Raw genomic sequence first — 144,179 nt, 5'->3', positions numbered from 1 at the left:
TGACCTGAGTGCCTCCGCTGCCTGGGATTGTCACCCCTCTTATGCCTGCATCCTTCCCCCAGGAATGATCAGTACCCTTCAGCTGGCAACCCCCAGGGTTGGTGGAGACAGTTTTGATAAGGAGGAAAATTTAGCTTGCTGAGCCCAACCTCCCTGTTAGTATTTACAGAGACCAGGCAGAGATGAGGAAGACAGCAGCTGTCTTGACATTGGCACCGAGGTGGGAGGTGTGCACTGTCTTTTCTAGTTCCACTTCTCCACAGGTCACAACATATATTTGAATGTTTACCCAGTTACAGATACAGTTGATCATAAACTCTACTCTTTATCCCAGAATAAAATACACAAAACAGGTTTCTTTAATAAACAACAAAATTATCTGTTTATTATAAAACAAGACTCAACCAGTAATAAAGCAAAGCATTAACACACAGATTGAAATATAGAAGTTCCCTTATACCTTAGTCCCTCACACACACACACACACCAGTTAACCGAAAAGAGATTTTATCTTTAGAGCTCTATTACAAACAAAAACAGAAAAGGAATACTTTGGCCAAATACTTGCTAATTCTTGAAAAAAAAGAAGATATGGAAAGATGTCGATCTTTTCGACATCTTTTGGTTTGGCATCCCAAATACGCGTAGACAGCTGTCACTGGGATCTTTCTCTGGAGCAATTCATTCAAGCAGCATCGAGGATTTATCCGGCAGGCTTTTCCAGTGTCTCAGGAGAAATGCAGCAACAGGGGTTTCAAGCAGGCCTTTCAGGACGAATGTAGTATCAATTTCTTTATTTCTTACACTCGTTTCTAAGAGCTTTTCAAAGAGATGGAACAGGCTGAACGGGGGGTTTTGTTCTTCAGGTTGACTTTTAAAACTCCAACTGACTGTCCAAAGCAAAAATAAAAACAATCTCAAGAGTCAAGCCTCCTGACCCCTATAAATCTTAACATGTCACTTCTCGGTAAGTCAAAAAAAGCCCATTGCTGGGTATTTATCTGAAGACAAGTGAATTCCAGTACATGTTGTTTGTAAACAAGACCTCTCAGTCCTTTCAATGACCCCAGTGGAAAAAAAACGTCCATGAATCCTTTTCAGTTTTCCGAAATAAAACACAAGTCCTCAAAATTTTACCAAAAAATTGAAGTACTTTCATAACAGCATGGATGAGAAATAGAGTTGGGGCAGGAACATTGTCTCATTGCCTGATTTTCCCTTGGTTTCTGACACTATCCCAATATTGTGTACGATTGCGGAGGAAAATCCAGCCCAAGATTTCCGTTATTCCACTGGAAGCCATGAAGGCATTCAAAATTTAGGGATTCACCCAACATAGGTGAGATGGTGGTGTAGTGGCAATGTCACTGGACTAGTAATCCAACAGCCCAGGTTAATGTGTGGGGACATGGGTTTGAATCCCAACACAGCAGCTGGTGGAATTTAAATTCAATTAATTAATAGAAATCTGGAATTGAAAGCTAGTCTTAGTAATGTACCATGAAAATATCATCAATTGTTGTAAAAACCCATCCGGTTCACTAATGTCCCTTAGGGAAGGAAATCTGCTGTCCTTACCTGGTGTGGCCTACATGTGACTCCAGACCCATAGGGTTGAACTTTGGACTGATTTGGGGTTTTCCGGAAGGCTTTTAAAAAAAAGTCAGAACCCGCCGGAAAACCCCAAGTTTGTTAGAAGTTGGGAAACCGCTCGTCCCGATGTCAGCACCTGTCAGCTGTGAAACTGACTTGCGATCTTTTTAAAAAGCTGGTCTGAAAGAAGAAGACAATGGAAAATTTCTCATCTCTGAAATACATCCGCGGGCCAGATGGAAACCTTTAGTGGGCCATATGTTGGATAGCCCTGTTCTATAACATTCAATTTTATAAATATAATATAATATTCAAGTTCCTGAATGACTAATGATGCTGTTGCTTTTCCTGACAGTTGTACCATTAGAAAGTTCTCAGGCACAAAATATTAAAACAGGTTAATAAAATAATTCAGTTGCATCAACAGATTTAAAGGATTGTATTTTCCAGCAGGTATGCAAATATAAGATATTGGGAGGTCCCTATGGTGTAAACCAGGTTAGAACTACAACACTGGTTTTATGTAGGTTTTGCATTACTTTCATGCCGCATCACCCTGGTGTAGATGTTTGTGCAACATGAAAGCCATGTGCCAGAAGTATTCACAACAGGAAATGCAGCATTTCCACATGTAAGTTCATGAAGCTGAAACTTTTTCTCCTATGTTTAAGTTTATCTGTCAAGAGAGCTATCCTGTTGTGACTGTATTGTAAACAAGACTCCTATTACAGTAACTAACCTATTACTGAGTAAAAACAGAAAGTGCTGGATATACTCTGCAGGTCAAGCAGCATCAGTGGAGAGAGAAGCAGAATTAACATTTCAGGTCTGTGACCATTCATCAGAACTGGCAAAGGTTAGAAAAGAATTAGGTTTTAGCAAGTGAACGAAGTGGGGGTGGGGGTAGTGGGGAAGAGAACAAAAGGGAAGGTTTGTGATAGGGCAGAGGGCAGGAGAGGTTGAATAACAATCTGCGTATCGTCTCCCCAATATAGAGGCGACTGCATTGTGAGCAGCGAATACAGTCAACTAAATTGAAGGACGTACAAGTAAATCGCTGCTACACCTGGAAGGAGTGTTTGGGGCCTTGGATAGTGAGGCGAGAGGGGGTAAAAGGGTAGGTATTACATCTCCTGCGATTGCATTGGAAGGTGCCATGGGACGGGGACGAGGTGTCGGGGTGATGGAGGAGTGGACCAGGGTGTCGCAGATTGGGTGACCGCTTTGTGGAACACCTCCACTCAGTCCGAAAGCATGACCCCGAGCTTCTGGTCGCTTGCCATTTCAACACCATCCCTGCTCTGATGACAATATTTCTGTCTTTGGTCTGCTCCAGCGTTCCAGTTAACATCAACGTGAGCTCGAGGTGCAGCACCTGCTCTTTCGATTAAGTACTCTACAACCTTGCGGACTGAACACTGAGTTCAATAACTTCAGATCATGACTGGCCTTTTTCATATTTTTATATATTCATTTTATTTTATTTTTAACTATGTGCCTGTTTTCCATGTGGACAGAGCTACTCATTATTCCGCTATTAACACTTTCTCTGGACTAATACTTTGTCTTTCACCACAAACGTTACACACTCTTTACCTTTGCCCCAGGACAGCTTTGTTATTTAATCTCTCCTGCCCTCTGCCCTATCATATGCCTTCCCTTTTGTTCTCTTCCCCACTACCCCACCCCGTCCCCCCTTCACTTGCTTAAAACCTAATTCTTTTCTTACCTTTGCAGTTCTGATGAAAGGTCACAGACCTGAAATGTTAACTGTTTCTCTCTCCACAGATGCTGTCTGACCTGCTGAGTATTTCCAGCACATTCTGTTTTTATTTCAGATTTCCAGCATCTGCAGTATTTTGCTTCTATTACTATGTAAGTTATGTTTTAGTAAATGGACAACTATTGATGTGCTGAGGGATACGCTAAAGCATTTAAGATTGCATTAAATAGAATCATAGAATAGCATTGCGCAACTGAATTACATGAACACTAGTTACTGAAATAATCTTCTATCTTCAGTTTCAACAGCATTTTAGTTTTCTGCTATTAAACTAATATGGACTGTATGATCATTCCACAATGCAAATTTTCCTTGAACAACAGGATCATGACCATTTACTGTAGAAATGTTATAGTTGAAATGATGCATATTACTACAACTATATTGTGCAGAATGAATATGTTTCCTTGTTACCATGAATGAGCCAAGTTATTGTTCACTAATATTTACTGAAAGCAGTACAGCTAATTTTTCCACAAAATGGCCACTTCCCTTTATATTATCAACCGGTCAGTTCGACTGAATCAAGAAATGCTGAATATTTGTACACTGTATCATGGAAAATATCTAGAATCAGACAAAAACAGAAATCAAATATATTAGGAAGAGGATAGGGGAAATACCTCAGTGTTTAAATGTGCCATATAGGTATGGTACTGAACCATACAGATGAGGAAGCTCCCAGGGTCAATTCCTTCTCTGTGCTATTAGTAGATCTCAGCTAGGCAGCGGGATATGCCTCATTGTCTTTCAGATAGGGAGAATGATATTATTATTAAAATATTACTAAAAATTATAATATGCAAAATTATAAACCCATGTTAAATTATTCCCAATGTGGTAAATTCTTGGTTTTGGCTCTGAACAGATGAGCCAGTACCCAAAAGGCTGTAAAAGTGACTACAGCCCATATTATTATTCCACCAGATCCTTCCAGACAGCCTCAGGTGACCTCAGTCGTATATGTCAACCTACAGCGCACTGCTACATTAAAAATATTGCAGATGCTCTCTCTGGCCAGGTCTTTAAAACTTATAAACTTCTCTACGCATTCTGTCAAGCAATGCAAATGAGCAGTGAGTTTTCATTGAATAGCAGGATTTCCCTAAGAACAGGGTGTGAACAACAGAACTCCTGTTGCATTGAAAGGTCTGTATCAGAACATCCTCAATTTGATCAATAGAAAGGTGTATCATTCCAATAATCTTTAACTAGTATGTGATGTCAAGTATACGATCTTGCATGTGAATGTGTGCTAACCAGAAAGTTGCAAGACTCTTTCATACTTCGACAATCAGCTATACGTTCATTGTTGATCCAGAACATTGCATTAAGTTAGTTTATTAGGGACCATGAATGCCCCCTGTAGTAAAAACAGAAAATGCTGGAAACACCTACCAAGTTAGACAGTATTTGTAGAGATAGAATCAGAGTTAACATTTCAGGTCGATGACCTTTCATCAGAATCCCCTCTACAACCTTGGCTGAGGACACCTCTCTGACATCTAAGCTCCTGATCATTATTGATTTTCATTTCATTGGTTAGAGTATAAAAGCTCCAGAGAATTTGCTGTGGGTGTCAAAGGAAGCCAAGAGCTTTTCCACATCTTAATGCATCCTCCAATAACACTGACTCCATGAATCATGGTTTATTGTATGCTTGAAAGAACAGCTAATTACATTATCTGCAGGAACTTTCCACTGGCAGCTAAAGTTGGTTGTTAAACTTTTCCATATAGACATTTTGGATTAATACAGAATGCAGATGCGGCTGCAATGTGTATGTGTTTTGGGCATAAATGTAGAGGTTTGGCATAAGGATCTGCTACTGTTATGGTGCTACTCTGATTTTGATCTTATGGGGGACTGGTAGCGCAGCTACAGTTCAATGATTGTATAGAAGATGGGTTCTGCTATGAAGTAAGTCTGATTCACTACTCTAGGTAGGACATAGGTAGGAAGAGAGATGGGGATTTAAGACAGCAATTCAGGGAGCTAGGGTGGAAGCTTAGAGCGAGAACAAACAGAGTTGTTATCTCTGGGTTGTTGCCCGTGCCACGTGATAGCGAAGCGAGGAATAGGGAGAGAGAGGAGTTGAACACGTGGCTGCAGGGATGGTGCAGGAGGGAGGGTTTTGGTTTCCTGGATAACTGGGGCTCTTTCTGGGGTAGGTGGGACCTCTACAAACAGGATGGTCTTCACCTGAACCAGAGGGGTACCAATATCCTGGGGGGGAGATTTGCTAGTGCTCTTCGGGGGGGGTTTAAACTAATTCAGCAGGGGGATGGGAACCTAAATTGTAGTTCCAGTGTACAGGATGTTGAGAGTAGTGAGGTCAGGGATAAGGTTACAAGGACGCAAGAGGGCACTGGCAAGCAAGAACCTGGTTTAAAGTGTGTCTACTTCAACGCCAGGAGCATCCGGAATAAGGTGGGTGAGCTTGCAGCATGGGTTGGTACCTGGGATCTCGATGTAGTGGCCATTTCGGAGACATGGGTAGAGCAGGGGCAGGAATGGATGTTGCAGGTTCCGGGATTTAGATGTTTCAGTAAGAACAGAGAAGATGGTAAAAGAGGGGGGGGTGTGGCATTGTTAATCAAGGGGAGTATTACAGCGACAGAAAGGACATTTGAGGACTCGTCTACTGAGGTAGTATGGGCCGAGGTTAGAAACAGGAGAGGTGAGGTCACCCTGTTGGGAGTCTTTTATAGACCTCCAAATAGTTCCAGAGATGTAGAGGAAAGGATAGCGAAGATGATTCTCGACAGGGGCGAGAGTAACAGGGTAGTTGTTATGGGGGACTTTAACTTTCCAAATATCGACTGGAAATACTATAGTTCGAGTACTTTAGATGGGTCAGTTTTTGTCCAGTGTGTGCAGGAGGGTTTTCTGACACAGTATGTAGACAGGCCAACCAGGGGCGATGCCACATTGGATTTGGTACTGGGTAATGAACCCGGCCAGGTGTTAGATTTAGATGTAGGTGAGCACTTTGGTGATAGTGATCACAATTCGGTTAGGTTTACCTTAGCGATGGGCAGGGACAGGTATATACCGCAGGGCAAGAATTATAGCTGGGGGAAAAGAAATTATGATGCGATTAGGCAAGATTTAGGATGCGTAGGATGGGGAAGGAAACTGCAGGGGATGGGCACAATCGAAATGCGGAGCTTATTCAAGGAGCAGCTACTGCGTGTCCTTGATAAGTATGTACCTGTGAGGCAGGGAGGAAGTTGTCGAGCGAGGGAGCCGTGGTTTACTAAAGAAGTTGAAGCGCTTGTCAAGAGGAAGAAGAAGGCTTATGTTAGGATGAGACGTGAAGGCTCAGTTAGGGCGCTTGAGAGTTACAAGCTAGCCAGGAAGGATCTAAAGGGAGAGCTAAGAAGAGCAAGGAGAGGACACGAGAAGTCATTGGCGGATAGGATCAGGGAAAACCCTAAGGCTTTCTATAGGTATATCAGGAATAAAAGAATGACTAGAGTTAGATTAGGGCCAATCAAGGATAGTAGTGGGAAGTTGTGTGTGGAATCAGAGGAGATAGGGGAAGTGTTAAATGAATATTTTGCGTCAGTATTTACAGTAGAGAAAGAAAATGTTGTCGAGGAGAATACTGAGATTCAGGCTACTAGGCTAGATGGGATTGAGGTTCACAAGGAGGAGGTGTTATCAATTTTGGAAAGTGTGAAAATAGATAAGTCCCTTGGGCCAGATGGGATTTATCCTAGGATTCTCTGGGAAGCTAGGGAGGAGATTGCAGAGCCTTTGTCCTTGATCTTTATGTCGTCATTGTCGACAGGAATAGTGCCGGAAGACTGGAGGATAGCAAATGTTGTCCCCTTGTTCAAGAAGGGGAGTAGAGACAGCCCTGGTAATTATAGACCTGTGAGCCTTACTTCGGTTGTGGGTAAAATGTTGGAAAAGGTTATAAGAGACAGGATGTATAATCATCTTGAAAAGAATAAGTTCATTAGCGATAGTCAGCACGGTTTTGTGACGGGTAGGTCGTGCCTCACAAACTTTATTGAGTTTTTCGAGAAGGTGACCAAACAGGTGGATGAGGGTAAAGCAGTGGATGTGGTGTATATGGATTTCAGTAAGGCGTTTGATAAGGTTCCCCATGGTAGGCTATTGCAGAAAATACGGAAGTATGGGGTTGAAGGTGATTTAGAGCTTTGGATCAGAAATTGGCTAGCTGAAAGAAGACAGAGGGTGGTGGTTGATGGCAAATGTTCATCCTGGAGTTTAGTTACTAGTGGTGTACCGCAAGGATCTGTTTTGGGGCCACTGCTGTTTGTCATTTTTATAAATGACCTGGAAGAGGGTGTAGAAGGGTGGGTTAGTAAATTTGTGGATGACACTAAGGTCGGTGGAGTGCCGAAGGATGTTGTAGGGTACAGAGGGACATAGATAGGCTGCAGAGCTGGGCTGAGAGATGGCAAATGGAGTTTAATGCGGAAAAGTGCGAGGTGATTCACTTTGGAAGGAGTAACAGGAATGCAGAGTACTGGGCTAATGGGAAGATTCTTGGTAGTGTAGATGAACAGAGAGATCTTGGTGTCCAGGTGCATAAATCCCTGAAGGTTGCTACCCAGGTTAATAGGGCTGTTAAGAAGGCATATGGTGTGTTAGCTTTTATTAGTAGGGGGATCGAGTTTCGGAGCCACGAGGTCATGCTGCAGCTGTACAAAACTCTGGTGAGACCGCACCTGGAGTATTGCGTGCAGTTCTGGTCACCGCATTATAGGAAGGATGTGGAAGCTATGGAAAGGGTGCAGAAGAGATTTACTAGGATGTTGCCTGGTATGGAGGGAAGGTCTTACGAGGAAAGGCTGAGGGACTTGAGGTTGTTTTCGTTGGAGAGAAGGAGGAGGAGAGGTGACTTAATAGAGACATATAAGATAATCAGAGGGTTGGATAGGGTGGATAGTGAGAGTCTTTTTCCTCGGATGGTGATGGCAAACACGAGGGGACATAGCTTTAAGTTGAGGGGTGATAGATATAGGACAGATGTCAGAGGTAGTTTCTTTACTCAGAGAGTAGTAGGGGCGTGGAACGCCCTGCCTGCAACAGTAGTAGACTCGCCAACTTTAAGGGCATTTAAGTGGTCATTGGATAGACATATGGATGAAAATGGAATACTGTAGGTCAGATGGTTTCACAGGTCGGCGCAACATCGAGGGCCGAAGGGCCTGTACTGCGCTGTAATGTTCTAATTCTAATGGTCTTAATATCTTCAAAAGCAAAGAATGGGATTTCTTTGCAGCTACCAAATGACATGGAGAAAAGGGAGGTAATGGAGTTTGAGGTACTGATCAGTCATGATCTAATTAAATGGCAGAACAGTCTCAAGGGTTGAATGGCCTATTATTTTTCCTTTTCCTATTTTCCAAATAGGGTTGCAGTGTTCTATCACTGAGCAAATATCCAATCTGCAGAAACATTACGTTCCATAACAGTAGGGCACAGCTTTCCTGATAATTCACATGTTTCCACAATCCTTTCCAGCATCTCCACCACCTGGAGGATTGAGGTATACAAAATTATGAGGGGCATTGATAGGTTAGATAGGAAGAAACTTTTTCCCTTAGCGGAGGGGTCAGTAACCAGGGGGCATAGATTTAAGGTAAGGGGTAGGAGGTTTAAAGGGGATTTGAGGCAAAATATTTTCACCCAGATGGCGGTTGGAATCTAGAACGCACTGCCTAAAGGGGTGGTAGAGGCAGGAACCCTCACAACATTGAAGAATTATTTAGATGAGCACTTGAAACGCCATAGCATAAAATGCTACGGGCCAACAGCCAGAAAATGGGATTCGAATAGATAGGTGCTTGATGGCCGGCACAGACATGATGGGCCGAAGGGCCTGTTTCTGTGCTGTATAACTCTATGGAATCTCAGTTTCTATGTTCTCAGATGATTCATATTTTAATTTATTCTGTCTTAGAAGACTTTTAGCTGTTCTTGGATATCCAGGGCACTGCCCAGCAATGCCAAGAATCTAATTCCAGTAAAACAAATCTCCGTGGAAAGGTCAGAAACTGATCCAGCTTTCTGAATTAAGAATGGGACAGAGGGTTCATATCTAATTGGGAATGATAACACATAGTGGGTAAAAGCAGCTATTTTATAGTGTGGTTATGCACATATATATTTGTCTTTAAGGTCATTCATTTTTAAAACAAAAAAAAAATCACCCAAAAAACCACGATTGGCGTACGATAGTCAATATTATAAAGATTTCTTTCCATTAGAATTCTCAGCTTCCTGTCACCTGGCATTAAAGCCTGGTTATCCAACCCGAACCCAACTAGACCCGCCTACACGTGTCGGTTTCGGGTCGGATCTGGTCGAAATTCCGAGTCCAGCATTCGGGCTCGGGTCGGGTTGGACACGGCTTCCAGGAGGTCACGGGATCAGGCTCACCCATGATTCCCCACAACGCCACCTGCAGGAAGAACCTGCTGCCGGAACAGATGAAGGAGATGCATGTTGGGTCAGGTCGGGTGCGAAATAAAATTAAAGGGCTCAGGTCGGGTTCAGGTTGGCTGTGGTTGGGTTGGGTCTGGGTCGGGTTTTAATTTTATACCTGAGCCAGGCTTTACCTGGCATGCACAAATATATTTTCTTGTTCCTTAACTCATTTCAACCAATTTATTCCTGTACTGGACCGTCGGCTTTTCATCACTTATATTAATGGCTTGGATGAGGGAATAGAGAATTGTATATCCATGTCTGCAGATAAAGAAAGAACTTGTATTTATACAGTGCTTTTTATGAATTCAGGACATTCTAAAGTGTTATACAGCCAATGAAGAAGTTTTGAACTGCTGCAATGTAGGGAACCGCGACAGCCGAGGTGCACAGCAATGTCTCACATAAGCAATGTAATAATGACCAGAGAATCTGTTTTAGTGAGGTTGGTTGAGGGATAAATATTGGCCAAGGCACTGGGGAAAATTACCCTCCTCTTCATCAAAATAATGCCTTGGCACCTTTTATGAAAGGTCAAAAAAGCCTTAATCTACATTTCCATCCAGCAACCTCCAATAGTGCAGCTCTCTGTCAGTATTCATTGATGCATCGATCTAGACTATGTGCTCAAGTCCCTAAAGTGGGGCTTGAACGCACAACCGTTTGACTCAGCGGCAACAGTACTACCAACTAGGCCACAGATGACAGCAGATAAGGAGTCATAGATGACATGACGGCACAATAAGTACTGTGGATAAAAACAAGAAATGCTGGAATCACTCAGCAGGTCTGGCAGCATCTGTGGAAAGAGAAGCAGAGTTAACGTTTCGGGTCAGTGACCCTTCTTTGGAACTGACAAATATTAGAAAAGTCACAGATTATAAGCAAGTGAGGTGGGGGTGGGGCAAGAGATAACAAAGGAGAAGGTGTAGATTGGACCAGGCCACATAGCTGACCAAAAGGTCACGGAGCCAAGGCAAACAATATGTTAATGGTGTGTTGAAAGACAAAGTACTGTGGATAGGTGCAGTAAGTAACAAAAGGACATAGATGAAATGAGTGGGCAAAACTATAGCAGATGGAGTTCAATCTGGGGAAGTGTGAGGTCATCCACTTTGGATCTGAGAAAATCAGATTGGATTATCTTCTTAATGGTGAGCAATTAGGAGCAATGATGGAGCAAAGGGCTTTCAGTCCCTATAGAAAAATCATTAAAAGCTAGTGCACAGATATAAAAAGTAATCAAAAGGCTATTGGAACATTGGTCCTTATTTCAAGGGGGTTAAATTCAAAAGTGAAGCAGTGATGCTTCAGTTGTAGAGAGTTAATTTAAATTTTCAACACTGAGATTGATAGATTTTTGTTGAGCAGCAGTATCTAGGAATTTGGAATTCCTGTTCCTACGTTCCTCAAGTAAACTGCATCGGCCCAGAGAACAACATTGATATTCATGTAAACTAACATTGCAGGGTCACCAACTACTATAAGAACACAATGATTTCAAGAAGGTCAATCAATTGACTGGCTTATGTAAATTATCACCCTGTCTTAAGTGTTCGCTTAACTATCCTGCTATCTACAAGGCACTTTCCCAATGTCTGCAGCATGGGAGCCGGAAGGCTGCTGTGGCTCAGTCAAGGGCTCATGAGCAGCAACCTCGAGGAGTTCAGGCTTGAGGCCCCATCTGCCAGGGAAGTCTGGCCCAGTTGATTTTCTGGCACCAGGTCAGTTTCAGGGTACTGTGAGCATCCAAACATGCTGTCATCATGAAATGGCAACATGTTCCATTCTTACTGTACACTGCTCCTAATACGAGGCTGCAACTCAGCACTCCCAACGATCTGTGGGAGAGTAGATTTTAGGACATTTGTGATCCAACTGAAGCCTCCAACCCATAACTATGCCATAGCTCCTAAATCCCGTAACTCAGAATCACTGGTCAATGATACTCTCGTATTTTTTTTTATTTGTTCATGGATTGTAGGCATTGCTGGCTTGGCCAGCATTTATTGCCCATCCCTAATTGCCCTCAAGAAGGCAGTGGTGAGCCACCTTCTTGAACTGCTGCAGTCTATGAGGGGTAGATATGCCCACAGTGCTGTTAGGGAGTTTCAGGATTTTGACTCAGACAGTGAAGGAACAGCAATATAGTTCCAAGTCAGGATGGTGTGTGGCTTGGAGGGGAACTTGCAGCTGGTGGTGTTCCCATGCATCTGCTGCCTTCGAGTCATAGAGATACAGCACTGAAACAGGCCCTTTGGCCCACCGAGTCTGTGCCAACCATCAACCACCCATTTATACTAATCCTACATTAATCCCATGTTCCCTACCACATCCCCACCTTCACCAGGGGCAATTTACAATGGCCAATTTACCTATCAACCTGCAAGTCTTTGGCTGTGGGAGGAAACCAGAGCACCTGGCAGAAACCCACATGGTCACAGGGAGAACTTGTAAACTCCGCACAGGCAGTACCCAGAACCGAACTCGGGTCGCTAGAGCTGTGAGACTGCGGTGCTAACCGCTGCGCCACTGTATCACCCTCAGGTGGTAGAGGTCACAGTTTGGAAGGTGCTAAGGAGCCTTGGTGCATTGCTGCAGTGCATCTTGTCGATGGTACACACTCCTGCCGCTGTGTGTCGGTGGTGGAGGGAATGAATATTTGTGGATGGGGTGCCAATCAAGCAGGCAGCTTTGTCCTGGATGGTGTCGATCTTCTTGAGTGTTGTTGGAGCTGCACCCATCCAGGCAAGTGGAGAGTATTCCATTACACTCCTGACTTGTGCCTTGTAGATGGTGGACAGGCTTTGGGGAGTCAACAGGTGAGTTACTTGCTGCAGAATTCTTAGCCTCTGACCTGCTTTTGTGGACATGGTATTTATATGGCTACTCCAATTCAGTTTCTGGTCAATGGTAACCCCCAGGATGTTGATAGTCGGGGATTCATCAATTGTAATGCCACTGAATGTCTTCATCCCTTTACAGCAGTTGCTGACAAATGTCAACTGCACAGCAAGAACTTGGAACAGAATTAATGAGCAATAGTAGTCCCTTGCAAGTCCCAAGCACAAACACACCAAGGAGCCCACTTTTCCAAGTACAGTTGATCTGAGTCAAATGCTAATGATGAGACAAAAGTCTTGGACAAACTACGTATCAAAGCTCCTGATGCAGTGAAGTGATTCTCAAAGGATGGGGAAGGAAACTGCAGGGGATGGGAACAATCGAAATGTGCAGCTTATTCAAGGAGCAGCTACTGCGTGTCCTTGATAAGTATGTACCTGTGAGGCAGGGAGGAAGTTGTCGAGCGAGGGAGCCGTGGTTTACTAAAGAAGTTGAAGCGCTTGTCAAGAGGAAGAAGAAGGCTTATGTTAGGATGAGACGTGAAGGCTCAGTTAGGGCGCTTGAGAGTTACAAGCTAGCCAGGAAGGATCTAAAGGGAGAGCTAAGAAGAGCAAGGAGAGGACACGAGAAGTCATTGGCGGATAGGATCAGGGAAAACCCTAAGGCTTTCTATAGGTATATCAGGAATAAAAGAATGACTAGAGTTAGATTAGGGCCAATCAAGGATAGTAGTGGGAAGTTGTGTGTGGAATCAGAGGAGATAGGGGAAGTGTTAAATGAATATTTTGCGTCAGTATTTACAGTAGAGAAAGAAAATGTTGTCGAGGAGAATACTGAGATTCAGGCTACTAGGCTAGATGGGATTGAGGTTCACAAGGAGGAGGTGTTAACAATTTTGGAAAGTGTGAAAATAGATAAGTCCCCTGGGCCAGATGGGATTTATCCTAGGATTCTCTGGGAAGCTAGGGAGGAGATTGCAGAGCCTTTGTCCTTGATCTTTATGTCGTCATTGTCGACAGGAATAGTGCCGGAAGACTGGAGGATAGCAAATGTTGTCCCCTTGTTCAAGAAGGGGAGTAGAGACAGCCCTGGTAATTATAGACCTGTGAGCCTTACTTCGGTTGTGGGTAAAATGTTGGAAAAGGTTATAAGAGACAGGATGTATAATCATCTTGAAAAGAATAAGTTCATTAGCGATAGTCAGCACGGTTTTGTGACGGGTAGGTCGTGCATCACAAACCTTATTGAGATTTTCGAGAAGGTGACCAAACAGGTGGATGAGGGTAAAGCAGTGAATGTGGTGTATATGGATTTCAGTAAGGCGTTTGATAAGGTTCCCCATGGTAGGCTATTGCAGAAAATACGGAAGTATGGGGTTGAACGTAATTTAGAGCTTTGGATCAGAAATTGGCTAGCTGAAAGAAGACAGAGGGTGGTGGTTGATGGCAAATGTTCATCCTGGAGTTTAGTTACTAGTGGTGTACCGCAAGGATCTGTTTTGGGGCCACTGCTGTTTGTCATTTCTATAAATGACCTGGAAGAGGGTGTAGAAGGGTGGGTTAGTAAATTTGTGGATGACACTAAGGTCGGTGGAATTGTGGATAGTGCCGAAGGATGTTGTAGGGTACAGAGGGACATAGATAGGCTGCAGAGCTGGGCTGAGAGATGGCAAATGGAGTTTAATGCGGAAAAGTGCGAGGTGATTCACTTTGGAAGGATTAACAGGAATGCAGAGTACTGGGCTAATGGGAAGATTCTTGGTAGTGTAGATGAACAGAGAGATCTTGGTGTCCAGGTGCATAAATCCCTGAAGGTTGCTACCCAGGTTAATAGGGCTGTTAAGAAGGCATATGGTGTGTTAGCTTTTATTAGTAGGGGGATCGAGTTTCGGAGCCACGAGGTCATGCTGCAGCTGTACAAAACTCTGGTGAGACCGCACCTGGAGTATTGCGTGCAGTTCTGGTCATCGCATTATAGGAAGGATGTGGAAGCTATGGAAAGGGTGCAGAAGAGATTTACTAGGATGTTGCCTGGTATGGAGGGAAGGTCTTACGAGGAAAGGCTGAGGGACTTGAGGTTGTTTTCGTTGGAGAGAAGGAGGAGGAGAGGTGACTTAATAGAGACATATAAGATAATCAGAGGGTTGGATCGGGTGGATAGTGAGAGTCTTTTTCCTCGGATCGTGATGGCAAACACGAGGGGACATAGCTTTAAGTTGAGGGGTGATAGATATAGGACAGATGTCAGAGGTAATTTCTTTACTCAGAGAGTAGTAGGGGCGTGGAACGCCCTGCCTGCAACGGTAGTAGACTCGCCAACTTTAAGGGCATTTAAGTAGTCATTGGATAGACATATGGATGAAAATGGAATAGCGTAGGTCAGATGGTTTCACAGGTCGGCGCAACATCGAGGGCCGAAGGGCCTGTACTGCGCTGTAATGTTCTAATTCTAATGTTCTAATTCTTAAAAAAAAAGGAGGCAGATATAGCCAATCCCGGAATCCTGATGTGTAGTTTTCCAAAGCAAATTCAGTGTTCATCATCTCCTCCGTTTGATCTTGGTGAGGTGCAAGCTAAGAGTTTCCAAAAAGAGGGGCGGGGTAAATATCTTACATTATTCATGTATACTACATTGTACCCCCACCGCCCGCCTCCCCCCCCAAAGCAAACTACAATGTAGCATCGGTAGAGTGTAGGAATCTAGTTATTTCACAAATGGGAACATGAGGTGAAGTGGTTGCTAATCAGGTATTGGAGATGACAAAATAAAAAGGGTTTGAAAAAATATATTTTGTAGATATTCTTGCTTGTGCATTCAGCCATATAATTTCAACACAGCAACTTTAAAATTTGAATGATTTTCGGAGAGCAAAGGGAGTCTGCAACTGACACATGTAATACTCAGTGTTAATACTAGACTGACATTGTGCCTTCAAGTGGCCGCCTTCGTATCTTGCTGCATTGGTGAAATTCTTGCCTCGCTTGATGTTTTTTTTAAAGGTTAAATTACTGCTGTGGTTTTCTTTAATGGTGTTTGCTGCCTGGCTTCAATGTGTATAGATACACAAGAGACATCAGGGTGTAATAACAGGAAGGTTTTACATTATTGATCGTGTGTGGGTGTGATTGCTGGGAAAATCATCAAGTTTATTAGAACACGTTGGAACTTTTAAATTATAACTATAAATTGCTTAACCTTGCAGCTTTATAAAAATAATCCTTTTAATACCGTCACTATATTTAAAGAGGTTGACTATTAGAAAATCTTTTTTAAAATTACGAAATGCCAATAAAATATACAAACTGGGTGGTTTATTTTAATTAAAAAAGTCACAACAGATGAAACTCTCCGCCGAACTATATAATTTATGAAACTTTCACCTATAACACATACTAATAAATGGCAAGATTCAAAAAAGTACGGAAGTATCACGTTAACAAATTGCTTTTACTCTACTACCAATAGTATCAAGTTGTTTGAAAATCCACCGAGAAACAATCTGTTAACCTATCTTTGCGTTACTCTGCAATTTACCTAGATTTTCAAAATGAGTAGCAGCCATTTCAGCTCTCAAAAAAGTCGTTATTAATTCTGTTTCAATCTTGTTTATGGGGACCTAGACGAACACGAACAAAAGCCTTTTTTCATAATTCTCATATATAATCCTCAGCTGATGTCTCTCAGAAAGGATTTAGCTCCTTTTACTTTTGACGGCAGATTTGTCTTTAAAAACAAAGGATTGTATTCTTGTGTGACGAAATTGTGAAATGGTATGCTGAAACCTTCTAGAATGTTCTCTCAAACTGCCAGCTCACCCAGGCAGGAAATAAATAACCAATAACTGTTCACGTCTGGCTGCTATTTGCACAGAGAAAGGCTTCTCTGAATATTTGCATAACCAGCTCTTCAAAGCAGCTTGGGCTATACCACTAGAAAGGGGCGAAGAAGGGAAAGAGATTATCAGATTAATTATTAGCCTGTCGCCTCAAAAAAAATCGGACGTTACACTTGGAAATTTTTATGATTAGGAATGACGTGTGTGTGAAAAAAAGCTTTAATTCGAGAAAACAGTGCATTTTTTTGTTGGTGCTAATTTCCACTATTTGTTGATACTACAACAATCAACACATCTGCAGCTGGTGACATTGTTCAAGAGGCTCTTCTTGTTTTATACGCAAACAAAAAGCGTTCCCCCTAATCGCCTGCAGCACAGCTGCTACAGACAGAGAAACCACCCATGAAGATAATCCACATTATCTAAAGGACCAGCAGAAGCCATTTTAGTGCATCTATTGAGCGCCGAAATCTGCAGCTCGTCTTTAAATGTAATGAAATAATGTGCTGAAATTCGATACTTCGGCATTAACAATGAGAGGCACTGAAAGCTGCTCACTGAGTAAAGTGAGATATCAAAAGGTATAATAACGCAGTGGTGTGAATTACGTTTTATGATATATTGAAGGAATAATCAATAACCTTGTATGAAGAGGGCCATTTTAAAGCGATTTGTAACTTGAATAAAATTGGTTTAAACTTAAACCCTTATGCCTGGTTAAGCTAGTTGCACTATTCTCCAACCACGTTCCTAGTAATTTTCTTGGCACTGCCTGTCTGCAAACGTAACGCAATTACTATATATAACCTCGCGAGAAATGGCACAATAATTCATTCCTTACGCTGTTCTGTGCACTGAACCATGTCTGATTTGCCTGCGAAATTACATCACAATTCTCTGAACAAATTAAAATATATGTTAAATGGAAACTTTAATTTCTGAAGAGACTTTCTGTCGCCCACTGAACTCCGGCAATACACTTCTCAGTAACAAGTGCTACTTCAGCCTCCACCCGCAAAAAAAACTCACAGCAATTGGAAAAAAATGTACAATCAAAACTCTCGTACAGCCTTCTCCCGTGTAAATGGCCTCACCACTCCAACAGTCAAGCAATCCATGCATGTATCTACAAATATAAATGCAATAGAGGCATTTCAGCACTCACTGCCATTAGCTGCTGTGGGTGTAATATTCGCTTTTAAACAGACACTGCCGCCGGTTTACGCCCTGCTTTGTCAAGGCTATACTGTGAAAGCTAACAAGGACAGCAGGCATTTTGCTCTGTGATATTTCTAACATCCGCTAAGCTGCAGCGTTTTTACAAACAGGACAGTGTTGGAGACATGGTGCAGCACATGAAGAGGACTCGCATGCCCCATGTTCAGCTGATTCTAGGTGAATCATTAGCCTTCAATCTAGTTGGCAGCCTCTCTGCTCCACAACAGAAAGATCTTGACTACAGCTTGTTGGTGTGCACAGTGTCGCAACATAAATAGCTGCGATAATAAAAGCAAAATACTGCGGATGCTGGAAATCTGAAACAAAAACAAAAAATGCTGGAAATACTCAACAGATCTGGCAGCATCTGGAGCTGTTAATAAATAGCTGTAGAAGTCAGTAGGTGGGCTGCCATGGCAACGGATGTCGCAGATAGTTTCCATGGCAATGAGCCTGGATTTAGTGTCACAGCATGAGGTCAAGGTTTCCATAGAGATGTGCTGGGTGTGCGCTGATCCGACTCTTTTATGCATTGTGTGCAGTTTGGCGCAGTGGAGGAGGGAGCAGGATGCATAATTAATATTTATTTTGTAAAACCAGATGCCCTTTTTGTGTGAAATTAGCCTTTTAATGGAAGGAGAACTGAACTGCGTCATTCTTTGCCTTCTGTGTGGAAGAGCCATATTTTAGTGAAGAAATATGGGTTTGCAAAAGGAAAAGGTTCGCCAAACACACTCATCGCTTGCACACGAAAGGCTGACGACCCATCCACAAACAAAAAAACTCACCCAGCATTTCCTTTGGCGCAGTGCTGATCCTTCTCACATCTGTTTACTGTTCAAATAATAGTTTGTATGAAAACATCTTGTTTAGTAATAAGGCTTTATTAGAAATGTCTCGTACATATCTAGTAAGGCAGCGAGGAGTCGTTAGAACGGATGTTTGGGTGATTTTGAAAGTGCCTTGAAAGCGATGATCGGCCAGATCCCAGACCAATGCAATGAAGTCGCTGTATCGCTTCCCTTTAAACTTTCTTAACTTTGATTCGAATTTTAATCTGTGAGATTGAGATAATTTAATCTCTCTGAAAACACAGGGAAACATTCAAAAGTATGACTCTTTGTTGCGCTGATGGAAGGTTCCAGTATGTTAAAAATTGTCTGTATCTACTGCCACCTGGTGTCTTAGACACTTGCATGTATTACATGCAACACCGACAGAAATTATTTTGAATGGGCGGGTTCCTGGGTTTCTACAAAGAAGCAATTTACCAAAGGGCGTTACTTTTTAAGTGTAGTCACTTTTTCCTAGGAAAACACAGAAATTTGCACACAGCAACAAGATGAATTGAATCATAGAATTTAAATAAAATTAATCATTCACCGCATGTGGGTGTCGCTGGCTAGGCCAGCATTTATTCCCATCCCTAATTGCCCTTGAGACGGTCGTGGTGAACTGCCTTCTTGAACCTCTGCAGTCCGTGTGTTGCAGGTACACCCACAGTGCTGTGGTAGGGGGGTGGGGGAGATCCATGGTTTTGACTCAGTGACCATGAAAGAATGGCAATATATTTCCATGCCAAGATAGTGTATGACATGTAGGGGGTCTTGCGGGTGGTGGTATCCCTGGGCATCTGCTGCTGTTACAACCAGATGAGAAAGGTGTCTCGGGTTCCCTCTCAACCTCCACCTGGTAACAGGGTTTAATTTTTTAAAAACTGTTTTTAGCTCCCCCCTGGTAAATCCTTGTTCACTGCTTTCCAATTATAAGGCAAAGAAACCAGCACAAACAAGTTTTCTTAGGTTTAAAGAAGAAGAGTTGAAATTTATTAAACTTAAAGTTTATTTCAGTTGAGGCCTACGGATGCACAACGCACCCACGCTAGCATGCATATATGATATATGCAGATAGAGACAGAACAAAGCAGAAGAAATAAAGTGGAAAGGTTTGAGGCAATCTCTGAAGAGGGTTTTTGTTATGGATCTTTGAGCTCACTGCAGAGTCCTTGATTGTAGGTAGATCTTGCTTTTCATTGGGGCCCGGTATTCTTCTTAAACCTTGTTCGCTGTAGGAGACTTTTCTCTCTTGGGGTTCATGTGTCTTCAGTGGTTTTGTGTTCCGTGAGAAAGAGATGGGAGCAGACAGGAGAGGTCTTCTTCAGTTCAGGAGCATTCAGTCTTTCTGAGTTCAAACTCTCTGTGGCTAGTTCAAAAAACACTGGAACAGCCAGTTAGTAATGTGACCAGATGGTCCAACCAGTCCTGGCCCCTGTGGATTGCATCACCCCAGCAGGCCCTGGAATGCGCTTCCCCATCCCCTCACTGTCCTGTGATCAACATCCATTGTGGGTTGAATATGTCGGGGAATGGTCCTTTGTGTACACAAACACCATCTGTTAGTATGCAAATGTTTTTTCAGCCACAGCTCATCGAGTCAACAAGTCATTTCTACACTCCAGCAACAGTTCAAAATCAATGTTCATATGACCAAACCAATGTGCCTGATTCTTGGCAGGTGGGGGCCTGCATGACACCTCCACACCTAGCGGAATGAAATGCGATTTGAGAAAAGCACATTTTATTAAAGGGGTTGAGAGAAAATACAAGATACAGAAAAAAATCATGCATTTCTTTCATTCATTCCCATTCATTCATAAATCCTAAATGGGATCAATGGATATGGGGAGAATGCAGGAACAGGGTACTGAATTAGATGACCAGCCATGTTCCTTTTTGAATGGCGGAGCAGACCCGAAGGGCTGAATGGCCTACCCCTGCTCCTATTTTCTATGTAACTTATTACAGCCTGTCTTTTCTTGGTGTGTGTTGTTTTAATTATCCCCTTGTTCGCATCCCAGTAAACAGGTAGTTCTTTGGGGAAGTTTTTCTTCAGTTTGCCCATATCCATGTCTGCCTAGGGTCTTTGAGATGGTTAGGTTTAATTCGCCCTGAGTTGGAATGTTTTTCCCCCAGGGGAGTCAGTAGTGGGCGGGTCTATCCTGAACTCTCTTTCAGTGCTTTACTGAGTCATGCAAAGGATTTTGACTTCAGGGGATCGGTGGTTCGCTTTTTTTTCTGACTGTGGGGGAGGATTATTTGCTAATCTCCCCTTTGTCCTCTGGGACACTCCTGCCTGCCTGCAGATATTTGTGCAGGCTCTACTGCACTTCCCTGTGGCACTTCGACTAGGTGAGGGATCACACTCCCAGTTTCTCTGCCCCCTAGGGTACTTTCTTTGTCTCTGCAGATTGCTCATGGACTTCCTTTAACCTGTCCTCTTGGTCGCTTTTTCCCCTTCCCTTTCTAACTCCTTTCCCCTTTTGTTCTCGGCGGGGTCCCTTACAGTTCACCAGCCCTCTGCTCGAGGGTCTTCCTAACACTGGTACAGGACTTAGGGGTGAAGGTTTCACTGTAGATTGGGATTTCCCCTCAACCTGGCACATGTGGCAACTCCTGCAGTACTCCACCACATCTTAGTGGAGTTTTGGCCAGTCAAACTGCTGTCTTGTGTGGGCTTTGGTCTTTCGTATACCGGCATAAAAGGCCATATGTAGTCTCGTGGGTCTTTCTTAATATTTTTCTCTGGTACCTCTGCAGCACCACTAACTGGTGAAACACTCGCCATCAGGTCTGTGAGGAGAACTCCATTTCCTCATCAGTACCTTTTTCTTTAAATAGTAGCAATCAGGGACTCCCTCTGCTTCACTTTCAGATGGACAGCCTGTGCTAACTCTCTCCATACTGGGTCGGCTCGCTGAGCCTCAGCGAGGGAAAATCCATTTAATTCATTCCCTGGTTCTCCTAATTTTCCAAAGAAAGTCTCAGACAGACAGACCTGGTCATCTGCCCGCAGTGCCAATTCAATCTCCTGTAGGGGAGCTGGTTTGATCATAGCCTGATCCACTACACATTCAGGGAAACTTCAGGGGTCCGTCTCCTGCCATTGCTCTGTCTCTCTGACCTCCTGCGGTCTTTCTTTCACTACTGTGGGGGGGGGGGGGGGGCGCTGCCACCTTCACCCCCACCAGATTTCTTCCTAGGAGCAGGTCAACCCTGTCCACAGGCAAACTAGGGACATCCCTACGGTCACCGGTCTCGAAACTAGGACACACTCTATTTGCCGAATAGGCTCGCTACAACCTGCCGGACTGAACATTGAGTTCAATAATTTCAGAGCATGACGGGCCTCCCCTTTTTATTTTCAGCAATTTTTTCTTTTTTATTTGTTAATTCATTTTGTTTCATCCTTCATTTTTTTTACCATGTGCCTACCCACTGCTTTGGGCCAGGTTGTTCTATTTTTCTGCCATGACCTTCTGGTCAGTTATTCTCTGTGACCTTGTCCTATCAACACCTTCTCTTTAGTTATCTCTTGCCCCACCTCTGCTTTCTTTGCTTAAAACCTATTACATCTCTAGCCTCTGCCAGTTCTGATGAAGGGTCACTGACCTGAAATGTTAACTCTGCTTCTCTCTCCACAGATGCTGCCAGATCTGCTGAGTATTTCCAGCATTTCTTGTTTTTATTTCACATTCCAGGTGCACCCAGTGGACAGGTACAGGCATATACTGCCCTCCAATATCATTCACCACCATTCTGGTGTTCACTGCACTCTCTGGGGAAAAGGTCAGGCCTTTTCCCAGTAAAAGGGATCTAGTGGCCCTTGTGTCCCTGAGAATTACTATGGGCTTGCTTGCCCCACTCGAGGGGTATGGGGTTACTTTCCCTTCAGACACAAAACCCTGATAGCCTTCAGAATCCTATTAAATATTCCTGTATTTGCAGCTGTAAGCTTCCTGGGCCTCACTCTTACTGCAGCTTGTTCTGCTGTGCTTTCCATCAGGTCCCCATCTTCACTGAGTGGGTGTGCCCTGATTGACCTTACAGGTTTTCCCTTTAGTTTCCAACAGTCAGCTTTTAAATGCCCTGCTTTATTACAATGGAAGCACACAGGTCTCCAGATCTCACTCTTGCTGCTCACAGCACCTTCCTTCTTGGCTAGAGGAGGGCCCCCTGTTTCTCCTGCTTTTCTTTCTCTCCCAGGACTGCTTGGCCTCCTATCACTTCCCACCCTTTGTCCTTTTCGGATTTGTGGGTGTGATTAGGAAGGTTCTCCCCTGGGAAACCGACATAAATTAAAGCAACTCATTGGCTAGAACAGCCGCTTGCCAGCTCGCTGAACCTGCTGCTCCTATACATGGGTTTTTATGGAGAGTGGGAGAGAGTGTTTAAATTCCTCCAACAGAATTACTTCTCTGAGATTCTCATAGCTGAGTTATCTTTTAAGAGTCCTGAGCCACTGGTCAAAAGCCAGCTGCTTACTTTCAAAACTCCAGATAAGTTTGATTAGCTTGCTTCTTGAGGGTTCTAAACTTTTGGCAATATGCTTTGGGTACTAATTCATATGCCCCAAGGATAGCATTTTTTGTCAGTTCATAATTTGATGAACTCTCATCTGGCAACAGGGAATAAACCTCATGGGCTTTTCCAGTTAGCTTGCTTTGTAGTAAAAGAGGCCAGATCTCAACTGGCCATTTTAGCTGCCTTGCCTGTTTCTCAAAGGACACAAAAAATGCTCTATATCTTCCTCATTGAATTTTGGGATTAGTTGAGCTAGTTTTAACAATTCTGTACTCAGCCCTGCGTTACGATCCTCCATATTAGCCATGCTTTCACTGGGGTTATTCTGTCACCCCCTAATTACCTCACGCCGCTTCAGCTCTCTTTCTTCGCATTCTTTCTAGAATATTCTTTCTCTCTCTCCTCTCTGTCTCGTTCCTTCTCCTGTCTTTAATTTTCTTCACGTTCCTTCTGGAAGGCTCTTTCTTTCTCCCTCTCCCTTTCCTCAAATTCAAGTTTCCTCTGTTCCAATTGTATCTTTGCTAACAATACCCTGTCGGGGTCTACTTCTAACCCTGTTTCTGCTTTTTCAAATTCAGGGGAAAATGGTTAGCCACTAGTCTTAGGAGTTCAGACTTCCTAGCCTTTCCATGCACAGTGATCCCACACTGCTCAGCCATTTTCCTCAACTCTTCCATAGACAATGCTTTTAACTTATCCCAAGTTACCCTGGCTTGGAAGCTACTAGCTTCAGTTGCAGATATGTTAGCATTCAAGTACACACAACCGCAAGAAAATCTGTATTAATCTTGCTCTTTTTTGTTTGGGAACAATTTGGCTTCCCATTTCCAATTTCTCTCGTTTGTCAGTGGGTAAAATCCAGGATGGTAGCCCCCAAATTTCTGTTACAATCAGGTGAGAAATGTGTCTAGGGTTCCCTCTCAGCCTTCACCTGGTCTTACTGTAACAGGTATTAATTTTTTAAAACACTGTTTTTAGCTCCGCCTTGGTAAATCCTTGTTCACTACTTTCCAATTATAAGGCAAAGAAACCAGTACAAGCAGGTTTCCATAGGTTTAAAGAAGAAAGGTTGAAATTTATTAAACTTCAACTTAAACTCTAATTTGGTTAATGCCTATGGATACACAATGCGTCTCACGCTAGCATGCATATGCGATACGCACATGCAGATAGAGACAGAACAGAGCAGAAGAAATAAAGTGGAAATGTTTGAGGCAATCTCTGAAGAGGGTTTTTGTTATGGATCTTTGAGCTCACTGTAGAGTCCTTGATTGTAGGTAGATCTTGCTTTTTGTTGTGGCCCAGTATTCTTCTCAAACCTTGTTTGCTGTAGGAGACTTTTCTCTGTTGGTGTTCATGTGTCTTTAGTGGATTTAGAGTTCTGTGAGAAAGACATGGGAGGTCTTCTTCAGTTCAGGAGCATTCAGTCTTTCTGAGTTCAAACTCTCTGTGGCTAGTTCAAAAAACCCTGGAACAGCCAGTTAGTCATGTGACCAGATGGTCCAACCAGTCCTGGCCCCTGTGGATTGCATCACCCCAGCAGGTCCTGGAATGCACTTCCCCACCCCCTCACTGTCTGGAGATCAACCCATTGTGGGTTGAATGTGTCATGGAATTGTCCTTTGTCTGCAAATAAAACATCTGTTAGCATGCAAATGTTTTTTCCAACTACGGCTCATCTATTCAATAAATCATTTCCTCGCTCCAGCAACAGTTCAAAATCAATGTTCATATGACCAAACCAATGTGCCTCATTCTTGGCAGGTGGGGGCCTGCATGATAGCTGCCATTGCCCTTCTAATTAGTGGAGGTTGCATGTTTGGGAGGTTCTGTCAAAGATGGTAGTTGGTACACACTAGCAGCTTATAGATGGTACACACTGCAGCCACATTGTGCCGGTGGTGCAGGAAGTGAATGTTTCAGGTATTGGATAGGGTTTATGGGGGATGGGGGGGTGGGGGGAGGGTGGCGTGCCAATCAAGTGGGCTGCTTTGTCCAGGATGGTGTTAAACTTCTTGCATTTTGTTGAAGATACACTCATCCAGGCAGTGGAGAGTAATCCATCACACTCCTGACCTGTGCCTTGTAGATGGTGGACAGGCTTTGGGGAGCCAGGATGCGTGTAACCTACTCCAGAATACCCATGCTCTGCCCTGCTCTTGTAGCCATAGTATTTATGTGGCTGGTCCAGTTAAGTTTCTGGTCAATGGTGATCCCCAGGATGCTGATGGTGGGGGATTCAACTATGATAATGCCATTGAATGCTATGGGGAAGTGGTTATACAATCGCTTGTTGGAGATGGTCATTGCCTGGAATTTGTGTGGCATGAATCTTACTTGCTACTTTACTTGCCACTTATCAGCCTAAGCTTGAATGTTGTCTAAGTCTTGGTGCATGTGGGCACGGACAGATTCATTTTCTGAGCACTTGCGAATGGAACTGAACACTGTGATCATCAGCAAACATCCCCGCTTCTGACCTTATGATGAAGCAGCTGAAGATGGCTCGGCCGAAGTCAGTGCCCTGCAGTGATGTTCTGCAGTTGAGATGAAGGCTTCCAACAGCCACAACCATCTTCCCCTTTGTGCTAGTTATGACTCCAGACAGTGGAGAGTTTTCCCTAGTTTCCATTGGCTTCAATTTTGCTCAGGTTCCTTGAGGCCACCCTTGGTCAAATGCTGCCTTGATGTCAAGGACAATTACTCTCACCTCACCTCTCCTACTTGCATCTTTCTTCTTCTTCCTCTCTATATCTACATTCTAAATAGAAGCTCCAGACATCTGCATGCTCTTTTGTGGAGACATTAGCACTCTCCCTCTGTCAGTGCAATGCAAGACTGTGCACAACAGATGCCTCTTTTCAAGCTGAAAATTGAAGTCTGTCTGGTCTTTTCTGATTACTCAGCCTTCCGACAGCACTGAGGTTGGCGGGTCCTCCCCTGGCCTTGATCCTCAACAGCAGCAAGAAGGCCTCCAGGCCTGAGAATCATGCATGTTACCTGTAAAGGAAATGTGCTTTTTTGGATTCCACCTTCTTATTGTCTACACCTTTCAGGTCCTCCAATCAAGTACTGGCAGCGGGTTTTGGGACAGCAGGGACACAGCAAGCAGAAGAAGGGCCTACTACTTCTGGGTCGCCTTCATATAGGTGTCTTATTGGCTTTTGATTGTGCTACCAGCAATCTGCTGGTTTTGGAAGATCAAAATTGTAAAGTAGGAGGAGTTGAGCGATCTGTTGGTATTACAATGTTCTAAGTAGAAACTGTTACTCCTAGAATTCAATATATTCATTCACACATGCTCAGTTTAAATAACTATTTGACAATTGAAATATGTTTTCCAACCAAAGCATGTCTCTTTTTGCATTTACATGGTTGGTTGTTGTGGAAATTTAATTATAGGAACTTTACCCATGCTAAGCCTCTCCCAAATAGGGAAAAATCTGTAAAATATGTTTGACAAAAAGCCAAATTGATTGCAATAGACAAATCTCCCTCTGGAGGTGGGAAGTGACTCATGCAGTCTGATATTAACCCCTTGAATGCTAATGACTGTTGCAGATTTTACTTTGACAGTAAATGCACAATGTATTTTCTAACACTGATTCTTCTCTTCATTTTCAAACTTGTATCACCTTTTTCAGTTGGTAATGCAAATGGCGGGCAGCCATAAAGGCGGGGCTAAAGTGTGGCGAGTCGAAAAGACTTAGCAGTTGGCAGGAAAAAAGACAGAAGCGCAAGGTGAGAGCCAACTGTGTAACAGCCCCGACAAACAAATTTTTCTGCAGCACCTGTGGAAGAGCCTGTCACTCTAGAATTGGCCTTTATAGCCACTCCAGGCGCTGCTCCACAAACCACTGACCACCTCCGGGCGCTTACCCATTGTCTCTCGAGATAAGGAGGCCAAAGAAAAAAAAAAGAAAAAAATGCAAATGGTAAAACTCAGGGGTTTCCACGGATGTGATTTCATGGCAAGCCTACTGGGGACATATTTGAATGAGTTACAAGATTCCTTTCAACCCACCCAACACTGGTAATCTTATGAACTAGGTTAAGTGACAATTTAAACAATGCTGGAAACAGATTTATGGGGCCGGTTTAACTGGCAGCAGGTTTTGGGAGAACAGAGGAAGGGCGAGCAGAATGTATGCTCAACATACATCAGTGTACTGCCAGGGAGATTTTAACTGCCGCACCTTGTTTACATCTGATTGGCTGGTTTTCCACTTGACGGCGCCAAGAACAGGAAGCCCACCTACTTGCAGGCTGGGATTTCAGCCAGGCCTCCTGAGGCCTATTTAAAGCCTAAACATACCTCTTAAAGGGAGGCTGCATTCACTCCTTGGATATTGCTATTATACTGCTGCAAAGAGGAGATTGTGAGAAATAAGTCAAAAGCAAGCCCCAAGTTCTTTAACACCTCCCTACATATCCTACCCTAGCCAAGTTGTTCCAGTACAGCTACAACACTGCCATCTACCCAGCAATGTGGAAAATTGTCCAGGTATGTCCTGTCGACAAAAAGTGGGACCAATCCAACCAGGCCAATGACCGCCCTATCAGTCTATTCTCGATCATCAGCAAAGTGATGGAAGGGGTCGTTGACATTCCGGCACTTGCTCAGCAATAACCTGCTCACTGACGCTCAGTTTGGGTTCCACCAGGTCCACTCAGCTCCTGACCTCATTACAGCCTTGGTCCAAACATGGACAAAAGAGCTGAACTCCAGAGGTGAGGTGAGAGTGACTGCCCTTGACATCAAGGCTGCATTTGACTGAGCATGGCATCAAGGAGCCCCAGCAAAACTGGAGTCAATGGGAATCAGGGGGAAAACTCTCCGATGGTTGGAGTCATACCTAGCGCAAAGGAAGATGGTTGTGGTTGTTGGAGGTCAATCATTTCAGTCCCAGGACATCACTGCAGGAGTTCCTCAGGGTAGTGTCCTAGGCCCAATGATTCCCAGCTGCTTCATCAATGACCTTCCTTCAATCATAAGGTCAGAAGTGGGGATGTTATCTGATGATTGCACAATATTCAACACCATTCACAACTTCTCAGATGTTGAAGCAGCCCATGTTCAGATGCAGCAAGACCTGGACAGCATCCAGGCTTGGGCTGATAAGTGGCAAGTAACATTCGTGCCACACAAGTGCCAGGCAATGACCATTTCAAACAAGAGAGTATCCAACCATCTCACCTTGATGTTCAATGGCATTACTATCACTGAATCCCCCACTATCAACATCCTGGGGGGTTACCATTGACCAGAAACTGAACTGGACCAGCTACATAAACATTGTGTCTACAAGAGCAGGTCAGTGGCTGGGAATCCTGCGGCGACTAACTCACCTCCTGCCTCCCCACTGCCTGTCCACCATTTGCAAGGCACAAGACAGGAGTGTGATGGGATATTCTCCACTTGCCTGGTTGGTTGCAGCTCCAACAACATTCAAGAAGCTCAACACCATACAGGACAAAGCAGCCCGCTTGATTGGCACCCCATCCACCATCTTCAACATTCACTTCCTTCACCACTGATGCACAGTGGCAGCAGTCTGTACCATCTAAAAGATGCACTGCAGCAACTCACCAAGGCTCCTTTGACAGCACCTTCCAAACCTGTGACCTCTACCACCTAGAAGGACAAGGGCAGCAGATGCATGCAACACCACCAGCTGTAAGTTCCCCTCCAAGTCACACACCATGCTGACTTGGAACTATATCGCCATTCCTTCATTGTTGCTGGGTTAAAATCCTGGAACTCCCTTCCTTACATCACTGTTGGTGTATCTACACCCCAATGACTGCAGTGGTTCAAGAAGACAACTCCCCATCACCTTCTCAAGGGCAGTTAGGGATAGGCAATAAATGCTGGTCGAGCCAGTGAAGCCCACATCCCATAAACAAATAAAAAAAGAGGTGTAGAAAAAGAGACTGATTCTCTCTCCAGAAAATGGAAAGAAGTTTCTGAAGGCTAATGTCCAGCAGGCCTGGAGAGAGATGGGAGAGCTTATCAGTTCAAAGAGCTTGTGCGCAGTTAAATGCTAAAATCCAGAAGTTTCTTTCAGTAATTCTATGCTTCTCCATAGGGTGTGCTGTTGAAGTCCCTGCAGGCTACAATCAATTAAAAATCACTGAACTGAAGAGAACACTAACATCACTGTTAAAACCCCTCAAAAGAGTTATGCCTTGCTAATGTGGTGTAACTGGGATTTTTGGTGGGTGTACCAAGTTATAACTACTGCTGAAGAACCTCTCTGGCCCTGGAAGAATATTTTTATATTTGTGTAATGCCAAATTTTTCCATTCTGTGTCATGGTCCTGTAGTTTTTTATTCGGGAATGTGCGGTCTGCCTTTAAGGCTTGCAAAGGATCAGTATTGCTTTAAGAACCAGCAAGCCTCAGGAGGTATAGGAAGGTGCATTTTCATTGCCTTAGAACCAGCCATTTGGAGACTGCGATTCAAAGAGTGCATTCTCGTTACCATAGATACAGCTACTGGGAGTGAGTATTAAGCGATACATTTGTTACAATTCAATTTTGAACTTGCTTTTTAGTTGAAGACAGTTTGTTCTAACAGAACACAGATGCAGAGGACACAGACAGCTGTGGTGACAGCACCTGGAAAAAGAGCTCTCAACCATTTAAACTGAAGGAAGAGGATTTTAGTCTGTTTAATTATTATCTCTGAAAATTCTAAAAAAAAGTCAAGCCAAAACAGAGATCTCTGGTAATTTAAATTATAGAAAGGGAAGTTAGACTGTGACAATCTTTTATCCCTCAAAATTTTTAAAGTCAGCTTGATTCTATTGAAAGTGTTTACAAGTCATTAATTGTTGAAATTTGCTGGAGAGGGAAAGCATCACCAACTGCTGAAGTTAGACTACTGTTCTACTGTGGAAGAACCTTTTTCCCCGCATCAGACGACTGTGAGGACTTCAAGCAACATTCTGTGAGGACTTCAAGCAACATTGGACTGTAAATTTGCAAGGACTCTAATTTTTTCTATTTTAAATGTTGTTTATATCTTCATAGCGGTAAAGAATTTAGTTCTTCTGATTAAAAAGTTAATTTGTTGATTTAAAGACACCTGGTTTGGTTAGCCTCATTCGGGGGTTAATCGATGGTACAATTTGGCTGGGTCTTTCTTTAATTTGGAAAGTTTAAAATGATATGTTAGGTGATCTGTGGAGCGATGGGATTGAATTATCAGTGCGTTTCTCCCACCACAATCAGAATCATATATTTTGATTTTTAAAAATTCATTCATGGGATGTGGGCGTTGCTGGCCAGGCCAGCATTTATTGCCCATCCCTAATTGCCCTTGAGAAGGTGGTGGTAAGCTGCCTTCTTGAACCGCTGCAGTCCATGTGGGGTAGGTACACCCACAGTGCTGTTGGGAAGGAATTTCCAGGATTTTGACCCAGCGACAGTGAAGGAACGGCGATATAGATCCAAGTCAGGATGCTGTGTGACTTGGAGGGGAACTTGCAGGTGGTGGTGTTCCCATACATTTGCTGCCCTTGTCCTTCTAGTTGGTAGAGGTCGCGGGTTTGGAAGGTACTGTCTAAGGAGCCATGGTGCTGATTGGGGGCTTTGACACGAGCGGTTGGTCGTAACATCTGATAATAATTCCAAGTTTTTTAATATAATTTTTAAAAAGTTTTTAAAATAATATTTCAGTTCTAGTATGTGTTGCAATCATGTATTTCGCTCTATGTAAAAGTTATAAATAAGCAAAGCATAATCAGTGCTTTTTATTTCCTGGTTTTTGTCTGTGAGAATACTTCAATGAAATTGGCTGCTTACCCTGTTTGTTGACATCACTGCTGTTGGGTGCCTGTAGATCACCTTGACTTAGTGCAGATTTGGGAAAGAGGAAATCCATGCCACTGAGATCAGTCGATCTTCGTGCGCAGCTTTCTTTACCGCTAAATGCAAAATTTGGGCTAATGTATCCACGTTTGCTGACAGTACAAAGTTAGGTGGGAAAGTAAGCTGTGAGGAAAATGCAAAGAGGCTGCAAAGCGGATATAGACAAGTGATTGGGCGAGAAAATGGAAGATGGAGTATAATGTGGGGAAGTGTGAAATTATTCACTTTGTTAGGAAGAGTGGAAAAACAGAATACTTTTTAAAAGGTAAGAGACTGGTAACTGTTAGTCTTCTTTTGGGCCTCCTTATCTCGAGAGACAATGGATACGCGCCTGGAGGTGGTCAGTGGTTTGTGAAGCAGCGCCTGGAGTGGCTATAACTGTTAGTATGCAGAGGGATTTTGACGTCCTTGCACAAGAATTACAGAAAGTTAATATGAAAGCACAGCAATTAAATAGGAAGGCAAATGGTATGATAGCCTTCATTGCAAGGGGGTTGGAGTATAAGAATAAGGAAGTTTTGCTAGAATTACATAGGGCTTTGGTGAGACCACACCTGGAGTATTGTGCGCAGTTTTGGTCTTCTTATCTAAGGAAGGATATTCTTGCCTTGGAGGGGGTGCAACAAAGTTTCACTAGTTTGATTCCTGGGATAAGAAGGCTGTCTTATGAGAATAGATTGAGTAGAATGGGCCTATATTCTCATGGAATTTACAAGAATGAGAGGTGATCTCAATGAAATGTATACACTGCTTAGAGAACGTGACATGGTAGATATCAAGAGGCTGTTTCCCCAGGCTGGAGAGTCTAGAACTAGAGGTCATTGTGTCAGGGTAAAGGGGTCGGCCATTTAGGACTGAGATGAGGAGAAATTTCTTCACTCAGAGGGTTGTGAATCTTGGGAACTCTCTACCCCAGAGGGCTGTGGATGCTCAATCGATGAGTATATTTAAGACTGAGATAAACTTTTGGACACTAAGGGAATCAAGGGATATGGGAGGGGGTGGGGGTGGAGATGGGGTGGGAAAGTGGAGTTGATGCAGATGATCAGAGCAGGCTAGAGGAGCCATATGGCTACTTCTGCTCCTATTTCTTATGTTCTTATGTTTAGCGGAACACATTCTTTGCCAGCAATCACAAGGAACACTGTAACACCTCCTTTTTATTCCAAACACACAAAGCTGTTGTTTGCTGTCTTCACAGAAGTTATTAACAACTTTCTGTTCTCATAAGAGCAATTGTAAAACAAGGAAGGCTTATGATAACTCCTTTCTCAGTTGATACTCCAGCCACTTGTTTTCCATTGAACACCACCTTACTCTGCTTGCAACTTACAGCTTCTTACTCTCAGCATATGCACTGCATGAAGAAGCCCCACATGTATAGATTCCTTTTCAATAGCCACGAAGCAACACTGTCCCTCTTTTTCTGTAGGAAAAAATGGATCATAACATTAGGGAGAGGAGCAACACTGTGGAAGGACCATCAAACATCCTGGCCTTAAGTGAAATGGAGCAGATAGACTGGAGATCTTTCAATTTGCTTCACGTTATGCTACATAGCAAAGTCTATCATCTGCTACTGTTCAGGCTCTCAGTGTCATGCTAAGGCCAATTCACATTGGGCCTGTAGAACCTATGGGCTGGGTAATGTGAAAGGAGTTGGTGTTGTTGAAAGAGCATTGTACTCATTCTTGCTACCCTTGTGAAGTTATTGAATCTCTTCCTATACTGAAGCCAGGCCCTGACCTGATCATTCAGTTCTGTCCAGTCCTGCCTGATAGTTGCCCTGCAGATGCTCCTGCAGGTGCTAGGAAACAGTACTTCTCTTCTTGCCCTGACCACCTCCATCAGTATCTCTGAGCAGGCATCAAAAAACCTGGGGCCAGATCTGTGAATCATTACAGTGACAACAATTCTGTACACACTGTTGAAAAAGTAATCTGGCATCAGGGAATCTCACCTTAAGAAATGCATTCCCACTTTACAAAGGCTTCAGTTGGCCCATCAGAAATTACACTGTGACAATGAGAGATCTGCCTGTCTTGTGAGCAGATGGCAGCCTATCAATCCTGTCACAATGACACCTGGGAATTAAAATAGTCCAGGCCTCAGGCTGGCAACATCATGGGAGCTTGCTGCTCTTTCCACTCTCTGCCTGCTTGATTCTTGCCCTGAGTTAATAAGGCCTTTATGCTTCATGCAGCATAAAATTCACCAAGAATTCCATGCTGTTGACTACATGCCACCTTGTGTTATGTCATATAGACAGCATCATGTAACTACTGGATTACAAAGTGTGTATGACAATAAATGATAATTTAGAAAAACATGCATCCACTGCCAGTTTCACTATAGGTCTACCTATGATGAAACAGTGCTTTAACATATCTGATGCATTTAGCTGCCATATTATAGTCCTGTGAAACTATTCTTTTAGTACAGGTGTTAATTATTTAGATAATGGAGTGGCATCTGAATATAAGTACAATACCAATTTAACAACAATAGGTCAAATAAACAGTTGTGTTGGAGTGATGGCTACAATATAATTGAACCCACTGTGACTTCATATAATAGTCTTTCAAAAGAAAAAGACTGGAAGCATAACCAGAGCAGTATGCTACCAATTTTCTACTATTGTAAATGGATTACACAGAACACAGTTGCTCACTATATGCTTTCTAGAACATAAAAGCAGATAAAATAACATTTAAGCACAATTTGCAGGCTTTATTGCGCATTTGGTCTATTTTGTACAACTGCCTGTATTACCTGTCAAAACTGAGATCTGTTAACATGAATCATCCAGGATATTGTTGAAACCATAGGCTCTCTTTTTCAGTTCCTGACAATTCAGCAGGAATAGTTTACACCGTTACAAAACTAAATGCATTTTTTAAACAAAAGTAATAGTTGGTTAACAATCGTTGAAGACTCGCCTCACTATTTTTTTTATTACTACTGTTTTATTAAAGGTACATTTGAACAAATACACTTGAATGGATTTTTAATTTGCTAAAGTAGCATAGCTCATGGGTACTGTACACAGTAATTAAATGGTAAGTGAAAACACTTGTTTTAAATCATCAGTACATTCAACACAATTAGTTTCTCTTTTGTTCTAATTGTTCATCCTAAAGAGAGAACTAAAACCTTCATTCATGAACAAAAGTACTCACAAATGGTGATTATTGTTCTTCAATATTTTTCATGTGCGAACTTCTGAAAGAAAATTAAATTAATTTTTTTTCGCACTTGAGCTTATTGGATTATCATGTTCAAAATATTAAATTTGGCAACTACACTCTTTGGCACTTCATGACCATAGAAGCCACTCTTCATAGTCTTGATCTAAGCATAATATTGATAACTGTGTTGGAATTGGTCTGAGAAAGCACTGAGAGAGTAATGTTTGCTATATGCAAATCTGCAACAGAACATTCTGTTATCTTCAGAGCACAACAGCATTTCACACAAATGTTGGTGACTATATATGTTATACATATCGTGTGTTCTTGTTTACCAGTAAAATATATTTATTTATTACTGGTCAATAAAAAATCTGAAAATTGACCAAACTGGTAACATCTTCACATTTTTAAAGAGGAGTGTTTATTTGTCAATATTATCTTTACTATTAATTCTTCCCCACTGATAGTTAGCGTCAACGTTCTCTTTGGTAGTAATTTGACATTTCACAGGCCTTCACTGCACTGATCTACTCAGGTTTCTGCAACACAGTTGTAGTTAGATTCTAGAGCCCCCTGCTGATTTGTGAAAGAATTACAGGTACTTTGTAGAACTTAACATTAAAGCGAGACTCAAAATATTAATTCATTTGATCAGAAGCAATAGAACACTGCCAGTGAGAATGGGTCAGTATAACATGATTCTGGTATGTTTCATATACACCTTAAATTCTTCCTTCAACACAACAAAATAAACATTTATAATAGATTTATGGGACTGGATTTTCAAATGCTGTTGGGGTCAGCAGTGGGTGCAGGTGTGATTTGGAAATTGCATTCCCAGAGGGCGTACTAGAAATTTCTGCTTCTGAAATACGACACAAGTTTCAAAGGGGGGGGGGGTGTGTTGTTGGGTATGAACAGCGAACCTGCTCACCTCCAATTATCTGGTTATTGAGCATGTTGGGGAGCTCATTAAGAGGTCTCACAGGAGCAGTTTTACATTTTCAATCGGGAGGCACGGAGAACACACTTGCCTGGGGTACGTCAGGGTGCAGCTGTCGTGAAGACAGTGGGGAGCCATGAGGGCTAATGGATGCACTGATCAACATACTTAAGAAGTGGAGATTAATGCTCAGCTGGTCAACCACTGGCACACAGTTGGCTTACTGAGAAGCTTGCAATTTTGAGAAAAGAGCAGTGGGCCACGTGAGAGGGACGTGAGGCTGCTGGCATCACTTGGGCAGCAGAGGGTGGCAGAGGAAACCCCGGTGAACGAACCAGCACCAGCTGAGGGAGCTGACATAGAAGCAGGCTACTCTGACATTGGACAGAGTAGCGAGGAGGAGCTTTAGCAGGTACATTGTCCTGGAAAGCAGGAGCACAGCGAGGGGCTGTAAGGGAAGAAGGTGCTACCCAATACATCATTGTACCACCCAAGAGTTAGCTACCTGCAAATGACAGAGCACCAGTGTCATAGGAGACTGCACCTATCCAGGCAGTTGGTCTCAGACATTTCCGCTCTGGTGCACAATGACCTGAGTCCTCACGGACCCCATGGCAGTCCTTTATCTGCAGCTGTCAAGGTCACTGTCAGCTGAAGTTTTTATGCTTCTGGGTGGATCCAAGGATCAGCTTCAGACCTGGGTGATATCTCACAGTTGGCAGCTCATTACATCATCAGGCAGGTCATGGATACCCTATTCCGGAGGGCGGGGGACTACATCCATTTTGAGACTGATGGGTCATCGCAAGCACAGAGAGCATTGGTCTTTGCTGCCATCAATGGATTCCCATGATCCAGGGGGTCATTGATTGCACCCATATAGCAATCAAAGCACCGACAGACCAGCCATCTATATTCCTGAACAGAAAAGGCTTCCACTCTTTGACTATCCTGCTGGTCTGTGACCACAGGAAGCACATCTTGCAGGTGTGCACCCAGTTCCCAGCAGCTGCCAGGAAGCCTTCATCCTGCGATTGTCCCAAGTGGTGAACCTCTTCAGGCCAGCATCCAGACTCCGTGGGTGGCTGCTTGGGACAAGGGTTATCCACAGAAAAGGTGGCTCCTGATGCCTGTTCGAAACCCAGACACGATAGAGGGAGGCAGTGCAACCAGAACCATCTACTAACACGAACTTGCATTGAACAGACCATTGGCATTTTGAAGATGTGCTTCCGTTGCCCTCCAGTATGAGCCAGTCAGAGGGTCTTGTATTGTTCTCACTTGCTGTGCATTACACTACATGGCAATGCAAAGAGTACTGGAGCTGGATGAAGAGGAGGACCTGGAACACCACTCTTCCTCAAAGGAGGGCAGGGAGGAGAAAGAAGAGGAAGAAGAGGAGGAGGAAAGGGATGCTGTAGAGGAGCTCAGTGCTTAGGCATTGGAGAAATACCACCAAGGCAGTCCCAGGACTCACAGTGATCGGCAGGGTGGCTTGGCTGCAAGGGCGATGCTGATTCAGCAAGGTTTCGCTTGAGCACCTCACATCCATTATGACAGATGACTCTGAAACTCAAATTCCATCAGAGAAAAAGATTATTCAGCAAGCACACACATCTTAGGAATCCCACTGCCACCCAAAAACATTGAGAATGGGGTCTCCACGCCAACATTCACCCACATCACAGACCATGGAACCGCACCAGACCCAGGCCCCCAATCTGCAATTCACTTATGTCATCAAGCATGACTAAGACACAAGTTTGTTCAAGATCAAAATGATCAAACAAATTCAGGAAACTTCACTCAAGTGACCCAAAAAGTGCAACTAACAACGTGGCACCTTGCGTTCCTGCCCACTCCTGCAAGGTTCTCTCCCTGTGGCTGAGGATGAAGTGGAGGCAGCCTGCTCCATTGTAAGCGCAGGTAGCTGCGATGCTCATGGCTTCTGTCCTAGTCGTGGAAGTGCCTGTGGGAGTTTCCTCCATCGGTTGCTGCACCTGCATCCTTGCAGGGATAGCCTCTGTCACAGGGCTTTGTGGCAGGGATAGTTCCTCAGTCGGAGGTGCCACGGAGGCAAGGGGTGGCCCCCTCATCGGCCTCCTCAACTGCCTCAGCCCTTTCATGGCACTCTTGCAGGCTGGATGAGGCCACCAGCTGGGACACAGCTGGCATTCACTCCAAGCATCTCTGTGCCATCAGTGCCATTGAGCAGTCCACGCTGCAGAGAGTCTCAACTTCCTGTGCATGTCAGCGTGCTGCTCCTGCATTCACTGAGAGTGGTGCTACATTATGGCTCTCCAAGAGGTTGGCCACTCCCTCATGGAGGAGCTCATGTGCTCAAATCCCTGAGTCATTATGGTGCAGATGTGCTGCATGGACTCCTCCATTGCTCATGGCGCTGCAGTGCCTCAGGGATCTCCAACACATGGGAACTCATCTGCCTCTGATGCTCCAGAAAAACCCTCCTTATGTGTGACACCTGAAACCTAGCATTTATATCCACCGAATCATGGCTGTATCTGTCCTCCGTCCTCAGAAAGGGACTACCCACAGCTGACTCTGCCTCGCTCGCTTCCTTCTGCTCACTTGTGATGTGTGGCTCACCCAGTGCTCCCATTCTAATCTTGATTTCAGCCCATCCAAGGTCTCTGCACTGGTGGAAGGTGCGGAGGAATGATGTGACAGTGCAATCTCTGGAGCTTCTCTCCCCACCAAAGGCCGCTGGCGATGACTGTCCTGGGACACTCTGCTCCTGCTCCGCTACTGGCCCTGTGGAAAACACAAGAAGGTGGTGATGAGAGCTTGACCTACTCAGCAGGTGCATCAGCACAACCAACCCAATAGATACTGAAGCTGTCCATGTCCATAAGCAACAAGACCTGGACAATATCCAGGCTTGGGCTGATAGGTGGCAAGTAACATTCGTGCCACACAAGTGCCAGACAATGACGATCTCCAGCAAGAGAGAATCTAACCATCTTCCCTTGACATTCAATGGGATTACCATTGCTGAATCCCCCACTATCAACATCCTGGGGGGTTACCATTGACCAGCAACTAAACTGGACCAGCCATATAAATACTGTGGCTACAAAAGCAGGTCAGAAGCTGGGAATTCTGCTGTAACTCACCTCCTGCCTCCCCAATGCCTGTCCACTAAAGGCCGGCTCGGGTCTGTAAATACAACCCAACCCGAGCCCGACAGAACTGCATCTGACCCCGAGCCTGACCCGACCCGAGTCCTTTCAATTTTTCCCCACCTGACCCGATCCGACCTAACCATTAGTTAACCTACCTTCCATTTTTCACTTTGTTACTTACCTGCACAAGCTGAAAATGCCTGTAACAAAACCACCTTTCAAGTCCAAAAAGTAAATTCACATTGGAGTCACTTACATAAGGTGGTGATAGAGCGTGTCCTACCCGGCCCGACCCAACCTGAGCCTGGCAGTGCGACCCAGAAGTGCGACCCGACCCAACCCGAACCCGACACATGTTGTCGGGTCCTGTCGGGTTTGGGTTGGGTAGCTGGCCTTTACTGTCCACCATCTACAAGGCACAAGTCAGGAGTGTGATGGAATACTCTCCACTTGCCTGGATGGGTGCAGCTCCAACAACACTCAAGAAGCTCGACACCATCCAGGACAAAGCAGCCCACTTGATTGGCATCCCATCCACCACCTTAAATATTCACTCCTTCCACCACAGCAGTGTGTACCATATACAAGATGCACTGCAGCAACGCACCACCCCTCCTTTGACAGTACCTTCCAAACCCGCGATCTCTTCCACCTAGAAGGACAAGGGCAGCAGATGCATGGGAACACCATCACCTGAAAGTTCCCCTCCAAGCCAGATACCATCTTGACTTAGAAATGTATCACTGTTCCTTCACTGTCACTGTATCAAAATCCTGGCGCTCCTTTCTTAACAGCACTGTGGGTGTTCCCGCCCCAGATGGACCGCAGCGGTTCAAGAAGGTAGCTCACCACTACCTTCTCAAGGTCTCTGACCTGCTCTTGCAGCCACAGTATTTATGTGGCCATTCCAGTTCAGTTTTTGGTCCATGGTAACCCACAGGATGTTGATAGTGGGGGAATACAGCGATGGTAATGCCATTGAAGCCATGTTGCCACTTTATGGCAGATTGAAGAAGCAGGAGCAACCCACTTACATGAATTTCAGCAATTTCTGTGAAGTTTCAAAATTAGAAGCTCATGAAACTCATCAATAATCAGGAAACTATAAAAGTACATGGTCAAATCTCAGATTTTATCCAGGATGTGTAGTCCAACTCCATGATGTGTAAGGGTAAATAGCTCACTGGAGCTGTTACTCTTGAAAGAAGAATAAAGCAAGATTGGTCAGCTATTCTACTTTATGTAAGGAGTGAACTGTCTGTTCCAGACATTTCTGAACGGGTAATGGTGGCTGGTGGTACAGGGAGAAAGGCATTATTTACTCCGACAGTGCTGTGGAAGTGGATCACCAGGTCAGGGCTGCTGGGGAAGATCCTAGGTCCTTAATGTGTTATTATGGGCTGCCTGGGGTCTAGCAACACTGGTGTCTGAAAGCAATGGGTGAAGTGGTCCCAAAGGTCTGACAGCAATGGAAAGCGGAAGTTCAGGAGTGCAAAGTCAATAGGGAAGTTTCCTGGAGTGTGATGGCATGGTTAGCAGGTACAATGTAGGGGTATGGGAATCAACCTGAGACCTGGGACCTGGAAACACCAAGGGCATGTTCCAGCATCTAGTGGTGCAGTGGAGTGTATTCCTGAGGTCTGGTGTCAGTACAGAAGGTGGTTTAGCCTTATGACAACCATAGGGAAGATCCTGGCATCTGGCAAAATGGGAGAGAGGTCCCAGGGTCTGGCATCAGCTATAGAGGTAGAAGGGGTTGTGTCAGCATGAAGAGTCTGATTGCTCTGGAGTAGATAACAGGGTCTCGGTTTGGCTAAGAACTCTTTTCTTGCCCATACCTGCAACCCCCGCCCACCCCCACCCATGACTGCTTCTACATTTTTCCCTTCTCCCCTGACCCTTTCTAGGTCCTCAGGTCATGCTGCTGCTTAAAGCCAGTTTTCAGTGCTGATCACACTGTGTTTGCCAATTGTATTTGCTGATGGGCAAAGAACTCGATGGAGCTGGTGCAGGTCAGCTACGGGAGGAAATCAGTACGGTGGGACAGGAGTGTGGTACAATAGTTCAGGGTCAGCCATCACACTCTGCCCAGGGCCAAGACAAACATTATGCCTTGTCAGGACCAGGAGTGCACACAACAAGGAAGGAATGTGTCAGCTTGGACCAGGCCAGGTTAGGTTAGGCTGTGAAGGATACAGGCAGGCAGTGGAATTGGGAAGCATCAGGCACAAGTCAGGCATATTTTTAAAATAATAGTGACCTCTTGTGGTGCTTCTGCTCATGGACATGCCAGGGAACCAGAATGGAACTCAGGTACAGGTACACGACAGAGAATACCTGACCAGCCCAGACCTTCAAAAGCTGGAAAAGGTTCTAAAATGAGAATACAAAAGTTCAATCACTGTTAATGCATGGGTGCTACTACAAGGTCAGACACATTGCACATAGTTTTTAAACAGGATAAATAAATATCTAAAACAATGAAGATGGTAGGTTAAATTAGAATACACAATGCATGATGTTACAGCTTTCCCTGCAGGCTGTCTGTCACCAGCAATCCTGAAGCATAAAGGGAGCAAATGAAACAACTGGGGTAAATTTCCTTGGGCCTTCTCCTGTTCTGCAGCTGTGACCTATTGCGAGTTTGGTGGAAACCGCATTTACAAACAGAGTTTCTGCTGAACTTCCAATAGCAGAAGGGTAGAAATTCCAAGAAAATCCTCCCTACCGGAATGTGTTTAGCTTATCTCCCCTTGTAACATTTAGATAGATGGCAACTCAACAGAAAATATTTTTAAATTCTCTCACACTTTACAGTATTCCATAACATAATAGGTAGGGTGTTTTTCACAGGAAGCTACTTCCAATTGCAGAACCTCCTGCACTATTAATCTACAATTCTTAGACTAGTCGCTGAAGTTTGGACTCCAATCAGACAGAAAAATATTTACATTGTCTGACTGGAACTGTAAGTCGTGACAGGGAGAGAGCTGTGTGCATTTGTGGATATAGGTGTGGGCTGAGCTCTCTCCCAAACAGTTTAGAATTTATATGGGTCGAAAGTGGGGAGGGGAAAATCATTACTCTCTAAACATTTAAATTAATGTCAGGTGGGGGTTTACAAATAACTCAAGGGCCTAAAGAATTCCTTAAGCACTTTGTAAACCAGGTTTGACGTGACATTGAGTTTATACTCGAGGTGGTGTCAAACTCACTGCAAGGAGTCTCACTTCACTTTATCTGGAGTCAAGTTCATACTCCCAATTTATGCAAAATCCAAAATGCTTTACACTGCTTGTGTGGAGAATAAATATCAATAGAGAATGGTTGGGACAAATGGTCAATTTGCTTTGTAATTTTTATATAATGCTAAACTGGGAATGTTAATACAAGCTTAGCTTTTCATGTCCAAGATGGAACTCTGTATTGAATTTGGGCCAAAATCCCCAGGACAAATTTACAAGTAGAAACCATTAATAAAGCATGAAACACACAATTATTTTTAGAAGTGAGACAATGGCCAGGATTTTATGCTGGTGACGGGGGTCTCAACGTCCGGAAAAAGCAACACCGAGAACTCCACGTCAATTCTTCTCCAGAAAGCCCGCCGAATCTAGTACCAATCAGGCACTTAAGCAGATAGCGGTGGGGCTTCCATAGGATCAAGGACTCCATCGCCGGAAGTCCCACCCTTGGTGAGCTGCCGGCCAAGGCAGCTGGACCCAGGCCACAGGTAGATCTGGGCGGGAGGGGTCTCACGGGGTGGTCATGGAGGAGGGCAGGAGGGCGGTGTAGGGGTGGTCACTAGCAAGGGGAGGGGGGTGGCTCACAGTGGGCTCCTCCCTTCCCGATGCTGAGTCCCTTGTTCAGGCACTGTACCTTTTAACGAGGGATGCCCGCCCCCACCCCCACCCCCAAGCCGGGAAGCAGCCCACACTGTTTTTCATGACCTGCTTCTCGTGCATTGACAAGGCCGCCCACCGCACGGCTAATTGTGGCGGGATGAGGCTCTTAATTGGGGTTAATTGCCCAGTTAAGGGCCGCAATTGGAGGCTGGGCAGGAAGGCCGTTCATAGGCCTTCCCACCCCAGACTAAATTTTGGCGGAGGGGGATGGTGACGGGATCCACCCCCTGCCCCCCACGACCATCCCACCCGATGTTATGCTCTCCCACCTCCAAACCCGCTGTGGGAGCAGCATAAAATTCCCCCAATAGATATGCTCATTGTGCCACTTTTAATCTTAAAGTTGATCAGCAACCTCTAGAAGCTCAAGCCTGAGGACAGATTGCAAAATCTCAGTTGTCTTGCCCAGTTAGCCTTCTGGTGCCATAGAAGGTGCAGGTTGAGGAACTGGTGAGAGAAATCATGAGGTCATCCTGAGGGCAACATGTGCCACTCATGTTGTGCTACAGCCCTGCCATAGGACTGCAGCTCATTAGTCTCACCTAACTGTCAGAGAATAGACAGCAGGAAATCATTGATGCGATTGAGCTCCCTATTCGTGTGATCCACCAGCCTTTCCAAGGTGATGCAGGCATTGGAGCCCAGTACCTGAGCAGCATCATGTTTGAATTTCTATCAAAGTTCCTACAGCTGGTGGTGCAGACTGCTGGTGGGAGACCCCAGCTGAACCTTCATCAAGGTGGCCACACATTCAGTGGTAGACTGCAGAGTGCCGATGCCTTGCAATACACCAGACAATTGCGACAGCTTCTAGACAGACTTTCCAATACCTCATGCAACTGCCTACTTGCAAAAAACAACTTTCTTTTAAAGGCTGAACCCTTCATGTTGACATCTTTGACTTCCTAGCAGAACTAGGAGCCAAGTTGTCCCTTCCAGTAGTTCCTGCTCTTGCTCGCTTGTGCTGTGAGATTCACCAAGTACAGATCCCTGTATTTCACTATCTCCACCTTCAGTGCCAATTTCTGTGCAATGATTGGTTAGGATGGATCATCCTCCTCTGAGTCATCAGAAAGCTCCAGACATTGAGAAGGACCTAAAAAAGTGGAGAGGGACAAAGTTTCGTACTTAGTGGCAAGGATAAGCAGCAGCAGATGAATGCAGGGCAATGCACTACCAGGTTCTCCTGGACGTACATGGTTTCCAGAAACTGACACATCATGCAAGATCCACAAAACATTGGTTTCCAATATCTTGCCACACTAAATTGATTCAGGAATTTTAAGTAATTTTATGTCAACTACACCTCAGTGCTGACTTTACTTCAAGCCAAACTAGCTCTATTCCCTCAGTTGTAATCTCACCTCGACAGCTTCAAGCTTGTACAATCTATTTAAACCATTCAAAATAGTACATTTAGCCAATTCAAAAGATATTATTTTCAAAATGGCCAATCAAAATCATACCCAGCCGCCAGTAATTTCACACTTAATTAATAACGAGTTATCAGTCAAACCAATAAAATGAATAGTTGCAATTAACCCAATTAAAAAACTACTAGTAATTTAACAGCTAATTAGACAGTATGGATTTTGCCATAAACATAACAGTGATGCTATCAATGCTCACTTAGAGTAAATTGGACAGTAAATTCCACCAACTACACATGCACAATTAAACATGAAAATCAGGAAGTTGCTGTCCGAATTGCCCTGCTCCTCCAGAAGCTTCAGCACAATAGTATCATGCCAAGAGATTTACCATTGAAATACATGGAATTGCGTGCATTTGCAGCACTTCGCCACTAGACACTCACAAAAGTTAAAGCTTGACTATTCAAATGTAAGTGAATTTTTAACAGCATTATAAGTCTTAATTATTGCAAAACAACCTCTCTGGCACTGAAAATTAACTTTTACAATTGTGGAGTTTCATTCCTTTAGAATGTAATTACTGTTGGAGATTTAATTTTTTTTAAAAATGTATATATTTTAAAAACTTTTTCTATCTCCTTTATCTCTTTCCCTTAATCTCGCTATTTCACTTGCTGTACTTGATTTGACATTGAATTAAATGTTCTAACTTATACTTCCTAGTTTAGACTTTGCATGCCTCTAAGGATTCTTCAATCTGATTGGTTAAGGAAACAGATCATTACTTGTCTTGTTCACACAGGTCCCAGATCCCCAGTAGAGGGTGCCACATTGTTTTGAATTTCTAAGAAACACAACTTAGAATGCAAAAGCCCACAGAAAGTCTGTGGGTACGTGTAATGAACGGCTAGCAACATTTGTTTACTGCTGATTGCAAAATCGTGGCCAATATAGTTTATTACTTCCCCACTCACTGTAGTTCAGGCCACTGCCACCCCACTGAATGTCCTCTCAATTTTTGTGTGAAGGTATGCAGAGAGCAGGGTCTTCATAGGTTGGTCTGAGCTCACAGGGTGTTCACCGTCTTGAGAACACCACCAGTTCATCATCAGGTGATCCCAGCACTACACAGCAATAGGTCAACACTCAATTATGACAGGTTATCTTTGTGTGTCCCAACTACTCAAGGAGAAAACATAAGGAATCAGATAATTGGTGCATTTGTTGAGAATGGTGATGAAGTGTTTTTCTAGCTGGACAGCAAATATAGATAGACAGCAGGCCACAGAGGCTTTACAAATCTTTCATCCACTATCAACAGGCAAGGCAATCTGCCAAAAAAGTTTGTCCACAGACAACTCAACACCAGCCAAGTAACACCCACGTTCTATGATATAGGGTGTACAAAATCACATCAGGAGATCGTTTCAGAGAACACACATTTATCAAAAATGTCTAAACATTTTCTGAATGCTATATGTATAAAGAGTCATCAATATTATTTGGTCAAGTAAGACAGCCAATAGTGTGACAGCCACATGGTGTGCTGTGGGTGGTTCCCACTGTTCAACTCCCCACCTGACCACAGCAAGTGTATTTGTTTAAGAGTTTAGCCCCTTGTGTTTTATTTTTTAAATAAACAGATTTTCTTGTAGGATTTTAAAAAAAGAAAGTAAATTGTTTATTGATTAATATGCCTTATCCCAAAATTGTCGCAACTGCATTCACTCACACATTCTATTGCGCACACACACACACACACAAGGAGAAACAATTAGAGGAGGGAAAGAGGTAGATGGGTTTTAGTGGGGGGAGCAAGGTTATGATAAACCTGTTTAACTCTCTTGAGACTAGAATTATAGAGGGTTGCAGGCTTGTGATGATTGTAGATTTCTCTCTTGATTGAAGGTTCTGTTGAAGATGGTGGGTCATTTTTCGCTCTCTCTCTACTGTATGATGTAGATGTCGGATATTTTTCCAGCAAGGCATGTGCTTTCTGGAATGTCAGCAGTTACAAGTAGCTTCATCTTCTGGGTCTCTCTCTCTCTCTTTCTTTCTGGCTGTCTTTTTTAAGGTAAAGCTGAAATTTCTCGCTTCCTGTTAAGAGACTTTCTGGTTTCTTTCCCATGGTGATCACACAATGGCCCAGGAAGTGGCTACCTCACACCTCCTTTGTTTTAGAAGACATTCATTTCTGGAATGTTTCTATGATAGGTGTGAGAAGGATTTCATTATCACCTTTTGACTTTGAAGATTTGTCCTTTGTCTTTGTCAGACTATTTGATCATACAAAAGGTTAATGTCCTTCTCTTTGGTGGCCATTTTGGACTATTGTCCACTTTTCTTTTAAAAAATGTTGATTTTTAAAGACATAGTCCATTTTTTTCATAACTCTTCAGAGTTACTCCGTGAATGTTGTATCATTGCACCTCCGAAATGCATGGCAGCTCCTCCGAAATTGCTTGGATTTCATTTTTGTGGGTTTTTTTTGTGCTGAAAGAGGGAAAAGAAACAGTAAGGCAGTTTAAGGTTACATCACTTTACACATTCATTTCATTCACTTTTCAGGCTTCCAGCGCTGAGTCTAATATCAATTTGATTTACACGGTGTTCTTTTACATTCTGGACAGTGTGTCGGCTAGGACATTGAGCTGGATTTTACCATAGACGTAAAAATCGGTGGGGAACCGGCTTCCGCCTAGCCCGTGGATCCGACCCACATTTTAGGGCAGCTATCGCTGGGCAGCCTTTCACGTCCTCAGCACGCCCGTTTGCCATGGGTAAAATGCCCGTGGAGGCAGGCGAGGGCCCTTAAGTGGCCATTCAGTGGCCACTTAAGCGCCTTGATTGGCCTCAGCTGGGCGGGCAGGCAATTTCCACCCCCAACCCCCCCCCCAACACCTGAATGCCGTAAAGTTGGCTGGAGGCAGGAGCAGGGCGGGAAGGCCTCCCGGAGCCTCCCGCTCAATTTTACGCCGCACCCATCTGCCCCCACACCACCATCCGACCCGCTGGGGCGGTGTAAAATTCAGCCCATTGTCTTTTCCCGCTATGTGTGAAATATTTAAGTTGAATGGTTTGAGGAGCAAACTCCATCGAAAAAACCTGGCATTTTTTACTTTGAATTTTTCCTGGAAGGTGAGTGAATTGTGGTCCATATGAATTTGAATCTTTGTGCCTGTTTTTGGCATAGACTTCGAAATGTTGAAGAGCTAAGGGGAGCCGTAATGTTTCCTCTTCTAAAGTGGAGTATTTCTTTTTGTGTATGTTTAGTTTTTTTTTTGAGAAATAGCCAATTGGTCTTTCCAAACCTGAATCATCATCCTGGAGTAGGATGGTGTCTACTCCAACATCACTGGTGTCAATGGCCATTTAAAAAGGTTTGTTGAAATTCAGGGCTGCCAGTACTGGGTTGTTTGTTTGAATTGCCTTCAACTTTTTGAATGCTAGCTGGTACGGCTCTGACGACACCACTTTTGCACTTTTCTTTCGCAGGTCTGACAAGTGCTGAAAATGGGAACAAATTTGCGGTAGAACCTGCACATTCCTAGGAAGCACATGATTTCCTTCTTGGTTTTTTGGAATGGGGATATCCACCAAGGTCTGCATTTTTTCTGTTCTTGGCCATTCTCGACCTTGGCCCACGATATGGCCTAAGTAGGCAAATTTGCTTTTTGCCAAGTTGGTCATTTGGTGAGCATTCTGTTCGCTGTTGAAGAGTGCCTGTAAATTATTTAAATGGTCTTCCCAGGTGTTGCTGAAAACTAGCAGGTCGTCAAGGTAAACAGCAGTTATTTAGACAAGCTATCACTTGATTCATTAACCTTTAGAATGTGGTTGAGGTATTTTTCAGACTGAAGAGCATTACTTTGTACTGAAATAAGCCATCGGGGGTGACAAAGGTGGAGATTTCCTTTGCCTGCTGGGTCATTGGTACCTGCCAGTATCCTTTCAATAAGTCTATTTTGCTGACGTAGATGAAATTTCCGACCTGGTCTATGGAGTCTTCGATATGGAAGTTTGGGTGTGAATCTGTTTTTGTAACTGCATTGACCTTGCGGTAATCAATACGAGTCTGGTTGAATCATCAGGTTTGGGAACTAAAACTAGAGAGCTCCAGCTACTCTGACTGGATTCGATTAAATCATTTTCCAGCATGTACTGGATTTCCTGGTGGACCTAAGCTAGCTTATTTAGGTTCAGTCTATAGGGGTTCTGTTTTATTGGTGGGGTCTCATGGTGCACTGTTAAAGGTGTGCAACCCGGTTTGTCCCTGCAGACTTCCTTGAACTCCTTTAATAATGTGATTAGGTCCCGTCTCTGTTGTTCAGAGAGATAGTCCAGCATTGTGACCAATCCCTTTAAAATTTCGGTGTTTTCCAATTTAGCGGTAGGGAGTTCAATTTTAGAGTTTTCAGGGTTCTCATCTTCATCCAGTTCGTCCCCACTTCTGCTCTCTTCCTCTATCACCTTTACTGCCTGGCACACACTTACTGATCTATCTAGTTCCCTGCTGTAGTATCTTTTCAGCATGTTAATACGACAGTCTTTGTTTTTCCCTTCTTTCAGGAGTGTTAATTAGGTAGGTTACCTCATTCATCTTTTTCCCTGCACTATATGGGCCACTAAACCTTCCTTTAAGGGTTTGTCCTGCAGTGGTAACAGCACTAGAACCTGGACCCCTGGTTTAAACTCACAGACTGCAGTTTTCTTATCTGCCTTCCATTTCAATTCTTCCAAGAGATTTTGAGGTGTTCCCAGGCACAGGCCTGGGAAAGTCTCTCCCAGAAGAATCGAGGTTTCCTCCCTTTGATCTAGGAACTTTGCCTTGATCAATTTTAGGGACCTCTCACCTCATATCCGAAAATCAATTTGAAGGGAGTAAAACCTGTGGATTCATTGAGGGAATCCCTGGTAGCAAATAGCAAGAAAATTAGTCCTTTGTCCCATTCGTAGGGGTATTCACTACAATATGCTTAGAGCATAGTTTTAGGGTCTGATGGTACCTTTCCAGATCACCTTGTGATTGGGGATGATACGCTGAGGATTTCAGCTGGTCAATACCGAGGCTTTGTTTGACTTCCTGGAACATTCGGGACATGAAATAGGTTGTCTGATCGGATTGTATTTCTTTGGGGAGTCCATATCTGGTAAAGAACTGGGTTAACCTCTCAACTGTGGCTTTGATAGTAATTTTTCTCAAGAGTCTGGCTGCTGGGAATCTGGTGGCCATATCAAGATAGTTAACAGCTACTGATGACCTGTCTTGGTTTTGGGTAGGGGTCCCACACAATCGATTAGAACTCGACTGAAAGGTTTTTCGAAAGCAGGAATGGGGATCAGTGGTGCAGGTTTAATGGTATGTTGGGGTTTCCCAATAATCTGGCAGGTATGGCAGCTCTGGCAAAACTTGTGGAGTTGTGGCCAGTAAATGTGTCGGCTAATTCGGGCTTGGGTCTTTCGGATCCCCAACCATAGTGATTTCATGGGCAATTCGCAGAATCTCTCTGTGATATTTAGGGGGGAACCACAATTTGGTAATTTGGTGAACTACTGTCCACTCCTCCTCCAAGGGTTGCTGTGGGGTGTGGGGGGGGGGGGGGGGGGTTGGGTGGGGGGGGGGGGGTAGTCTCTATTTCCTCATTAAAATTTCATTTTTTAAATAGTGACACTCAGCAGCTTCTCTGCATCTGTCCCGGAATAAGCTGCGCCATCTTTTTAAAATCGGCCTGCTTTTTGGGCTTCAATTATGGAAGGTCTGTCATATCCTTCCCCTAAATCTCCGAAAAAAGTTTCAGCCAGCCAACTCTGAGTCATTGGGCTGATTTTTTTGGTTCAGTTCCCCCTGCGGGAGTGTGCTTGGCTATGGCCCTTGTTACTGCACAGGCAGGAAAGAATCTTGGGACTTCCTCCTGTATTTGCTTTGTCTCCTTGGCCTCTCCTTTGGCTGGTCTAATATCACTGGGGCTGCGAACACCTTACCTTAACCAAATCATTGCCGAGTAGCAAGTCTATGCTGGCTGCAAGTAGACTAGGGACAATTCCTACAGTAACTGGCCCAGAAACCAGGTCGCACTGCAAGTGAACCTGATGCAGGAATACAGACATGTATCCTCCTTCAATTCCTTTTACCAGAACCTTCGCTTTTAGCGAGTTCGCTGGTGGGAGGTCCTTTACCCAGCATAAGGGATTGAATGGCCCCGGTGTCTTGAAGCAGGACAATGGGTTTATTTGCCTCACTAGAGGGGTATGGAGACACTATTCCTTTTGAAACGAAATCCTGATGGCCTTCAGGAATTTTCTCTACTTCTTCCCTACCTACGGCAGTATTCTTTGTGGAGTTTTTTTCCCAAGTCCAAGGTCACAGTCAGATCTGCCAGGGCACCCTTTTCTTTGTTAACCTTGTGCACCCCTAGTAGATTAACGGGCTTCCTCTTTGACTTCCAGCAGTCAGCTTTGATATGTCCTGTTTTGCTGCAATGGGAACACACAGGTCTTTGGTATATATTCCTGCCCATGTGCATTTTCTTTCCTTATTAGAACAAAGAACAGTACAGCACAGGAACAGGCCATTCAGCCCTCGAAGCCTGCGCCGATCTTGATGCCTGCCGAAACTAACACCTTCTGCACTTCCGGGGCCCATATCCCTCTATTCCCTTCCTATTCATATATTTGTCAAGATGTCTCTTAAACGTCGCTATCGTATCTGCTTCCACCACCTCCCCTGGCAGCAAGTTCCAGGCACTCACCACCCTCTGTGTAAAAAATTTGCCTCGCACATCCCCTCTAAACTTTGCCCCTTGCACCTTAAACCTATGTCCCCTAGTAACTGACTCTTCCACCCTGGGAAAAAGCTTCTGACTATCCACTCTGTCCATGCCGCTCATAACTTTGTAAACCTCTATCATGTCGTTCCTCCACCTCCGTCGTTCCAGTGAAAACAATCCGAGTTTTTCCAACCTCACCTCATAGCTAATGCCCTCCAGACCATGCAACATCCTGGTAAACCTCCTCTGTACCCTCTCCAAAGCCTCTCCGTCCTTCTGGTAGTGTGGCGACCAGAATTGCATGCAATATTCTAAGTGTGGCCTAACTAAGGTTCTGTACAGCTGCAACATGACTTGCCAATTTTTATACTCCATGTCCCAACCGATGAAGGCAAGCATGCCGCATGCCTTCTTGACTACCTTATCCACCTGCGTTGCCACTTTCAGTGACCTGTGGACCTGTACGCCCAGATCTCTCTGCCTGTCAATACTCCTAAGGGTTCTGCCATTTACTGTATACCTCCCACCTGCATTAGACCTTCCAAAATACATTACCTCACATTTGTCCAGATTAAACTCCATCTGCCATTTCTCCGCCCAAGTCTCCAACCGATCTATATCCTGCTGTATCCTCTGACAATCCTCATCATTATCCGCAACTCCGCCAACCTTTGTGTCGTCCGCAAACTTACTAATCAGACCAGCTACATTTTCCTCCAAATCATTTATATATACTACAAACAGCAAAGGTCCCAGCACTGATCTCTGTGGAACATCACTAGTCACATCCCTCCATTCAGAAAAACACCCATCCACTGTTACCCTCTGTCTTCTGTGACTGAGCCAGTTCTGTATCCATCTTGCCAGCTCACCTCTGATCCCATGTGACTTCACCTTTTGCACCAGTCTGCCATGCGGGACCTTGTCAAAGGCTTTACTAAAGTCCATATAGACAACATCCACCGCCCTTCCCTCATTAATCATCTTCGTCACTTCCTCAAAAAAACTCAATCAAATTAGTAAGACACGACCTCCCCTTCACAAAACCATGCTGTCTCTCGCTAATAAGTTTGTTTGGTTCCAAATGGGAGTAAATCCTGTCCCGAAGAATCCTCTCTAATAGTTTCCCTGCCACTGACGTAAGGCTCACCGGCCTATAATTTCCTGGATTATCCTTACCACCCTTCTTAAACAAAGGAACAACATTGGCTATTCTCCAGTCCTCTGGGACCTCACCTGTAGCCAATGGGGATGCAAAGATTTCTGTCAAGGCCCCAGCAATTTCTTCCCTTGCCTTCCTCAGTATTCTAGGGTAGATCCCATCAGGCCCTGGGGACTTATCTACCTTAATGCTTTGCAAGATACCTAACACCTCCTCCTTTTTGATAATGAGATGACTGAGACTATCTGCACTCCCTTCCCTTGGCTCATCATCCACCAAGTCCTTCTCCTTGGTGAATACTGATGCAAAGTACCCATTTAGCACCTCACCCATTTCCTCTGGCTCCACGCATAGATTCCCATCTCTGTCCTTGAGTGGGCCAACCCTTTCCCTGGTTACCCTCTTGCTCTTTATATATGTATAAAAAGCCTTGGGATTTTCCTTAACCCTGTTTGGTGGAGGGCTTCTTGTGTGCTCACCTTTTGTTTCTCTGTTGCTATCACTCCATATTTTATCACTGCCCTTTCCGATCCTCTGGGAATTATCATGAAAGGCTTTTCCCTGAATCAAGGGATGTGAGATCAAAGTCATCTGCCATGGTGGCAGCTTCTCACCCTGTGAATTCTTTGTCCTTCTATGAGAGTTCTTATACTACTTGGAATGCTATTTTTAAACACTTCCACCAACATAATTTCTCTCAATTTTTCATATAAGGGTTTTAGCTTGAGAGACCGTATGCAGTGATCAAAAGCCATATGTTTAATTCTTTCGAATTCAAGGTGTGTTCCTTTTACAAGTGTATCGGAATTTTTATTTATATGCTTCCATTACCAGCTCATATGCATTTAGAATTGCAGTTTTAGTTTGTTCATAATCAGAGGAACTTCCTTCTGATAACAGGGGAAGAAACTTCACAAGCCCTATCCACCAACTTGCCTGATAAGAGTCTAAAATTCTTTCAGCCATTTTAACCTGGTAGCTATTTTCTCAGATGAGATAAAGTATAACTCAACCTCCTCCTCATTAAATGTTGGCACTTGTCTTGAGTGTCTCAGCACATCAAAATTTTGCTCTGAATTGGGGATAGCAGCATTTTCATTTTGGGTTTGCAGTCTCTGTAACTCAAACCTTTTTGCCGCGTCCTCTCTTTGTATCTCTATTTCCTTCTGAAACTCTCCTCTTTTTCCTTTTGAAGCTGATACTGTATTTCTTCCCTTTTCATCTGTAACTGCATCTCTTCCCTTTTCAATTGAATTCTAGCTAGAGTTATTCTTTCAGACTCTGATTCCATGCTGTCTTCTTCTAGCTCAGGGATAAATTTAAAATGAAAGCACAATACTGCAGATGCTGGAAATCTGAAATGCGAACAGAAAGTGCTGAAACTACTCAGCAGGTCAGGCAACATCTGTGGAGAGAGAAGCAGAGTTAATGTTTCAGGTCTGTTTCTGCTTCTCTCTCCACATCTGCAGCCTGACCTGCTGAGTGTTTCCAGCATTTTCTGTTTATATTATAAGTTTAAAATGGTTGGCTAGACTTTTCACTGGTTCGCGTTTCTTTGCTTTTTGTCTGGAAGTGATCCCCCCTCTGTAGCAAAGCATTTTAAATCTTCAACACCTAATTTGTTTAACTTATCATGGGCTATCTCTCCCTGCTCTACAACCTTCTAAGCATTAAATGCGGCCATCTCTTTTGTTTCTAGCATCGCAGAAAACAAAAACACAGAATACAAGAAAACCAGTTGTTAATGTTTCCACAATTCTAGAGGTTAATTTTCCTCCCATTTTCCAAATCTTGTCTGGCAGCTCAGATCCCAGCTTCGAGCCAATTTGTTACAGCCTTGTAGTGTGATGTGGGTGGTTCCCACTGTTCAACTCCCTACCTGATCGCAGCAAGTATATTTGTATTAAGAGTTTTGTCCCTTTGTGTTTTATTTTTCAAATAAACAGACAGTGACAGGTTTTCTAGTAGGGTTTTAAAAAGATGGTCAATTGTTTATTAATCAATACGCCTTATCCCAAATTTGTTGCAACTGCATTCACACACACAAAGAAACAGGTAGAGGAGGGAAAGAGGTAGGTGGGTTTTAGTGGGGGGAGCAGGGTTATGATCAACCTGTTTAATTCTCTTGAGACTCGAGTTATAGAGGGTTGCAGGCCTATGAAGATTGTAGATTTCTCTCTTGATTGAAGATTATGGTGAAGATGGTGGGTCACTTTTAACTCTCTCTCTGCTGTATGATGTAGATGTCAGATTTTTATCCGGCAAGGCATGTGCTTTCTGACTTTTTGGAATGCCAGCAGTTACAAGTAGCTTCACCTTCTGGGTCAGTTTCTCTCTCTCTCTCTCCCCCTCTTTCTGGCTGTCTTTTTTAAGGTAAAGCTGCCATTTCTCACTTCCTGTTAGGAGACATTCTGGTTTCCTTCCCATAGTGATCACACAGTGGCCCAGGATGTGGCTACTTCACACCTCCTTTGTTTTAGAAGTCATTCATTTCTGGAATGTTTCTGATAGGTTTCATTATCACCTTTTGGCTATGAAAATTTATCTTTTGTCAGACTATTTGAACATACAAAAGTTTAATGCCCTTCTCTTGGGTGGCCATTTTGGATCATCGCAGCATTTCTTGCTAAAGGTTCATTTTTTTAAAGACAAAGCCCGTTTTTTCATAACTCTTCAAAGTTACTCTACGAATTTTGTATCATCGTACCTCCTATGTGCGTGACAACACTTTTGCAGAATCACCACAGTCATCACCAATGTGTGATCATCATTTGGGAGGGGGCAGGGGGTTGGGGAGAGAAAAGTATATCAAAAGTATGCCTAGGCCATAATAATAGCATCAATTTAAAAAGTACTGTGCTAAATTTTATAATATTCTGTTGCTTGGAGCTTTGGATCAGAACTCAATTGCTAATATCAGTTTTGTTGTTGGGCACAGGCCAGGTATTTCTCAAAGAAAGGGGAAATTACAGCTGGGCAGAGTATTAAGGAGTGTGAGAACAACAAATGAAGAAAAATAGATTCAGGCAAAATTTACTGACAAATACAACTACAGTGCAGCCAATGATTTCCTGGTGATAGTAACATTGCTGGAAAAGAAACTTTCAATGTTTTATTATGATTGTCTTTTCCAGTTGAAAAGTGTACTACTTACGCATGCACAACTCCTAGCAAAAAGTACAAACAGGAAGGTTACTTATGGAGTAGTGGCTGGCAGCAACCAACTTGCTGCGAGACCTCTTCCACCCTTCACTGACATATGTACATATTTTGTGTTGCATCTCTGATGGTACAGCAAAATTTGTGCCATTAAAAATCCTATAGTTAATTTTTAAAAATTGAGATTCCTTGCTCAAAATAGTTATTTAAAGCTAACCCATTTAATACTGCATCTTAAATTGTAAACAAAACATACTATAAAATGATACTGCATCAATATGTACAGTACAAATGAACTACATTTGACTTTTAAATACAGAAGCAACAGCTTTTATTTCACTGAGACTGCAACGTTGCTCATCCCTATCATTTACTTCATTATGGATTAGAATTATATAAAGCATACAAGGAGTATTTTACACTTGGTTACAACTGAGGAATGTGTCACGAATTATAGCAGTCAATAAAAAGTAACTAGGTAATTAACATGGACAAAATTCTAAAGTAACATGAAGTGCAACTATGTATGGTACAAACTAAGGAAGAAAAGCAGTGTATACAGATTCAAAGCAAAACAAAAAGCATTTAAAATAATGTACAACATTGGTCTCAAGAAAATACAGTGCTCAGTGTCACTGCCATATTTCTTTTCTAAAAGTCTTGTTCTTTTGTACTGAGAGTCTTGCTCATTTCAATCTTCTAAATCAATTCTGAAGAACCTAATTTGCCAATTGCCATCCAGATACAGCTGGGCCATTGGTCACTTGACGCTGAAAAGTGTCTCATCCATCTGCCATCAGCAAGACATTTCGTACTAAACAGTAGACAATTCCCTTCAGACGTAGAAAAGTCTAACTTTGGAAGTACTTACAAGGAGGTCATCATCATAGAACTTGGTTTCTATGACTACATTACCACTGTTGGTTGAAAAAAAAGCAAACTTAAACAACTTGGTAAACTTCATGGAACACAATTATAATATTTACAAGTTATATTTGTCAGCAACTACTAAATAATGGGGTGAAGGCAAGGAGCTTAATCTGGCAGCTGAAGTACAAGGCTTTTCTATACACACAATATACACTATTCCGTTCTTCCTCTTCAACTCATAAAAATCTATTCTGTTGTTTACTAAAATATTTGAATTCTATATATTGTTGAGCTTTTTATGTGTTCTTTCCCAAACAGCTTGAAATTGTTATTAAGAATATTAGGTAGCATAGTGGTATAACATTAACGAACAGTACTACAGAGTGAAAGGATGCCAATGCAATCCTCCATTAAAGTCGAACAGAATACTGCCACACTTAGCACTTTATCTGAGTTATACAAAGTACAGGAAGCAGCATATACAAAAGAAAAAAATAACTGGACTGTTGCACAATTGCTGGTCACCAGCAAATAGCAAAAGAGGGCATTGCCAGAGGTCTGGAAGCAGGCTGCCCATCCTCTTGTCGACTGGGCTGTGGGAATGCAACTAAATATCCTTACTATAAATAACTGATTGTTGTACAAGAGAATAAATGAAGTTTTATTCACAAAGGTAGTCTAAGTTTTCAATTTACAATGACTAAGATAGTCAAAGATGAAAGGTAACCTATATTAATTGAAACTAATATGCCTAATGATAAACTGCATTGGAGCTGTATCTCAACAGTAGTGCTTAATAAATATTCTGAACTGCACTGGTGTTTCTATCTTGTAGATATCTAAACAAGTAGGTTTAAACTAGTAGCCACAGATCTAGCAGAATGGTCTTTGAGCTTCCCTGCAGATTTTCCCCTACCAGTTGGGAACAATGAATCCATGCCATTCCTGGTAATAAAAACAATGAGCATGCACCTACGTTGTGTAATTTATTATTGTGTAAGAGATTAAAAATAGGAAACTAATTTTCTGATATCCTTAAGGAAGGAATTTTGAAGGAGACCATACTGATGGTTTGATAGGGGAACTCTTCACAAGCTACTGTAATTAATTGATGCTCCTAATAGAAATCTGTGTCACCAATGTAACATTTATCCAGATCAAAAGCTTAAGATCAAAGGTCAATATTTCTTTAAATTAAGAGCATATAAATTAATGAATAACCAGCTCCAATGCTGGTGTAAATTGGTTTGGAAAGATTAAAAAAAAAAATATCAGACATCCTCAGTGCTCTGCAAATTCTGGATACATCCAGCAGGATAACTGGCACAATGCAGGCTTCAACCTTTAAAGAGCTCAGTAAGACATAAGAAGGTTATTTTTGTGTTGTCACTTTATCTTGAATTAATTCAACTTGAATTAATGTTGTTTGTTTTGATAACCTAGTCTGTAATTGGACACTTCTATCATTGAAATGCTCGGTCAGCCATCGTGGGGTGGAGTAGAATGGGTTCATCTTATTGCTGCTGAAATTCTGCCAAAATTATCTTCACTGTCAAACTGTACAGTAGCAACAGATGTTTAATGTAATGCCACTGCCTCTACTGGTGGAGGCTAACCACTCAAAACTAATCACTTGAACAATGGGAGCCTGGTTGTGAGAAGGAAATTCTTAGACATGGACTGATTAAGTTGCAAGAGGGAATACACACTGGTAACCACCATGCTTGAATCACTGGGTGACGATCATGTGACAGGCCCACCATCTCTGTGCTTAAGTTTGTGTTTTCTCTGCAGCAACCAGACAAGCTGTTAGACACTGAGAAGAGAAGACCCAAGTGGAGTCCCTCTTTCCTCTCTCTCTCTCTCTCTCTCCCCAATCACCTTGCAAGCTTCAAACCCTGCCTGCTGACTGTGACCACCGAGGCATATCCCTGCAGCAGACAGAGACTTCCTGAAGTAAATCAGCTGCATTCTTGTCTCCAGGAGAACCACTGCATCAGCCATCCACATCTTCAAATTGAAAGCTTCAGGACCACCAAAGGAAAGTTGCACAACCACTGAATTAAGCCTGAAGACAGCTGAGTCATCAACCTCCACAGACTGTATACCCCTTTTTATTTCTCTGGACTCTGATTCGACCAATTTATTCATCCCCACTCTGAAACCTATTGCGTGTCTGTTTGTGTGTGTGTGTGTGTGTGTGTGTGAACCTCCAGCGTGTGTGTGTGAAAGTTGGAGCAAGTTTATAATTTTTACTTAGATTAGTTTAAGTACGATCAAGGGAACCTCTCTTTGTTAAACTCAAGAAAATCTGTCTGGTCAGTTCTTTTAACTGTTTATGCACCGTGATCATAAAAACACTCACTGAATTGGCAAGTATATCCAATTCAAAAGGAAATAAACCTATTGTGGTCAAACAAGGAGGAAAAAGAGGGGAGCCCTATAATCCCTCCTCACCTGATCGTAACAATTGCAATATTCATATGTTCTGTTCAGAAGATGAGATGAAAACCATGCCTGCCAAGAATGAGGCATATTAATTTTGTCACATGGAACATTAATTTTAAACTTACTGGACTGAAAACATGGCTGCACAGTGGCTGGAAACATTTGCATTCTAAGAGACAGTTGCTTGGAGAAGACAATGGAACTGCTCCATTATCAATTAACCCAAATGGATTTTGATCACCAGACATTGAATATATGGAAGTCAGCATTCCAGCCCCTTAACTGAGGATGTCTACTAAGATTGAAAGAATTCACAAAACCTCACCGGGCAGGTTGTCCAGTAAAAAAGAGCTAGTCACCTGACTGGCCGGCTGCCCCAACTATTGGTTTGAATTGTGTTCACAGAACAGCTTGAGACAGACTGCAACTGAACTTGAATAGAGAGCATCTCCCTCTCCCTCACGAAAAGAAGAGAATGCAACTGGATTTCAAGACAGCAGAAACCCATCAAAACAAGTTTGAAAGCGTGTACTGGGCCCCAACGAGATGGTAAGATTTAACTGCAACCAAAGACTTTACAGTAAACTCAAAAGACAGTAAATGAACTCCAGCTATTGCTTCAAACCTTTCTCCTTTTCTGTCTCTATCTGCGTGTGTGTTTATTGCGTGTGCATGCTAGCGCGCGTATTTTCAGTAGTTTTAACCGAATTAGAGTTTTAAGGTTAATACACTTACACCTTCCTTGTTTAAATCTCAGAAAACCTGTCTGGTTGATTTCTTTGCCATTACAATTGGAGAGCAGTGAACAAGGATTCACTGAGAGGAAGCTAAAAATACGGTGTTTTAAAAATTAAACCCTGTTACGGCCAAACCAGCAAAAGGCTGAGAGGGAACCCCTGGACCCTTTTATCAGCTGGGCGTAACAATAGGATTAACTACCCATAAATAAAAAAAAGGACAAAAATGACAGAAACAAACCTGGTTTGCACCCTTAACTGTTGATGTAGCACTTAGCGATGTAGGCTAAGTACTCAGAAGTTCAAATATCCCAGAGTTTCGTCAATGTGTCTGTAGCAACAGCACTGGTCAACAGCTGGACTCAGTTATAACAACTTGACTCTGACCCTATTTTATGACAAAAGGCACCAGTTGCTTCTGGACATTATAACATTTTTCAGGCTACCCAGCCTGAAATCTTGATCTTATTTTCTGGTGGGATGATCAATTCTTCAAAGGTTGGGTAAGTCATCCAAAGCTATGGTCCTTTAGATAGGAAGAACAATGCTCTCAGGCAGAGTCTCAGCACTTGTACACTGTCTGGTGGCACAGTAAAGTCTTCACATCTTGATAGATTTATTTGGGGAGTGGGAGAAGAGGAGAAATATGATAGGAATGACACTGTAGAACCAAAGTGACAATATTAATAACTACTGGATAATCAATTTACAGCATTATCAAGGTTTGATAGTCTGAAAGCAGAATTTGAGCAGAGTTAAACATTGATATGCTTTAAATATGAGAGTGATGACAACAAATCTGCAGCTTAACATAGGTCGCTTTGGAGGGTATTCTCAGCTGGTATAATACTGGTCTAGATTTTCAATCTCAAATTACAATGTGAAGGTGTGTCATTAGGAATGAATTAATTGTCAACTAATAATGATTACATCTATGGCTACTGGGGGATTGCATCATGCTCTTGAAAAAGTATGCAACCCATAGTATCCAACTTACTGAGTTGTTTGTCTGGAACATAAGAAATAAGAGCAGGAGTAGGCCATTTGGCCCCTCAAGCCTGCTCCACCATTCAACTAGATCATGGCTGATCTACCTCAATGCCATTTCCTGCACTATCCCCATATCCCTTGATATCTATAGTATCTAGAAAATCCATCAAAGAACAAAGAACAGTACAGCACAGGAACTGGCCATTCGGCCCTCCAAGCCTGCGTCGATCTTGATGCCTGCCAAAACTAACACCTTCTGCACTTCCGGGGCCCATATCCCTCTATTCCCTTCCTATTCAAATATTTGTCAAGATGTCTCTAAAACGTCACTATCGTATCTGCTTCCACCACCTCCCCTGGCAGCAAGTTCCAGGCACTTACCACCCTCTGTGTAAAAAACGTGCCTCGCACATCCCCTCTAAACTTTGCCCCTCGCACCTTAAACCTATGTCCCCTAGTAACTGACTGTTCCACCCTGGGAAAAAGCTTCTGACTATCCACTCTGTCCATGCCGCTCATAACTTTGTAAACCTCTATCATGTCGCCCCTCCACCTCCGTCGTTCCAGTGAAAACAATCCGAGTTTTTCCAACCTCTCCTCATAGCTAATGCCCTCCAGACCAGGCAACATCCTGGTAAACCTCCTCTGTACCCTCTCCAAAGCCTCCACGACCTTCTGGTAGTGTGGCGACCAGAATTGCACGCAATATTCTAAGTGTGGCCTAACTAAGGTTCTGTACAGCTGCAACATGACTTGCCAATTTTTATACTCTATGCCACGACCGATGAAGGCAAGCATGCCGTATGCCTTCTTGACTACCTTATCCACCTGCGTTGCCACTTTCAGTAACCTGTGGACCTGTACGCCCAGATCTCTCTGCCTGTCAATACTCCTAAGGGTTCTGCCATTTACTGTATACCTCCCACCTGCATTAGACCTTCCAAAATGCATTACCTCACATTTGTCCGGATTAAACTCCATCTGCCATTTCTCTGCCCAAGTCTCCAACCGATCTATATCCTGCTGTATCCTCTGACAATCCTCATCATTATCCACAACTCCACCAACCTTTGTGTCGTCCGCAAACTTACTAATCAAACCAGCTACATTTTCCTCCAAATCATTTATATATACTACAAAGAGCAAAGGTCCCAGCACTGATCCCTGCGGAACACCACTAGTCACATCCCTCCATTCAGAAAAACACCCATCCACTGATACCCTCTGTCTTCTGTGACCGAGCCAGTTCTGTACCCATCTTGCCAGCTCACCTCTGATCCCGTGTGACTTCACCTTTTGTACCAGTCTGCCAAGCGGGACCTTGTCAAAGGCTTTACTAAAGTCCATATAGATAACATCCACTGCCCTTCCTTCATCAATCATCTTTGTCACTTCCTCAAAAAAACTCAATCAAATTAGTAAGACACGACCTTCCCTTCACAAAACCATGCTGTCTCTCGCTAATAAGTTCATTTGTTTCCAAATGGGAGTAAATCCCGTCCCGAAGAATCCTCTCTAATAGTTTCCCTACCACTGACATAAGGCTCACCGGCCTATAATTTCCTGGATTATCCTTGCCACCCTTCTTAAACAAAGGAACAACATTGGCTATTCTCCAGTCCTCTGGGACCTCACCTGCAGCCAATGAGGATGCAAAGATTTCTGTCAAGGCCCCAGCAATTTCTTCCCTTGCCTCCCTCAGTATTCCAGGGTAGATCCCATCAGGCCCTGGGGACTTATCTACCTTAATGCTTTGCAAGACACCCAACACCTCCTCCCTTTTGATAATGAGATGACCGAGACGATCTGCACTCCCTTCCCGAGGCTCATCATCCACCAAGTCCTTCTCTTTGGTGAATCCTGATGCAAAGTACTCATTTAGCACCTCGCCCATTTCCTCTGGCTCCACACATAGATTCCCATCTCTGTCCTTGAGTGGGCCAACCCTTTCCCTGGTAACCCTCTTGCTCTTTATATACGTATAAAAAGCCTTGGGATTTTCCTTAATCCTGTTTGCCAATGACTTTTCATGACCCCTTTTAGCCATCCTAATTCCTTGCTTACGTTCCTTCCTACTGTCTTTATATTCCTCAAGTGCTTCATCTGTTCCTAGCCTTCCAGCCCTTACAAATGCTTCCTTTTTATTTTTGACTCGGCTCACAATATCCCGTGTTATCCAAGCTTCCCGAAACTTGCCAAACTTGTCTTGCTTCCTCACAGGAACATGCTGGTCCTGGATTCTAATCAGCTGACGTTAGAAAGACTCCCACATGTCAGATGTTGATTTACCCTCAAACAGCCAACCCAATCCAAATTCTTCAGTTCCTGCCTAATATTGTTATAATTAGCCTTTCCCCAATTTAGCACCTTCACCAGAGGACTACTCTTATCCTTATCCACAAGTAGCTTAAAACTTATGGAATTATGGTCACTGCTCCCGAAATGCTCCCCCACTGAAACTTCGACCACCTGGCTGGGCTCATTCCCCAATACCAGGTCCAGAATGGCCCCATCCCTAGTTGGACTATCTACATACTGTTTCAAGAAGCCCTCCTGGATGCTCCTCACAAATTCTGCCCCATCCAAGCCCCTAGCACGAAGTGAGTCCCAGTCAATACTGGGGAAGTTAAAATCACCCACCACCACAACCCTGTTACCTTTACATCTTTCCAAAATCTGTCCACATATCTGCTCCTCTACCTCCTGCTGGCTGTTGGGAGGCCTGTAGTAAACTCCCAACATCGTGACTGCACCCTTCCTATTGCTGAGCTCCACCCATATTGCCTCGCTGCATGACCCCTCTGAGGTGTCCTCCCACAGTACAGCTGTGATATTCTCCTTCTGGGCGGCACAGTGGCGCAGTGGTTAGCACGGCAGCCTCACAGCTCCAGGGACCCGGGTTCGATTCTGGGTACTGCCTGTGCGGAGTTTGCAAGTTTTCCCTGTGTCTGCGTGGGTTTCCTCCGGGTGCTCCGGTTTCCTCCCACATGCCAAAGACTTGCAGGTTGATAGGTTAATTGGCCATTATAAATTGCCCCTAGTATAGGTAGGTGGTAGGGAAATATATAGGGACCGGTGGGGATGTGATAGGAATACGGGATAAGTGTAGGATTAGTATAAATGGGTTGTTGATGGTCGGCACAGACTCGGTGGGCCGAAGGGCCTGTTTAAGTGCTGTATCTCTAAACTAAACTTAACTAGTAATGCAACTCCCCCACCCCTTTTACATCCCCCTCTATCCTGCCTGAAGCTTCTAAAGCCTGGAACATTTAGCTGCCAATCCTGCCCTTCCCTCAACCAAGTCTCTAATAGCAACAACATCATATTTCCAAGTACTAATCCAAGCTCTAAGTTCATCTGCCTTACCTGTTATATTTCTCGCATTGAAACAAATGCACTTCAGACCACCAGTCCCGCTGTGCTCAGCAACATCTCCCTGCCTGCTCGTCCTCTTCGTCCTACTGGCCTTATTTACTATGTCCTCCTCATTTATTTCACTAGCTGTCCTACTGCTCTGGTTCCCACCACCCGCCACACTAGTTTAAACCCTCCCAAGTGACGCTAGCAAACCTTGCAGCCAGGATATTAGTGCCCTTCCAGTTTAGATGCAACCCGTCCTTCTTGTACAGGTCCCATCTGTCCCTGAAGAGAGCCCAATGGTCCAGATATCTGAAACCCTCCGTTCTACGCCAGCTGCTCAGCCACGTGTTTAGCTGCACTATCTTCCTATTTCTAGCCTCACTGGCACGTGGCACGGGGAGTAATCCAGAGATTACAACCCTAGAGGTCCTGTTTTTTAACTTACTACCTAACTCCCTAAATGCCCCCTGCAGGACCTCATCACTCTTCCTCCCTATGTCATTGGTACCGATGTGTACCACAACCTCTGGCTGTTCACCCTCCCCCTTCAGAATGCCCCCTGTCCGTTCAGAGACATCCTTGACCCTGGCACCAGGGAGGCAACATACCATCCTGCAGTCTCTTTCACGTCCACAGAAGCGCCTATCTGTGCCCCCGACTATACAGTCCCCTATAACTATTGCTCTTCTGCGCTTTGTCCCTCCCTGCTGAACAACAGTGCCAGCTGTGGTGCCACTGCTCTGGCTGCTGCTGTTGTTTTTCCGATAGGCCATCTCCCCCAACATTATCCAAAATGGTATACTTGTTAGAGAGGGGGATAGCCACAGGGGATTCCTGCACTGACTGCCTGCCCCTTCTAGCGGTCACCCATCTATCTGCCTGCACCTTGGGTGTAACCACATCTCTAAAACTCCTGTCTATGATACTTTCTGCCACCTGCATGCTCCTCAGTGCATCCAGTTGCCGCTCCAACCGATCCATGCGGTCTGTGAGGAGCTTGGTCTTGAACATGCTCAATGACTGAGCCTCCACAGCCCTCTGGGGGTAGAGAATCCCAAAGATTCACCACCCTCTGAGTTGAGAGATTCCTCCTCGTCTCTGTCCTAAGTTAAAGGCCAGCTCGGGTCTGCAAATGAAACCCGACCCGAGCCTGACAGAACCACATCCGACCCTGCCCTAGTCCTTTCATTTTTTCCCGTGCCCGACCCAACCACCGGAATGTTTAGTTAACCTAGCTTTTTCACTTTTTAAGCTTGTGCAGATAAGCAACAAAAACTGTAACTGGACTTGAAAGGTTGTTTAAAAAGTACATTAATATTGGAGCCCGAGTCTGAATGTCGGACCTGGAAGAGCGACCCGACCCGAACCCGACACATCTTCGGGTCCCGTCGGGTTCAGGTTAGGTAGCTATGCTCTATACTAAGTGGCCTACTCCTTATTTGGAGACAGTGCACCCTGGTTCTAGACCACCACCACCCCACCCCTAGCCAGGGGAAATATCCTTCCTGTATCTATCCTGACGAGCCCTCAAGAATTTTGTATGTTTCAATGAGATCACCTCTCATTCTTCTAAACTCTAGAGAATACAGACCCAGCCTCCTCAATCTCTCCTCCTAGGACAATCCTGCCATCCCAGGAATTAGTCTGGTGAATCTTCGTTGCACTCCCTCTATGGCAAGTATGTCCATCCATATGTAAGGAGACCAAAACTGTACACAATACTCCAGGTGCTGTCTCACCAAGGCTCTATACAATTGCAGCAAGACATCTTTATTCCTGTACTCAAAATCCTGTTGCAATAAAGGCCAACATACCATTTGCCTTCCTAATTGCTTGCTGCACCTGCATGTTAGCTTTCAGTGACTCATGAACAAGGACACCCAAGTCCCTTTGCACATCAACACTTTCCAATCTCTCACCATTTAAGAAATACTCTGCATTTCTGTTTTTCCTACCAAAGTGGATAACTTCACATTTTTCCACATTATATTCCAGCTGCCATGTTCTTGGCCACTCAAAGAACAACAAAGAACAAAGAACAGTACAGCACAGGAACAGGCCATTCGGCCCTCCAAGCCTGCGCCGATCTTGATGCCTGCCTAAACTAACACCTTCTGCACTTCCGGGGCCCATATCCCTCTATTCCCTTCCTATTCATATATTTGTCAAGATGTCTCTTAAACGTCGCTATCGTATCTGCTTCCACCACCTCCCCTGGCAGCAAGTTCCAGGCACTCACCACCCTTTGTGTAAAAAAACTTGCCTCACACACTCATTTAGCCTGTCTAAATCCCCTTGAAATCTCTTTGCATCTTCCTCACAACTCACATTCCCACCTAGTTTTGTGTCATCTGCAAACTTGAAAATATTACATTTGGTCCCCACATCCAAATCATTGATACAGATTGTGAATAGGTGGGGTCCAAGCACTGATCCTTGTGATACCCCAATAGTCACAGCCTGTCAACCTGAGAATGACCTGTTTATTCCTATTCCCCGTTTTCATCCATTAACCAATTCTCAAGCCATGCCAGTATAATACCGCCAATCCCACGTGCTCTAATTTTGTTTACCAACCTCCTGTGTGGGACATTATTGAAAACCTTCTGAAAATCCAAATACAGCGCATCCACTGGTTCCCCCTCATCTATTCTGCTAGTTACATCCTCAAAAAACTCCAACAGGTTTGTCAAACAAGAGTTCCCTTTCATAAATCCGTGTTGACTCAGCCCAATCCTACCATTATTTTCTTCGTGTCCAATTATCACATCCTTCATAACAGATTCTGGCATTTTCCCTACCACTGATGTCAGGTCAACAGGTCTGTAGTTCCCCATTTTCTCTCTCCCTCCTTTCCTAAATAGTGGGGTTACATTTTCTACCTTCCAATCTGCAGGAACCATTCCACAATCCAAACAATTTTGCAAGATGACCATCAACACACCCACTATCTCTACAGCCACCTCTTTCAACACTCTGGGATGTAGATCATCAGGTGCAGGTGATTGGCCAACTTTCAGTTCCATTAATTTCTCCAGTACTACTTTTTTACTAATACTAATTTCTTTCAGTTCACCTTTCTCACTAGTTCCTTGGTTCTCTAGTATTTCTGGGAGGCTTTTTATATCTTCCTCCGTGAAGACAGACACAAGTATTTGTTTAATTTTTCTGCCATTTCTTTGTTCCCCATTATAAATTCTCCTGTTTCTGCCTGTAATGGGCCCAAATTTGTCTTTGTTCATCTTTTCCTTTTTTGCATATCCATAGGAGCTTTTACAGTCCGTTTTTGTTTCTCGCTAGTTTACTTTAATATTCTATTTTCCCTTTCTTTATCAGTTTCTTGGTCCTCCTTTGCTGAACTTGAAAATGCTCCCGATCCTCAGGCTTACACTTTTGGTAATTTTATAAGCTTCTTCCTTTGATGTAAAACAATTTTTAACTTCTCTTGTTAGCCACAGTTGGACCACTTTTCCTGTTGGGGCTTTGCCTCAAAGGAATGTATATTTGTTGTAAACCATGTATTAATTCTTTAACTGCTAGCCATTGCCTATCTACCATACCATTTAATGTAGTTTCCCAATCTACCACAGCCAACGTGCCCCTCATACCTTTGTAATTTCCTTTGTTTAGATTTAGAGCCTAGTTCCGGATTAAACCACATTACTTTAAAAACTTGATGTAAAATTCTATAACATTATGGTCACTCTTCCCTGAAGGTTCCTTTACAATGAGGTTATTAATTAGCCCTTTCACACTGCACAATACTAAAATAATCTGTTATCTAGTTGGTTCCTTAATATACTGTTCTAGAAAACTATCTGGTATATATTCCAGGAATTCATCTTCCATAGCATTAGTGCTAATTAGATGATTACAGTATTTTCCTTACTACATGCATTTCTAATTTCCTGATTTATACTGTGCCCTACATTACCACAACGTGTTTGACGGCCTATAAACAACATCCACCAATGTTTGCTGCCCCTTGCTGTTTCTTAGCTGCACCCAAATTGATTCAACATCTTGGACTCCTGATCTAAGATCCTCTCTCACTAATGTACTGATCTCATCCTTTAGTAACAGCTGTACCCCACCTCCTTTTCCTTTTTGCCTATTCATCCTTAATGTCAAATACCCTTGAATATTCAGTTCCCAGCTTTGGTCATCATGCAGCCATGTCTCTGTAATGGCAATTAGATCATACCCAATTACTTCTACTTGTGCTGTTAATTCATCTACCTTGTTGCAAATGCTGTGTGCATTCAGATACAGTGCCTTTAATTTTGCCTTTTAAACATTTTTCAGTATTTTTTAACCAATTTGGTGCTGCTTTTTTTCAGCTGCCTTCCAATTTCGCCTAATACTAGGTCACAAAAGCTTAATTGTTAAGGACTCATCAATGCAGGATTGAAGGATGTACTAGATCAGTCACCGCAGACTCCACCAAAGCATTTATGAAAACTGGAGTACAAGAGTCCACCAAATTCTTACCCAGACAATGTAACCTGTAAATTTAGCATGCTTTTACTCAGATGGAAAAAGAGAAGCGACGTGTAAATGAAGATATAGATTAGCACTTTCTTTAGAGCAGAATCCTGATATTTATAGCCAATGATCAAGGCCACTGGTTTATAGTGACTAATTAATCGAATTGTGTTTTTGTCACATATGCCAAGAACCCCCACCTGCCAAGAATGAGGCATATTAATTTTGTCATATGAACATTAATCAAAAACTGTTGCTAAAGTGGACAGATGATTTGTTTAAAGAGATCAGCAGTGGCTGGAAAAAGATTGCATTCTAAGAGACAGTCGCGTAGGAAAAGACAATGGGAACTGCTCACTGATTCAATTAACAGAGACTGGTCTGGGCAATGGTGATCCACATCTTGGCGGTGTAAGAGACAGCACTACACTGCACCCCCCGTCCCGCCACCAGCCACCGCACACCCCCACCCACCACCGAGAGCTTTGGAATCCACAAACGCAGGAGTTTGTTAAAAAAAAACTAACCTGATGGCCCAGGTCTGGTTTTGAACAGCTCACAGGACAGCTTGGGGGAGACTGCAGACTGCAACTGAACTTGGAAGCAGAGAGCCTCTTTCGCTCTCTCACTAATCTCTGGATTCACTGAAGTCACTTAAACCTCAACAGAGAAAAGACTCTTACATCCAAACAAGTTTGAAAGCAGGCACTGGGCACCAAAGAAACAGCAAGACTTACCGGCAAGCAAAGACTCTACAAACTCAAAGGACCGTAAATAGAAACCCAGTTATTGGCTCAAACTTTTCCCCTTTATTCTTTCTACTTTTTCTGTCTCTATCTGCGTGTGTGTTTATCATGTATGCATGCTAGCGTGGTCACATCGCGTTTTCGTAGTTGTTAACCGAATTAGAATTTAAGATTAATAAACTTCCACCTTTCTTGTTTAAATCTAAGAAAACCTGTCTGATTGATTTCTCTGCCTTACAATTGGAAAGCAGTGAACAAGGATTCACTGAGAGGGAGCTAAAAACATGGTCAAACCAGGCAAAGGCTGAGAGGGAAACCCTAGACCCCCTTCTCACCTGGTCATAACACATAGAATTCCAGGACTTCCATCTATGTCTTTGGGATAACATTTGTGATTTGTCCATTTGTCTGTGGAAACTACGAACAGTATCACTGCTTAAGATTCAAAGCAATCTTTCCTCTTTTCAGGTAAGGTATGGGGCAGAACAAAATACTCCTGATCCTTTAGCAAAGCACAAGGACTTTAAAGGAATTCACCTTGGAAGGCTGCATTAAAGAGAAAGAGAAAGTCAATTTGGAAGAACTGATTCCACTGCTGAGGCCAGTTTTATCCAACTGGAACCAGTCAACAGAAAGACGCGTCTCATAAGTCTGACCCAAAGACCCTGGATGAGCCTGTGTCAGGATTTAATCCCTATTTAGGCACGAAGGCTAGTTCACCCAAGTCTTACAGCTCTGTGCAAGGATAGAAAGGTGCGCTGCAAACTTATTCAGCACATGCTATTAGAGATAAAAGTTCAAACATTCTCCACGAGAGATGCACCCACAAATTACGCTTGTGCCAATATCAAGATCAACTTTTTACGGGGTTTGGCATTGATAACGCTGCCTTTCTGTGTCCTGGATCCAACTAGAGGAATCAGAGTTACTCCATATAACATTGATTGCTTTTGACTTTCCCTCAAGAATGGTCAATATCAAGTATAATTCTTCCCTTCAATTAGAGGTTGACACCAAGGAGTATGGAAACTGAAGCCGACAGAGATTTTACATGCCTTGACTCTGACTTCCACCCAAAGCTGGCAGGAATGACTTAACCACCAGCAGATGAAGTCAAAATTGGAGAGAGGTCAGGCTGCTGTCAGGGACCCACATTAATGGTCCCTGTTAAAGTGGGTGTGGGGATGCTAGCACATCTACAAATCGGGGAACAGGGAGGAAGCCTGGGGCAGGGAAAACCCAAAACGTACTTGTGTGTCACTCCTACTCCTCCTAGCCTACAACAAACCTTTAAAAACTAAACTAGGCCTCCTGTGACCATGATCCTTGCTACCACGTTTTCTGGTAGGTTTAACACAGAATTGCCTTAGTCCTGATGACATCATCAGAATGCGCAGAATTACACTGACTGTACAGCACAGAAACAGGCCATTCATTCAACCAGCCCATGCAGGAGTTTATGTTCCTCTGCAGCCTCCTCCCACCCTTCCTCATCAAACTCAATCAGCATTAACCTCCATTGCCTTCTCCCTCATACGCTTATCTAGCCTCCCTTATTCACCTCAACTGCTCTCTGTGGTGGTGAGTTCAACATTCTCACCACTTTCTGGGTAAAGAGATTTCTTCTGAATTGCCTATTTGATTTCTTGATGACCATCTTATATTAATGGCCTCTAGTTTTGCTCTCTCCACAAACACCCTCTCTGTGACTACTCTACCAAAAAACTTTCATAATTTTAAAGACCTCCGTTAGGTCACTCCTCAATCTATTCTTTTCAAGAAAGAGACCCATGGGGAGAAATTGATTTGCATAGAACTGCTTCTAGCGGGGCTCCGTAGACTACGTCAATTCCCTGGGGGTAGGCAATCTTACAGGCTAATACCTGTGTGGTGTTCTTCATCATTGAAGAATGCTGTGCAGGTAGCCAACAGCTGCCATACAAAAACAGAAAAAAATGGGGGCAGAAGTTATGATCTGAAATTGTTGAACTCGATGTTGAGTTTGGAAGACCGTTAGATGCCTAATCGAAAGATGAGGTGCTGTTCCCCAGTTTCTCACTGCACAGATGTGGCCAGACTTTCTCAATATATTCAGCATTTTCTGTTTTTACTTCACTCACCCAATTGTTGGGTGGTGAAGGGAAAGCAAGAGGAAAAAGCGAGACTGAGCCTAAACAAATATGAAAAAAAATGCACACTTGAGGTAAATGTACAACTGAAGATACTTAATAAAAAGACACTGTAATGAAGGATGATGGCAGTATACAGCTTTGTGAAATAGCATTTTGAAAATATGTGACCAATTCTGATGGCAGAAGAATCGCTTAATACAGTTGGCAACAGGAAATGTTGCGTTCTGTTTTTAAAAGAACACTCTTTCCCATTTACCTGTTCAGATACAATCTTGATTTTTGTTTATGGGAGGGCAATTTGCCATGTATTTAGTTTATTTTTCTATCTGGAAAATGAATTCCTCTACATTAAGAGGTGACACAGATTCTCTAATGTTGCCATGCACATGAATACAAAAAGCACAGAATGAGATGACAACTCTGGCCTTATAGCAGAAAATTGTCAACTCAAAATATGTTTCTTCCACACCATTTCTGAACACTTTCTTCCAAGTAACACAAGGGATGGCTTCCAATATCAAATATATATCTACCTTCAAAGATGAATCAAGTAAAAAATACAATATTGATAGTTTCACTAATACTTGAGAAATTGCCTTGTACACATAGCAGCTGTATGAAACTGCAATTGATCACAATATTAGGTTTGCAACCTTGGTGTAATATTTGATCCCGAGATGAGCTTCTGATCGCATATCCGCGCCAACACTAAGATGCCTATTTCCATATCTGTAACATCGCTCCACTGTGCCCTGACTCAGCTCATGTGCTGCCGAAACCCTCATCAATGCCTTTGTTACCACTAGGCTTGATTATTCCAATGCTCTCCTGGCCAATCTCCTGAATTCTACCCTCTGTAATCTTGAGGTCATCCAAACCTCTGCTGCCCATGTCCTTACTTGCACTTTCACCTATCAGCCCTGTACTCAGTGACCTACATCGACTCCGGGTCAAGTAAATGCCCTCCAAGGCCTCGCCTCTCCCCATCTCCTTCAGCCCCACAACCCTCAGAAATTGCCACTCATCTAATTCAGGCCTCCTGAGTATCCCGATTTTAATTACTCTACCAATGGTGGCCACCTTCAGCTGCCTAGGCCTTAAGCACTGAAATTCCCTCCTTAAACCTCTTCACCTCTCTTTCCTCCTTTAAGAAGCTCCTTAAAACCTACCTCTTTGACTAAGTTTTTGGCCATTGACACCGAGCCTTATGTGGCTCGGTGTCAAATTTTGCTTTGTAACACTCCTGTGAAGTGCCTTGGAATGTTTTATTATGTTAAAGGTACTATATAAATGCAAACAGTTGTTGTTTAGAGTAGCTATGGAAAAAGACAAGATAAAACTAGATGAGAAAATACTCAACTGAAGCAGGGCTAACTTTAGTGAGTTGAAAAGATATTTGATGCAGGTGGACTGGAATCAACTTTTCAAAAAAGAATTGGATAAATACTTGAAGTGGAAAAATTTGCAGGGATTGGGAGGAACTGTACAGCTTTTTTTTAAAGAGCTAATGCAGGCACAAAGGACAAACAGACTCCTTCTGTGCTGTATCATTCTATGATTCTATAAAGAGCAGTTGAAGAACTCGAAGACTGACTCATGGTTACCACAGAAGCACGAGAAAATATAAATCATACAATAGATGTGTACTACATGCTCTTAGAGGGGCAGCTACCCAATAAAATCTCCTTTTGTTAATTTAGGGATTACTTCGATGTGGTAAGCAAAAGGTTAGACAGGAACCAAGAATTGGGTAAAGAAATCAGGAACTTTAGTTCTTTTTTTTCTTAAGGTACAAGATGAAAGTAGGCCAGCGGCATGTATGTTCTGTCATAGGTCGTCTGGTTTATTTTTCATGATCAACTTAACCTTTTTATAACACAAATGCAATAACACTAATAAAAGAAGATGTTACATCACAGGTCACTTACGTTAACACATTAGCTGGCATCATCTGTGATTCTGGTGCTGCTTCTATTAATGATTGCCAAGTGTTTGTGGAGTTAGGGATGACAAAGCCAAATTCAAAAAACCATTCTAGAAAAAATAAGAAGTTTTCATAAAGATTAAATATAACAAGTACCACCTCTCATTAAATAATGACAATTATTTAATTTTACTAGATTTCTTCTTACATTTCTCATGGGTACTATAGGATCTGAAGCAAAGTTCCTGATGCTTATGCGGCTTCACTATGAAATTCTGGATGACACATTTCCCCTGCCTCATGACTTACTAAATGGAAGATCTCGTACTGCTACAAAAAAAATGAGGGCTGAATTTTATTCGGGCGCCTCGCTCTGCGGCAGCGCCCTTTGAACTCGGTGGGGTGCCCGCATTCAGCGGCCGCCGAACAGCCCCCCGCGATATTTCGCACGGGAGTTCATTTAAATAGTTGGTGTGGAGCGCCCGCCCCCGCTGACGTAAGGGGGCGGCCTCCGCATCCCCAGCAAGGGCGTCCGATGCCACTGCTTTAAGCCCTTACAATTAATTTTAATTTTTAAAGGCAAAACATTATTTATTTTTATTAAATATAAAATTAAGTGGAGACCCTTCCTCAACCCCCACAATGGTCATTTCATTGCCCGCAATGACCCTCATTTATTTTTCAAACACCTGAACCTCCCCCCCAACCTTCTATCTTTTGCCCTTCAACCCCTTCCCCACATCCAATAAAAATTAATTTCCCTGCTCCTCCACACCACTCGCCCTAAAAATTTTATTACTTCCTCCCCTCCCCATCAGGTTCTCGCCTCGGAACACCGTGCGCAGCTCCGAAGGCGTGTGAAGGCCAAACGGAGGCCGTAAAATCGGCGTGGGACAGCAGGTAAGTTATTTTGAATATATTTAATGGCAATCTGCATATGGAGATGAAGGGCCCTCGCCAAACAGGGGGCGGTGATCCGCACCGAGGGCCCCACGCCACTGGTAATATGCGGCGGGCCCTTCGCGACGTCACAGGTTGAGGCGTGCCTCTCTCCGCAGAATTATACCAGCCCCTGCGCTGCAACCCGCAGTGTCGAGTGGCCGGTAAAATTCAGCCCTAACTGTTGAATTGGTGCAGTACAAGTTGGTAATTGTGGTTTCAACCATTCGCTAACTATAGTAATGAGTCAACAGGCGAATGTAGAGTTATATTGGCAGTGAAGCTGATCCCTGGTTCATTTACTAATCTAATTTTCCTAACCACTTTTTTCTTTCAGCAAGCTATTCTGCCTGTATGGATTGCTCTTCTTAATGTTTTTTATCTGTAGCACTTCGAGAGTCGGAATATTTCCCTTGGGTTCAGTTACCAAAACTGACAAAGTGTAGTTCCACTTGTACAGTACCATTTTAGCTACAAGGGTCAGCGTTGTTTGTTCTATTAGTTGTTGCTGTGCAATGACTGAACATGTTAAATAGTGAATCTAATATCCCTGGATCTCTTTCAATTTCATCTGCCATTATTGCAGCACTATTCACAAAGGATGTACATTGTCCAATTTTTCATTGTGTATGCACATTCAGTTTTATTTGTCACCAATCAATCCACTTAAATATTTAATTCAATTAATTTTGTGGATCCTTTGTTGCATCTTCCGAGTTGACTGATCCCCTAACCCACCTCTCCTCCCATTTGTCTGTAAATCTAACAAATTTCCATTTAGCTTCTGAATCCAAGTTATTAGTGCAAGTTAGAAACAGTAGATAGCCCAAAACTAATCCTCTCGGTGCTTCACTTAGCACTTTCCACATTACTCTAACACCACTCCCCTAAAGCTGCAGTCTACCTTTCAGCCAATTTCTTACCCATTCCCAGATTCTAACTTCAATCCTCAACCACATTATGCTTAAGTCGCTGCCTTTCTTGCAGAACATTTTTTTGGAATTTTAGATATACCACCTAGTAAGGATTGTCAGACATTTTGAGGGAGTGAAATCCTACAAATGTTATCAAGCAGAAGCTTCCCATTCAGAGTCTGTGTTTGATGCCAATTATTAGGTTGTCATACAGGTAAATCCTCAAAAGTCAATCTATTATCTTATCCAGTATTAAAGCAACAATAAAAGATGTGTAACTGCCTTGGTCTGTTTTGTCATCTGATTGAAAGTGATCCCTTTCATCCATCTAGCACTTCCAGGTCACGTTGTAGTCATTAACCACGTGTAGATTATCTCTGACTGTGTACTCACATAGTTGCTAGCGAATACATGGAAATAAGCACTGAATAAATAAATTATTTATTGTAAATTATTTGAGAATAGGGCATTCTCAGTGCCCTGACCAACATTCCTCCCTCAGCCAAGACCATTAAAAACAGGTTAACTAATCAGTCATCTCCTTGCACTATATAAATGCAAGTCTTTCTTATTTCTTGAGAAAACGATGGAAATGGTATTGACTTTGTTCTGGAGCAATGAGAACAATTAACGTACATGGCGCAATGCTAAGCTGAAAGGGCAAAAGCTCTGAAGAATCAGATAAATAATCACTTCTCCCAGAAGACTGAAAATATAAGGCTCAATGGAAAGCTATACAAGCTTGGAAATTTGTGTGTATAGCAGAGGCACAAGGGGAAAGGAAAATCGAGTGGTTCAAAATTGTATTCAGCAAAACTTTGGCAGTATACACCCAAGGACAATGAGCCCACAAATAATACTCTGCTAAAGAATCAAGTCAACAGTAGGATGACGGATAAGCCTCAGTTAATTCCTTGGAAAACAGCAAGTGCTGCCATCCAGCACTATTCAAGTCCACAGGAAAGTCCCTCTGAAAACCCAGGTGAAGAAAGTGCAGTACATATGAAACTTAGCAGCCAAGAATATTTTTGTTGTGGAAGGTAACTAACAGTTGAAGATGTTCATACGTATTCATAAACTACAGTTGTGGCTTACTCCGCCTGGGAGGATATAACAATATCAGAACCACCTTTGGTTGTTTAATTTTTCCGTCAACACTCTAAGGGCTGGATTTGATATGGTTGCCTTCAAAAATGGTGGCCCGCCCGCGCAGGCCGCACGCCAAAGAGCCACCACGATCTCAAGTGCCGTGGCTCATTTAAACAGCCAGGGCAAGCCCCTCCCGATCACATGGAAGGGGCGGGCTACCTACCCTCAGCAATGGGTTTTTACAGGGTTGCCAGCCCTACCGGCTTATTTAAATATTTAAGAAATATTCAATAAAATTATATTAACACATTTCTTTTGCCCCTCTCCCACCCCCCCCAAATAAAAATGTAATTATTTGCTCGTCCCCTCCAAAACATTACCTTAACCATCTGACCTTCCCCCCCACCCCCAAACTGCACAAGTTGAAACTACAACCCTTCCCACCATCCCCTACACCCATGATGCTAATTTGACCCCGTTCCCCCACCTCCCCCACACTGATAAACTTACCTTGTCACCAGCCCCAACCAGTGTTGTGCCTCATTTCCCCCAGACAGGGATCCAAAGGCGCGGGAGGGCCGGCCGCTGCTCTGAAGATCATGGTGGGCCCGTAATCTCCCAGGTAAGTGCATGTTAATTTATTAATTTTATTCATTTGCATATGTTAATTCAGGTCTCATCGCCCAGTGGCATGGTGGGCCTCATCCAGGATCATCTTCAGGCCCCCCCCTCCCCCAAGCCCCGCCACGGATCCGGATGTCGAGGGCTCCGTACAATCCAGCCCTAAATGTGAGACACAATTGCTACAGGTTGTGGAAAGCAATCCTTTCTGGAATAAAATGTTGAATGTGTAAGTTAAGATCAAGAATCACCAAGAAATAGTTACAAGCCAGTGAATCTACAAGTACCACCCTTTAAATTTGTGGATTTTCTTAGAAACACTAAAATGAAAGAAAAGACACTTACTGGAAAACCACTAAGAAGAAGATGGTGGTGATGGAACAAAGTCACCAGCTACATTAAAACCTAGATGTGGATAACCCAGATGAAATCACAGAATCACAGAATAAAACAGCACAGAAGAAGCCCTTCAGCCCATCGAGTCTGCACCGATGCATTAAAGATACCTGACCTGTCTACCTAATCCCATTTGCCAGCACTTGGTCCATACCCTTGAATGTTATGACGTGCCAAGTGCTCACCCAGTTACTTTTTAAAGGATGTGAGGCAACCCGCCTCTACCACCCTCCCAGGCAGGGCATTCCAGACTGTCAACACCCTCTGGGTAAAAAAGTTCTTCTTCAAATCCCGCTTAAACCTCGTGCCCCTCACCTTAAACTTGTATCCCCTCGTAACTGACCCTTCAACTAAGGGGAACAGCTGTTCCCTATCCACCCTGTCCATGTCCCTCATAATCTTGGACACCTCGATCAGGTCACCCCTCAGTCTTCTCTGCTCCAGCGAAAACAACCCAAGCCTATCCAACCTTTCTTCATAGCTTAAATGTTCCATCCCAGGCACCATCCTAGTGAATCGCCTCTGCACCCCCTCCAGTGCAATCACATCATTCCTATAATGTGGCTACCAGAATTGCACACAGTACTCCAGCTGTGGCCTTACCAAAGTTCTATACAACTCCAACATGACCTCCCTGCTTTTGTAATCTATGCCTCGAATGATAAAGGCAAGTGTCCCATATGCCTTTTTCACCACCCTATTAACCTGCCCTTCTGCCTTCAGGGATCTATGGACAAACACACCAAGGTCCCTTTGTTCTTCGGAACTTCCCAGTGTCAGGCCATTCATTGAATACTTCCATGTCACATTACTCCTTCCAAAGTGTATCACCTCACACTTTTCAGGGTTAAATTCCATCTGCCACTTTTCTGCCCATTTGACCATCCCGTCTAGATCTTCCTGTAACCCAAGCCACTCAACCTCACTTTTAACCACTCGGCCAATCTTTGTGTCATCCGTGAACTTACTGATCCTACCCCCCACATAGTCATCTATGTCGTTTATATAATTTTGACAAATAGGGGACCCAGCACAGATCCCTGTGGTACGCCACTGGACACTGGCTTCCAGTCACTAAAACAGCCGTCTGTCATCACTCTCTGTCTCCTACAGCTAAGCCAATTTTGAATCCACCTTATCAAGTTACACTGTATCCCATGTGCATTTGCTTTCTTGATAAGTCTCCCATGTGGGACCTTGTCAAAGGCTTTGCTGAAATCCATGTAAACTACATCAACTGCACTACCCTCATCTACGCACCTGGTCACATGCTCAAAAAATTCAATCAAATTTGTTTGGCATGACCTCCCTCTGACAAAGCCATGCTGACTATTCCTAATCAAATTTTGCCTATCCAAGTGGAGATAGATTCTCTCCTTCAGAATTTTCTGCAATAGCTTCCAAACGACTGACGTGAGACTCACTGGGCTATAGTTCCCTGGCTTATCTCTACAACCTTTCTTAAATAGTGGGACCACATTAGCTGTTCTCCAGTCCTCTGGCACCTCCACGGTGGCCAGGGAGGAATTAAAAATTTGGGTTGGAGCCCCTGCAATCTCCATCCTCGCCTCTCACAGCATCCTGGGACACAAATCGTTCAGACCTGGAGATTTGTCCACTTTTAAGCCTGCCAAAACCTCCAATACCTTGTCACTCCCGATGACAATTTGCTCAAGAACCTCACAGTCTCTCTCTCTGAATTCCATATCTACATCCTCATTCTCTTGGGTGAAGACAGATGTGAAGTATGCATTCAACACCCTACCAATGTCCTCTGGCTCCACCCACAGAGTTCCCCCTTGGTCCCTAATGGAAACCCTCAGAATGTCTGGCACATCAATTCCATTCTCCAAAATAATTAACTGCCTGGCTGGTTTTAAAGAGAGATTCTGGAAAAGCAAGGGGCTACCAGTGATAGCCCATTTGTTTATGTAAATGAACCTGGTTGCTTGAAGAATTGAGAATATTATTGCAATTAACAGACTCATTAAAAGCAGGGAGGATTATATCAAGTAAAAACAGAAAACGCTGGAAGTACTCAGATCTGGCAGCATCTGTGGAGACAGAAACAAAGTTAATGCTTTGGGTCGATGACCCTTCATCAGAACTGGGAAAAGTTAGAAATGGAATAGGTTTTAAGTAGGTCAAATGGGGGAGGTTGGAAAAGGAACAAAAGGGATGGTCTGTGAGAGGGCAGAAGATGGGAGACATTAAATGACAAATGATTTGCTCAGGCAGAGCAAAGTGAGTAATAATGGGACAAATTAAGAGACAAAGGATGTGTCCAGAGGAAGTGTGAATGGCAGAATAAAGAACAGCTGCCGTCCGAAAGCAAAACAGGAGGAAAAGACTGAAATGTGCAAGAAAAGGAAACAAAATGGGGGGCACAGAGTATGGTTTGAAATTAGTGAACTCAATGCTGAGTCCAGAAGGCTATAAAGTGCCTAATCAAAAGATAAAGTGCTGTTCCTCAAGCTTGCGTTGAGCTTCATTGGAACACTGCAGTCGGCCAAGGACAGAAACATCAGCATGAGAGCAAGATAGAGAATTAAAATGGCAGGCCACCAGAAGCTCAGGGTCATTCTTGAGGACTGAACAGAGGCGTTCCGCAAAACAGTCAGCCAATCTGCATTTGGTCTCCCCGATGTAGAACAGGCCGCATTGTGAGCAGTGCATACAGTATGCTAAATTGAGAGGAATACACATAAATCGCTATTTCACCTGGAAGGAGTGTTTGGGGCCTTGGACAGCAAGAGAGAGGAACTAAAAGGGCAGGTGTTGCATCGCCTGTACATGCATGGAAAGGTGCCATGGGAAGGTGACAGGGTGTTGGGGGTAACTGAGGAGTGGATTAGGGTGTCACAGAGGGAATGGTCCCATCGGAATGCTGAAGAAGGATGGCGAATGTGGCGGCATCACACTGGAGGTGGCAGAAATGGCAGAGGATGATCCATTGAATACGGAGGCTAGTGGGGTGGAAAGTGAGGACAAGGGGAACCCTATCATGGTTCTGGGAGGGAGGGGAAGGGGTGAGAGCAGAAGTGCGGGAAATGGGTCAAACAAGGTTGCGGGCTCTGTCAACTATGGTGGAAGGGAATCCTTGGATGAGGAACAAGGAAGACTGATCAGAAGCACTGGTGTGGATATTTGCATCATCAGAACAGATGTGATGGAGAAACTGGGAAAATGGAATGGAGTTCTTACAGGAAGCAGGGTGTGAGGAAGTGTAGTCAAGGTGGCTGTGGGCTTATAATAAATATTTGTTGATACCCTATCCCCAGAAATGAAGACAGAGATGTCAAGTAAGGGAAGGGAAGGGAAGAGTCAGAGATGGATCATGTGAAGGTGAGAGAAGGGTGGAAATCAGAAGCAAAGTTGATGAAGATTTCCAGATGAACATCAACGCAAGCTCGAGGAACAGCATCTCATTTATCGATTAGGCACACTACAGCCTGCTGGACTGAACATTGAGTTCAATAATTTCAGAGCATGACAGCCCCCCATTTTACTTTCATTCTTAGTTATTTTTTCAACATTCTTTTTTACATTTTTTACAATCTTTTTTTTGCATTTATTTCATTTCATCTTTGTTTGTTCAGTTTGCTTACCCACTGTTTTTTTTCAGGTTTGCACTTGCTGCTGTTCAATATTCAGTGTATTTACACCTAATCTGTACTAATGTTTTGTCTTTCAACAGACCATTAACATATTGTTTGCCTTTGCTCCGTGACCTTTTGGTCAGCTATGTGGCCTGGTCCAATCTAGACCTCCTTTGTTATCTCTTGCCCCACCCCCACCTCCCTTGCTTATAACCTGTGACTTTTCTAATATTTGTCAGTTCCGATGAAGGGTCACTGACCCGAAACGTTAACTCTGCTTCTCTTTCCACAGATGCTGCCAGACCTGCTGAGTGATTCCAGCATTTCTTGTTTTTATTTCAGATTTCCAGCATCCGCAGTATTTTGCTTTTATATTATTATTATTGAAGATTTCCAGTGCTGGGCGAGAACAGGAAAGGGCACCGACACAGTCATCACTGTACCGGAACATGTTGAGGGAGGAGGCCCAAGTAGGACTTGAACAAGAGATGTTCCACATATCCCACAAAAAGGCAGGCATAGCTAGGACCCATGAAGGTACCCATTGTAACACCTTCTATTTGGAGCAAGTAAGATAAATTACATAGAAACATAGAAAATAGGAGCAGGAGTAGGCCATTTGGCCCTCGAGCCTGCTCCACCATTCATTATGATCATGGCTGATCATCCAGCTCAGTAACCTGTTCCCGCTTTCTCCCCATACCCTTTGATCCTTTAGACCCAAGAGCTATATCCAACTCCTTCTTGAAAACATACAATGTTTTGGCCTCAACTGCTTTCTGTGGTAGTGAATTCCACAGGCTCACCACTCTCTGGGTGAAGAAATTTCTCCTCATCTCAGTCCTGAAAGGTTTACCCCGTATCCTTAAGACTATGACCCCTGGTTCTGGACTCCCCCACTATTGGGAACATCCTTCCTGCATCTACCCTGTCAAGTCCTGTTAGAATTTTATAGGTTTCTATGAGATCCCCCCTCACTCTTCTCAACTCTAGCGAATATAATCCTAACTGACTCAATCTCTCCTCATACGTCAGTCCCGCCATCGCAGGAATCAGTCTGGTAAACCTTCACTGCACTCCCTCTATAGCAAGAGCATCCTTCCTCAGATAAGGAGACCAAAACTGCACACAATATTCCAGGTGTGGCCTCACCAAGGCCCTGTATAATTGCAGCAAGACATCCCTGCTCCTGTACTCAAATCCTCTTGCTATGAAGGCCAACATATCATTTGCCTTTTTTACCGCCTGTTGGACCTGCATGCTTACCTTCAGCGACTGGTGTACGAGAACACCCAGGTCTCAATGCATATTCCCCTCTCTCAGTTTCTAGCCATTCAGATAATAATCTGCCTTCCTGTTTTTGCTACCAAAGTGGGTAACCTCACATTTATCCACATTATACTGCATCTGCCATGCATTAGCCCACTCTCAACTTGTCCAAATCACCCTGAAGTCTCTCTGCATCCTCCTCACAACTCACCCTCCCACCCAGTTTTGTGTCATCTGCAAATTTGGAGATATTACATTTAGTTGCCTCATCTAAATCATTAATATATATTGTGAATAGCTGGGGTCCTAGCACCGATCCTTGCGGTACCCCACTAGTCACTGCCTGCCATTCAAATAAAGACCCATTTATCCCTACTCTTTGTTTCCTGTCTGCCAACCAATTTTCTATCCATCGCAATACACTACCCCCAATCCCACGCGCTAATGGAGAAGATGTTCAATGTGAGAACAAGGACTATCCCAACATCCAGACCAAGAGATGTCTTTACATACATCCATGGACAGAATACAAAATTGGTAAAAAGAACCAAAAAGAGAATTCTCATAGAAGTGTTACATTGAGAATAGATTTGTATGGGGTCAGGGAACAAGCAGTGTCCTGCAGGGATGTATGCTGGAACCAGTGCTACACATCATCTTAATATCTTGGATGAAGATATTATGTAATACCATTCCCAGTTTGCAGATGGCATAGAAATATGTACAGGAGTTGGGGTTTTGAATGAAATTAATATTTTATAGACTGATTAAACCAAGTTAATGGACTGTACCAGTGTGTGACAGATTTCCTTTGATGTGAGTAAGTACAGTATTTTGCATTTGGGTTTGGAAAATTCCAGGCATTTGTATGCAATGCAGGAGTATCTGTTAAATGCTACAAAGCAAGAGGGATACCTGGTTGTAATGGTAGCACAATGCAATAAATATAAAATTAAGGACACAATACTTAAGCAATACAAAACTTTAGTACAGCTGCACTTAGGAGTATTGTCTTCAGTTATGGACTCCATATGTAGCAGGGATATTGAGGTCCTGAAGAAGGTGCAGAGGAGGGCAATCAAAATGTTTTTGGGTATTATTTATCAGAATAGGCTCAAAGAGTTAGGACTATTTTCATCAGAGAAACCTGGGCTTAGAAATGAAATGTTTGAGGCTTATAAAAGGATAAAAGATTCTGTCCATCTGGGACAGATAGGAATGGTAAGACTAGTGGAAAGAGTTAGGGTATATGTTCGGAAGTATTTTTTTGTACACAGTCATCACTCTCTTGCTTTTTAACTTTGCCCAGAGCTTTGCGTGATTAGTGGATGGGTCAATGGTATGTGTGGCTACACCATTTCTGAATGGGGCAGACTTAGTGAATCAATTGATCTTTTCCCATTCCTTTTTTTGTAATTTTGTATGAGTGTCTACTAAAGTAACAGCTTGTTTAGTAAAAGTAAAAAATAAACAGCATGCCATATAGCATCTGTTAAGAGTTAATACAGTTTTGATATAAGGTACATACTTGAAACTTTGTAATTTATGTTTCCTCTTTAGAAATTACTACTGCGTATTTGTAGATTGTTAATGACCCAGTCTAAACCTAGAAATGCTAAGAACTAACGGGAAATGAGAAAATTCCAAGGCAGGTACGTAATATGCAAAGATAATTGAATTTCTTTGTTTTATTTTGGCTCTCAAATGTCCTAATGTGAATGGTCATCTAAAGCCATGAAATGCAGATGAACAAAGTAAGATCAAACCAGTGTAATACTGGTTCAGCATGATAGTATCAACAGGCATCAAGTCAAGTCTTTCCTACATAACAGCACAACTATTAGATTTTCAGTGCTATTTCCCCTGAAGTTATTGGATACTGAGAATATATTAGACTTTGAGGATGTAGCAAAAAATTGTCCTGTACAACATTGAGTCTAACAAGTTAACTTCCTGAATATTTGTGCATTATCATTTTCTAACCCTCAAGTGAAACTGCCTGTAAGAAAAATAATGGATAAGTGAAGAAACACTATCCAAGTATATTTACATTACACAGCAATAGCAAATAAACATTTTCTGTTCTAGTGTCCCATTTGAATTTATTCAATTTACCCAATTCATTAATACCCATCAGCAAAAATATGACTATCCCCAAGATCTCAAGGAAAGTTATTAATACAAGTAGATGAACATTTACACTGCCATTGACACTTTCCAGTCTCCAATACTATGCATGCTTAAATAAAAAAAGATTGTCACGGAACTATGTATGTGTATGAAAAATGACTAAATTTTAACATTTATTTACCACTGTTGGTCTACAAATTATGCCTGGGACAGATAATGCTTCAATACATGAATTACTGTGTTTGCACAATTTTTTTCAATATATGCGACAGGTACACAATTAAATACAAGATAATCACCTTCTAAGCACTGTCCTTTGAAGAAAACCTTTTGTTCTAGCCTGAATTTTTCCATCTGTTCAGATGAGGAAAAGTTTAGTTCTCTGGAAACGGCTTTACATTTCAGGATCTTTTTTGGAACCCGAGCTGCAGAGAAATCAGAGCAGAGATTTTCCATTCTAAACTATTCAATAGCAATATTCAGCGATATAAAAGGCACCATCAGGTGACCCATGAGGAGTCCAAAACCTTCGTACTTGGTGGAGAGAGGAAGGAAGAAAACAAGCACAAAAATGAATTATAATGGGAATCAAATTTTTAAAAAAGTTGTCAAATACCTAAACAGATTAGCTGTATTGTCTGTTCTTCACAAATCAAATAAATGTTTTCTAGAAAAAAATACAATTTTTCCTCGATAACTGAAATTTCTGATGTTCAAAAGTTCCTTTAAAAAAGGAAATAAAGATCAAAAATGTGTCACAATAGCATGATTAAATTCATACAATTGATTTTATTTCTTATAAGACAGTCAGTCTCTTTCTCAAAAGTCGGAGCTTCGACTTGATGCTTTTGCCCAGCGTTGTAGCTATATTAGCTGAATTCAGATTGCTCAATCTAAGCACATATAGTGCAACTAATCTGTCAGGATACATCAGTAAGAATTGGGGTACATTAATGTAGTAGTTATGTTGCAGGACTAGTAATCCAGAGACCTGGACTAATAATCTTGGGGCAACAAGCTCTTTTTAAAAAAAAATCTATCTCTTACAGTTGTCACTCAGTGCATTTCCCTGACTGCAAGACTGACAACATTAAGAGAAATTGTGAACCAACATTGTTCCTTTCTGTGTGGACATAACTTTCTGGCATCATTAAAAGATCTCCTATAGAATTGCTCACAATGATTCAGAAGTTTTATAAGAACAGGGGTGTTATGCCAAGAAATATCCGAAACAGTGATTTATCAGAATGGTGGGCTGGGGCAGCAGAGATCCTGGAAGGGAGCCAAAGGCCAGCTAGCACTGGGATGGGGTTTCAATCTCATGCTGTAGCAACTCTGAATGAAGGAATCTTTGATAATAGGGCCGTCACCATGATTAGCTTCTTATGCAGATATAGATCATAAAACAAATTAACCAAAAAAAGCATAAGTATTTTTGAAGTGGGCCCCATGGTTTGGGAGCATTCGAAGGGGGAGGAACCGGAAACACTGCTGGAGGATTTTATAGAACACAAGGGCAGGGCCAGAGATCTGGGATAATTGAAGAGGACTATTGGGATCTGCGACCTCTGAGATTGTAGTCTAAAAGGTTTGCAAGAACAGTGAGCAGGTCACACTCTGACTTCATCTCTCAATATTTTAAAAAAATCTTTGTGGAACTCCCACCCTGGTGTTTCACAAATGAGTTCTCTTTGCCTCCAGGTCCACTTCCAATTCTGTTATAGTTCCTGTTTCCTAACAAGCTGTACTCAGTGTTGCCTGCCTCCTTTACTGTTTGCAGCTGCCCCAACTCTTCCTGAGGGATGCACTGTGGGACTCCTGTTCATGCTGTTCGCCTCCCCAAAAAGCAAACTTTAATTTTCCTTCAGATGTCGGCTACCATTGCTCCCTACTTGTGCTGTTTAGTCACTGGCCCATTCTCAGACTTCTCTGCCCCATTATTACTTCATTCTTGAATAATTTGCTATAAATAAACATACAAAGTGTAAGTCAGCATGTGTGTTACCTGCACCAGGATGGATCGTATATCCAGATTCTTATGTTCTGTTTCAGTCCAGTTTCTGCACGAGGAAGAGCATAGAACCAAGTTCTCACCTAGCTCCTAGCATATCACTGGCTCACTCACAACCTGCAGCAGTGATGGCACTAAGTCTGCTTTAATGGTGGTGGACAATTAAACAACTAACTGGAGGAGGTGGCTCCACAAATATCCCCATCCTCAATGATGGGGGAGTCCAGCACTTCAGTGCGAAAAATAAGGCTGAAGCATTTGCAACAATCTTCCGAGTTGATGATCCATCTCGGCCCCCTCCTGAAGTCCCCAGCATCACAGATGGCAGGCTTCAGCCAATTCGATTCACTCCTCGTGATATCAAGAAACGACTGAAGGCACTGGATACTGCAAAAGCTATGGGTCCTGACAATATTCCAGCAATAGTACTGAAGACCTATGCTCCAGAACTTGCCGCGTCCCTAGCCAAGCTGTTCCAGCACAGCTACAACACTGGCATCTACCCTGCAATGTGGAAAATTGCCCAGGTATGTCCTATACACAAAAAGCAGGACAAGTCCAACCCGGCCAATTACCACCCCATCAGCCTACTCTCAATCATCAGTAAAGTGATGGAAGGTGTCATTAACAGTGCCATCAAGCGGCACTTGCTTAGCAATAACCTGCTCAGTGATGCTCAGTTTGGGTTCCGCCAGGGCCACTCAGCTCCTGACCTCATTACAGCCTTGGTTCAAACATGGACAAAACAGCTGAATTCAAGAGGTGAGGCGAGAGTGACTGCCCTTGACATCAAGGCAGCATTTGACAGAGTATGGCATCAAGAAGCCCGAGCAAAACTGAGGTCAATGGGAATCAGGGGAAAAACACTCTGCTGGCTAGAATCATATCTAGCTCAAAGAAAGATGGTTGTGGTTGTTGGAGGTCAATCATCTGAGCTCCAGGACATCACTGCAGGAGTTCCTCAGGGTAGTGTCCGAGGCCCAACCATCTTCAGCTGCTTCATCAATGACCTTTCTTCAATCATAAGGTCAGAAGTGGGGATATTCGCTGATGATTGCACAATGTTCAGCACCATTCGTGACTCCTCAGATACTGAAGCAGTCCGTGTAGAAATGCAGCAAGACCTGGACAATATCCAGGCTTGGGCTGATAAGTGGCAAGTAACATTTGTGCCATACAAGTGCCAGGGAATGGCCATCTCCAACAAGAGAGAATCTAACCATCTCCCCTTGACATTCAACGGCATTACCATCGCTGAATCCCCCACTATCAACATCCTAGGGGCTACCATGGACCAGAAACTGAACTGGAGTAGCCATATAAATACGGTGGCTACAAAAGCAGGTCAGAAGCTAGGAATCCTGAGGCGAGTAACTCACCTCCTGACTCCCCAAAGTCTGTCCACCATCTACAAGGCACAAGTCAGGAGTGTGATGGAATACTCTCCACTTGCCTGGATGAGTGCAGCTCCAACAACACTCAAGAAGCTCGACACCATCCAGGACAAAGCAGCCCACTGGATCGGCACAGCATTCACTCCCTCCACCACCGACGCACAGTGGCAGCAGTGTGTACCATCTACAAGATGCACTGCAGCAATGCACCAAGGCTCCTTAGACAGCACCTTCCAAACCCACGACCTCTACCAACTCGAAGGACAAGGGCAGCAAATACATAGGAACACCACCACCTGCAAGTTCCCCTCCAAGTCACACACCATTCTGACTTGGAACTATATCGCCGTTCCTTCACTGTCACTGGGTCAAAATCCTGGAACTCCCTTCCTAACAGCACTGTGGGTATACCTACCCCAAATGACTGCAGCGGTTCAAGAAGGTAGCTCACCACCACCTTCTCAAGGGCAATTAGGGACGGGCAATAAATGCTGGCCTAGCCAGTGACGCCCACATCCCATGAATGAATAAAAAAAAAAAATTCTTTCCATTTTAATTCACTGCCAGAACCTCTTGGATAAACAAGAGGTTATAAAAAAACAACAGACCTGAGGATTGGGAGCAGTTTAGAATTCAAAGGGGACCCAGGGAATGATTAAGGGGAAAATAGAGTATGAGAGCAAGCTTGCGGGGAACATAAAAACTGACTGTAAAAGTTTCTCTAGGTATGTGAAGAGAAAAAGATTGGTGAAGACAAATGTAGTTCCCTTCCAGTCAGAAACAGGGGAATTTATTATGGGGAACAAAGAGATGGCTGACCAACTAAATGCATACTTTGTGTCCTCCTTTGTGAAGACAGAACCAAATATCATACCAGAAATGTTGGGGAACACAGGGCTTAGTGAGAGAGAGGAACGGAAGGAAATCAGTATTAGTAGAGAAATGGTGTTGGGGAAATTGATGGGATTGAAGGCCGATAAATCCCCAGGGCCTGATGGTATGCATCCCAGAGTACTTAAGGAGGTGGCCCTGGAATAGTGGATGCATTGGTGGTCATCTTCCAAGATTCTATAGACTCTGGAACAGTTCCTGCAGATTGGAGGGTAGCTAATGTAACCCCACTATTTAAAAAGGGAGGTAGAGAGAAAGCAGGGAATTATAGACCAGTCAGCCTGATGTCAGTAGTGGGGAAAATTGTAGACTCCATTATCAAAGATTTTATAGCAGAGCACTTGGAGAACAGTGGTAGAATCGGGCAGAGTCAGCATGAATTTACGAAAGGGAAATCATGCTTGACAAATCTACTGGAATTCTTCGAGGATTTAACTAGTAGAGGAAGGATGTTCCCAATGGAGGGGCAGTCCAGAACCAGGGGTCATAGTCTAAGGATACGGGGTAAACCATTCAGGACTGAGATGAGGAGAAATTTCTTCACCCAGAGAATGGGGAGCCTGTGGAATTCGCTACCACAGAAAGCAGTTGAGGCCAAAACATTTTATGTTTTCAAGAAGGAGTTAGATATAACTCTTGGGTCTATAGGGATCAAAGGGTATGGGGCAAAAGCGGAAACAGGTTACTGAGTTGGATGATCAGCCATGATCATAATGAATGGCGGTGCAGGCTCGAAGGGCCGAATGGCCTACTCCTGCTCCTATTTTCTATGTTTTTAAACAAAAAGGAAAGTAGCTCAGGAAAGTCTGAATAAAAGGATCATTGAGAATAACACAGTCACATTTTCAGGTTTTTATGTTAGCTGTTTTCTTGGTTTGATGTCACCAGTCATTCTTATAAGCAAACCTTGCATCCCCTGCCACCTGGAGTATACCTTGTATTAACCAATATCCAAATAACCACTAGTTAACCCAGGGATCATAACTAAGAACTCTTACTCCATACACTGATTACTGGAATGTATCAAATACCTGGAATGTTGATACTATTCTCACAAACATTTTAAAAGGTTAATCTAGATAGAAAACTTTTTTTTTTTAGGTGTCAGAGAGAGACTGACTGACTTTGGGTCCACCACCTTAGAACAGAATAAAATTGTAAACAGAAACATTTAATTATACAACTGTACCAGCTATCTACCCAATTGCAGTGGTTAGGGGAAAACAAAGGAACGGAAGACAAACTGAAATTTGGAAAGCTTTTTGAATGAAAATGGTTCATAAGTAAACTATTCCCAACCCACACAGCAATGCTGCTAAAACCCACAACACCCATCCCCCTTCCTCTCTCTGATACTGTTATATGCCATGTATAAAGACAGTAAATCATATTTGTTTGAAGAAACAAATAGAGTTTGTTCTTTTTGGTACAAAATATGTGAATTATTATCTTTTCAACATTTAGGCAATTTTGACTGGAAAACAGCATATACTGGTATTGTCTATTAATGCACTTTATACATAAAGTGGCCATATCTATATTTACAGCTATGTCCGAGGCAAATTCCCATGGATAAATGGCAAATTATTGAACTTTTTCTAAGTTAATTTACCTGAAATACTGAAATTTACAAGTGGAAGTTTTCTGTTTTTAATGTATTCTAAGTGGTTACAGCACCTTCTTTTCTCATTTACGCTGAAGTTTCATTTAATTGATTTATACAGCTGTGGTACCTATTCATTTAACTAGACAGAAGGGAGAGCAAGGACCTAATTCCTTTAGCAGAGAAGTCTATAACCAGGGGCCACAAATTTTAAGCAACTGGTCGAAGGATTAGAGGAGAGTTGATAATTTGTTTTCACCCACAGGGTGGTGAGAATCTGGAACGCACTGCCTGAAGGGGTGGTAGAGGCAGAAAACCCCATCGTATTTGAGAAGTACTTGAATATCCACTTGAAGTGCCCTAACCTACAGTGCTATGGATCAAGAACTAAAAGTTGAGATATGGCTGACTAGCTCTTTCTCAGCCTGCAAAGACACAATTGGCTGAATGGCCTCTTGTGCTAAAACTTCTATGATTCTATCTGCAATGGGTAATGAAAACACAATTTATTTCCCAGGAACTAATGAAAAATACTTCACTGTCTCTAGGGAAAATTCTTTAAAGAAAAATTAACTTCTTTCTTTGAGAAACAAAGGGACGTAGGCATGCAGATTTACAAAATTAAAAGTTCCAAGAGGAAGAGAACTGAAAAGCAGAGAAGTTATGTTAAACTTGTATAGAACTTTGGGTGGTCCACATTTACAATACTGTGCATAGTGCAGGTCTTCATATTACAAAAAGGATCCAGAGGCATTGGAAAAGCTACAAGAATTATACTAGAACTGAGGTTATAACTATCGGAAAAGACTGAATAGACTGACACTGTTCTCTATAGAAAGAGAAGGAGGAGGGGTAATCTAATAGAGGTCTTTAAAGTTTTGAAGGGGATTGGTAAGATAGTCGTAGAGAAGATGTTTTCACTGATGGGGAGTTCAAAACTCGGGGGCATAAATATAAGGTAGTGACTAATAAATCCAATAAGAAATTCAGGAAAAACTTCTTTACTCAGAGGGTGTAGAATGTGGAACTTGCTACTATATGGAGTAGTTAAGATGAATGACATAGGTGCATTTAAGGGGAAGCTAGACAAGTACATAAGGGAGAAAGGGTTTGAAGGATATGCTGATAGTTTAGATTAAGTAGGGTGGGAGGAGGCTCGTGTAGAGCATAAACACTGGTACAGACCATTTGGGCTGACTGACCTGTTTATGTGCTGTAAATTCTATATAATCCCCATCCTTCAAACACATTAATATGTGACTCACTGCAAACCATACAGGAGCTCCACTAGGTAGACACATGGCAGTATGATATCATAACTATTACAGAAACATGGCTTAAGGAGGGACAGGAATAGCAGCTCAACGTTCCTGCTTACAGGGGTTTCAGACACGATAGGGAGGGGGATAAGAAAGGAGGGGGGGGTGGCAATTTTGGTCAAGGAAACTATTATAGCTGTGAGGAGGGATGATATGTTGGAAGGTTCATCAAATTGATATTGAGCTAAGGAACTAAAAAAGGGGCAATCACACTGCTGGGAGTGTACTATAGACCCCCAAACAGTCAGAGGGAGATAGAAGAGCTGATATGTAGGCAAATCTCTGAGAAGCGCAAGAACAATAGTGCAGTAATAGTAGGGGATTTTAATTACCACAATATTAACTGGAATAGTTTTAGTGTGAAAGGAATTGAGGGAGCAGAATTCTTGAGGTGCATTCAGGAGAACTTTTTTGCCCAGTATGTAGCAAGTCCAACAAGAGAGGGCGCAGTTTTAGACTTAGTTTTAGGAAATGAAGTTGGGCAAGTGGAAGGAGTGGCAGTGGGAGAACATTTTAGTGGTAGTGATCATAATTCAGTCAGTTTTAACATAATTATGGAAAAGGACAGAGATAGAACAGGAATTAGAGTTCGCAATTGGGGCAAGGCCAATTTTACTAAACTGAGGAGTGATTTAGCGAAAGTGGACTGGAAACAGCTACTTGAAGGTAAATCAGTGTCAGAACAGTGGGAGGCATTCAAAGGGGAGATTCAAGGGGTTCAGGAAACATGTTCCCACAAAGAATAAGGGTGAGGCAGCCAAATCTAGAGCCCCATGGATGTCAAGGTGCTTACAGGGTAAGATAAGGCAGAAAAGGAAAGCTTATGTCCGACACCGAGAACTCAATACAAGAGAAAGCCGAGAGGAGTATAGAAAGTGGAGGGGTGAAATCAAAAAGGAAATTAGGAAAGCAAAGAGAGGGCATGAAAACATATTGGCAAATAAATTCAAGATGAACCCAAAGGAGAGAGTAGGGCCCATAAAAGACCAAAAAGGTAACCTATGTATACAAGTGGAAGATATTGGTATGGTTCTTAATGAATACTTTGCATCTGTCTTCACAAAAGATGGGGACATGCAGATATTGTAGTTAAGGAAGAAGAGTGTGAAGTATTGGATGTGATAAACATAGGGCGAGAGGAAATATTAATGGGATTAGCATCCTTAAAAATTGATAAATCACCAGGGCCAGATGAAGCAAGAGAAGGAAAAGATTTTCCAGTCTTCACTGGATACAGGTGTGGTACCGGAGGATTGGAGAATTGCAAATGTTGTACCTCTGTTTAAAAAGGGAGGGAAGGAGAGACCAAATAATGACAGGCCAATCAGTTTAACCTCAGTAGCGGGCAAATTATTGGAATTTATTCCGAGAGACAGGATAAACTGTCACTTAGAAAGGAACAGGTTAATCAAGGATAGTCAGCATGAATTTGTTAAAGGGAGATCTTGTTTGACCAACTTGATTGAATTTTTTGAAGTTAACAAGGAAGATAGATGAGGGTAGTGCAGTTGATATGGTCTACATGGATTTTGGCAAGGTGGATACAAAATTGGCTCAGTGGCAGAAAACAAAGGGTAATTGTTGACAGGTGTTGACAGGAGGGCTGTTTCCAGTGGCATTCGCTGGGCTCAGTATTGGGTCCCCTGCTTTTTGTGGTGTATATTAACGATTTGGACATAAATATAGGAGGCATGATCAAGAAATTTGCAGACGACACAAAGATGGACCGTGCAGTAGATAGTGAGGAGGTTAGCTAGCTGTAGGCTGCAGGAAGATATTGATGGTCTAGTCAGATGGGCCGAAAAGTGGCAAATGGAATTCAACTTGGAGAAGTGTGAGGTGATACCTTTGAGGGGGGGGGGGGGGGTGGGTATCAGACAAGGCACGATTAATGGGAAAATACTGAGAAGTATCGAGGAAGTGAGGGACCTTGGAATGAATGTCCACAGCTCCCTGAAGGTAGCAGGACAGGGCGATAAGGTGGTTAAGAAGGAATATGGAATCCTATAGCCGAGCTATAGAATACAAGAGCAGGGAGGCTATGTTGGAACTATATAACTCATTGGTTTGGCCACAACTTGAGTACTGTGTGCAGTTCTGGTCACCTCATTACAGAAAGGATGTAATTGCAGTAGAGTGGGTACAGAGGAGATTTATGAGGATGTTGCCAGGACTGGGAAAGTGCAGCTATGAGGAAAAATTGGATAGGCTGGAGTTGTTCTCCTTGGAACAGAGAAGGCTGAGGGGAGATCTGATTGAAATGTACAAAATTTTGAGGGACCTGGATACAGTGGAGGTGAAGGGTCTATTCACCTTAGCAGGGAGGTCAGTGACTTGGGGGGCATAGATTTAAAGTGATTGGTAGAAAAATTAGAGGGGTGATGAGGAAAAACTTTTTCATCCAGAGGGTAGTGATGGTCTGGAACTCACTGCCTGAAAGGGTAGTTGAGGCAGAAACCCTCAACTCATTCAAAAGGAGTCTGGATATGCACCTCAAGTGCCGTAATCTGCAGGGCTACAGAGCAAATGCTCAAAGGTGGGATTAGAATAGGTGGATCATTTTTTGGCCGGCACAGACACGATGGGCTTCTGTGCCTTAAACTTTCTATGATTCTAGGTGCCAACTATGGTAGCACTCTTGCCCGAGTCAGAAAGTTGTGGGTTTAAGCCCCACTTCTGGACTTGAGCACCAAAAAAAAAAATCAAAGCTGACACTCCAGTGAAGTGCTGAGAGTGCTGCACTGTCGGAGGTGTCATTTTTCAGATGAGATGTTAAACCAAGGTACCCCATCTGCCCTCTCAGGTGCACATAAAAGATCCAACAGCACTATTGTGAAGAACATCTGGGGAGTTATCCCCTGTGTCCTGGCCAACATTTATACCCCCATCAATCATCATCTCAAAAACACATTATCTGGTCAGTATCACACTGCTGTTTGCAGGAGCTTGCTGTGCACAAATTGGCGACCACATTTTCTACATTACAACACTAACTATACTTCGAAAGTACTTCATTGGCGTTAAAGCGGATTGTGACTTCCTGTGGTTGAGAAAGGTGCATGCCTTTCTTTCCTTCATTCTATCTTTCTAGTAATCAAATAAAACCAGTTTGAGTGGGTCATCCTTGACCATCCCATAATCCTGCATGACATTTATTATAAATTTCCTGCAGCCAACTGTTTCATACACAATATGTGCATTTCTTCCAAACGTTAAAAAAATCACAAGATCATTCCCCAAGAGGAAAGCCAGTCTCTCTGAATATATCTATCCAGAAAAAATACTAGTTATCCCATTCCAGCACCTAATTGTTTCTTTACCTCTCCAAAAGGAAACTACTGAATAAGAAAGCCTTAACATTACTCTTGATAAACCCAAAGAATATTTTGTTGCTATCTTTATATTTTATGCCATGTTCCTCTTATGTTACCTCTCAGTTTCAACGTCTATCTCTGCTTGATTTTAGAATGCTTCCTATCCCGTTCCTTTTATATGTATCTCAAATTCTTAAATAATATGCTTTGGATTTAAAATCTTTCCTGGCTGCAGTAAACAGGTTTGAAGCCAGAAAACCCTTTTGCTGGGTTGTACATATCTCTTGTTACCGCTTCTTGCCTTTGACAAGGTCCCGATGCAAAAGGTAGTGACGTTACACAGGATCAGAGGTGAGCTGGCAAGATGAATACAGAACTGGCTCAGTCACAGAAGACAGAGGGTAACAGTGGATGGGTGTTTTTCTGAATGGAGGGATGTGACTAGTGGTGTTCCGCAGGGATCAGTGCTGGGACCTTTGCTCTTTGTAGTATATATAAATGATTTGGAGGAAAATGTAGCTGGTCTGATTAGTAAGTTTGCGAACGACACAAAGGTTGGTGGAGTTGCGGATAATGATGAGGGTTGTCAGAGGATACAGCAGGATATAGATCGGTTGGAGACTTGGGCGGAGAAATGGCAGATGGAGTTTAATCCGGACAAATGTGAGGTAATGCATTTTGGAAGGTATAATGCAGGTGGGAGGTATACAGTAAATGGCAGAACCCTTAGGAGTATTGACAGGCAGAGAGATCTGGGCGTACAGGTCCACAGGTTACTGAAAGTGGCAACGCAGGTGGATAAGGTAGTCAAGAAGGCATTCGGCATGCTTGCCTTCATCGGTCGGGACATAGAGTATAAAAATTGGCAAGTCATGTTGCAGCTGTACAGAACCCTAGTTAGGCCACACTTAGAATATTGCGTGCAATTCTGGTCGCCATACTACCAGAAGGACGTGGAGGCTTTGGAGAGCGTACGGAGGAGGTTTACCAGGATGTTGTCTGGTCTGGAGGGCATTAGCTATGAGGAGAGGTTGGAAAAACTTGGATTGTTTTCACTGGAACGACGGAGGTGGAGGGGCGACATGATAGAGGTTTACAAAGTTATGAGCGGCATGGACAGAGTGGATAGTCAGAAGCTTTTTCCCAGGGTGGAAGAGTCAGTTACAAGGGGACGAGGGGCAAGGTTTAGAGGGGATGTGCAAGGCAAGTTTTTTTACACAGAGGGTGGTGAGTGCCTGGAACTTGCTGCCAGGGGAGGTGGTGGAAGCAGATACGATAGCGACGTTTAAGAGACATCTTGACAAATATTTGAATAGGAAGGGAATAGAGGGATATGGGCCCCGGAAGTGCAGAAGGTGTTAGTTTCGGCAGGCATCAAGATCGGCGCAGGCTTGGAGGGCCGAATGGCCTGTTCCTGTGCTGTACTGTTCTTTGCTCAGTCAATATGAAGATTAAGTCCCCCATGATGCCAGCACTTGGCCCATAACCTTGAATGTTACGACAAGCCAAGTGCTCATCCAGGTACTTTTTTAAAGGATGTGAGGCAACCCGCCTCTACCACCCTCCCAGGCAGAGCATTCCAGACCGTCACCACCCTCTGGGTAAAAAAAGTTCTTCCTCAAATCCCCCTTAAACCTCCTGCCCCTCACATTAAACTTGTATCCCCTCGTAACTGACCCTTCAACTAAAGGGAACAGCTGTTGCCTATCCACCCTGTCCATGCCCCTCATAATCTTGTACACCTCGATCAGGTCACCCCTCAGTCTTCTCTGCTCCAGCAAAAACAACCCAAGCCTATCCAACCTCTCTTCATAGCGTAAATGTTCCATCCCAGGCACCATCCTGGTGAATCACCTCTGCAACCCCTCCAGTGCAATCACATCCTTCCTATAATGTGGCGACCAGAATTGCACACAGTACTCCAGCTGTGGCCTTACCAAAGTTCTTTACAACTCCAACATGACCTCCCTGCTTTTGTAATCTATGCCTCGATTGATAAAGGCAAGTGTCCCATATGCCTTTTTCACCACCCTATTAACCTGCCCTTCTGCCTTCAGAGATCTTTGGACAAACACGCCAAGATCCCTTTGTTCCTCAGAACTTCCCAGTGTCAAGCCATTCGCTGAATACTTTCGTGTCACATTACTCCTTCCAAAGTGTATCACCTCACACTTCTCAGGGTTAAATTCCATCTGCCACTTTTCTGCCCATTTGACCATCCCGTCTAGATCTTTCTGTAACCCAAGACACTCCACCTCACTGTTAACCACTCATCCAATCTTTGTGTCATCCGCGAACTTACTGATCCTACCCCCCACATAGTCATCTATGTCGTTTATATAAATGACAAACAATAGGGGACCCAGCACAGATCCCTGTGGTACGCCACTGGACACTGGCTTCCAGTCACTAAAACAGCCGTCTGTCATCACTCTCGGTCTCCTACAGCTAAGCCAATTTTGAATCCACCTTATCAAGTTACCCTGTATCCCATGTGCATTTGCTTTCTTGATAAGTCTCCCATGTGGGACCTTGTCAAAGGCTTTGCTGAAATCCATGTAAACTACATCAACTGCACTACCCTCATCTCCACACCTGGTCACATGCTCAAAAAATTCAATCAAATTTGTTAGGCATGAGCTCCTTCTGACAAAGCCATGACTATTCCTAATCAAATTTTGCCTCTCCAAGTGGAGATAGATTCTCTCCTTCAGAATTTTCTGCAATAGCTTCCCAACCACTGACGTGAGACTCACTGGTCGAGAGTTCCCTGGCTTATCTCTACAACCTCTCTTAAATAGTGGGACCACATTAGCTGTTCTCCAGTCCTCTGGCACCTCCCCCGTGGCCAGAGAGGAATTAAAAATTAGGGTCAGAACCCCTGCAATCTCCACCCTAGCCTCCCACAGTATCCTGGGACACAAATCGTACAGACCTGGAGATTTGTCCACTTCTAAGCCTGCCATAACCTCCAATACCTTGTTGCTCCCTATGACAATTTGCTCAAGAACCTCACAGTCTCTCCCTCTGAGTTCCATATCTACTTCCTCATTCTCTTGGGTGAAGACAGATGTGAAGTATTCATTCAACACCCTACCAATGTCCTCTGGCTCCACCCACAGATTTCCCCCTTGGTCCCTAATGGGTCCTACTCTTTCCCGGTTATCTTCTTCCCATTGATATACTTATAGAATATCTTGGGATTTTCCCTACTTTTACCAGCCAGTGCTTTCTCATATCCCCTCTTTGCTCTCCTAATGACTTTCTTAAACTCCATCCTACACTTACTGTACTCCACTAATGCTTCCGTTGATTTGCTCTCCTTGTATTTGCTAAAAGCCTCTCTTTTCCTTCTCATCGTACCCTGAATGCTTATGGTCATCCATGGTTCTCTGGGCTTGTTGCTCTGACCTGTAACCCTAGAGGGAACATGTTGGGCCTGTACCCTCCCCATTTCCTTTCTGAATGCCCCCCACTGTTCTTCTGCAGATTTCCCAACAAGTAGCTCTTTCCAGTCCACCTTGGCCTGATCCTGCCTTGTTTTACTAAAATTCGCTCTCCCCCAATCCAAAACCATTTTTTTGCAACTTGTCTATTTCTTTCGCCATAACAAGCTTAAATTGTACCATGTTGTGGTCGCTATCACCAAAATGCTCCCACACCAACACATCAACCACCTGTCCGGCTTCATTCCCCAGAATTAAATCCAGCACTGCCTTATTGGATCCTCTACATATTGAGCTAAAAAGTTCTCCTGTATTCTTTTCAAGAACTCCACTCCATCTAAGCCCTTAACACAATGACTATCCCAATTTAATGTTGGGAAAGTTGAAATCAACCTGGTGAAGCTACAACCCAGGACGACTTGCATGTCAAACTGCATAAGCAGCATGCAATAGACAGAGCCAAGCGATCCCATAACCAACGGGTCAGATCTAAGCTCTGCAGTCCTGCCACATCCGGTCGTGGATGGTGGTGGACAATTAAACAACTAACTGGAGGAGGTGGCTCCACAAATATCCCCATCCTCAATGATGGGGGAGCCCAGCACATCAGTGCAAAAGATAAGGCTGAAGCATTTGCAACAATCTTCAGCCAGAAGTGCCGAATTGATGATCCATCTCGGCCCCCTCCTGAAGTCCCCAGCATTACAGATGTCAGACTTCAGCCAATTCGATTCACCCCGCGTGATATCAAGAAATGACTGAAGGCACGGGATACTGCAAAGGCTATGGGTCCTGACAATATTCCAGCAATAGTACTGAAGACCTGTTCTCCATGACTTGCTGCACCCCTAGCCAAGCTGTTCCAGTACAGCTACAACACTGGCATCTACCCTGCAATGTGGAAAATTGCACAGGTATGTCCTGTACACAAAAAGCAGGACAAATCCAACCCGGCCAATTACCGCCCCATCAGTCCACTCTCTATCATCAGTAAAGTGATGGAAGGTGTCATCAACAGTGCCATCAAGCAGCACTTGCTTAGCAATAACCTGCTCAGTGATGCTCAGATTGGGTTCTGCCAGGGCCACTCAGCTCCTGACCTCATTACAGCCTTGGTTCAAACATGGACAAAACAGCTGAATTCAAGAGGTGAGGTGAGAGTGACTGCCCTTGACATCAAGGCAGCATTTGACAGAGTATGGCATCAAGGAGCCCTAGCAAAACTGGAGTCAATGGGAATCAGGGGGAAAACTCTCTGCTGGTTGGAGTCATACCTAGCGCAAAGAAAGATGGCTGCGGTTGTTGGAGGTCAAACATCTGACCTCCAGGACATCGCTGCAGGAGTTCCTCAGGGTAGTGTCCTTGGCCCAACCATCTTAAGCTAGCTGCTTCATCAATGACCTTCCTTCTATCATAAGGTCAGAAGTGGGGATGTTTGCTGATGATTGCACAATGTTCTGCATCATTTGCGACTCCTCAAATACTGAAGCAGTCCGTGCAGAAATGCAGCAAGACCTGGACAATATCCAGGCTTGGGCTGATAAGTGGCGAGTAACATTCGCGCCACACAAGTGCCAGACAATGACCATCTCCAACAAGAGAGAATCTAACCATCTACCCTTGACATTCAATGGCATTACCATTGCTGAATCCCCCACTATCAACATCTTTGGAGCTACCATTGACCAGAAACTGAACTGGAGTAGCCATATAAATACCGTGGCTGCAAGAGCAAGTCAGAGGCTAGGAATCCTGCAGTGAGTAACTCCCTGACTCCCCAAAGCCTGTCCACCATCTACAAGGCACAAGTCAGGAGTGTGATGGAACGCTCTCCACTTGCCTGGATGGGTGCAGCTCCAACAACACTCAAGAAGCTCGACACCATCCAGAACAAAGCAGCCCGATTGATTGGCACATCATCCACAAACATTCACTCCCTCCAGCATCGACGCACAGTGGCAGCAGTGTGTACCATCTACAAAATGCACTGCAGCAACGCACCAAGGCTCCTTAGACAAAACCTTCCAAACCCGCGACCTCTACCACCTCGAAGGACAAGAGCAGCAGATGCATGGGAACATCACCATCTGCAAGTTCCCCTCCAAGTCACACACCATCCTGACTTGGAACTATATCGCCGTTCCTTCACTGTCGCTGGGTCAAAATCCTGGAACTCCCTTCCTAACAGCACTGTGGGTGTACCTACCTCACATGGACTGCAGCGGTTCAAGAAGGCAGCTCACCACCACTTTTTCCAATGGCAATTAGGGATGGGCAATAAATGCTGGCCTGGCCAGCGACGCCCACATCCCACGAATGAATAAAAAATAAATTAAAAATGATCTTTTCTGGGTGCCAATGCTGCTTTAATTTCCCCCTTTTTCCCCCTCAGGAGAGTTGGTAGTGGGCAGGTCTATCCTGAACACTCAGTCATGCAAAGACTTTTGACTTCAGGGGATGGATGGTTCCCTTTTCTCCTGACTGTGGGCGGTGGGGGGGGGGGGGGGTGGAATTCTTTGTTAATCTCCCCTTTCTTCTCTGGGACACTCCTGCCTGTAGGTATTTGTGCAGACTTGGCTGTGCTCTCCTGTGGCAGTTCAACCAGGTAAGGCATCATCCTCACAGTTTCTGTGCCCCTAGAGGTCTCTCTTTGCCTCTGCAGATTCCTGTAAATGCTGTTAGCAACTCTGGGGGGCGCTTCTAGAGTCTGCATTTACGTAGGAGGATGTGGGGTCTACATTTTCACATTTTTCGAGGTTGGCTGACTGGACAGTAGGGGGTTTTCATCCGAGATTCCTCCCAGACTTCCTTTAACCTGCCCTCTTGGTCACTTTTTCCCCTTCTCTTTCTAACCTCTTGCCAGCCATGTGCCTGCCTGTTCTCGGCGGGGGCCCCTTACAATTCACCAGCCCTCTGCTGGAGGGTTCTCCTAACACCGGCACAGAACTTAAGGGCGCAAGTTTCACTGCAGTACTCCACCACGTCTTTGTGGAGTTTTGGCCAGTCAAACTGCTGTCTTATGCGAGCTTTGGTCTTTCGTATACTGGCATGTATAGCCATTGTAGTCCCATGGGCCCTTCTTAATATTTCTCCCCGGTACCTCTGTGGCACCACTAACTGGTGAACTACTGTCCACTCCTTGTTCTCAGGTCTGTGAGGAGAACTCCACTTCCTCATCAGTACTTAATTCTTTAAATAATAGCAATCAGGGACACCCTCTGCTTCACTTTCAAACTGGGCAGCCTGTGCTAACTCTCAATACTGGATCGGCTCGCTGAGCCTCAGCTAGGGAAAATCCATTTAATTCATTCTCTGGGTCTACTAACTTTTCAAAGAAAGTCTCAGATGGGCAGACCTCATGGTCATCTGCCTGCAGTGCCAATGCAGTCTCCTCTGGGGAGCTGGTTTGATCATGGCTTGATCCACTACACATTCAGGGAAACTGCAGGGAACCATCTCCTGCCACTGCCGTCTCTCAGACCTCCTGCGGTCTTTCTTTCACTACTGGGGCAGCTACCATCTTCACCCCCACCAGATCATTACCTAGGAGCAGGTCAACCCCGATCTCAGGAAAACTTGGGACAATCCCTACGGTCACCGGTCCTGAAACTAGGTCGCACTCCAGGTGCACCGGCATACACTGCTCTCCAATACCATTCATCACCATTTTGGTGTTCACTGCACTCTCTGGGGGAAAGGTCAGGCCTTTTCCCAGTAAAGGGGATCTTGTCGCACCTGTGTCCCTGAGAATCATTATGGGTTTGCTTGCCCCACTCAAGGGGTATGGGGTTACTTTCCCTTCAGACACAAAACCCTGATAACCTTCAGGAATCATATCAATTTTTCTTGCTTCCTGGGTTGCACTCTTACTGCAGTTAAAGCCACAGCTTGCTCTGTGTTTTCCATCAGGGTCCCGTCTTCACTGAGCAGGTGTGCCCTGATTAACCCTACCAGTTTCCCCTGTAGTTTCCAGCAGCCAGCTTTTATATGCCTTGCTTTATTACAATGGAAGCACACAGGTCTCCGGGTCTCATTCTTGCTCACAGCACCTTCCTTTTTGGCTGGAGGAGTGCCCAGTGTCTCCTGCTTTTCTTTCTCTCCCAGGACTGCCTGGGCAGATATCACCTTCCCACCCTTTGTCCTTTTCGGGTTTGTGGGGGTGATTAGGAAATGTTCTCCCCTGGGAAACCAATTTGTAAATTAAAGCAAACTCCTCGGTCAGAACGGCTGCTCGTCGGGCTCCTTGAACCTGCTACTCCTCAACATGGGTCTTTATTGAGAGTGGGAGAGAATTTTTAAATTCCTGTAACAGGATTACTCCTCTGAGAGTCTCATAGCTGAGCTGTATTTTAAGAGCCTTCAGCCACTGGTCAAAAGCCAGCTACTTACTCCTTTCAAACTCCAGATAAGTTTGATTAGCTTGCTTTTTGAGGGTTCTAAACTTTTGGCAATAGGTTTCAGGTACTAATTCAAATGCCCCAAGGATAGCATTTTTGGTCAGTTCATAATTTGATGAACTCTCATCTGGCAACAAGAAATAAACCTCATGGGCTTTTCTAATTAGCTTGCTTTGTATTAAAAAAGAGACCAGGTCTCAGCTGGCTATTTTCTCAAAAGACACAAAAAATTCTTCCACATCTTCCTCATTGAATTTTGGAATTAATTGAGCGAGTTTAAGCAACCTTGTACCCAGCTCCTCCATATTGGCCATGTTTTCACTGGGGTTACTCTGTTGCTCCCTAGTTAACTGAAACCACTTCGACTTTCTTTCTTCACATTCTTTCTGGAATATTCTTTCTCTCGCCTGTCTTTCATTCTCTTCACGTTCCTTTTGGAAGACTCTTTCTTTTTCCCTCTCCTCCTCTCTCTTTTCTAATTCAAGTTTCCTCTGTTCTAATTGTCTGATTCTACTTCTAAGCCTGTTTCTACTTCTTCAGATTCAAGGGAAAAATGGTTGGCCACTGGCCTTAGGAGCTTTGGATGCTCAGCCGTTGAATCATTCAGTCAGAGATCGACAGATATTTGGATATTAAGGGAATTAAAGGATATGGGGATTAAGCAGGAAAGTGTAGCTGAAATAGATCAGTCATGATCTTATTAAATGGCAGAGGTCATAAGGCCTGCTCCTATTTCTTATGCTCTTAAAGATGTGGATTTTAAGAAAAGATCTTGAAGGAGAGGAAGGTAGAGGAAAGTACAACTGCCAATGGTAGTGGTGGGGAAGGGGTGGATTTTGGGATACAGAAAAGAGGTCAGTGATGGAGGAATGCAGAGTTCCAAGGGGGTTATAGGGTTGGAGAAGGTAACAGAGATATGGAGGGGTAATGCCATGAAGGAATTTGAACATAAGAATAGAATTAAAATTTGAGATATTGAGGCACGTGGAGCAGACATAGTCAGTAAGCATAGCGGGACTTGGTGTGGGATACCTACAGCGGAATTTTGTACGAGCTAAAGGTTATGGATGCTGCAGATTGGGAGGCTAACCAATTTCTATGTTAAATGCTTGTGTGCATGCAGAAGCCTAGTTTGCCAATGTATCACCAGGACGTGAGGGATAAACATAAACAGAAGTCCTGCTCCAAATCATCTGTACATAGGGAGATGTTCAGAATGGACCCTTGAATCTTCTCTGATTGTGCGGTTCCAGTCTGTAGCATTACAGCTCGCACCATGGCTTTTAGTGTTAATCAATACCATGAATTTACCATACAGCAAGTTCTGTGCTTCCTGAGCAATTTATCTGGAAAATATTGCAACATTCCCCTGTACCTCATATTCTCCTCCCCAAAAGTAATCTGTGGATGTCTCACAGGGAAATGTTCTCAGTGAAGATGGTGCAAACATTGACCATATGCGTGAAAGTAGGCATACTTAACCATCACTCCAGAGTAGGGTTGTGAGTATAGTTCAAAGGGTACATAGTGCTGGGACCTCTAAACACAGGTTCAATCTACTGGAGGGAAGTCCCATGTTACTGGACTTCTAGTAATCTCATGGGAGGTATAGGGTGTAATTTGCCCCTGATTCATATAGAACACAGCAAGAGCTGTTACAGATCATTTTTCAGTTTCAGCACTAACTCAATGCCAAAGTCAGTGAATCCCAGTATTGACTGAAGTTATCAAGTCCATGGCATCAATCAGTGATGCTGTGCGTTCAGTATGCCTGGCTAAGTATTATCAGATTTCTAAGGCTTACTGTGCTTGCCTCTCTTTCTCTGAATAATGTATGAAACATACATTCTTTAAGGATTGATTTTGTGAATCTGAGGGAAATCTGGCAAGCTGCAGAATGATGCTTATGCAAGAAACATCTTAAGTAACGATTGTGAGACAGCAATTTTTGAACAAAATTTAAAGCCGCTAGCAGGCTGATTCAGAAACATAGGCTTTGGCATACATTGTGGCAAGATTTTGGAGCTGGGCGAGTAGATATGGTCGAGAAATTCTGAAGTCTGAAAAGATTCCCCGCTTGCAAGCCAGCCTGATTGGCAGGCTTGGCCCCCCAGAATACTTTATTACAGGCCAGCTTGTTTGCCTGGAAGAAATACTCCTGTTCTCCTGGCCCACAAGCAGTGCTGTAAATGGCCTTACCCAATGGATCCCACCCTTATCACTTCATTTTAGCTGCTGGGTTTCCTGAGGCCTGATCAACATGTGTTAAAAACAGAAATCCTATTAAAATGAAGCTTTCAACAACCAACTTGCCTCCCGAGAACAGTTGGTCACAAGGTCCTTGTCCCACCACTGTTAAAACCTGAAGTGGGGAGGAGTACGAGGTGTGTTGAGCTCCTGTTTCAGATTTGCAACATTTTAACTTCCCATCCGGACCCAAACTCACCCAGTTTTGGGGGTTAAATTACTCCAATTGTCTCTCACTCAAGTGGCAGCATAACTGCAAGTGACTGCGACAAGAGAACGACCAACAAAAGTTAGTCATATGGAGAAAGCACAGTCATAAATCATTTGGTATGCTCACCTTTTTAGAGAATGTGAAGGATCATAGATGGAAAATTAAAAACAACTTTTGAAAAATGTGATACGCAGAATGTAAAAGATGGCAAAAGTAGATCTAGTATAAAAACCTGTAACCACCCCAAATATGAACCAAACTTCAACATATAGAGGACATACAAGAGCTTGTTGAATCTGACTTTTACTCAAGTAATTAAGATTGAATAACAAACATCTTGACTTGTTTAAGATGCTGTCATAAGTGGTCTAAAATTAAATCCAATGGGAACCCACCATGTTTCTGATTTATGCCATAGCCTAGATTTTCCAATTGTAATACCAACGATAACCCACTGACCTGTGTATGAAACATATGATTACAGTACCTTCATGCTCCACTCCAGGTAATGAGAGATCTTCAGTGCCTTGCCACAAAACTTTTCCTGTCTCTGCATCGCGCAGATTCATCCAGTTACTGAAGAATGAGATTTGTTAAGTAACTAACAATTGAGCATATCAAGCATATGATTTTCTTTGAAAAAAATCATTAGCATTGTTATTGTAGAAAACTGCTTATAGCAAAGTGGCAGCATTTTCCAGGTGTTTCAAGCAGTTATTTTCAACATAACAGTTTAACTAAAGTCTCATCCCATAAAGACACATCAAAACATAAACCACTTCACCAACACAAGTACATTTTTGTACTCACAGGTTTACAAATAGAAACAATAAGATACAAGTTTTACTCATTACTTTTGCACAAAAAAAGTTTGGATGTTAATGCATCTCAAGAGGATGGCCAAAGTTTCTAGTGAAACAAAAAGATCACACATCGACAACTCCAGTATAGTTATAAACAGTTCAAATGAAAAAATGACATGTTTATTTAGCATGTTCACTTCACGACTATCAAGTATAGCAACTGCTGTTATGTAGGAAACACAACAACCCAATTACACACAGCAAAATCAGGTAAATGGTCATGAGATGATGGACTAGATGTTCTGTTTTTGGCAGTGTTGACTGAAGGAGATGGAACTGTATTCTAATTTTTGAGGAATAGACAATTTCAATGTTTTTAAAAATCACTTCTGGTTCTTTAAAGTTCACCAATTGTAATATTTCTTTGGAAAAGTTACATTTTTCACAATTAACATGGCTCAGCAATATTAAAAATAACTACTTAAACAAAAAACAAAGAAATATTATGTGCAGTCTCAAAACATAAACAAAAGGTCACATTTGTGTATCCTTGGAAGGGGAAATCATGAAGGCATTGTCCCTATTATGACCACTATGAAAACCAACTTAAAAAGATCCTGGGGGGCTACTTTTGGTGAAAGCACTAAGGGTGAAGCACTAAAGGGGTGCTATGCTAATAAGACACACCTGTTTGAAAGTATGGATTTTTCACGTAATTTTGGGGCTAAATGATTATATCTATGATTTAAACATGCCCGCAAGCACTAAAACATACAACTGCTCATTTATCACTCAAGTACTGATCAGATGCAATTTCCCTGGAGCAGTCCACTGAAGCTGTGGAGTGCGCTGGCTGGCAGAAAAGCAACTGCTGCTAGATGGCTCAGAAACCAAGAGGGCACACAAGCTCTCGGTCACTGCACTGAGGTTCTTAGCGGATGAGGTCCAGAAGAGGAGGAATGCCCTGTATCCACAGGCGTGCATCGGTGGGGGTGGGGGGTGAGGAAAGGAAGTCACAGACAGCTAATGCGGCACATGTGGGAGGAGGTGACAGCCAGGAGCACTGGCCCCAGTGCCACAAGAAATTTAACTTTTGGCATTACTGGACAAGATATATTCCAATCTCACAAACACATTGTTCAATAACTGCATCCCCACCTTAGCAAATTCATCTGCCAGCTAACCACACACTGACATTCACACACCCCCACAAGTACTACTCAGTTCAGACACATTGCTCTTTACCCACGTGAAGCATCAGACACAAAAACACCCATCAACAGACTCGTTCACAATCACCACTCTCTTCTGGAACACAATAACACACAAGCAGCAACAGACCTGACCGGGGAAGAGGAATGCAGTGGAGTGAGATGCTGTGGCCAGAGGTCAAGCAGAAGGCATATCATTTAGAGGTATGTGGCCAATCCAGCATTATCACAGATCCAGAACAATTCCTGATCCCCAATATCCCACACCTGTACTCACTCTCAAGCTCCAAAATGGTCTCTTCATGCACATCCTCCTACAGTGGGCACACACGCCGCTTGCCAACTCTTTTAGCCTCATCAGTGTAGGCTTCCAGCAACTAGATCCAGCTCACCTTGTGCAGCTAGTCGAAGAGGAGCAAGAATCACCTTGTCTCTTGGATGAAGAGGAGAGCGAGGAAAAATGCACTGCATCAATCGCTACCACTGTGGCAGGCACCAGCTCGGAGATCAGCACCACGCGAAACTTGGAGGGTAGGTTAGGACAGAGATGGTCAGTGACATGCACCCGGGTACTATTGGGTAGCAACCATGCATGGTGGGAGGAACACCATAGGCGCCACCTTTCAGGGATGGAGATGGCAAGGTTGCGTACTAGTTCTCCTGTACAAGGGTCAGATGAGGAGCTTACAGAACCAATTTTCAGAAGACGGCTGATGGTCCGACAAACCAAATGCTTGGTACAATGGACAGCCTGCCTGAAATCTTACCGGTTGTGGCTGGGAGATGTAGGAGTGCACCTCCAGCTTGGTCCATGGCTTGACACAGAGCCTGACACCCATCCTCTTCAGGGTGGAAAAGCTGGCCAATTCCAGTCAACAACCTGTGAACAACAGATTGCCGCTCCCACAGAACGACGAAGTGCAGAAATGGAAGCCTAAACACCTTCAACTGGATGATTTGTAACTTCCATGGAATGGCAAAGTGATGCAATAGAAGTTCAGGCAGCTGCCATGGTGGTTCTGGGCTCCTCGGTTGAAAGGGGCTTGCAGTATGCCCAGAGATCTGTCCTCCAGCAAATCACTGGGTTGGCTGACCAGAGGCCTAAGGTAGTGACGTGACAATCATGGAGCAGGAACCTACCGGCCTCTGTCCAGATGCCAGCATTACTTCTCTCTTCCATGACCCCCCCACCCCCAACTCCATCAGTGCCCTCACAGTTGCCTGTTAGCTATTTGGCCCAGACTGCTAAGCCCATACTGAAATCATACAGTCTGAGGCAGGGCCATCATGGCTCACAGCCTCTAAGGCGTACTAGAAGAACTGCCCTCTTCAGAATTTCAGCAGCCATCCACCTCACCTGCTGCTGCCGCCGCCACTCGGGTTGCACTTTGTAGAAGCATCAGAGTAGGCAAGCACACTTATGGGATAGCTATTAAGGGTAAGCACCAGGGCAAAAGGTTTAATATTTTCTGCTCATATGTTCCCAATGATTACTTCGGCTACAGTTAAAAGATTGAATAGGGTAACTGGATAGTGGTAGAACTTGTTGTCTTTTCGATTGTTGTCTTCAAGGGGAAGAGGTTGAAAAGATTGAGTGCAAATGATGAACCTCTTGATGAATCCTCAGTCATGAAAAGTAAAGCAAGTGGCACAGTGCTCTGGAGTCTGACAGTAGACGAACTGTCTCAAAAGAGCTCTTTAAATAGATGGTAGCTACTGTCCCTCAGGTTCAGTCAGGGCGTGTAAACCTCTGCTTGAGGACCCCAATAGTTTGCTCAATGATATTCCTGTGGCTGAGTGGCACTCATTGTATGAGTGCTCAGCTGGTGTCTGGGGGTTTCTCAAGGGAGTCATGAGCTATGCCATCAGAGGGTATTCTTTGTTACCTATAGCCAGCCATGCACATTGCATGGAACTCTAAAACCTGTGGGACAGATGACGATCCTCATTATAAATGCATCCTGGCAGTTCCCTGGATAGCAGATATTCTCCTGCACGATGCCCTGTCAGTGGTTGTACATGAGCTGCTCAATAAGGCAATAGAGTCCCTTCCTGAATACCCGAGTTTATTTATTTATTTAGAGATACAGCACTGAAACAGGCCCTTCGGCCCACCGAGTCTGTGCCGACCAACAACCACCCATTTATACTAACCCTACTGTAATCCCATATTCCCTACCACCTACCTACACTAGGGGCAATTTACAACAGCCAATTTACCTATCACCTGCAAGTCTTTGGCTGTGGGAGGAAACCGGAGCACCCGGCGAAAACCCACGCGGTCACAGGGAGAACTTGCAAACTCCGCACAGACAGTACCCAGAATCGAACCCAGGTCCCTGGAGCTGTGAGGCTGCGGTGCTAACCACTGCGCCACTGTGCCGCCCAATAAGGCGCTCACTTTTTTTTATTCTTTCACAGGATGTGTGTCGCTGGCAAGGCCAGCATTTGTTGCCCAACCCTAATTGCCCTTGAGAAGGTGGTGGAAAGTCACTTTCTTGAACCACTGCAGCTAATCTGGTGTAGGTACACCCACAGTGCTGTTCGGCAGGGAGTTCCAGGCTTTGACCCAGCGACAATGAAGGAACAATGATTTCATTCCAAGTCAGGATGGTTTGTGGCTGGGAGGCGCTGGGAGAGCGTCTGCTGCCCTTGTCCTTCTAGGTGGTAGAGGTTGTGGGTTTTGGAAGGTGCTGTCGAAGGAGGTGTGGTGAGTTTCTGCAATGTATCTTATATATGGTACACAATACTGCCACTGGTGGTGGAAGGAGTGAATGTTTGAAGTGGCGGATGGGGTGATGGTCAATCGGACGGTTTTGTCCTGGATGGTATTGACTGTCTTAAGTGCTGTTACAGCTGCACTCGTCCAGGCAAATGGAGAGTGTTCCATCACACTCCTGGCTTGTGCCTTGTAGATGGTGGACAGGCCTTGGGGAGTCAGGTGAGTTACTCGCCACAGAATTTCCAGCCTTCAGCATGCTCTTGCAGCCACAGCATTTATATGGCTGGTCCAGCTAAGTTTCTGGTCAATGGTAACCCCCAGGATGTTGATGGTGGGGGAATTCAGCAATGGTAATACCATTGAATGTCAAGGGGATAGATTAGATTTTCTTTTGTTGGAGATGGTCATTGCCTGGCATTTGTGTGCACAAATGTTACATACCACTTATCAGCCCAAGCCCAAATGTTGTCCAGATTTTGCTGCATGTAGGCATGGACTGCTTCAGTATTTGAGGAGTCGCAAATAGTTCTGAACACTGGGCAACCATCAGCAAACATCCCCACTTCTGACCTTATGATGGAGGGAAAGTCATTGATGAAGCAGCTCCACCCTGAGGAACTCCTGCAGTAATGTCCTAGGACTGAGATGATTGACCTTCAACAATCACAATCATCTTCCTTTGAGCTAGGTATGACTCCAACCAGCGGAGAGTTTTTCCCGATTCCCATTGCCTCCAGTTTTTCTGGGGCTCCTTGATGCCATACTCAGTCAAATGCTGCCTTGATGTCAAGGGCAGCCACTCTCACCTCACCTCTTGCGTTCAGCTCTTTTGTCCATGTTTGGACAAAGGCTGTGATGAGGTCTGCTTTTTGTGCACAAGACATAACTGGGCAATTTTCCACATTGCTGGGCAGATGCCAGTGTTGTAGCTGTACTGGAACAGCTTGCTGAGAGGCGCGGCTAGTTCTGGAGCGCAAATCTTAAGTACTTTTGCCGGAATGTTGTCAGGGCCCATAGCCTTTGCTGTATCCAGTGCCTTCAGCCATTTCTTGATATCATGTGGAGTGAATCGGATTGGCTGAAGACTGGCATCTGGGACGCTGGGAACTTCAGGAGGAGGCCGAGATGGATCATCCACTTGGCACTTCTGGCTGAAGATAGATGCCTTGTCTTTTGCACTGATGGGCTGGGCTCCTCCATCGTTGAAGATGGGGATGGTTGTGGAGCCTCCTCCTCCAGTTAGTTGTTTAATTGCAGTGGTTAGCACCGCAGCCTCACAGCTCCAGGGACCCGGGTTCGATTCTGGGTACTGCCTGTGTGGAGTTTGCAAGTTCTCCATGACCGCGTGGGTTTTCGCCGAGTGCTCCAGTTTCCTCCCACAGCCAAAGACTTGCAGGTGATAGGTAAATTGGCCGTTGTAAATTGCCCCTAGTGTAGGTAGGTGGTAGGGAATATGGGATTAATGTAGGGTTAGTATAAATGGGTGGTTGTTGGTCGGCACAGACTCGGTGGGCCGAAGGGCCTGTTTCAGTGCTGTATCTCTAAATAAAAAAAAAAAAATCATTCATGACTGGATGAGGCAGGACTGCAGGACTTTGTTCTGATCTGTTGGTTGCGGGATTGCTGAGCTCTGCCTATTGCATGCTGCTTCCACTATTCAGCATGCATGTTGCAGCATCACTAGGTTGGCACCTTGTATGCCTGCTGCTGTTCCCGGCATGCTCTCCTGCACTCCTTATTGAATCAAAGTTGATCACCTGGCTTGATGATAATGGTAGAGTGAGGGATATGCCGGGCCATGAGGTTACAGATTGGGGTTGAATACATTTTGGCTGCTGTTGATGGCCCACAGCGCCTCATGGATGCCCAGTTTTGAGCTTCTAGATCTGTTCTGAATCTATACCGATTAGCACAATGGTAATGCCACACGGTACCCTCAATGCGAAGACGGGACTTTAGGACTGTCGGTGGTCACTCCTACCAATACTTTTATGGACAGATATATCTGTGATGGGTAGACTGGTGAAGGCGAGGTCAAGCAGGTTTTTCCCTCTTATTGGTTTCCTCACCACCTTCCACAGGCACAGTCTGGCAGATAGGTCATTCAGGACTCAGACAACTCAGTCAGTAGTGGTGCTACCGAGCCACTCTTGGTGATAGGCATTGAAGTCCCCCCACCCAGAGTACATTCTGTGCCCTTGCTCCCATCAGTGCTTCTTCCAAGTGGTGTTCAACAAGGAAGAGTATTGATTCATCAGCTGAGGGAGGGCAGCGGGTGATAGTCAGCAGAAGGTTTCCTTGCCCATGTTTGACCTGATGCCATGAGACTTCATAGGGTCCGGGGTCAATGTTGAAAACTCCCAGGGAACTTCCTCCCTCCTGTATACCACTGTTCTATCACCTCTGGTTGGGATGGTGATGGAGGAGTCTGGGACATTGGCTGTAAGGTATAATTCGGTGAGTAGGTCTGTGTCAGGCTGTTGCTTGACTAGTTTGTGAGACAGCTCTCGCAATTTTAGCAAAAGTCCCCAGATATTTGTAAGGACGGCATTGCAGGGTGTGCTGTTGCCATTTCCCATACCTAGGTCGATGCTGGGTGGTTTGTCTAGATTTATTCTTTTTTGACTTTTCTGTAGCAGTTTGGTACAACTGAGTGGCTTGCTAGTCCATTTCAGAAGGCATTTAAGAGTCAACCACATTACTGTGGGTCTGGCGTTATATGTAGACCAAACTGGGTAAGTACAGCAGATTTCCTTCCCTATAGGAAATTAGTGAACCAGATTGTTTTTACGAAAATCCAGTAGTTTCATGGTCACCTTTACAAAGACTAGCTTTTAATTAAATTTATTAATTAATTGAATTTAAATTCTACCAGCTGCCATGGTGGGATTTGAACTAGTGTCCCCAGAGCATTAGTCAGGGCCTCTGGATTACTAGTCCACTAACATTACCACTAGGCCAGAGTCCCCTTGGCCACATGTGTACAGTCAATGGCGCCCTGGACCATGGGAATGTTGCAATCCTGTTGAATTCTAGAGCTCTCTGCCTCTGGTCTTCTCTGGCAATAGGGAATGATATACAGCCATTCCTCAGAGCGTATAGAGCTGCAGTGACCTTCCTTGGGCAGAAGCGCACAGAGGATTGGGATATGTAGTTTCTATCACCTGTGACAGCCTGGAATGTTCCAGTAGCATAAAAATTAAGTGCTACTTTGACCTTGATTGCCACAGGAAATGCAGTCCTGGCTGTGCTGTGAAATCCGAGACTTTGTTCCACAAGGCCACAGATCTCTGTGATGACCTCCTTGGTAAAGCTCAGCATGCTCATGCACTGATCTTGGGTCATATGAATGCAGTAGTGCTCTGAGGACCATTGGGGGGGGAGACAGGGTTTTCTGCTGATAGCCCTTCTGACCCTCTCCCTTGCAGTAGCTAGAGCTACTCTGCATGGTCTCATCTCCTCTCATAGACCAAGAGGGACCCTAGCAAGATGCCCATGACCAAGCACCCTTTCTCCTGGTAACTGCTATAAGATGTCCAAAAAGGTAGTGTAGCACATCACTCGCTCTTTTTAGGTGAAGTCCTGAGAAAATTTCCAGGAAAAATGTTGATAGAATATTGGTGATGTATGGACAAAGCGTCCCAGAATGTCTCCCAACGTGGCTCAAAAATCATCTTCAATGTAGTGTAGACAGTTGATCTCCAGCCGCATGTGAAGACTGAAAGCGGTGCAGGGCTTTAAGTAGTGTTCTAAATCCTCAACAATAACTTCCTTACTCCCGTTCAGCTGGTCGCTGATAGGAGAGGTTGTTAATTGAAGCACGACCCACCAAAATCCCATGCAGCCTCTTTAATGAGAGCTATGAGGCAACTTAATTGTCAATCAGCCTCTTCGGCATTCTCCAGGCTGCCGTTCCTAGCATGTGCTTCAACACCTCTAGCGAGATGGCACCTTACACTAAATGCAAGCTAAACTGGTGTTGCAGCTTAAGACCCCAAATTGGTTACCTCAGAGGCTTTATAGTACCTAAAGTATCCAATGAAAACAGCCACCCCATGTCCCCATTGGTAACAGCACAGACACAGAAGACAAAACACTTTTAAGTGAAGTGTGCTTAAGGGTCCTTGGATTTCTTTTACCTGACATAACAGACACTGCTTCTATTAATAGAATTTTAAAAAAGCTAATTAGCACTGTCTATAATTCCAGTGAAACGGTAATGAGGAAATTGAACAGAACATTTAAAACAGGATTTGCCTAAAATAGAGGATATTAAATTTTAATTTATTAACTACCACATTTATTTTCAGGATTGAAGAGGAAACTCACACGTGGGGAAGATAGAAATATTCCGAGTAGGGATCATATTTTAAAGAGTAAAATAGAAAAGAGAAGCTGCAAATGCTAAAAATCTGACATAAAAACAGAAAATACGACAAGTACACAGCAGGTTACCCAGCATCTGTAAAGAACAAGTTAGAGTATGATGTTTCAGATGTGTACCTTTCACAGAATCACAGAATAATACGGTGCAGAAGAGGCCCTTCGGCCCATCAAGTCTGCACCGATGCATTAAAACACCTGACCTGTCTACCTAATCCCATTTGCCAGCACTTGGCCCATAGCCTTGAATGTTATGACGTGCCAAGTGCTCATCCAGGTACTTTTTAAAGGATGTGAGGCAACCTGCATCTACCACCCTCCCAGGCAGGGCATTCCAGACAGACAGTCACCACCCTCTGGGTAAAAATGTTCTTCCTCAAGTCCCCCTTGAACCTCCCGCCCCTCACATTAAACTTCTGACCCCGCGTAACTGACCCTTCAGCTAAGGGGAACAGCTGCTCCCTATCCACCCTGTCCATGCCCCTCATAATCTTGTACACCTCGATCAGGTCACCCCTCAGTCTTCTCTGCTCCAGCAAAAACAACCCAAGCCTATCCAACCTCTCTTAATAGCTTAAATGTTCCATCCCAGGCAGTATCCTGGTGAATCGCCTCTGCACCCCCTCCAATGCAATCACATCCTTCCTATAATGTGGCGACCAGAATTGCACACAGTACTCCAGCTGTGGCCTTACCAAAGTTCTTTACAACTCCAACATGACCTCCCTGCTTTTGTAATCTATGCCTCGATTGATAAAGGCAAGTGTCCCACATGCCTTTATCACCACCCTATTAGCCTGCCCTTCTGCCTTCAGAGATCTATGGACAAAATCACCAAGGTCCCTTTGTTCCTCGGAACTTCCCAGTGTCAGGCCATTCATTGAATACTTCCGTGTCACATTACTCCTTCCAAAGTGCATCACCTCACACTTTTCAGCGTTAAATTCCATCTGTCACTTTTCTGCCCATTTGACCATCCCATCTAGATCTTTCTGTAACCCAAGACACTCCACCTCACTGTTAACCACTCATCCAATCTTTGTGTCATCCGCGAACTTATTGATCCTAACCCCCACATCGTCATCTCTGTCGTTTATATAAATGACAAACAATAGGGGACCACAGATCCCTGTGGTACGCCACTGGACACTGGCTTCCAGTCACTAAAACAGCCGTCTGTCATCACTCTCCGTCTCCTACAGCTAAGCCAATTTTGAATCCACCTTATCAAGTTACCTTGTATCCCATGTGCATTTGCTTTCTTGATAAGTCTCCCATGACCTTTCTTAAAAACTAAAAGGACATTGAACATATTTCAGGCTTTAGTTCGGATTAAAAATACACATCCAAAACTACATAACCTGCCTTCTCTCCTCCATCCTGGTCTAATTAATCTAGCCATGTAACCCTGCTTCACCTGAAGACTACAGACTAGACACGTGTACCATCACAGGAGATCCATTAGCAACTTAAACTTAATAAAATGTTTCACACAGGTGAAAATAGGGATGAATGAGGTTGAAGAAATAGGGAGGATCAAAACCATGGAGGACCACGTAAAGGAGGCAAGGATTTGAGATTACTTGCAATAACCTCCTTCGCCATCTAAAGAAAATGAAATAACCATCCAGGAAAATGCTAAATGCTTCTAAGTTATTAGTACTGAAAATATTCTGGAGTATATACACATCAACTCAAGACTAGCTACTGGCAATCTCCTGTTTTAAACGGCAGCTGTACACAACAAAGGTAATGTAGCACAAGCACTTTTTTGACTTTACAAAACATCAGTTTCTGACATTCTCTGGTTCTCACTGTCTCCAGCAGCTGCTGGCAGTTCAGTGCACCATATGGACATACAGAAAGTTTCCATGATCACATAAGCTTAAATGATGATAACTGGCTTTATGTCTTCTGTAAACTAATGACCTGATTTAAACATAAACCAGAGCTCTTAATTAACTATTTCCAGCCTTGTTATAATTATTGATTCTGATCAGGTAATGCTGAAGTCAGTGACTATTTCTTTATAAATCTGTTAAAATATTGGAATGAGTCTTTTACAGAGAATCAAGGTGTGTATTTCAGTTTTCAAAAGAACACAAGTAAATTAAACAGAGTTATTGAGTTATGCAGCACATCGTGTCCGTGCTGGCCATCAAGCACCCATCTAGTCTAATCACATTTTCCAGCACTTAGCCCATAGCCTTGTATGCTATGGCGTTTCAAGTTTTTATCTAAATACTTCTTAAATATTGTGAGGGTTACTGCCTCTACCATCCCTTCAGGCAGTGTGTCCTAGATTCCAACCACCGTCTAGGTGAAAAAAAATCCCCTCTAAACCTCTTGTCCCTTACCTTAAATCTATGCCCCCTGGTTATTGACACCTATGCTAAGAGAAAAAAAGTTTCTTCCTATCTACCCTATCTTTCCTCCCATAATTTTGTATACCTCAATCAGGACCCCCCTCAACCTTCTCTGCTCTAAGGAAACAACCCTAGCCTATCCAGTCTCTCTTCATAGCTGAAATGCTCCAGTCCAGGCAACAGCCTGGTGAATCTCCTCTGCACCCTCTCCAGTGCAATCACATCCTTCCTATAGTGTGGCAACCAGAACTGTACACAGTACTCAAGCTGTGGCCTAACTAGTGTTTTATATAGCCCTATCATAACCTGCTTGCTCTTACATTTTAGGCCTCGGCTAATAAAGGCAAGTATCCCATATGCCTTCCTAACCACCTTATCTACTTCTACAGCTGCCTTCAGTGATCTATGGACAAGTACACCAAGGTCCCTCTGACCCTCTGTACTTCCTAGGCTCCTACCACCCAGTGTATATTCTCTTGCCTTGTTAGCCTTCCCAAAATGCATCACCTCACACTTCTCAGGATTAAATTGCATTTGCCACTGCTCCGCCCATCTTACCAGCCTATCTATATCGTCCTGTAATCTAAGGCTTTCCTCCTCAATATTTACGACACCAATTTTTGGGTCACCTGCGAACTTACTGATCATACCTCCTATATTCACATCTAAATCATTAGTGTACACTACAAACAGCAAGGGTCCCTGCACCGATCCCTGCGGTACACCACTGGTGACAGGCTTCCAATCGCAAAAACAACCCTCGACCATCACCCTCTGTCTACTGCCACTAAGCTAATTATGGATCCAATTTGCCAAATTGCCCTGGATCCCATGGGCTCTTACCTTCTTAACCAATCTCCCATGTGGGACCTTATCAAAAGCTTTACTGAAGTCCATGTAGACTACATCAACTGCTTTATCTGCACATCTAGTCACCTCCTCGACAAATTCAATCAAGTTTGTTAGACATTATCTCCCCGTGACAAAGCCATGCTGACTATCCTTGATTAATCCCTGCCTCTCCAAGTGGAGTTTAATCCTGTCCCTCAGAAATTTTTTCCAATAGTTTCCCTACCACTGATGATAGACTCACCGGCCTGTAATTACCTAGTTTATACCTGCTACCCTTGAATAATGGTACTACATTCACTGTCCTCAGTCCTCTGGCACCTCTCCTGTGGCCAGAGAGGATCTGAAAATTTGTCAGAGCCTCTGCTATCTCCTCCCTTGCCTCACAAAACAGCCTGAGATGCATCTCATCTGGGCTTGGGGATTTATCCACTTTTAAGCCAGCTAAAACCGCTAATACCTCCTCCCTTTCAATGCTAATTTGCTCGAGTATATCACAACCCCCCTCCCTGATCTCTACACTTACACCATCCTTCCCCATAGTGAATACAGATGAAAAATCATTTAAAACCTCACCTACGTCCTCTTCTACTTGCAGAAGATTAGGTTTCAAATGGAACATCAAATACAAGAACATTTTGCTCATAATATTATGATATATTCCCCTCAAAGTTTCCCCTGCCCTTTTCCAAATTTCTCTTCCCATCTTCCTTCATGCCTTCTCTGAGCTCATGTTGTCCACGCGACCCACCTCCTGCTCTCCTGACCCCATTCCCACTAAACCGCTGACCACCCAACTTCTCTTCCTGGCCCGCAATGCTAGTTGATATTGTAAACGGTTTGCTCTCCTCAGTACGATTGCCTTCCCTTTAAAAACTGCTTAATCACTCTGCTCAAAAAACCCACCCTCAACTCCTCTGTCCTTGCAAACAACTGTTTCATTGCTAACCTCCCTTTCCTCTCCGAAGTCCTTGAACATCTTCCAAATTTATGCCCATCTTTCCCAGAACTCCATACTTAAATCTCTAAAATCAGGCCTTGCACCCTTCCACATGACAAACACAAATGACATTCTCTGTGATTGTAATTATTATGCAATATCCCTCCTTATCCTGCTAGGTCACTATGCAACCTTGGTTGATCACACCATCCTCCTCCAATGCCTTGCTTCCATCGTCCAGCTGAGTGGGCCTGCCCTCGTTTGGTTCCACTTTTGTCTATCCAATCTTGGCAGAGAATCTGCAGCAATGGCTTCTCCTCCCAATCCCAGATCTTTACTCTAGTCTCTCAATGATATACCCTTGGCGCACTTCTATTACTGAAGTAGATGCTGTCTCTCAGGAACAGGTTTCACATGTACACCAACAACAGCCAGCTCTAACTCGTCACCATTTCTCTTGACCCCCTTCACTGTCTTTGCAAAGCTAGGTGGGAAACTAAGCAGTTAGGAGGATGCAAAAAGGCTGCAGAGGGATATACACAGGTTGGGTGAGTGGGCAAGAACATGGCAGATAGAATACAATGTGACAGAGTTTGAAGTTATCCACTTGGGTAGGAAAAATAAAAAAAATGTAGAATTTTTTTGAATATTGAGACTGGGAAATGCTTGCATTCAGAGGGACCTGGGGGATTCATGTACAAGGACACAAAGTTAGCATGCAGGTCCAACAAGAAATTAGGAAGGCTACTGGTATGTTAGCTTTTATTACTAAGATATTGGAATACAAGAGTAAAGAAGTCATAGTACAATTACACATGGCATTGGTGATGCCACACAAGGAGTACTGTGTGCAGTTTTGGTCTCCTTACCCAAGGAAGGACATACTTGCCCTAGAGAGAGTGCAACAAAGGTTCACCAGACTGATGAAAGATCATTGACCTAAAATGTTAACCCTGTTTCTTTTTCCACAGATGCTGCTTAACCCAAGTATTTCCAGCATTTTGTTTTTATTTCAGATTTCCAGTATCTGCAGTATTTTGCTTTTGTGTTCAAGAGATTGGTTCCTGGGATGAGGGGATTGTCCTGAGGAGAGATGGAGTAGACTAGGCCTCTATTCCCTGGAATTCAGAAGAAAGGTGACCTCATTGAAACATATAAAACTAAGTGGATTGACAGGGTAGATGCTGAGAAAATGTTTCCCCTGGCTGGAAATTCAGAACATGGGATCAGAATAAGGAGTTAGTCATTTAGAACTGAGATGAGGGGAAATGTCTTCACTCAAAGGGTTGTGAATCTTAGGAATTCCCTAGCTCAGAGACCTGTGGTTGCTCAGTCGTTGAGTATATTCAAGACAGAGGTCAACAGATTGTTGAGTATTAAGGATCATGGGGATAATGCAGGAAGGTGGAATAGAAGCAGAAGATCAGCCATGATCTTGTTGAATGGCAAAGCAGGCTCGAAGGGCCAAATGACCTACTCCAGCTCCAGTTATGTACTGGCACTTAGGCATGGGTGAGCCACAATTTCCATCAGTTAAATATTGGGAGGGTAGAAGCCTTTGTCTTTGCCCCACTCCACCTCCTATACAACCTCCACTTCCCTAGCCACTGATTCCATTTGTCTCAGGCAGAACCAGTATCGTCCTATTTGACCCTGAGCTGACCTACCGATTCCCATATTCGCTCCGTCACAAGATCATCTATTGTCACTTCAGTAACATTGCCCTTCTTCACCTCATCTCAGCCCATCCACTGTTTTTGTCATTTATGCTTTTGTCACCTCCAAACTTAATTATTCCAATGCTTTCCTGGCCTCCCTCCCATTGTCAATCCTGCATAAATTTAAGCACATCCAAAACTCTGCTGCCAACATGCTAACCTGCACTAAGTCCTGCTCATCCATCAACCCCGTACTCACTGATCTACTGGCGCATTCATCTCAAAATGTTATCCTTGTGTTCAGATTCCTTCATGGTCTTGCACTGCCCATCTCAATCTTCCTGTGAGAATACTGCATTCCTCCAACTATGACCTCGACACAACCCCACACCTCTTGGCTCAAAGTACTTCTGAATTATGCTTTTTAATTAATTCAAATTTCATAGTTACCAAGTTGTGATTTATTGAATAAGAAAATGTAAACAAAAAAAATAAATAGCAGAACCTGTCAAGTAAACTATTCAAAATTTTGATAACCTGCTTCTTTTTCAGGAAAGAAATACAAATTATAACCCAATTAACATAAAAATGTAAAAAGAAAAAAAACATAAAAAAATCACTCACCTTGTCAGAAATCATCTGTTAAACTTTCCTTTGAGACCTAATTTGTCAGGCATCTGGAGTTCAAGTATCAACCTAACAGTGACGTCTACGCTCTTGGTGAGACCACTTTCTGGCCATATTTCAGCTCCAAGCAGCACAGAGGAAGTCCACTACATTTTTAAAAGCAAGCCTGTACTCACCCACCTCACTCCTGCCCTGCTGCTATTGTACTGTACTGCTCAGTTGAGTATTTGCAACAGCCCATCTGCTGTCATGGCCTTGCTTCTGAGGTGCCGCAGGCCCACCCCCAACCTATTCTTGGCTTATCAAGCCCCTTTTGAACATAGAGTTGGGCTTTAGCACTTGAAATGCTTTATAATGTTTTTGCCCTTCCGAGTAATCAGAGACCCTGGGGCCTTTCAGTCCTCCCAGACACCAAGTGCCCTATGCACTCTGACAGTTCCCCTGAAAACCCACCCCCAGTGGTGCCAGACCCTGTCAGCACCACTGTGCTGCCCCATAGTTCCTCTAAATGCTCACAGAACTTGGGGTCTTTATCCCACACAGAGCTACCCAAGTCTCTTCACTGAAATAAGATCTCGAAAACTTTCAGTACCCATAGATCCTCCCTCAGCTCTACACCGAACAACTTCTCATCTTCAGTGATTTCAAACTCCATCGCAACTTGTCACGCTCTTCTTCCTCCGAGTTCACTCTCTTTTATTCCCCCCTTAATTTCTCTCGCCATGTAAACTGCCCAACTCATATTCATGGCCATCCCCTTGACCTTGCCATCTCATCCGATCTGGCTACTCCCATTGTATCAATCTCAACTAAGGCCATCTCTGATCACTTCCTTGTAGGTGGAGAGTCATACATCCCCCTTCCATATCCCAACCCTACCTCCTCCTGTGTCAGTCCTGGAAAAAAAATTACCTCCCCACAATTCAGTTACAACTGCACTTTCAAAATCCCAACTATCTGGTCTTTAGCTCTCCATTCACATAATGTTTCTGCAGTGTCTGATTTGCTCAACCGCACCCTCACCTGCATCCTTGATGCCCTAGTCCTAAATAAAACCATTACTCTCTCTTGTCCTGGCCATTCCCCGGTACAGACCTCATCGCCGCTCCCTTAATTCCAAGGGACGCAGACTAGAACGGATATGGCAGACAACTGGTTTAGCCATCCACCGAACTGGCTGGACTACATCAAGCACTATCAGGTTCTTCTCTGGTCTGCTAAAATTGCTCACTATTCCAGAATTGTCCTGGAATGCAGAGATAACCCCTGGCTTCTTAAACCCCTCTCCTCTGTACCCTCCACCCTCACCTCCAACAATAAGTGTGAGGAGTTAACAGACTTTTTTGTCACTAAGATTGAGACTAACCACTCAACTGCCTCTTCCACATCCCTCCCTTCCCCTAGCCTACCAGGCCAAATTTCTTCTAAAGATCCCCCCTGCCCTAGCCTTGAACTTGCATCTTTCTCTAGTTTCTCTTCTATCTCCCCTCATGCCCTCTCCAAGTTCAGATGGTCCATGAGACCCACCTCCTGCTCCCTCAACCTTATTCCCACTAAACTGCTGACCACACCTCCTCTTTTCCTGAACTCCATGTTATCTGACATTCTTAACAGTTCTCTCTTCACATGACCGTGATAAAGGTAAACTATCCCCCCTCGTGCTGCTGGGCCTGTCTGCAGCCTCTGACATGGTTAATCACACCATCCTCCTCCAATGCCACTCCTCTGTCCGCCAGCTGGGTGGGACTGTACTCACCTGGTTCCATTCTTATCTAACTAATCCTAGCCAGAGTATCACTTGCAATGGCCTCTCTTCCTGCTCTTGTACTGTTACCTTTGGTGTCTCCAAGGATATATTCTATTTCCCATCTACAGGCTGCCCCTCGCAACATCATCTGAAAATGCAGCATTGTTTTCACGTGTACGCTGACTCCTCCTAATTCTACTTCACCATCACCTCCCTCGACTCTTCCAATATTGCTAAATTATCAGACTGCATGTTGATGTTGATGCAATCATCCACAATAAGCTCATGGATGGTCAGTAAATGGACATTGTGGAAAGAGATGCAGAGAGCAGCAGTGATAGCTGATATACGGTCATAGCCAACAGGGTCAGAGCAGGGAGGCATGAGTGAGAAAGGAAGGAGATTGGCAAGATTTGGCAAGGCGGGATGGCCAGTGAGAAAGTAGGACGGGGCGGTTGGGTCGCTGTTTGTAAGGGGGCAGCAACTGGTGCCTTGAAGGATGCAAAGAGAGGCATAGATGGAAGCTGTAGGTTTATCCAAGAGGCAGTCAAGTCTAGGCTGGTGGTAGGAGTACAAAGGTGGAGGAGCACAAAAGGACTGGGATAAATATTTGGGGAGGATGGAATAAACAGGAGGGGAAAAATGAAAGGAGGCAGGGCAACAGGATAGAGAGAGAGATAGAGAGACACACACACACATATCTTGGAGGGGTAAAGAGAAAAGAAATTATTGCAACAGAATCTACAGTAGCACCAATATACAGTGGGTTTTGTTCAAGACTGCTAACAGAATATCGTCACAATTTTGAGAAATGTTCAAATTCTTGCCTATGTCAGATTTAGACACTACCTAAAGATAATTTCTGAGAGTTGTTTTTTTAGTAAAATGTTCTCGATCAGAAAATATGAGTTGAGTTTTTGATTTGATGGAACAAAATGGAAGATCTTCTCAGAAATACTGCAGCTTTAATTCAGATTGCAACATATGCTATCCTGATATAAACCACACTGTAACATCATAGGCACTTTTATAGCTACGTCAACAGCAACATCCTGCTCCAGGAAACCAATAACCTAACTCTTCTCATTTCCCTCCAGTCACCCAAAGTTCTGCTGTTAAATTGGGTATGAAATGGGGTGGGGAGTGAGTAACAGCATTAACTAACAGTCCAGGAGAAACAAGTGTTTAAGTTTTGCCTCAGTGAAATCTATTCAGAACGGTCTGTGATTAGTATAGAATTAGAAGTTTAAAAAGTTGCAGTCTATAGGCACATCAATACTCAAGGAGTATAGACACCTTTTCCACTGCTCTATTATAGTTAAATTATATATTAAATCATGTAGGGCAATGAGAAACCAAAGAATTCCAAACCCTGTTCACATACAAAATAGTGCAGGTTCCATTCACTGTTTAATTGACTTTCTTGTACAGTATCACAGAAAAGTGTGCCGACAGAAACAGAAAGTTTCATGTGGATGGTTCTTTCTATCTAATATAACTTATTTTCAGTGTATAATTAAATCCCTCCCTTTTACACAAAGGCTCCTATTTTGAAATATATCTACATAAAAGAGACAATAGTGCACAGGGGAGTCCAATGACGTCTTCATGTGCTTCAATAAAAATTTAAGCACAAATAGGATTGGGTTATCTAGACTTCAAAGGCTGAATTGTGAAAGCCCAAGCCATTGGACTGCTGACTGGACAACCCTGCTGTATGCCAACTTCTATCAATATCTATACATCAGTTTGGCTCAGTATTAGCACTGTCACCTCTAACTGAGAAAGTCGCAGATTCAGCCCTCGCTTATAACCTAGACTGACACTTCAGTGCAGTACTACCAGAAGTACTGCCTTTGACAGCAGATGTTAAACCGAGGTCCTGTATGCCTGTTGAGGTGGGTGTAAAGTATCCCATGACACTATTCTAAAAGCACAGGGTTTTTCTTCAGTATTCAAGCCAACATCTATCCCAAATTAGGTAACACATTTGTCTACATAACAGTGACTATATTTTAAAAGTAGTTAATTGGTTGTGAAGTGTTTGAGCATCACATGGACATGAAATATGCCATACAAATACAAGTTATTTTACTTTGTATAGGAATGAAATCCTATTCAATCCATCCCTGCAAGATGGATCCTAATTCATCCTCTAAGCTATTATTTTACTAAAGATAATAAAGTTCACCTTATTTTGTTCATCATTATCATGTTCTTTTAAATTAGCAATTTAAAAATCTCAAACACTTTTATTAAGAGTTTTAAAAAATGCATTCATGTAGCTCCTTTCATGAATTCAGGATGTTCCAAAGCTCAAACGGCCTTTGAAGTGTAGTCACTGCTCTACTATAGGAAATGTGGCAGCCAATTTATGCACAGAAAGCTCCCAAAAACAACAACATAATAATGACCAGATAATCTGATTTAGCCATGCCAATTGTTATGAAAGTGCTTCCATTTTTTTGTTAAATGTTTTTAGAAAAGACAGTGCACTCCTCCCACCTCAGTCAAAACACAATTGAAAGAAATATTGGCCAGGACACCAAGGATAATTCCCCTGCTCTTCTTCAATATTATGCCATAGGATCTTTTACATCTACCTGAGAGTGTGGTTGGGCACCTCTGACAGTGCAGCACTCCCTCAGTACTGCACTGGAGTGCTAAAGGGACTCTAGATAACTTGTTGCATTACCCATTTCAAAGCTGATGAGAGGGATCAGTTAGCTCAGTAGGCTAGATGGCTATAGTGTAACACAAAGATGCCAATAGCACGGGTTCAATCCCTGTACCGGCTTTCGTAGTGCGTGGAGGCCTGCCTCCTTGCCTTGCCCCACACTTGAGGAGCTGTGACCCTCAAGCTATACATCACCAACTGTCTCTCTCTCATGGAGAGAGAAGTATATGGTCCTTTGGGGACAATGGCTAGAGCAATTTCAAAGCTGATCCAGCCTTACTCCCCCACAATTTCCTTACCATTGTCCCTCTGTTGAGGTAGTTTTACAGGAGCAGTATGTTATGAAGGGATAGACTTCACATGAACCTAGAAATAGAGTTATCAATTTTGGGAGGGGACAAGAGCAATCAATGCTATGCCTGACCATATCTTCTGTACATGTACTCTTTCTAGCTGGGGTCACTGGTAGTTACCTTGGAAAACTTTAACTAATTTTACTCTACAAGGTCTACAATTACTAAAACCAACGATAGTGCACTCCCCAAGATTGATAAACACCAACACTATATCTGTACATACTTGGGACCGTAGGACAGTGGCAAAGCCTTGGCTTTGTCAATGGATACCTCAATTCTCTTGACTTGGGTAAGCGGGTTGCCTCTCTAAGGGATCAAACTTGGAACATTATTTTCCTGTATGACTCAGTGCCATGCATTTATCCTCTAAACCATTTTTGCTGGTTCTACTTTAAGTTTGATCAATTTATGTTGCGCCCAAGTATTAGTATTTGAATTTCATCCCTTTCCTTTAAGCATTCTACTTTCCCATGTAACTTGGAATTGTTTACAAATATTTGTGAACAGCAGAAATTTCAGAAGTGATTTCTGGGTTACTACCCTGGTATTATTTATCAGATAAAACTACTACAATGACTATCACCCTTTGATTCTACTATTTATATAATTTACAGACAATATATTCTTTCTACATGATTCCTAAGACCTTCCTTTTCAGTCACATGTTTCTTGTAAGACTTATCAAATACCTCCTGAAAGTCTCCTAACCAAACTCAAAAGCAATCTACCCACGTGCCAAGCACAGATCCTCTCCCCAAAAAAGACAAATCGCTTAACCAAGTCAAGAGAATTGAGGAATAGGTTGATAAAGCCAAGGCTTTGCAACTGCCATCTAGCTCCCAAACGCATACAGATATAGCATTGGTGTTTAAACAGCAAAAACTGTGCAGCTTAGCAGTACCACTTCTTGTTTGTCTAGCCAGTGCCATTCAACCAGTTAGGGGTTTAGCTTGCAGGGTTGCCTGGTTCCATTAGAGAGCCATGCAGCCTGCTCAATCTTCAATAGCATTCTGGAGCACTGCAGACCCAACTGATTTAAAAGATCAGATAACTGAGCACACTGCAAATAACTGACCTGGTTCTGAAATTCCAATAACAGACATGCTCTCTTCAAGCCATCTCAACCCAAAGACCTTACTTACAAAGCACTGCACACAGTATTTGGGGCAGAATGGCTGCTGCCTACATAACAATGTCCTATAAAGAGCAATGAAATGACTAACCAGTTAATCTGGGGTCTTTTTGGTGGCATTGATTGAGAGGAGAACGTTAGTCATGGCACTGGCAGAATTTCCTAGTTTGTTCTGAATAGTAACAGGGCATTTTTAATTTCACTTGAACCCTCTGAATAGGCAGATGCAAGTTTGGTTTAATATTCCAAAGATCAGTACTCCCCCAGTAACGCATTGAAGTATCAACAGAGATTATGTGCTCAGGTTTTACAGACAGATATCTTCCTGCTGGCTAATGCAGTATCACCAATGACTAGCATCCTCTGTGTATCTCACAAGGGATCCATAGGAAACAACAGGGCTACAAAGTAAAATGACGCAACAGCCATTCCAGAGCCACAGGACTTTAGGAAGCCATTAACATCTGGAAATGAAACTTTCCTAGCATGACTTGCTATAGGCTCACAGAAGCAGCTTTAAGGTCAATCTAAAATTATAGCTCCCTATGTTTTCTATGAAGGTGCTCTAGGATGCTACCATTGATGATGGCCCCAGAGTTTTCTAGGAGAGGGGGAAGATTTATTTTAAAAAGTCTATAAAAATTTGCCCAAGCCCATATTTTCTTCTATTTCTTCACTTTCTACTAAACATTGGGAAGACCAAGCCCATTGTCTTCGGTCCACATCACAAATTTCATTCCCTCGCCACCGACTCTACCCCTCATCTGGCAACAGATCCCAAGGTGAGCTTCCCATCACATATCCACACCACCTAGACTGTCAATTTCCAACTCCGAAACATTGTCAAATTCTGCCCCTGCCTCAGCTCATCAGCTGCTGTAAACCCCACCCATCCCTTTGTTATCTTTAGATTTGACTATTACAACGCACTCCTGGCTTGCCTCCCACCCTCTGTAAACTTAACTCTTCTGCTGGGTCCTGACTCCAAGTCCCCTGTGCTTGCTGATCTACATTGCCTCCAGGTCCAACAAAGCCTGAATTTAAAAAGTCTCATCCTTGTTTTCAAATCCCTCCATGGCTCGTCCCTTTCTATTTCTGTAATCTCTCCAAGATATCTGCACCTCTAATTCTGATCTCTTGAACATCCCCGATTTTAATGCTCCACTATTGGTTGCCGTGCCTTGAGTTACAAAGGCTATCAGTTCTGGAATTCCCTCCTTCAACCCCGCTGCCTCTCTACCCCACCTTCCTCCTTTAAGATGCTCCTTAAAACCTACCTTTTTTACCAGGCTTTTGGTTATCATGTGACATCGTGTTGTATTTTGTATGATATGGCTCCTGTGATGTGCTTTAAAGGCACTATACAACTACAAGTTGTTGTAGCTCTGTACATTTTCCCTTCAAGTATTTATTCAATTCCTTTTTGAAAGTTACTATTGAATCTGCTTCTATCAATCTTTCTGGCTTTGAGTCATTGAAATGGAGTCCCAGTTGAAGACCCTCTGACACATAAGGGAGGAGCAGCAGTGTCTGAACAGTTTACTCCAGACTTCAGTGGCCAAGAGGCCTCTTTCTGTGCCGTACTATTTCTATGATTCGGCCACACCACGTAGAGAGATGCAGGTCTGTATTTTTTATATTTACATTTTGTGTTTTTTTCTTTTTCTACCAATTTTCTCCTCCTCCTCTACTAAAGGTACTGAACTCTTAGTGGAATACAGTTTCTCAGAAGCCAGTAACCACCCAGTATTGTGCCTTTGAGAATATTTAGCATAGCTTAACAACTGTTGCTAGTTCTAGTTGTATCATTTGTATTTTATTTAAGTCATATACCACTGCAATTTTTGTAAATTCAAGACCCTTGGAAGAATGATAACTCTGTGAATGTATCAATTAATGGACAGACCATCCTCTGAAAGACAATTCAAATTGGCCTGAATTTTGCAGTAAAAATAGACTTTCAACGGTCACCATTATTAAAGTGTAAATCGGCCAGAAACTTCCAGCGACCACATATGCATAGTTAAATGCAGAAATTCATTTTCACAATATCACGCTAAAAGATTCAACATTCAAACACGTGAAAAGGTGCGAAGTTGAGATACATACGAGAGATACCCACTAAACTCACCAGAATAAGTTAGGGCTTGTCCATTTCAGTGTAAGTTTTTTTTTTAGTGGTGTGATAAGTTTTCATTAGTGCCAAATAATTTCTCAGCCCCTGAAAATTAACTCTTACAAGTGTAGAGACTCATTCCTTCAGATTTTAATTGAAGATTTTAAAAAAAACTTTTACTTTTTCTGTCTCATTCATCCCTCTCAATGTCATTCTTTCCCTCTTTAAATTTTGCTTTCTGTGCACGGTGTAGCATTTAATTAACTTTTCTGACACTTCCTGGTTCAGACTGCATCCTTCAATGAGTTTTTTTTTTATGTGTTCGTGGGATGTGGGCGTCACTGGCTAGGCCAGCATTTATTGCCCATCCCCAAGTGCCCTTGAACTGAGTGGCTTGCTATGCCATTTCAGAGGGCATTTGAGAGTTAACCACATTGCTGTGGGTCTGGAGTCACATGTGGACCAGGCAGATTTTCTTCCCTGAAGGACTTCAATCCGATTGGTTAAGGAGATACACAGTTGCTTGTCCTGTTCATACAGGTCCCAAATCCCCTGTAGAGGGCACTACAACAAAATGGCTTTGTTAACACTGCAAATTCCTGTGCAAAAACCTTGAGAATCTATGGGCAAGTGTAAGTGTAATTCTAGCCCTGTTTGTTCACTGCTGCTTGCAAAATCCAGGCCATACAACATGTTATAAGTTTCAAACATATGAAAGTCTTTTAGCTTTCAAAAGATGAAACCACATTAGAATAGTACATTCTCAACTGATCAGAGCAAAATTAAAATAATGTACCAAACGGGAGAATATCAATTCCACAGTATAGTTAAATCATATAGAGGCTCACCACCACCTTCTGAAGGGCAATTAGGGGTGGGTAACAAATGCTGGCCTTGCCAACAGTCACATCCCATGAATGAATATCAGAAACCTTTTAATAATTACATCAGTAAATTATCATAAACAAACTACTTGTACCAATATTTGTTCTTTGAATTAAGACAGTAACTTGTCCAATTGTCATAAATCAGGAGTGACATTTTGATTTAATATGAAATAAACATTAGTTTGCAACCTGCATCATTTCTAATCATAAATGTCACTCCTAACAAAAGGGTCGATCTTGACAGCTCTTATTAACAAAATATGTGTAGAATATGTTTCATCATAAAGACAATGAAAAAAGTACAAATCGGTAATTTTGAACTGCACTGTGATTTAGATATTTGTGACAAATGTATACATATTACGACTTTAGTTAAGCTTTAGTTATTTTCCCCCAAAAGATGATCATTTGCCCAAACAGAGTAATATAACCAACAGCCCTGCCGGCTTCCTCTACTGACGCTGCCATTGTATTAAATCCGTCCTTGCAGCACAGGGTGGATTTGGGAATTACCGGGTGCAGACTCTTTGGCCCTGTCCTGTGAGTCACCTTCAGCGCCCTCGGCCACTGCAAACTCGGCGCCCTTGTCCCCGATGCCACTCGAATGGCTGCTGTCTGAGTTTAGATGTTTTGCCCCGTACATATATTGCAGGCCCAGGCCTCGACTTCAGGGCTGCACTTACCCCGAGAAGAGGCAGCTCGCAGAGCGGGCAAAATGGGACGTAATATTCAGACGCGTAAAGGATACAGCTTAAAGCCCTTCAGAATCTCCTTAGCCCTGTCTTCCTTCGAAGACATTGCAGTTCTTCCAGTCCTTCTCTAATAAATCGGAACAAAGGGATTAAAGCGATTAACGTGAAAAAAGGAGTAACTGTAATGTCAATAAATTTAAAATCGAGCAACAAGCTGATTATCGCCACAGCAACGCTTGGCTCATCGCGGCCGACCACACATCAGCTTCCAGCAGCCAATCAGGAGGGGCAGCCACCGTGGCAGTCAGACTGACACCCATGTTGACCAATAAAACACGGGCACTCCTGCGGAGCAGCCATTCGGCGGCGCGATTTCACTAATGTAGGCGGGAGCTGCCGCTGTTAGGTTACGTCGTCAATAGTGACGCCGGTGGCAGCGCAGAATGAAGATGATTGGTTAATTCCCTGTCAATCACGCTTTGAGCCAGTTTGTAACTATCCTCCACTTACTGCATTTTGCTGGAGAAATAATCAAAATTTGTATTACCAAATTATTCTTAATTAAGCTGACACTCTGGCTAAGTTTGGATGGGTCGGGAGGTTGGAAACGATTTCGCCAGGATGGCACCCAGAGGCCAGTATGGACAAGTAGTGCTTCCATTGTTGATAGAATAGTTAGGAGCCAGATATTTATGTGATGACAAAGTTGTAAGACTGTGGGATGCACTAAAGCTTGGGGCAGTCACCACAAAGGATCAATGGGGAAAGGTCCCTGTGTAAGGCCCTCCTGCCATAGTATACAGAAGGGTTAGAACCTGTGTAAAACCCCTCGGGTTGTATGCACCAAAGAATGTTTGATATGGAATGTAAATGTATGTTGTAAATATAACCTGTAGTGAGGCACCTCACATACTGTATTGCAAGAAATATCTGTATTGCACTTTATGTAATGTCAAATTTGAACTGTTACATAATGTATACTTACAAATTTTATGAATAAAGTATATTTTGGGGGAAAAAAGCTGCAAGACTATTCCTAACAGGGCATGTAGTTAGCTGAATCTCAAAGATCAAGGCCAGATGTTTCAACTATTAACTCTTAGAGTAGATTTATATGACTGCAGTCTTGGCACAAAGTGTTTTTGCTTTGCAGCGACACTACAGTTAGAATCTAAATGCAACCTAAGTCTGAAGGCGCGAACATCATCTCACTTTGCTCCGGAGTCAGATCGTGCCTTTACTCTAGACATTAGAACATAAGAGATAGGAGCAGGAGTAAACCATATAGTCTTTCAGGCCTGCTCTCTCATTCACTAAGTCATTGTTGATTTTCTACATCAACTCCACTTTCTTGCAAATCCTCACATCTCTTGATTCCCTTAGTATCCAAAAATCTATCAGTCTCAGTCCTGATTCTACTCAATGATGGAGCATCCACAGCCCACTGGGGGAGAGAATTCCAAAGATTCACAATTTTCTTCATGAAGAAATTCTTCCTCAGCTCAGTCCTAAATGGCTGACATCTTATCCTGGGACTGTTACTCCTAGTTCTAGACTCTCCAGCCAGGGGAAACAAGACCTCAGCATCTACCCTCACAATCCCCCTCAGAATCTTTTAAGTTTCAGTGAAAATACCTCTCATTTTCCAAACACCAGAAAGTATAGTCCAATTCTACTCAATCTCTCATCATAGAACAATCCTCTCTTCCCAGGAATCAGTTGAGAGAGCCTTCTAGTGAATGTAGGCTGGCACTTCAGTGGAGTACCAAGGAAAAACTGCAATGGCAGAGGTGTTGGCTTTCAGCTGAGCCATTAAACTGAATCCCTTGTAAATTGAAGTAAAAAAATTCTATAGAACTAGTTGAAAATAGAGTAGGAGACTTCTGTTGGCATCCGAGCCAATGTTTATCCCCCAACCAACATCACTAAAACAGATGTAAAAACAGAAAATTGCGGAACCTGACGACAGGTCAATGATCTGAAATATTATTTACTCTTTATTTCTCTCCCACAGATGCTGCCTGGCTTGTTAATTGTTTCCTGGATTTTCTATTTTTATTACAAATTTCCAGGATCTGCATTAAAACAGTGAATCTAGTCATTTAATTCTTTGCTGTTTGTAGGACTTTGTTGTGTGCCAATTGGCTTGTGCGTTTCCCAACATTACAACAGTGCTTACAATTCAATAACACTTTACTGGCTGTGAAGCATTTTGGAATGTACTGAGGTCATGAAAGGGGCTATACAAATGGAAATTGTTCAGTGTTGATATGAAGCACTTCACACCAATTTGTAATGTAAGTGCACTCTTACATGTTGATTACTCAAAAATTATTTAACAAAATGCATCTGAATGTACACCCTTGAAAATTCATTTTAAGTGTTGGAGATTGTGATTATTTTTAAGAGTAGCAATACAGCCTTGCGCTACTCAGGGATACGATTGCCTACATGCAGGACAGGAGGGTGGACACCTGCCCCATCAGCTTGGACCAGGAGAAGGCCTTTGACAGAATATCGCACACCTAATGATGGATGTGCTCCCAAAATAGGGTTTGGAGCAATTGGATCCAACTGCTGTACACAAACATCAGTAGCACAGTTTCGATCAATGGGTGGGAATCAGAAAGCTTTTAGATCAAATCTGGAGTCAGGTAAGGTTGTCCTCTCTCTGTCTTCTTTGTGTACTGTATTGAACAATTTGCTGAGTCCAACAGGAAGGGTGTGGGCATAAGAGGGATGACAATACTAAGCAGCAGAGGTGCTCAGCTCAAAGCCTCCCTGTACATGGACAACATCGCTGTCTTCTACTCAGATCCACTATCAGTTCATAGACTGATGAGCATCTGCGACCAGTTTGAACGGGCCTTGGGAATCAAAAGTAAATTGCAGCAAGAGCAAGGCCATGTTGTTTGGGAACTGAGCTGACCAATCTTTTATTTCCTTTACCATCTGATCAGACTACCTGAAGGTGCTGGGATATGGTTTGGAGGGGCTGGGGCATGTGCCAAAAACTGGGAGGAGCATATAGCCAAGGTGAAACAGAAACTGGGCATATGGGAGTGATGCTTCCTCTCCATTGCGGGGCGGCACAGTGGCGCAGTGGTTAGCACTGCAGCCTCACAGCTCCAGGGACCCGGGTTCGATTCTGGGTACTGCCTGTGTGGAGTTTGCAAGTTCTCCCTGTGACCGCGTGGGTTTTCGCCGGGTGTTCCGGTTTCCTCCCACAGCCAAAGACTTGCAGGTGATAGATAAATTGGCCATTGTAAATTGCTCCTAGTGTAGGCAGGTGGTAGGGAATATGGGATTACTGTAGGGTTAGTATAAATGGGTGGTTGTTGGTCGGCACAGAGTCGGTGGGCTGAAGGGCCTGTTTCAGTGCTGCATCTCTAAATAAATAAAAAAATCTGGTCATCAGGTGTGAGTGCTCTCACTGTTACTGTATGAGGCACAGGTCTGGCCCATAACCCGCTCCTGTGCCAAGATGGTTACCCGAGACATCTCCTGCTTTATCTGGAGATTAAAAAGGGACCATGGCCACAGGGACACCATGTATAAATCTCAAGATAAAGGGGGGGGGGGGGGGGAAGTACACAATGCCGCCCTCATCCTGATAGCTACCTTTGGCTGCATCAAGCTGTGTGTAGATGCTCAAAACACAAACACCAAGTGTCACTACTGTCATGGTCCTGTAGGTTTTTTCAGAATATGCGGCTTGCCTTTAAGGCTTGCAAGGGATCAGTATTGCTTTAAGAGCTGGCAAGCCTTAGGTGTTATAGGAAGGTGCATTTTCGTTGCCTTAGAAACAGCCATTTGGAGATTGTGATTCAAAGGGTGCATTCTCGTTACCATAGATATAGCCACAGGGAGTAAGCCTGATGCGATACATTTGTTACAATTCAGTTTTGAACTGGCTGTTAGGAAGACAGTTTGTGCTAACAGAACACAGACAAACAGAAGACACAGACACACAGAAGACACAGACAGCTGTGATGAGCACACCTGAAAAAGAGCTCTCAACCATTTAAACTGAAGGAATAGGATTTTAGTCTGTTTTAATTATTATCTCCCAAAATTCTAAAAAAAAAGTCAAGCCAAAACAGAGATCTCTGGTAATTTACATTGGAGAAAGGGAGTTAGACTGTGACAGTCTTCTTTCCCTCAAAAACTCTAAAGTCAGATTGATTCTGTTGAAAGTGTTTGCATGTCGGTAATTGTTGAAATTCACTGGAGAAGGAAAGCAACATCCTGTGAGGACTTCAAGCAACGTCCTGTGAAGACTTCAAGCAACATTGGACTGTAAATTTGCAAGGACTCTTATTTTTTCTATTTTAAATAAGAACTAAGTACAGCACAGGAACAGGCCATTCGGCCCTCCAAGCCTGCGCCGATCTTGATACCTGCCTAAACTAACACCTTCTGCACTTCCGGGGCCCATATCCCTCTATTCCCTTCCTTTTCATGTATTTGTCAAGATGTCTCTTAAACGTCGCTATCGTATCTTCTTCCACCACCTCCCCTAGCAGCAAGTTCCAGGCACTCACCACCCTCTGTGTAAAAAACTTGCCTCGCACATCCCCTCTAAACTTTGCCCCTCACACCTTAAACCTATGTCCCCTAGTAACTGACTCTTCCACCCTGGGAAAAAGCTTCTGACTATCCACTCTGTCCATGCCGCTCATAACTTTGTAACCCTCTATCATGTCGCCCCTCCACCTCCGTCGTTCCAGTGAAAACAATCCGAGTTTTTCCAACCTCTCCTCATAGCTAATGCCCTCCAGACCAGGCAACATCCTGGTAAACCTCCTCTGTACCCTCTCCCAAGCCTCCACGTCCTTCTGGTAGTGTGGCGACCAGAATTGCACGCAATATTCTAAGTGTGGCCTAACTAAGGTTCTGTACAGCTGCAACATGACTTGCCAATTTTTATACTCTATGCCCCGACCAATGAAGGCAAGCATGCCGTATGCCTTCTTGACTACCTTATCCACCTGCGTTGCCACTTTCAGTGACCTGTGGACCTGTACGCCCAGATCTCTCTGCCTGTCAATACTCCTAAGGGTTCTGCCATTTACTGTATACCTCCCACCTGCATTAGACCTTCCAAAATGCATTACCTCACATTTGTCCGGATTAAACTCCATCTGCCATTTCTCCGCCCAAGTCTCCAACCGATCTATATCCTGCTGTATCCTCTGACAATCCTCATCATTATCCGAAATTCCACCAACCTTTGTGTCGTCCGCAAACTTACTAATCAGACCAGCTACATTTTCCTCCAAATCATTTATATATACTACAAAGAGCAAAGGTCCCAGCACTGATCCCTGCAGAACACCACTAGTCACATTCCTCCATTCAGAAAAACACCCATCCACTGATACCCTCTGTCTTCTATGACCGAGCCAGTTCTGTATCCATCTTGCCAGCTCACCTCTGATCCCATGTGTCTTCACCTTTTGTACCAGTCTGCCATGCGGGACCTTGTCAAAGGCTTTACTAAAGTCCATATAGATAACATCCACTGCCCTTCCTTCATCAATCATCTTCGTCACTTCCTCAAAAAACTCAATCAAATTAGTAAGACACGACCTCCCCTTCACAAAACCATGCTGTCTCTCGCTAATAAATGTTGTTTATATCTTCATAATGTTTAAGAATTTAGTTCTTCTAATTAAAGAGTTAATTTATTGATTTAAAGATACCCTGGTTTCGCTAGCCTCATCCAGGGGTTAATAGATGGTACAATTTGGTTGGGTCTCTCTTTAATTTGGAAAGTTTTAAATGATATGTTAGCCGATCTGTGGAACGGCAGGATTGAATTAACAGTGTGTTGGTCCCACCACAATCAGAATCATATATTTTGATTGGGGGCTTTGTCAGGAGCGGTCAGTCGTAACACTACATGCTGAGGTTCTATCTGTCCCTGGTGTTGCAATGGATGGGTTTGGCCATGGAATTCCCACCCTACACCTCTCCGTCTCTCTATTTCACTTTCCTCTTTGAAAACACTCCATATAAGAAACCACTTTGACCAAGCTTTTGGTCATCCGACTTAATATCTCCTGGCTTGGTGTCATATTTTGTTCCATTCAGTTGGACCGTGCGTACCATATGTCCCTCTTGGAAATATTTGTACAGAAAAACACCTTTGACTACAAGTCCATTAGGGCAGTGGTCCACACGTAACATTCTTGAGGCCGTGCGGGAAAATGAAATAGTGGATCCTGTTGGATAGTTCCCTCAGCAGACTGTCAAAGTCATTTAGCAGAAGGTCTCAATGCCAGAACTTTAAAACAAGCACCAACGTGTAGCTTAGCTGATGGTGAGAAGTCAGTTCCTGTCGGATCCTTTATGCATACCCGGAGACTCAGCATTACTGTATGTTGCCTCAAGGCAGCTATGGTGGGGAAGAGACCGTCACCCATCTCCTTCTGGAACATGCCTTTGCAAAGAAGTTGTGGAAAGAGATACAGTTGTAAGATCTGAGGTTTTCTTTAATTTAATTGAAAGACTTAAGTCAATTACAATTACGGACTGAGTTGGGAGAGCTGATCTCAAAGGGACTTTCAGTTCAAACTGGCTACAAACAATGCTGGGTACGAGTGTGTTTTCACAGGCTTCACAGAATTTATTAAGTTTATCACAATGAGTACACAAATATGATACTTAACAAAAGGCAGTCACATTCACTGTGGAACACCGGTCCTCGACTGCGGCAAGTGTTTCTTCACTGTTGACTGATGATTTTTGGTTCTTCTTCTGTCGGTGTGTGCCGAAGTCTCTCAGCACCTTTCTTTTATCCCCCTCCGAGGGTTTCTTCATTCCATATTTGGTTACATTCCACCTTAACCCTTTTGATTGGCCAGGTGTGACCTCACCTTCCAAACATTGTCTCTGCAGATGGTTTGATGGCCTAGATCATTGTCACATAATGGGAATGTTTGATATCCCCATCAATATTCCAGTTATGAAAAGCCTCCGAATACCGTTATTTATATTTCCATCCCCATGAGGTCTGCGAGTCTATCAGTTATTGTGACTCTGAGTCACATGGAGAAAGGCAATCATCAGGCATCCTGCCTCATCTCAAAGCCAATTCTACTATTGTTGTTATAGTAGACACCTTGGGTGGAATCTTCTGAGTGCCGCAGCAGTCCCAACTGCGGGACCCGAAGTTGTTGTAACTTCCACAGCAAATCCTGTTTTCCACGCGATTTTGTATGTAAATTAGCCATGTGGCGACAGGCACAGGGAACACGTGGGATCATGCAGTGGGAGCAGCCTTTCATTGGTGGAACCCGCTGTCACTGCCTCAAGTACCATGATCGCCACAGATATAAAACATTCTGTGCTTACAGCCTCAAGGATCAGCAGCCTTCCTTTCATGTATCTTCAGAATAACTTATATTGAAACTAATAGTTAAATCAAAATGTTTTTGTCTCCCTTATTTTGTGAAAGTCACCACCAACTTCATATCATTTATTTTTCCGATAGCCAAAGTGAATCAAATGGTAGCCAGCAGGGAGCCCCCACAGTTCAGTGATGCCTCCCTGCAGGTTCTCCTCCAGGCTGTCAGGAAAAGGTGGGAGATCCTCTTCCCTGCAGATGGAGTGCGAGGACCCTCCTGACTCACCAAGGCGGCCTGGATGGAGGTAGCAGAGGAGGTTTCAAACTGTGGGGTCATCATAGAACATGGGTGCAGTGCCACACACGCATTGTCATGCAGGCCCCCACCTGCCAAGAATGAGGCATATTAATTTCGTCATATGAACATTGATTTTAAACTTGCTGGGAAGAAGAGAAGGCCTGTTACAAGGGCTGCCAGACACTTAACGGAAAAACATTTGTATACTAACAGACAGTACTTGAGGAGACAAAAGGACCATTCCCTGACACATTCAACCCACAATGGATTTTGATCACCAGACAGTGAAGCTGTAAGGAAGAGCACTCCAGAGACTGATAAGGTGATACAATCCACAAAAGCCAGGACTGCCATGTGGGGTGGGTGCCTTGTTTTACTTGGGGGGGGGGGTCCCTCCTTCATGGCAATTTGTGGTCCACAGAGGACATCCACCAGCAACAACTGTACCCCCTGGGAACCCCTTCCCCCTGGACTAAACAATCACCCTCCCCAAACCACTCACCAGGGCCTTCTAAACTGGCCTCAGCGACCCTGCTTTACTTACCTCTGTTCCGGGTTTTCACTGCTGGGCCTGGTTCTGAGGCCTCTGCAGCATCTGATTGGCTGGCAGCTCTTGGAGGTGGGATCCCTGTCCCTTTAAAGTCTTTCAACAGATGGGGATCCCGCCTCCTAAACCTTTGACACAGAAAGACTGGAGGATCGCTCCAGGGCTGCACGAAAAGACAGAGGTGGGGTTTCCCCCGACTTTTCGGCCTGTCACCAGATGCCCTGCCTACAACACAAGATCCACCCTTAAGTCTCTTTCACCTATCACGCCTGTGCTCACTGACCTACATTGGCTCTCGGTCAAGCAACGTCTTGAATTAAAAATTGTTATCCTTGATTTAAAATCCCTCCATGGCCTTGCGCCTCCTCTATCTCTGTAATCTCCACCAGCCCCATAACCCTCCGAGATATCAGCGCTCGTCCAATTCTGGCCTCTTGAGGATCCCAGATTTTAATCTCTGCACCAGAGGTGGCCAGGTCTTCAGTTACCAAGGTCCTAAGCTCTGGAATTCCCACCTACACCTCTCCGTCTCTCTATTTCACTTTCCTCTTTTAAAACACTCCTTATAAGAAACCACTTTGACCAAGCTTTTGGTCATCTGACTTAATATCTCCTGGCTTGATGTCATATTTTGTTTTATAATGTTCCTGTGAAGTGCCTTGGGATGTTTTATTACATTAAAGATGCAATATAAATATAAGTTGTTGTTTTGCTTTGCTGTTTTAAGTTTACTTTCTGTAGTCATTAGCTTCACTTAACGTTCAGAACTGCTCAATCACCCTTTGCTGGACTGGCTCATCAAACTACTTCTGATGCTTTTGATCTTGTGTGCTCCTCAACTTGCTACAGATGGCCCTTGGAACAGCTCCTTCATCTGCACTGATGCCATGGATTTACCTTTCACCATTCTTTGCCTCCTATGTCTTCACTGTTGTTGGTTTTTGGGTTTTACTCCTATTGTTCCTTGTTCCTACTGCTCCTGACTCCTCTGCAGGTATAATGGATCTGCTGGTTTGAATTCCTAACTGTGGCCACCAGTAAGCTCTCCTGGGCCCCTGGATCAACTCCTGTTTGCTTATGATCAACTTTCCACTTCACAGCTTTCTCGTTTCCACTGGACAACCTCCAACCATGCATCCACTGATACTCTACCCCTCAAAGAGCCCCTGGACTCACTGACCATGCACAATTGTTTTCAAAACTGGTCTTTGCATTCCATCTGTAAGACAGCTTCAGCCCAATGCAGGATCTCAGATTCCAACTTTAAGCTCTCTCTTATGGCTTTTCACTGCCCTCTGTTTACAATGTCTCTCCTAATTTTTTGCTGTGCTTAAGTAGCTTGAATTCTCTCTATATCCATTCACGTGAATGTTTTAGCTGCTGCTCCAGTATTGAGCCCATTACTTTCTATCTCCCTTTATTTTTCTTCTCTTGATCCCTCTTGGGCTCTTCATCCTGTCTCTTCCCCTTCGTATCACTCAGTTGTGTCACTTTTAATTTTTCCTTTCTCAGTACTTTGACCCCTCCATTCCCTACCCAGAGCACATCATAATTCCCTGCCTTCCTACTTACCTGCTACTGTCCCTAGCTTAAATCCCTCTTGTATCAGCCCACTGGCACCCTCTCTGCCTCTCTCACCATTCTTTGAAAAGTCTATCAAGACCCGTGTTGCTGCATCCTTACAAGGAACACCCCCAACCTTCCCATCTTCATCTCTTGCCAAACCTTCCTCCCAATCTTGCCAAACTCCTCCCTTCCTACTCATCCCATTCATCATTGTCCCCTTGGACTCTGCCAGCTGATCACCACCCCTCTCTGCTTTCTCTTCCAAAATGCTTGTTCACTTATGAACAAGGTACTTGCATTCCATGACCTTATTGTGGATAATCACATTGACATCATGGCTTTGAAGGAAACTTGGCTCATGAATGGTGGCACCCTGCCCCTTAATGAAGTCTCCAAATCTAGCTATATGTTTCATCATCCATTCCATCAAAACCACCACAGTGGCAGTGTAGTCCATATCACCAAATCAGAGCTTGGTTTCTCCCCTACTCCTCTGATTACCTCTCCTCTCTGTAAACCTCACATTGTTTCATCCTTTTCACCTCTCTAAAGTCTTCATTCTGTACCACACATGCAAGCTGCCGCCCTAAGTTTCGCACCAAGATATCTTCTCTCCTTTCCTCCCTCAACCTCCGCACTGAACAACTCCTTATCCTTTGTGATTTCCATCGCCATCTCAACTCACCCTGACCCTGATTTAACTGCCCTTCTGCACTTTCTCAACATCTCCCTCCATACAACTCTCCTTGACCTTGTTATCTCATGGGGTCTTTCCTCCCATCACTTCAATCACAGATAAGGCCATCTTTGATCACTTCCTTGTTTCACTCACAACCCCACTACCCTACTCTTTCCAACCTCATTTCCTTCTGTATATGCCCTGAAATAAACGTACCCCCATGTCACTTACAACTGCCCTTTCAAACTCCTAACTGTCCAGCTTTTGCTCCCATTCATCACAATACTTCTGTATCTGTTGGTCTATTCAACCACCCCCTCACCTCCAGATTTGTTATTGTCATGCAGGACCCCACCTGCCAAGAATGAGGCATATTAATTTTGCCACATGAACATTAAATTTCAAATTGTTGTTAGCAAGAAGAGAAGGCCTAATACAAGGGGTTGCCAGGCCCCTGACTGGAAAGACATTTTTGCATATTAACGGACAGGCTTGCAGACAAAAGAGCTGTCCCCTGCTCCAATACAATACACAGAACAGACCTGGTCAAACCAGCCGGTCACGTAACCACCCTGCTGGCCAACTTGGGGAGTTTTAAATTGTAGAGACAGTGTTTGAACTGGCAGGAAGCAAAATGTTTCTGGACTGAAGAAGACCTCCTCTCTGCCTGTCTGCTTCCATCTCTTTCTCACTGAACGCCAAAAACCCACTGGAGACACATGAACCCCAAGAGAGAAAAGTCTCCTACAGTGAACAAGGTTTAAGAAGAATACTGGGCCCCAATGAAAAGCAAGAACTACCTACAATCAAGGACTATGCAGAGAGCTTGAAGACCCGTAACAAAAACTCTTCAGATAGTGCCTCAAACTTTTCCACTTTATTTCTTCTGCTCTTTTTTGTCTTTATTTGTATGTGTGCATGCTAGCATGGGCGCATCGTGTATCCATAGACGTCAACTGAATTAGAGTTTAAGTAAGTTTTAATAAATTTCAACTTTTCTTCTTTAAACCTAAGAAAGCCTGTTTGTGCTGGTTTCCTTGCCTTATAATTGGAAAGTGGTGAACAAGGATTCACTGGGTGGGTGGTGGGGTGGGGTGGGGGGGTGGGGGGAGCTAAAAGCACAGTGTGTTTAAAAATAAAACCCTGTTACAGTAAGATCAGGTGAAGGCTGCAAGGGAACCCTAGATCTCTATCTCACCTGGTTGTAACAATTATTTTTGTATTCATTCATGGGATGCGGGCTTGTCTGGCAAGGTCAGCATTTGTTGCCCATCTGGTAGTGAGCTGCCTTCTTAAACCATTACAGTCCATGTGATGAGCAGCTTAGTACAACTGAGTGGCGCTAGGCCATTTCAGAGGGCAGTTAAAAGTCATTCTTCCTGGCAAGGCCCCCATCTTCGCTCCTTCAAATGCCAGATCTGGCTGGGCCACATCAAGCACTATTATCAAGATCAACACCATCCATTTAACTGCCTCATCTCACCTTCCCTTTGCCCAACAAGTAAAACCTTCCCACAAGTTCCTTCTGCCCTAGTCCTGAACCTATATATTTTTCTAGCTTCTCACATATCCTCAGTTTGTGCCCTCTCTGAGTTTATCTAGTCCATGAGACCCAACTTCTGTTCTCTTGCCCCTATTCCCACTCCCTTCCTGGCCTCCATGCTAACTGACATTGCAAATAGTTCCCTCTCTGTTTAAAAGTCATCATCAGACACACCTCCTCAGGGAACCCACCCTTGACTCCACTGTCCTTGTTAACTACCACTCCATCTTCAGCTACCCTTATTACTTTGATGAAGCTTTTAGTAACCCTTCTAATATCTCCTTCCTAGGCTTGCCATCAATTTGTTTCTGATTATGCTACAGTGAAGTGTCTTGGGATGTTTTCCTGTGTTAAAGGTGCTATATAAATGCAACTTGTTGTTACCTCTGCTGGAAAGGAGAAAAATGGAGTGCTGCTGCAGTCTCCTTAAGGTTGCAGTCAGGTAAAGGGGACATCACTTTCTGAGCAATAGAGAGTGCAAGATATTTCAAGGAACTGTAGTTTTGGGGTATAGCAATGGAAGGGCCCGCAAAGTTTCGAAATCTTTTCTTGTAATATTGGCAGAAGTGAAATGTAGAAGTGTAAGACTTTTGGGGACTGAGGACAGGAAGTCCTGTAAAAGGGTAGTTCAGGCAGTGTAGAGGCAGATGGCAGACAGTACAACCTGCACCTTCCCAAGACCTTCCACAGAATGTAGAAAGAAATCCAATGTCCTTTTAAGCATGGCAAGTAGGTCAGGGCCTTGTTGCCAATGCATATATTCTACCATTGTTAGGGCCTTCACTTCCATTGTTTCCTGTAGTAGTGGTGGTAATTGTGACTCTGTGTGATAGCTGATAGCAAATTGACAGCTTTGCTATGTGAATGGAAATACAACTCAGGAGAGATATAAAATGGGCTGCCAGTTCACAATCACCCACTTGCACCACTACTGCACTCTGGGAAAGTTCGACTCATATAAATCAGGTGCAGCTGCTCCACCAGTCACTGGAAGTGATTTAACTGGAAGTGCGGATTTTGACAGGTTTGAAGAATCTCCAAACTTAACTTGCAGATTTCTGCCTGCACAGATGCGTTTTTCACAGTTTTGAACATACTTGCTCTTGACCCATTCCACAGTGCTACAGTCTCACCCTATTCCTACTTTATCTCACCCCAAAACTTACTTGGAACTACATTAGGAAAGATATGTCATTCTCCATCGGCAAATCTCTCTATGTCATCCTTATAGAGGAACAGAAGGAGCAGCAGCGCACGGAGGTGAGCAGTACATCCTATAGATAGCACACAATGCAGCCACAGTGGAGGGAGTGGATTTTCGAGGTGGTGTTTGGGCTGCTGATCAAGCAGTTCTGATGAAAAGTCACAGACCTGAAACGTTAACTCTGTTTCTCTCTCCACAGATGCTGCCAGACCTGTTGAGTATTTCCAACACCTTCTGGTTTTATTTCAGATTTCCAGCATCCGCAGTATTTTGCTTCTTGTTAAGCAGCTGCTTTATCCTGGATGGTGTCAGGCTTCTTGAGTGTTGCTGCAGCTCCACCCATCCATGCAAGTGGAGAGTGTTCCATTGCACTCCTGGCTTGTGCCTTGTGGGGGGATAGGGGAGAAGCTTTGGGGAATCAGGAGGTGAGTCACTTGCCACAGAATACATAGCCTCTGACCTAGGAACACAGGAACAGGAGTCGGCCATTTAGCTCCTCGAGCCTATTCTGCCATTCAATTAGATCATGGATGACCTGCAATCGAACTGCATATACCCATCTTTGCCCTATATCCCTTAATACCTTTGATTAACAGAAATCTAACAATCTCAATTTTAAATTTACAATTGACCTAACATAAATTGCAGTTCACAGAAGAGAGTTCCAAACTTCTACCACCTTTTGCATCTTGATATGTTTCCTAATTTCACTCTTGAAAGGTCTTCTGGGACAATTTTTGGACTATGACCCCTAGTCATGAATTCTCCAACCAGAGGAAATAGTTTCTCTCTGTCTACCTTCTCTGTTCCCCTTAATCTCTTGAAAACTTTGATCATATCACCCCGCAACCTTCTAAATTCCAGGAAATACAATCCTAATATGTGCAATCTCTCTTCATAATTTAACCATTGGGGTCCAGGCATCATTCTGATAAATCTACGTTGCAATTCCTCCAAAGCCAATACATCCTTCCTAAGCTGTGGTGTCCAGAACTGCTCACAGTACTCCAGGTGTGGTCTAACCAGGGCTTTGTATAGCTGAAGCAAAACCTCTACCCCCTTTCATTCTAGTCGTCTAGATATAAAGGCCAGCATTCCATTAGCCTTTTTGATTATTTTCTGTACATATTCATGACATTTTACTGATCTATGTATCTGGACAACCCTGCTCCCCACTGTGCATCTACCCCCACCCCCTCTTTGGGCCTCTGCTGTTTCTAGCTTTTCACCATTTGGAAATAACCCTGTTCTATCCTTTTTAGGTACAAAGTGGGTGACCTCACATTTGCCTACATCGAAATCCATTTACCACAGTTTTGCCCATCCTCATAATTATTCAATATCTCTTTGTAATTTTATGTTTCCATCTACACTGTTTACTATGTTACTTATCGTCATTGGCAAATTTGGATATATGGCTTTCTCTTCCATCACCTAAGGCATTAATAAATATGGTGAATAGTTGAGGCCCCAACACAGATCCTTGCAAGGATTTACAGGTCTGTAGTTTCCTGGATTCCCTCTCCCTCCCTTCTTAAATAATGGAGTGATATTGCAATTTTTTAACCCTAAGGCACAATTTCTAAATCTAGAGATTAGAAATTTATAACTAAGGCATCAACAATTTCCTCACCTATTTCTTTTAATGCCATTGGGTGGAACCCATCAGGTACTGGAGCCTTTTCTATCTTAAGTCCCATTATTTTCTTGACCACCCTTTT

The 144,179-nt window shown here is 43.6% G+C and overlaps 1 protein-coding gene across 2 annotated transcripts; it reads right to left on the bottom strand.

Moving 5' to 3' along the window:
* Positions 1-54,824: 54,824 nt before the first annotated feature.
* On the bottom strand, positions 54,825-129,538 carry pde6d (phosphodiesterase 6D, cGMP-specific, rod, delta). 2 transcript variants are annotated; one of them, XM_068042259.1, is made up of 6 exons: positions 129,327-129,538; positions 104,592-104,680; positions 83,888-83,977; positions 83,571-83,696; positions 72,319-72,424; positions 54,825-55,539 (listed from the first exon to the last, which is right to left on the bottom strand). In XM_068042259.1, the coding sequence occupies exons 1-6, from the start codon at positions 129,374-129,376 to the stop codon at positions 55,458-55,460; spliced, it is 543 nt and encodes a 180-aa protein (XP_067898360.1). In that variant the 5' UTR covers positions 129,377-129,538; the 3' UTR covers positions 54,825-55,457. The 2 variants fall into 2 exon arrangements, with proteins under 2 accessions (XP_067898360.1, XP_067898361.1); XM_068042260.1 differs by lacking the exon at positions 83,888-83,977.
* Positions 129,539-144,179: the final 14,641 nt, after the last annotated feature.

This window comes from Heterodontus francisci, chromosome 11 (genome assembly GCF_036365525.1).
Source record: "Heterodontus francisci isolate sHetFra1 chromosome 11, sHetFra1.hap1, whole genome shotgun sequence".
NCBI lineage: Eukaryota > Metazoa > Chordata > Chondrichthyes > Heterodontiformes > Heterodontidae > Heterodontus > Heterodontus francisci.
The sequence above is the reverse complement of the archived record's forward strand: the minus strand, read 5'-3'. Positions and strand labels throughout refer to the sequence as shown.

Excerpts from the sequence above, each read along its gene's own strand:
- pde6d (XM_068042259.1), bottom strand. The coding sequence starts at position 129,376 with ATGTCTTCGAAGGAAGACAGGGCTAAGGAGATTCTGAAGGGCTTTAAG. Across the intron at positions 83,978-104,591 it reads ACCTGGAGTGGAGCATGAAG|AAATTTCAGTTATCGAGGAA; the intron begins GTACTGTAATCA and ends TTTGAACATCAG. Across the intron at positions 55,540-72,318 it reads ATGCCAGCTAATGTGTTAAC|TGGTAATGTAGTCATAGAAA; the intron begins GTAAGTGACCTG and ends TTCAACCAACAG.